The sequence below is a fragment of the Pan troglodytes genome, chromosome 20, assembly GCF_028858775.2.
Source record: "Pan troglodytes isolate AG18354 chromosome 20, NHGRI_mPanTro3-v2.0_pri, whole genome shotgun sequence".
NCBI lineage: Eukaryota > Metazoa > Chordata > Mammalia > Primates > Hominidae > Pan > Pan troglodytes.
In genome coordinates, this window is record NC_072418.2 from 39117958 (window position 1) to 39253351 (window position 135394).

General features: G+C 52.2%; 9 protein-coding genes and 1 long non-coding RNA gene across 45 annotated transcripts in view; 5 read left to right on the top strand and 5 right to left on the bottom strand.

Moving 5' to 3' along the window:
* The first annotated feature begins 6693 nt into the window (after nucleotides 1-6693).
* SDHAF1 (succinate dehydrogenase complex assembly factor 1) lies at nucleotides 6694-7887 on the top strand. Its single transcript, XM_524230.8, has one exon. The coding sequence runs from the start codon at nucleotides 6851-6853 to the stop codon at nucleotides 7196-7198; it is 348 nt and encodes a 115-aa protein (XP_524230.3). The 5' UTR covers nucleotides 6694-6850; the 3' UTR covers nucleotides 7199-7887.
* Nucleotides 7888-16959: 9072 nt separating this feature from the next.
* SYNE4 (spectrin repeat containing nuclear envelope family member 4) lies at nucleotides 16960-22740 on the bottom strand. Of its 3 annotated transcripts, XM_001162212.7 has the most exons (9): nucleotides 22685-22740; nucleotides 22201-22338; nucleotides 21864-22014; nucleotides 20775-20918; nucleotides 20400-20594; nucleotides 20073-20321; nucleotides 18982-19086; nucleotides 17263-17321; nucleotides 16960-17170 (listed from the first exon to the last, which is right to left on the bottom strand). In XM_001162212.7, exons 1-9 carry the CDS (start codon nucleotides 22687-22689, stop codon nucleotides 16987-16989), a joined length of 1230 nt encoding a protein of 409 aa, XP_001162212.5. In that variant the 5' UTR covers nucleotides 22690-22740; the 3' UTR covers nucleotides 16960-16986. The 3 variants fall into 3 exon arrangements, with proteins under 3 accessions (XP_001162212.5, XP_016791223.4, XP_016791224.3); XM_016935734.4 differs by having other exon boundaries at nucleotides 20073-20594; XM_016935735.4 differs by lacking the exons at nucleotides 21864-22014; nucleotides 22685-22740 and having other exon boundaries at nucleotides 20073-20594; nucleotides 22201-22387.
* A 26-nt stretch (nucleotides 22741-22766) lies between these two features.
* Nucleotides 22767-27903, bottom strand: ALKBH6 (alkB homolog 6). 9 transcript variants are annotated; one of them, XR_010153818.1, is made up of 8 exons: nucleotides 27814-27903; nucleotides 26983-27061; nucleotides 26660-26728; nucleotides 25043-25103; nucleotides 24533-24684; nucleotides 24206-24284; nucleotides 23946-24001; nucleotides 22767-23787 (listed from the first exon to the last, which is right to left on the bottom strand). XR_010153818.1 is itself a non-coding variant. In XM_016935737.3 (8 exons), exons 3-8 carry the CDS (start codon nucleotides 27034-27036, stop codon nucleotides 22937-22939), a joined length of 717 nt encoding a protein of 238 aa, XP_016791226.1. In that variant the 5' UTR covers nucleotides 27037-27061; nucleotides 27153-27227; nucleotides 27814-27894; the 3' UTR covers nucleotides 22767-22936. The 9 variants fall into 9 exon arrangements, 8 of the variants coding, with proteins under 8 accessions (XP_016791226.1, XP_063657580.1, XP_003316370.3 ...); XM_016935737.3 differs by lacking the exon at nucleotides 23946-24001 and adding an exon at nucleotides 27153-27227 and having other exon boundaries at nucleotides 22767-23200; nucleotides 24206-24322; nucleotides 27814-27894; XM_063801510.1 differs by lacking the exon at nucleotides 23946-24001 and adding an exon at nucleotides 27153-27227 and having other exon boundaries at nucleotides 22767-23200; nucleotides 24206-24322; nucleotides 24533-24716; nucleotides 27814-27879.
* A 194-nt stretch (nucleotides 27904-28097) lies between these two features.
* On the top strand, nucleotides 28098-39634 carry LOC134809107 (uncharacterized). Its single transcript, XR_010153838.1, has 4 exons — nucleotides 28098-28225; nucleotides 30459-30607; nucleotides 32980-33130; nucleotides 37222-39634. It is a non-coding gene; the product is annotated as an uncharacterized LOC134809107 (long non-coding RNA).
* On the bottom strand, nucleotides 28299-47209 carry CLIP3 (CAP-Gly domain containing linker protein 3). Its single transcript, XM_016935740.3, has 14 exons — nucleotides 46702-47209; nucleotides 46170-46393; nucleotides 40772-40911; nucleotides 40594-40687; nucleotides 40228-40389; nucleotides 39789-39907; nucleotides 38030-38266; nucleotides 32917-33052; nucleotides 32644-32772; nucleotides 31565-31708; nucleotides 31372-31495; nucleotides 31103-31167; nucleotides 30554-30626; nucleotides 28299-29851 (listed from the first exon to the last, which is right to left on the bottom strand). Exons 2-14 carry the CDS (start codon nucleotides 46333-46335, stop codon nucleotides 29797-29799), a joined length of 1644 nt encoding a protein of 547 aa, XP_016791229.1. The 5' UTR covers nucleotides 46336-46393; nucleotides 46702-47209; the 3' UTR covers nucleotides 28299-29796.
* Nucleotides 47210-48950: 1741 nt separating this feature from the next.
* On the bottom strand, nucleotides 48951-69678 carry THAP8 (THAP domain containing 8). 2 transcript variants are annotated; one of them, XM_016935742.4, is made up of 4 exons: nucleotides 69257-69678; nucleotides 54684-54876; nucleotides 54063-54458; nucleotides 48951-49559 (listed from the first exon to the last, which is right to left on the bottom strand). In XM_016935742.4, the coding sequence occupies exons 2-4, from the start codon at nucleotides 54828-54830 to the stop codon at nucleotides 49407-49409; spliced, it is 696 nt and encodes a 231-aa protein (XP_016791231.1). In that variant the 5' UTR covers nucleotides 54831-54876; nucleotides 69257-69678; the 3' UTR covers nucleotides 48951-49406. The 2 variants fall into 2 exon arrangements, with proteins under 2 accessions (XP_016791231.1, XP_016791230.1); XM_016935741.2 differs by having other exon boundaries at nucleotides 69043-69663.
* A 107-nt stretch (nucleotides 69679-69785) lies between these two features.
* WDR62 (WD repeat domain 62) lies at nucleotides 69786-120271 on the top strand. Of its 19 annotated transcripts, none has more exons than XM_009435407.4 (32): nucleotides 69786-70056; nucleotides 73702-73793; nucleotides 74890-74952; nucleotides 80872-80929; nucleotides 81171-81341; nucleotides 82220-82357; nucleotides 82745-82927; nucleotides 86673-86833; nucleotides 88463-88652; nucleotides 96534-96671; nucleotides 98170-98348; nucleotides 99762-99853; nucleotides 101818-101943; nucleotides 104171-104238; nucleotides 104318-104439; nucleotides 105591-105666; nucleotides 106346-106457; nucleotides 106548-106611; nucleotides 107840-107962; nucleotides 109178-109311; nucleotides 112170-112222; nucleotides 114548-114766; nucleotides 115916-116043; nucleotides 116381-116484; nucleotides 116831-116941; nucleotides 117181-117318; nucleotides 117919-118018; nucleotides 118115-118241; nucleotides 118323-118374; nucleotides 118510-119148; nucleotides 119685-119842; nucleotides 119935-120271. In XM_009435407.4, the coding sequence occupies exons 1-32, from the start codon at nucleotides 69880-69882 to the stop codon at nucleotides 120193-120195; spliced, it is 4557 nt and encodes a 1518-aa protein (XP_009433682.4). In that variant the 5' UTR covers nucleotides 69786-69879; the 3' UTR covers nucleotides 120196-120271. The 19 variants fall into 19 exon arrangements, 14 of the variants coding, with proteins under 14 accessions (XP_009433682.4, XP_054529323.1, XP_016791228.3 ...); XM_512609.9 differs by having other exon boundaries at nucleotides 69818-70056; nucleotides 117904-118018; XR_010153819.1 differs by having other exon boundaries at nucleotides 69821-70056; nucleotides 117904-118018; nucleotides 118323-118415.
* Nucleotides 120272-126265: 5994 nt separating this feature from the next.
* OVOL3 (ovo like zinc finger 3) lies at nucleotides 126266-129066 on the top strand. 6 transcript variants are annotated; one of them, XM_063800391.1, is made up of 4 exons: nucleotides 126266-126467; nucleotides 126540-126604; nucleotides 128107-128311; nucleotides 128773-129058. In XM_063800391.1, the coding sequence occupies exons 1-4, from the start codon at nucleotides 126374-126376 to the stop codon at nucleotides 129006-129008; spliced, it is 600 nt and encodes a 199-aa protein (XP_063656461.1). In that variant the 5' UTR covers nucleotides 126266-126373; the 3' UTR covers nucleotides 129009-129058. The 6 variants fall into 6 exon arrangements, with proteins under 6 accessions (XP_063656461.1, XP_063656462.1, XP_063656459.1 ...); XM_063800392.1 differs by having other exon boundaries at nucleotides 128110-128311; nucleotides 128800-129058; NM_001302762.1 differs by having other exon boundaries at nucleotides 126374-126467; nucleotides 128800-129066.
* On the bottom strand, nucleotides 129056-130270 carry POLR2I (RNA polymerase II subunit I). Its single transcript, XM_001162834.7, has 6 exons — nucleotides 130147-130270; nucleotides 130008-130062; nucleotides 129688-129761; nucleotides 129526-129600; nucleotides 129364-129415; nucleotides 129056-129164 (listed from the first exon to the last, which is right to left on the bottom strand). Exons 1-6 carry the CDS (start codon nucleotides 130203-130205, stop codon nucleotides 129102-129104), a joined length of 378 nt encoding a protein of 125 aa, XP_001162834.1. The 5' UTR covers nucleotides 130206-130270; the 3' UTR covers nucleotides 129056-129101.
* A 621-nt stretch (nucleotides 130271-130891) lies between these two features.
* The window catches only part of TBCB (tubulin folding cofactor B), a 10430-nt gene continuing 5927 nt past the window's right edge, over nucleotides 130892-135394 (top strand). For both annotated transcript variants that reach the window (XR_010153829.1, XM_512610.6), the window contains exons 1-2: nucleotides 130892-131026; nucleotides 131391-131534. Coding sequence is in view for 1 of the 2 variants with exons in the window: in XM_512610.6 (XP_512610.1) it covers nucleotides 130913-131026; nucleotides 131391-131534 (258 nt within the window). In the remaining variant the exon portion in view is untranslated. The remainder of the gene's footprint in view (nucleotides 131027-131390; nucleotides 131535-135394) is intronic.

The following is a 135394-nucleotide window of genomic DNA, read 5'->3' on the forward strand; positions in this document are numbered from 1 at the left end:
AAAAAAACAAAAAAAAGGTAACAGGTTATTAGCAGGGTCGAGAAATGAATGATGGTAATCTATACTCTTGATGGTTACAAAGCAGAGATAAGTGATCATTTAAGCAATAGAGAGAAGGTGGACTTGATACTTTGGTAAGTCATTCCTTTCCTCACCTAGAATGTTGGACACATATTACCAATGTGCTAGTGACTGGCTATGATGTTTTTTGTTTGGTTGGTTTTTGTTTTGTTTTGTTTTTGGAGACAGAATGTTACTCTGTCACCCAGGCTGGAGCATAGTCATGTGATCACAGCTCACTGCAGCCCCAAATTCCTGGGCTCAAGTGATCCCCCCGCTTCAGCTTCTGGAGTAGCTGTGACTACAGGCGTGCCCCACCATGCCATCCTAATTTTTGTAGAGATGGGGTCTCAGTATGTTGCTCAGGCTGGTCTCAAACTTCTGGGCTCAAGGGATCCTCCTGCCTTAGCCTCCCAAAGTGCTGGGATTACAGATGTGAGCCAACATGCCCGGCCAATTTAGTGTTTTATTTAGTGCTTTTCATGTGCTCAGCACTGTTCTGAGGAATTTTCATGAATCATCTCATCTAATCCTTATTGCAACTGTATCAGTCAGCTAATGCTGCATAACAAACAACCTCAAAATCTTAGTGACTTAACCCCAGGCAGCTTCCTAACTCATGTGTCTGTGGGTTGGTTGGCATTGGCCGATCTTAGCAGGGGTCATGAAGCACTTACCATATGCCTAGCATAGGTACTCTTTTTTTTTTTTTTTTGAGATGGAGTCTCAGTCTGTCGCCCAGGCAGTGCAATGGCACCATCTTGGCTCACTGCAACCTCCGCCTCCCAGGTTCAAGCGATTCTTCTGCCTCAGCCTCCTGAGCAGCTGGGACTACAGGCCTGCACCACCACACCTGGCTAATTTTTGAGTTTTTAGTAGAGATGGGGTTTCACCATGTTGGCCAAGATGGTCTCGAACTCCTGGCCTCAAGTGACCCACCCACCTCAACCTCCCAAAGTGCTGGGATTACAGGCATGAGCCACCGCACCCGGCCTGAAGTAGGTACTCTTGTCCTTCCATGTTATAAACACAGAAACTGAAGTTCAGAAAGGCTAAGTCCCTTGTCTAAGTCTCACCCTCATTTGTGGCACAATGAGGAGGGACATCTGGGTTTCAGGGAGGCATGGGAGCAGGTTCAGCCTCCTCAGCCCCAGTCCTGACCCCTTACCTCCCCTGCAGGTGGATGGTGAGCACTACTGGCTGCCCTGGGCACTGCCAGGGGGCTGGGGTTGGCCGCCTTGGAGGGCCACCATGCCATGGTGCACATGGCCTGTGGGCTGTATCTCATCTACACCTGGGGAAGCTCATGGTGCCTTCTGAATTCTAAGGCTAGCTGGCAGGGCTCCGTGGGTCCTTTGGAGGCAATGTTGGCCTACTTGACCTGCCTCTGGATACCGTGTCCTGGTCCAAGGGCCTGATTACTATCCACTGCCCACTGACCCAGCCCAACCATGGCTTTCATGTCGGCTGCCCACATGACTTGCCCAGATCTTCAAGGCTCCCAAACTATGTGGCCTCCTGCATGTGCCGGATGGCCCCTTTAACCACTGTGTGGCCCACATCAACGAGCCCTTCCTTAGGATATGCCTGCAGGATGCATGTCATCCCAGTGGCCAGCACCGTGGTCTCTGTGACACTCTCACAGCCCATACTGCAGCAGCCAGGAGCCTGGGAACCCTGTGATGCCCTGGAGGGGCCCCAAGCATTGCCATAAGTGCTCTGGCTTGGTCTGGGATGCAGGCAGGGCAGACTATGGGTTGGCTGGAAGAGCCTCTTCCCCTGGTGGGAGTCCAGGAAGAATTCCTGGCATGGTGGAATTGGTGGAGGAGAATGTGTGGGAAGAGGATCCAAGGGAAAGGGAACTGCAGCTACAAAGGCGTGGAGGTGGGGAAATACCAATGGGAAGCCAGGCTGACTAGGGGCAGAGGCGATGAGATTGGAAAGAGGAATTTGAGGCTGGGCACGATGGTTCCTGCCTGTAATCCCAGCACTTTGGGAGGCTGAGGTGGGTGGATCACCTGAGGTCAGGAGTTCAAAACCAGCCTGGCCAACATAGTGAAACAGTGTCTCTACTAAAAATACAAAAATTAGCCGGGTGTGGTGGCACACACCTGTAGTCCCAGCTACTTGAGAGGCTGAGGGTGGAGAATTGCTTGAACCTGGAGGCGGAGGTTGCAGTGAATGGAGATCACACCACTGCACTCGAGCCTGGGAGACAGAGGGAGACTCCATCTGAAAAAAAAAAAAAGAAGAAGAAGAAGAAAGGAAGAAGGAAGAAGAAGGAAGAAGGAAGAAGAAGGAAGAAGGAAAAAGAAGGAAGAAGAAGGAAGAAGGAAGAAGAAGGAAGAAGAAGAAGACGGAGGAGGAGGAGTAGGAGAAGGAGGAGGAAGGAGGAAGGAGGAAGAAGGAGGAAGAAGAAGAAAAGAAATTTGAGCCCTAGGCATTTATCTTTGCCAACTGCCTGCAGCACAGACCTGCCCACCCAAGGCCATTACAGCATCTGTGCACAGACCTATGATTTGGGGTGTGTCCTGCCTGCCAACCCCGCTCACTCTTCCTCCCGATGCTATGAGAGCTATGAACGTGGCTTCACCATTGATGGCACAGACTGTGTGTCCCAGGACCACTGTGGCTGCTTCCACAATGAATGCTACCTTCTGGTGAGAGGGATCTCCAGGCCTGGAAGGTGAGGACAAGTCTCCCAAACCTCATCATAAGATGTTCCCTGAATCACCAGTATATCAGTCAGCATTTTCAGTTGTAAATGACAGAAAATGATGCCAGCTGTCTTAAATACAGATGAGAATTTGTCTGATTTAACTTATCTGTAAAGATGAGGCCTTCAGGTCTGGCTGGTTCAAGGACTCAAATGATGTTGCTAAGAACTTAGTTTCTTTCCATCTTTCATCCTTGCCTTTTCCTTTTTCTGCGTTAGCTTCTATAGTAATTAGGCTCCAGGTCCATATGGTAGAACAAAAGCTCAAAATTACAGTGGCTTAAGCTTTTTGTTTGTTTTTAGAGAGAGGGTCTCACTCTGTCACCCAGGCTGGAATGCAGTGGCGTGATCATAGCTCACTACAGCCTTGACCTCCTGGACTCAAGCAATCCCGACACCTCAGCCTCCCAAGTAGCTAGGACTACAGTTATGTGCCACCATGCCTGGCCAATTTTTTTTTTTTTTTTTTTTTTTTTTGTAGAGACAAGGTCTTGTTGTGTTGTCCCAGCTGGTCCTGAACTCCTGGGTGCAAGCAATCCTCCCACCTCAGCCTCCCAATGTGCTAGGATTACAGGCGTGAGCCAATACGCTCAGCCTACAGTGGCTTAAACTTGATAGAAGCTTAATTATCTCTCACAGGCAGTCCAAGTATAACCAGTTTGCTTCCTCCAACACAGGCTCCATCTGTCATGTGGCTCTGCCTCCCCTGTGGTATTGCCCTCATCTCTTCCTCACCGCAGCTACATTCCTGCAAGTTGGAAGGAGAAAAGAGGGCACAAAGAGGCCAGGCCTCCTCCCTTTAAGGACAAAACCCAGAAATCACACACATCACATCCATTCACTTCCCAGTGGCCAAACTTTATGGAAGGGCCCCATCTGGCTGCAAAGGGGGCTGGAAGATGTATCTTTAGCTAAGTGGCCATGTGTGCAGCTAAAGATTCTAATTTGGCCAAGGGCGGTGGCTCATGCCTGTAATTCCAGCACTCTGGGAAGCCGAGGTGGGAGGATCACTTGAGCCTAGGAATTTGAGAACAACCTGGGCAACATGGTGAAACCTTGTTTTTATAAGAAATACAAAAATTAGCCAGGCATGGTGGTGAGCGCCTATAGTTCCAGGCCACTGAGGTGGGAAGATCACTTGATCCTGGGAATTTGAGGCTTCAGTGAGTCACAAGCATGCCCCTGCACTCCAGCCTGGGCAACAGAGCAAGACCCTATCTCAAAAAAAAAAAGGAAAAGACAAAGAAAAAAGGCCAGGCATGGTGGCTCACACCTGTAATCCCAGTACTTTGGGAGGCCGAAGCAGGCGGATCACTTGAGGTCAGGAGTGTTCTAGACTAGCCTGGCCAATATGGCAAAACCTCGTCTCTACTAAAAATACAAAAATTAGCTGGATGTGGTGGCGCATCCCTGTAGTCCCAGCTACTCAGAAGGCCGAGGCAGGAGAATCGCTTGAACCCGGGAGGCAGAGGTTGCAGTGAATGGAGATCGCGCCACTGCACTCCAGCCTGGGTGACAGAGCGAGATTCCATATCAAAAAAAAAAAAAATGCTAATTCTAGGAAAGAAATGGAGAATGGGTATCTGAGACTGCCACAGCCTCATTTTCAAACTACCCCTCTGCCTGCGGGCAGAGTGATCTCCCACTGCTCCAGGTTGATGATGTACAGTCTAGCAGTCCCAGTGGGGAGACAGCACTTCTTTCTTCACAGTTTCAACAGAAGTCCCGGGTCTGATTCTCATTGTCCCAGTGGAGGTCATTTGCCCATCCCTAAACAATTACAGGGGTCAGGGGATGGGATATTCTGATTTGTCTCTAAGTAGCCAGACCTGAGCATGTAACAGAGCTGGAGCCAGAGCCAGAGGGCAGGGATATTACCCAGGAAATCCCCTAGAATAAGAGTGGGCCAGTTCCCCAAAGACAAACTGAGAGACTGTAACCAGAAAACCATTGACAGGCCCTGGGCAGGAGGCAATAGTATTCCCTTTGAGGTTTTGCAGCTCCTTGAGTCCACTGGAAAGTAAAGAAAGTCCCCCTAGGCTGATTGACATAGTTGTCTTGGAGATTAAGGGTCACTTGACAGGAAAAAGATAGATGTTTAAATTCCAGAGTACAAGCCAGCATGGTGGCTCATCCCTATTATCCCAGCTACTTGGGAGGACGAGGCCGGAGTTCAAGACCAATCTGGGCCACATAGCAAGACCCTGTCTCTAAAAACAAAACAAAAAATAAATATTTAAAATTCCAGAGTGAAGCCTGGGCAACATAGCGAGACTCTGTCTCTACAAAAAACAATAAAAGAAGAATTAGCCGGGTGTGGTGGGATGTTCACGTAATCCTAACCACTGGACATGTTGAGGTGAGAGGATTGCTTGATCCCAGGAGATCAAGGCTGTAGTTTCACCAATATGGTGAAACCCCGTCTCTACTAAAAATACAAAAATTAGCCCAGTGTGCTGGCACATACCTGTAATTCCAGCTACTGGGGAGGCTGAGGTAGGGAGAATCACTTGAACCTAGAGGCAGAAGTTTCACCATGTCGATCAGGCTGGTGTCGAACTCCCGACCTCAGGTGGTCCGCCCGCCTCGGCCTCCAAAAGTGCTGGAATTACAGGTGTGAGCCACCGCGCTCGTTCTAGGACATGTATTTTTGATAGATACATACACCTGCCAGGCAGGATTCACAGTGGTTTGTGATTCTCCCCTGACTCCGAGACTCCATGCCTAATCCCCGCCCCTGACCAGCTTCTCCTCTCTGAAGGGGAATGGACCCCCAGCTGGTTGCCGGCCCAAGTGTGCAGAGCCGCGGTTGCGCGCTGGGTGGAGGGGTCCGGGGTTGTAACCGAGCAGTCCCCCAAGCTCCGGTGCTGGTGGGGCCTGAGGATGCTGTGTCCTTGCGGGCCTCCCTAGCGCTACGAGGACGCCTCCAGGCGGCCCGCGGGGACAACAACGGCATTGCGGCCTACCACCTAAAGCTCCTGGGAGGACAACGGGGTTCCAGTCTAGTCGACTGTTCAGGGTGTCCCGGACTCCGGGCTTTAACAGTCGGTAAGGACCCAAACACCGCTGCCCAGTGCCCCGACTCCCACCCGCAGAGGGCGCGGCCAACCCAGCTCCTAGAGCCACACGCTGCCTCTGGGGGCTTGGCGCCCACACTCTCTCTGCTTGTCTTCCCCTGGCCCGAGAAGCCTGTCCAACCGGCCGAGAGCCATTTCCCTACGGGGTCTCGTCCCTCTGCACGTGCCCAGGGCTGGGACCCCAGACACAGACCTGCCCCGGACGAGGGAACGCACGGAGCTTCCCAAGATGGTTTGAATCAGTAACTGACGGCAAAAGCACGCTTGTGCCCGGCGTCTCTCCCAGTGCCCCGTGCCCTTGGGACCCAAAGTCCGAACCCGTAGCCGGGCGCGGTGGCTCACGCCTGGAATCCCAACACTTTGGGAGGCTGAGAATCGTTTGAGCCCAGGAGTTCGAGCCATTCTGGGCAACATAGGGAGACCCATCTCTGCAAATAATAATAATAAATAAATAAATAGCGGGCGCGGTTGCGCGCGTCTGTGGTTCCAGCTACTAGGGGAGTTGAGATGGGAGGATCGCTTGGGCCCAGGAGTTCGAGGCTGCAGTGAGCCAAGATCGCGCCACTGCACTCCAGCCTGGGCGACAGCGAGACCCCGTCACACACACACAAAAAAACCCTAGCTTCCTCTTCTCCCAGAATGCAGGAGTTAGGTGAGGACCCTCTGTTCCCTCCAACCCAAGACCTAGGAGTCCGAACACATAACGCCCTCCTGGCAGGTGCCAGGATCCCCAGAACTGCTGTCCCCTCAAGAACACACGTTCCCTGCGGGGGAGGCAGCGACCAGCGACTCCGCCCACTTCTCCCAGCCGGCTGTTACGTAACTGCAACGACAGCCAGTCAGACGCGGCAGCGCCGGATGGCGGGAGGCGGGAGTTGGAGGCCAAGGGAAGCGCTGGGCGGAAGTGGCTGTGGCTTTGCCCTTTGGCCTTTGCTGGCTGTGTGGCGGCTCCGCGGTTCGCTGGGCGTTCGCTGAGCGTCTCTGCTTAGCCGTGGTCATGAGCCGGCACAGCCGGCTGCAGAGGCAGGTTCTGAGCCTGTACCGCGATCTGCTGCGCGCCGGGCGTGGGAAGCCGGGCGCCGAGGCGCGAGTGCGGGCAGAGTTCCGGCAGCACGCGGGCCTGCCGCGCTCCGACGTGCTGCGCATCGAGTACCTGTACCGCCGCGGGCGGCGCCAGCTGCAGCTGCTACGCTCGGGCCACGCCACCGCCATGGGCGCCTTCGTACGCCCGCGGGCCCCGACCGAGGAGCCTGGCGGCGTGGGTTCCCAGCCTGACGACGGCGACAGTCCAAGGAACCCCCACGACAGCACGGGGGCACCGGAGACCCGGCCCGACGGACAGTGACAGGCGAAGCCCGAACTCGCTCGATGGCGTGGTGGAGCCAGGAGGCTCGCCTGACTGCATGGGGGGACTGGGGAACCCGCCCAAGGTGAGAGGGCTTAAGAGACTAGCTCGACGAATTGGGGATGTCAGAGACTCCCCCTTGGCGACGCAGGGGGCCTAGAGAGCCCCGTGATGGACGGCAAGAGAGGCCCACTTTTTCTGATGCTTGGAGACAGGTCGGTGCTCCTCCCCCATGAGGGCTTGGGGCGGCCTGGGACGCTGGCGGGCTGGACAGTGTCAAGCCGAGAGCTACTTGCCCGAAGGTACGGGGAGCCAGGACGCCCCCCGGTGGACAGGGAGAGCCTGAGACGCCCTTCTCTTGACCCCTGAGAACATACCCACTTCTGGCTCCTCAAGGAGTCTCCCCTCTCCTGTATTTAACTCTGAGAAGTGCAGACTTTTTGCTGAGAACGTTTTGGGAAGGTGCCCTGATGAGCGGTGAGAAGCCCGGAATCCCGTTCTGGAAAACTTTCCCCCATTAATTGTGACAAGCCAGGACCATGAGGAAGGGGTAGGTGTCTATCACCCTGGTTGATCAACTGAAGACCCGTAAAGGCCCCTACTTGATGGTTTTGAGGGGCAACATTGACTCATTTGCCCCTTCCCTCTCGGAATGTTGGACAAAGGGAATAAAATTGGGGATATGTCTACTTCCCTGTTGGTGGTCTTAAAGCTTTTATATATTTCAGGATTTTTGAAACACCCCCAGCCCCCCTGCCACCACACACACACGCACACAGACACCTGGAAGGGACCATCTGGGAGGTGATAGGTGTGGGGATCTGACTCCTTCCGGAGCCCTGTAGACTGGCGCCTTGATTGAAGCGGCATAGTTTTCTCCCCTGGGCAGATCTGTGGAGGGGGCTCATCCTGGCTTAACCTCCAAAGATACCCCAGTTGGCTCCCTAATGGAGGGCAAGTGATTTAACATCTTTGTGTGGAAGAGGAAATGGTGGAGCTGAGAACTGGCTCGGAGCCCCTGAGGCAGTAGTGAGGGTCTCAGACCTGGAAATTTCTCAAACCTGGCTGAAGGGTCCAGCCTCAGCTACAATGAACGACAAGGCCCTGGGGCAGGAGAGGGGAGATGAACCCCATAGATCACAGATATACTCCCTCCTGTGTCCCCATATGGGCCTGCCCTAGACATTCTGTGGAGGGGTGCATTTTGCATCGCTGAGCTGTATTTGCACCCATGTCAGTTAAATAAGTGGAAATGAGTTCTTGTGGATGTAGCTGTGGGTAGGAGGACCACAGGTAAGGAGCATAGACCTCAGACCAAAGGGAGGATGGACGGAAGAGAAACAGTCACTGCCCTAATCCCGGTGGGGGAGCCACATGCCCAAATGGTTATAAAGTGGAATTGCAGTTTGAAGAATTAATTGCTGGGATAGGCTTCTAGGCAAGAAGACCAAGGCTGGGTGCAGTGGCTCACTCCTGTAATCCCAGCACTTTTGGAGGCCAAGATGGGCGGATCACGAGGTCAGGAGTTCCAGACCAGCCTGGCCAATATGGTGAAACCCCGTCTCTACTAAAAATACAAAAATTAGCCAGGCGTGGTGGGCACCTGTAATCCCAGCTACTCAGGAGGCTAAGGCAGGAGAATCGCTTGAACCCTGGAGGCAGAGGTTGCAATGAGCCAAGATCATGCCACTGCACTCCAGCCTGGGTGACAGAGCGAGACTACGTCTCAAAAAAAAAAAAAAAAGACCAGTGTGGGGAAAGGCCTGGAGGGGGCAAAGGGAAGAAATGCAGGGTCTCAGGGTCTCAGCTGGGGCCCGGAGTGCCCCAGGCACAAGGCTGTGGGTTTACTTGATTGTGGCTTCTACTTCAGCTTTGTCTCGGGTTTGTCCTCACATGGGACTTCAGCCACCTCATTCATCTCTCTCAGCCTCAATTTCTTCCATCAGGGTGATCATGTTAGTCATTTCCTGGCTCCATCTCAAAAGCCAAAGACCAATGGGGTCCTACCCATCCAGCCCCCCCATTACATCTTCAGCTGCATCTCCTGCCACCCCCTCACTCCTGGCTCCATGATCTTGAGCCCTGACAAGCCCCAGGATTGGAGCTCCTGGCAGGGCTGCAGGCAGGGATTGAGTTTCCAATGGGGTCTGGCATCCTGGGTCAGGAGAGAAGTCACATTAACCTGGGTGTTAACAGATGAATGAGATTTTCCCGGTAGAGAGGATGGAGGAATGCCTGATTTGAGGGAGGAGCTGTGCAGATGAATAGTGGCTAAGAGCACGGACCGGGGAATGGGAAGGCAGGGTTTGAATCCCAGCTCCCATACTTACTGATTATGTGATCACAGGTGAGTGATTTAACTTTTTTTTTTTTTTTTTGAGACAGGGTCTCTGTCACCCAGGCTGGAGTACAGTGGCACAGCTCACTGCAGCCTCGACTTCCCGGGCTCAAGTGATCCTCCCACTTCAGCCTTCTGAGTAGCTGGGACTACAGGCGTGCACCACCACACCCAGATAATATTTTTATTGTTTATTTTATTTTATTTATTTATTTTTGAGACGGAGTTTCGCTCTTGTTGCCCAGGCTGGAGTGCAATGGCATGCTCAGCTCACCACAACCTCCGCTTCCCAGGTTTGAGCCATTCTCCTGCCTCAGCCTCCCGATTACCTGGGATTACAGGCATATGCCACCATGCCTGGCTAATTTTTGTATTTTTAGTTAAGATGGGGTTTCACCATGTTGACCAGGCTGGTCTTGAACTCCTGACCTCAGGTGATCTGTCCACCTCGGCTTCCCAGAGTGCTGGGATTACAGGTGTGAGCCAGCGCACCTGGCCTATTCTTTATTTTTCGGAGACAGGGTCTCACTATGTTGCCCAGGCTGGTCTCAAACTCTTGAGCTGAAGCGGTCCTCCCACCTCAGCCTCCCAAAGTGCTGAGATCACAGTCATGAGCCACCATGCCCAGCCTGATTTAACCTTTTTGCCTGAATGCCCTTATCAGTGAAATGGGCTTAATAAGAGCCTCCCTGATGTGGCCATTATGATGGTACAGTGAATTAAATACCTGTTGTGAGGCCAGGCGCAGTGGCTCATGCCTGTAATCCCAGCACTTTGGGAGGCTGAGGTGGGCAGATCACCTGAGGTCGGGAGTTCGAGACCAGCCTGACCAGCATGGAGAAACCCTGTCTCTACTAAAAATTACAAAATTAGCCAGGCATAGTGGTACATGCCTGTAAGCCCAGCTACTCAGGAGGCTGAGGCAGGAGAATTGCTTGAACCCGGGAGGCAGAGGTTGCGGTGAGCCAAGATCGTGCCATTGTACTCCAGTCTGGGCAACGAGAGTGAGACTCCATCTCAAAAAAAAAACAAACAAACCCTGTTGTGACAGCAGATGATGAGGCCTGACCCCCACCCATGGCCCTCCTGCCCTCTTGGGTTCACTTGCAGCTGTAGAAGCAGGTTCTCAGGAGGCTGCAGCCTCCTCCCCTGAGCCCCTGCATCTCTGTTGCTCTGCCTGAGGGCTTCCTGGGAGTCCTGGAAGGTGGGTTAATGTGCTCAGAGGCAACCCTCAGCCTGTAGGGGGCAGCAGTCACTGGATGAGCGCCCTGGCCCATCTCTCATCTGGTGGGACAACATGTGTTCTGCAGGGTTCCTCAGGGGCACCCATGGGATGGAGCCCCAGTTGCCCACAGTGGTGTCCACTCCATGAGCACCTTTTTTGGCTTTTCCCCTGCCCTGTCTCTTCCCCACTCCCGCTTCCTGGGATCACATCCCAGATAAATCATCACCCGAGTCCTTGGCTCCAAGGATGCTTATGTGTCAAGCATGGAACAGTGCCCAGTTCTCTGCTGATCCTCTGTGTGCATCTGCTGCTCTGTTTTTTGTTTGTTTTTTGAGACAGAGTCTCACTCTGTTGCCCTGGCTGGAGTGCAGTGGCACAATCTTGGCTCACTGCAACCTCCGCCTCCCAGGTTCAAGCACTCCTCCTGCCTCAGCCGCTCCCCCCAACCCCGCCCGCCGCGAGTAGCTGGGATTATAGGTACCTGCCACCATACCCGGCTATTTTGTTTTGTTTTGTTTTGTTTTGTATTTTTAGTAGACATGGGGTTTCACCATGTTGGCCAGGCTGGTCTCAAACTCTTGAAGTGATCTGCCCACCCCGGCCTCCCAGAGTGCTGGGATTATATGTGTGAAGCACCGCGCCTGGGCTGCTGTTCTGTTTTTTACTCTGCTAAGGCACAGGGTCAATGTTTCTCAATCCCTTGACCCATCTGTTAAACAAGAAATCCCCTGATCTAAGAAAATGGCTATAAAAGACATACAGGGATTAGAGTAATTTAGACTACAGAGTGAGTTAAAAATAGAACTGGGTTGTTAAATTTTCTGATTTTGATGACTACTAGAATTGTGTGAGAGAATGGCCTTGTTCTTAAGACATACACACTGAAGAATGTAGGAGTAAAAAGGCCTCGTGTCTGCAACTTACTCTCAAATGGTTCCAAAACATATGCACTGATATAAATATATTACAAGGGTGTGGATGGTAAATCACAAGGAGCAAAGTGTTAACCACTTTGTTTTTTTTGTGGTTTTTTTATATTTTTATTTTTTTTTTTTTTTTTTTTTTTTTTTATTTTTTGTTGTTCATTCTTGGGTGTTTCTCGCAGAGGGGGATTTGGCAGGGTCATAGGACAATAGTGGAGGGAAGGTCAGCAGATAAACAAGTGAACAAAGGTCTCTGGTTTTCCTAGGCAGAGGACCCTGCGGCCTTCTGCAGTGTTTGTGTCCCTGGATACTTGAGATTAGGGAGTGGTGATGACTCTTAACGAGCATGCTGCCTTCAAGCATCTGTTTAACAAAGCACATCTTGCACCGCACTTAATCCATTTAACCCTGAGTGGACACAGCACATGTTTCAGAGAGCACAGGGTTGGGGGTAAGGTCACAGATCAACAGGATAAGAATTTTTCTTAGTACAGAGCAAAATGAAAAGTCTCCCATGTCTACCTCTTTCTACACAGACACGGCAACCATCCGATTTCTCAATCTTTTCCCCGCCTTTCCCCCCTTTCTATTCCACAAAACCGCCATTGTCATCATGGCCCGTTCTCAATGAGCTGTTGGGTACACCTCCCAGACGGGGTGGTGGCCGGGCAGAGGGGCTCCTCACTTCCCAGTAGGGGCGGCCAGGCAGAGGCGCCCCTCACCTCCCGGATGGGGCAGCTGGCTGGGCGGGGGGCTGACCCCCCCACACCTCCCTCCCAGACGGGGCGGCTGGCCGGGCGGGGGCTGACCCCCCCACCTCCCTCCCGGACGGGGCGGCTGGCCGGGCAGAGGGGCTCCTCACTTCCCAGTAGGGGCGGCCGGGCAGAGGTGCCCCTCACCTCCCGGACGGGGCGGCTGGCCGGGCGGGGGGGCTGACCCCCCCACCTCCCTCCCGGACGGGGCGGCTGGCCGGGCGGGGGGCTGACCCCCCCACCTCCCTCCCGGACGGGGCGGCTGGCCGGGCAGAGGGGCTCCTCACGTCCCAGTAGGGGTGGCCGGGCAGAGGCGCCCCTCACCTCCCGGACGGGGCGGCTGGCCGGGCGGGGGGCTGACCCCCCCCACCTCCCTCCCAGACGGGGCAGCTGGCCTGGCGGGGGGCTGACCCCCCCACGTCTCTCCCGGACAGGGCGGCTGGCCGGGCAGAGGGGCTCCTCACTTCCCAGTAGGGGTGGCCGGGCAGAGGTGCCCCTCACCTCCCGGACGGGGCGGCTGGCCTGGCGGGGGCTGACCCCCACCTCCCTCCCAGACGGGATGGCTGCCGGGCGGAGATGCTCCTCACTTCTCAGACGTGGCGGCTGCCGGGCGGAGGGACTCCTCACTTCTCAGACGGGGCGGCTGCCAGGCAGAGGGTCTCCTCTCTTGTCAGACGGGGCGGCCGGGCAGACGCTCCTCACTTCCTAGATGGGATGGCGGCCGGGAAGAGGCGCTCCTCACTTCCTAGATGGGATGGCGGCCGGGCAGAGACGCTCCTCACTTTCCAGACTGGGCAGCCGGGCAGAGGGGCTCCTCACGTCCCAGACGATGGGCGGCCAGGCAGAGACGCTCCTCACTTCCCAGACGGGGTGGCGGCTGGGCAGAGGCTGCAATCTCGGCACTTTGGGAGGCCAAGGCAGGCGGCTGGGAGGTGGAGGTTGTAGCGAGCCGAGATCACGCCACTGCACTCCAGCCTGGGCACCATTGAGCACTGAGTGAACGAGACTCCGTCTGCAATCCCAGCACCTCGGGAGGCCGAGGCTGGCGGATCACTCGCGGCTGGGAGCTGGAGACCAGCCCGGCCAACACAGCCAAACCCCGTCTCCACCAAAAAAATACGAAAACCAGTCAGGCGTGGCGGCGCGCGCCTTTAATCACAGGCACTCGGCAGGCTGAGGCAGGAGAATCAGGCAGGGAGGCTGCAGTGAGCCGAGATGGCAGCAGTACAGTCCAGCTTCGGCTCGGCATCAGAGGGAGACCGTGGAAAGAGAGGGAGAGGGAGACCGTGGAAAGAGAGGGAGAGGGAGACCGTGGAAAGAGGGGAGGAGACCGTGGAAAGAGGGGAGAGGGAGAGGGAGAGGGAAGACTGCAACTGTTAACTCCCTCGTGTTAACCACTTTGAATCTGGGTAAGGGCATATGGGAGTTTGCTCTAGTTTTAAAAGGTTTCCCAACACTTGGGCAGGTTGAGGTGGGCCGATCACTTAAGCCCAGGAGTTTGAGACCAGCCTGGGCAACATAGGGCTTGAGCTGCCATGCTCGGCCTAAATTTTAAAATTGAAGTATTTTAAATGTAAATGTAATGTGAAAGTATTTTGAATGTAAAATATTTTTTGTTACACAACTTCATTGTTTTAGTAGGACTGTATTGCATTTTACCTGTTAAAAATTTGGCATCTGAATTAAGATGTGCTGTAAGTGTGAAATACACACTAGATTTCAAAGACTTAGTAAGAAAAACAGATTGTAAAAGATCTCATTATTTTTATATTGACTACATATTGAAGTGATAATATTTTAGACATGTCAGGTTAAATAGAATATAAGTTAAATTATTAAAATTAATCCATTTTTACTGTTTTAATGTGACTACTAGAAAATTTGTAACTACATCTGTGGCTCACATTCTATTCTTTTTTTTCTTTTTTTTTTTTTTTTTTTTTTTTGAGACAGTCTCATTCTGTCACCCAGGCTGGAGTGCAGTGGCGTGATCTTGGCTCACTGCAACCTCTGTCTCCTGGGTTCAAGTGATCTTCCTGCCTTAGCCTCCCGAGTAGCTGAGATTAACAGGCACGTGCCACCATGCCCAGCTAATTTTTGTATCTTTAGTAGAGACGGAGTTTCATCATGTTGACCAGGCTGGTCTTGAACCCCTGTCCTCAAGTGGTCCGCCTGCCTTGGCCTCCCAAAGTGCTGGGATTACAGGCGTGATCCACCACCCCGGCCTCACATTCGATTTCCATTGGACAGCACTATTCTAGGAGTTCCCATGGCCTGTTTCCTCACTACAATCTGCTCTCATGGCAAAATTTTAACATAGTGGCTCCATTCTACTGACTCCCTGATGCCTTCTTCAACCACATTGTTTGAGTTGTGCCCCCTTCCTCTTGCTCACTTTTTCTCCTCAGCACTTACCACCCTGTGACCCACTACATATTTCACTTATTTCTTTTAGTTATTGTCAATTTCCCCAAGTAGAATGTCAGCTCCAGAGGCATCGTCTTGTTCACTGTCCTGTCTCTGCTCCTTGACCGGGACCTGACACATAGCAGACAGTCAGTATTTGTTAAATGAACGAATGACACAGATATGCTCCATTACCGGGCCTGTTGGGTCAATATTGCCAAGACTGCACCCCCTATTTGCTGGTGATCTCAGGGGGCCCATGCCTCTCTGGTTGATGCCAGAGTCTCAGCCTGGCCTTTGAAACAGGACAAATCCGGTTTGCATCCTGACTTTTCCCTGAATCTGGAGTCTCTCCCAGAATCTGCAGCTTTCCCCACCCCATCAGTGTCTGTTCCCCTCTTCTAGTAGCAACAACTTGATACTCTTTGGAGACCCACGCTTCTGCCATTTTCAGTCCACATGGTTTAGGTGGGGCTGACCGCAGCCCCCAGCAAAGGTGGAGCATGTGACGGAAGCCAGAGGAGCCAACCTTGGGACTTTGGTTGGAACTACAAAGGAACAGTGACTCTACTATTGGCTGCTAAATTGGTGGGGTATGTGTCACAGTGGAGGGAGGCTAAGCATGACTGACTCCATTTTGCCCCTGACACCCTGCAGTAACATCCTTTAGGTTAAAAGCTTCTGCTTAGTTTTGTGTGTAGATCAGCTAATTACAGGAGGAATTTAGTTTATAGCTCAATTTTAGAAAAAATAGTCCCTTTCCCAAAACTAACCACCCCACCAAGAGATCAGGAAACTGTACACACAAGTAACAATGTTATACTAGAGATTTACAAGAATATTGTGACCTGACCTACATCATCAAAGAAGTTTTCTTCTGGACTCTTGCTGGCGACCAGATGTCTGCAGTCATTGGTCACCTAACCTCAACCCCCTTCCCTTAGCATAAAAAGAAACCTAAAATTTATACTAAGTTGAGATGGTTCTTTCTTTTTTTTTTTTTTTTTTTTTTTGAGACAGAGTCTCACTCTGTCACCCAGGCTGGAGTGCAGTGGCGCAATCTTGGCTCACTGCAAGCTCCACCTCCCGGGCTCACGCCATTCTCCTGCCTCAGCCTCCCAAGTAGCTGGGACTACAGGTGCCCGCCACCACGCCCGGCTAATTTTTTGTATTTTTCATAGAGACGGGGTTTCACCGTGTTAGCCAGGATGGTCTCAATCTCCTGACCTCATGATCTGCCCACCTCGGCCTCCTAAAGTGCTGGGATTACAGGCGTGAGTCACCGCGCCCGGCCGAGATGGTTCTTTAGGACACTAGTCTGCCATCTTCTTGGTTTGCTGTCTCTCCAAATGAAGTTGCTTGCTTTTTTTTTTTTTTTTTTTTTTTGAGACGGAGTCTTGCTCTCCCCCAGGCTGCAGTGCAGTGACACGATCTCGGCTCACTGTACCCTTCACCTCCCAGGTTCAAAAGATTTGTAAAAATACAAACGTTAGCTAGGTGTGGTGGCGCATGCCTGTAGTACTAGCTACTTGGGAGGCTGAGGCCAGAGAATCACTTGAACCCAGGAGGCAGAGGTTGCAGTGAGCCGAGATCGTGCCACTGCACTCAAGCCTGGGCAACAGAGCGAGACCCTGTCTCAAAAAAAAAAAAACTAGCCTGGCATGGTGGCACACGCCTATAATCCCAGCTACTCGGGAGTCTAAGGCAGGAGAATCGCTTGAATCCTGGAGGCAGAGTTTTCAGTGAGCTGAGATTGTGCCATTGCACTCCAGCCTAGGCAAGAGTGAGACTCTATCTCAAAAAAAAAAAAAAAGCCTCAACTTCTTTGTCCCTAGGGTACAACCAGCAATGGGATGACACCCCAGGTGCCCAGTGCAGCAACCAGTAACTCACCCAGTATTGGCTTTCTCCCTTCCTGAGCTCACGTCCTGGCTCCCCTGCCACGCCTAAATAAAGAACTGGTGCTTGACTCTTTGTGCCAGGGTCTGGGGCAGCCCCACCCAAGATGGGCTGATGCAGTTCTGTATTCTGTTCTCAAGGCAAAAGGGTCCATCCAGACATATCCAGGCCACATCCTAGATTCCGGGTATGAAGGCATCTAGTATCTTCACACATCCTTTGACAATGACCATTTATTTCACACATCAGACTGGGGGAAGACCATTGACATAGCTGAGCACCAGGTAGGGTGTCCTGGGTATTCGGGCGTTAGAGCAGCAGGGGCCTCCTGACATGGGCAGGAGAAACATGGCACCCACCAGGAGGAGGAAGAGGAGGAAGAGGATTAGGAGGAAGGTCAGAGGCTGCCTGGATGCAGGATCGGGGGCCCTGTGAAGGGAAATGCAGTGTTAAACATACAGGTGGGCTGCCGCTAGGAGCTCTGTCCCCCACACCCTAGTCCCATCTCTCAGGCACCTCACCCTGGATTCCCCTCCAGCCTCACATCCTGGAGATGAGGAGATGCTTGCCTCTTCTTGTCCTAAGGAGGGAGAGCAGCCAGCAGCAGAATGGATAGAAATGATGCTTTATTTGTTTATTTATTTTGAGACTGAGTCTCACTCTTGTCACCCACGCTGGACTGCAATGGCTCAATCTCAGCTCACTGCAACCTCAGCCTCCCGGGTTCAAGCAATTCTCCTGCCTCAGCCTCCCGAGCAGCTGGGACTACAGGTGCCACCATGCCCAGCTCATTTTTGTATTTTTAGTAGAGATGGAGTTTCACCATGTTGGCCAGGCTGGTCCCAAACTCCTGACCTCAAGTGATCCGCCCACCTCAGCCTCCCAAACTGCTGGGATTACAGGCATGAGCCACCACGCCTGGCCGACACATTATTTTTTGAGACAGGGTCTCAGTCACCCAGGCTGGAGTGCAGTTTCACAATCACGACTCATGGCAGCCCCAACCTCCTGGGCTCAGGTGATCCTCTTACCTCAGCCTCCCTAATAGCTGGGACCACAGGCACATGCCACTGCAACCATTTACTTTTGTTTAATGATTTGTAGAGATGGGGGGAGGGGGCAGGTCTCACTATGTTGCTCAGGCTGGTCTTGAACTCCTGGCCTTAAGCAATCCTCCTGCCTTGACCTCCCAAAGTGTTGGGATCACAGGCGTGAACCACGGTGCCCAGCCACAAGTGACACTTTGTGTCACCTTTACCCTACTACTGTAGACCTACAAAGCTGGTCTTATTTCTTCTCCTTTCCTGGCACCTCCTTATCCCCAGGACCCCACACAGACTTGGAATATCTCCAAGTGTAGTAGATGTCTGGTTGTGTCTGTCCTTTATCCAATACAATCCCCCTTTTTCTGATAACAGTGCCTTAATTGGAGGTGGGCGGCTGTCATGCCTTCCACTCCCAGACCTTCAGGTTCAAGTGAAGCTGACACCCACCTCCCCAACTTCCATGATTGGTGTGACCCAGACCTGGCCAATCTGAGCACTCTGGTTTATTCAAGGTGCAGCCCATGACCCCATCCGGTAAGTGGGAGTCGACCCTGGGACTTTGGCAGCTGTCAGTAGGATCGGAGGCACGCTCCCTCCCCTGGGGTGGGTAAACCAGTGGGAGTGACAGTGTAGCCACTGGAGCACCCATTTTGCTAAGAAGGAAGCCACCTTGGGGACTTAAAGCCCAAGAAAGGGAGGGACTGAGCCCTGATGTTATTTCTTTCTTTTTTTTTTTTTTTTTTTTTTTTTTTTTGTTGAGATGGGGTCTCACTATGTTGCTCAGACTGGAGTGCAGTGGTGGGATCTCGGCTCACCGCAACCTCCGCCTCCCGGGCTCAAGCAATTCTCCTCCTGAGTAGCTGGGATTACAGGCATGCGCCACCACACCTGGCTAATTTTTGTAGTTTTAGTAGAGACGGGGTTTCACCATGTTGGCCAGGCTGGTCTCGTACTCCTGACCTCAGGTGATCCACCCACCTCAGCCTCCCAAAGTGCTGGGATTACAGGCGTGAGCCACCGCGCCTGGCCTGGCCCTGGTGTTATTTCAGGCTCTGAATTCAACAGTGCCTGGACCTTTCTGTTACTTTTTTTTTTTTTAATAGCATTCCCTTTCTTGTGCCTTTTGATTTCTTGGGTTTCTGTCACTTGCCATCAAGATTCCTGAGTGCTACACCTGGTTGAGAACTGGCTCACCTGAGGCTTCCGGAGCAGGGAGCGTCTTTGGTGACCTGCTAAGCGTTTCTGGTGGCTGAGGCCAGACTCTAGCATGTCCTGTCGGGAGTGAGAGGTGTCTGCTTCCTGGAGAACCAGCAACAAAGGGAAACGTGGTTGGGGGAGGGCCAGGATAGGGATGTCATAGAGATGAGATTCTGGGGGAACAGAGAGATCTCACAGGACAGACAAGGGCAGAGCCAAAGAAACCAAGAGAGGAGAGACATTATTTATTCATTCATTCAATAAATGTGTAATGAGTTTCTGTTACAAGCCAGGAACTGTTCTAGGAGCTGAGGACACAGTGGGGATGGAAATAGGCAAATTCCTGGCCTCCGTGGAGCTTATATTTGACAGGAGAGAGACCATAAATTAATAAGTAAATGAGGCCTGGTACAGTGGCTCAGGCCTGTAATCCCAGCACTTTGGGAGGCCGAGGCAGGCGGATCACCTGAGGTCAGGAGTTCGAGACTAGCCTGGCCAACATGATGAAACCCCATCTCTACTAAAAATACAAAAATTAGCCAGGAATGGTGGTGCACACCTGTAATCCCAGCTACTCGGGAGGCCGAGGTAGGAGAATCTCTTGAACCTAGGAGGCAGAGTTTGCAGTGAGCCAAGATTGCACCACTACACTCCAGCCTGGGCGACAGAGTAAGACTCCATCTCAAAAAATAAATAAAAAATTTTAAAAATAAGTAAATGTACAAAGTCAAGCTGTGGTGAGTGCTGTTAGGAAATAAAGTAAGAAGATAGGAGTGCTCATGTTTGGAGGTCACGACAGGCCTCCCTGAAGAGGTGGCACTTCAGGAGAGACTGGGACAGTCAGGAGGTGAGTGGGGCATCATCTGGGGGCCTCAGGATAGGAGTGAATTTGAGATGGGGCTTGAGGATGTAGACAGAGACAGACGAGAGAGAGAAGCAGTGAGACAGAAGGAGACACCGAGAGACAGAGATAGAGGGGGAGACAGAGCCACTGACACCTCCTTGGAAGGGCAGGATCTTGCTAGAAGGTGCGCAGAGATGTCCCCAGGGTGCCTGGCAGAAGGTCCCTCAAGGGGGTCTGCTCTCACCTCAAGGCCTTGTCCCCTGCCCTGGGGCCCCCTGTGGCCACACAGCTCACAGGGCACTCCTAGTGTCCGGGCTGTCTTTTGTCCCAAGGGCCCAAGGCCCCCAATGTCCCCCGCCGGATCCCACTCCAACTCTGTGGAAGTGGGGAGGCTACTGGGTGCCCAGGGCCCCCAGACCCCACCAGGTCCTGGCCAGTCCGAGTCTCCCTCGACCTCCAAGTCCTGGTCCAGCGTGTTGGCCTCCTCGAACACCTGGGTCAAAGGACAGAGGTCATGGAGGCTATGAGGTTGGGGCCTGGGTTGGGTGGGGGGTATCAAGATGGGCCCTACCAGGCTGTAGCTGACCAGCTGGGCCTGCAGCTGCCAGAGCCGCCGGAAGATGGAGTCTCGGTAAGCTCCCAGGGCCCGCAGGATCTGCTCCAGGGCTGCCCAGGCCCTGGGCTCACTCCGCTGTGCCAGCCCCTCACCAAACGCTAGCAGCGCCTCCACACGCTCAGCTGCCCCTCGTAGGTCCGCCTGGAGGGCCTGGGGACATATGGACATCACCCCACGCACACACCAGGGACCCAAAACCTGGAGTTACCCCCCTCCCCCATTTCCTATCCAAAGGCCTGGAACATGCACTCAACCCATTTCCCATCCCGGAAAGCTGGCACCCACTGCTGGGGCCGTGCCCACCCCCACATCCTGGCCTCTCCTGCCTACCTGCAGCTGCACCATCCCACTCTGGGCCAATGCCCAGTGCCCCAGGCCTTGCTCCAGGTCCTGCAGCCGGCGGCCCAGCCCCAGCAGGCACAGGTGCAGGCTGTTCTGCTCAGCCTCTAGTACCTCCAGGCCAGAAATGGGGTGCTGGGGAACACAGGAGCCAGGTCAGGGCCAGTGGGCCAATCAAGATATCACCCCTGCTCCCATCCCCACCCCTCTTCTGTAAGCTTCTGGAAACTTCTCTGCGGCACAGTCCATCTCCGGGTCTGTCTGCACCAGGATCGCTCCCACTGGGGGGCCTTCCCAGTGGAGCCAGGCCTGAGGACAGATATCTAGTTCAAGGTCTCCAGGTTTTCAAAGCTCCTGGAAACTTGGATGTGTGAGGCCCGGGGGGTCTGGACAGGGAGCGGGGCTGGGTACCCCCCAAGAAGAATGGGGCTACACCAGGAGCAATGATGAAATGCTTCTCAGCCGGGCGCAGTGGTTCACATCTGTAATCCCAGCACTTTGGGAGGCCGAGGCCCGAGGATCACTTGAGCCCAGGAGTTCAAGACCAGCCTGGGCAACATGGTGAGACATCATCTCTACTTTTTTTTTTTAATAAAAAAGAAATATGGCTGGACACGGTGACGCACGCCTGTAATCCCAGCACTTCGGGAGGCTGAGGTGGGTGGATCACCTGAGGTCGGGAGTTCGAGACTAGCCTGGCCAACAAGTCGAAAACCCATCTCTACTAAAAATACAAAAAATTAGCCAGGTATGGTGGCATGTGCCTGTAATCCCAGCTACTTGGGTGGCTGAGGCAGGAGAATCACTGGGACCTGGGAGGCGGAGGTTGCAGTGAGCAGAGATCTCACCACTGCATTCCAGCCTAGGCGACAGAGAGACTCCATCTCAAAAAAAAAAGAAAGAAAGAAATACGTCTCCCCAGTTGGTCAGATATTGAAACACTTTTCCAGAAGGTCCCTCCCCCTACAGACACCCAACACCTTTCCAGAATCATCACCCGGTCCTCAGTATGGAGGCCAGACTCCAGGGGACAGAGAGGAGGTGGGGCTGGCACAAGGGGTCTGGGTCACCTCAGCTCACCTCACAGTGTTTGCCCCCAGCTGGGTCCTCGTAGGAAGAGGGTGTTGACCATCTTGGGGGGTGAGCGGCAGGCTCATTGCCCCTTGGCCCACCCTGGAAGTGCTCAGGAGGGCCCAAGGAGTCCTGTCCCAGGGTCTGGGCCTGCTCTGGGCTAGGAGGCAGGGGGCGGTGACTGGGTGAGTCTCGACACCTCACTTTTCAGCCTACCCTCACCCCAACCCTGGCGGCCTCTCCTATGTCCCCAGGCGATCACAGCCATGGCACCTCCTACCCTCACATGGCCCCTGCCACCACGCCTACCCTTTTGGGAACAAGCTTCCAAAGCCCCGGCCCCCACCTCGTGCTCTCCTCTCCGGACGCGGGGCAGACGGTGCATCCAACAATGTCCGGCTCCCTAGGTGCTCCCGGTGGGTGGCTGAGGGGCTCTGAGCCAAGTCTAGGGCCCAGAGGCAGGGACAGGGCCATGGCTGGGGGCCTGGGGACACAAAGTCAGATGAGGGCAGCCAGTAAGACCTCTTCCCTAGACAAGGGTGTCCCAGAGCTCCTCCGCTGGAGTCACCCGGGCCTGAGGCTGCAGGAGAGGCCCAGGACAGGTCTGGCTCCGCCCCTTCCAAGAGGAACCTGGACCCGGCCATTTGATGCCCAGCTCAGGTGACAGAAGAGTCACTTAACTCCTTCCTCCCTAGCAGGCCAGTAGCTAAATCTCCCAGCATCACTCCACGCCATCCAAGAGGGTTCCAGATAGAACCCCTGCGCCACCTCCTCAATAGCCCTGGATTCTGCCCCACTGGGAACCCAGAAATCGGACCTCCAGGGCCTACCCCATTCATTTAAGACCCTAGATGCCGCTCCCCTCAGGAAACCAAGCATCTGGCCCCTAAAAAATAAAAATATAAAACCAAGGAAAGATTTTTTTGTTTATTTGGTATGGGGTCTTCTGTAGCTCACACAAAATTATTGGGAAAATAAATAACCCAGGGGAGCCCCCTCTGCCCACGGTTCCTAGGTCGCAGAGTCACAGCAGCCCCAAAGGGGCAGGAACCTGGGAATCCGAGGGGTCCCGGCCCTGGCGGTCACTTGCCCAGCAGGAGGCCGGCGCGCAGCACGCGGGGCACGCGGCGGATGGTCAGCGAGACCCGGGTGCCGCGCACCAGGCAGGCTCCCGGCCGCACCGACGGGCAGGCTGCCGCATTGGGCGGCGGGGAGGCGGCGTCCAGCGCGTCTACGCGGGCGGCGGCGATGCCGTGGAGAAGACGCGTGTAGGCGGGGCCGCGGAGCACCAGCAGGCTGCGCGGTTCCAGCAGTAGCGAGGTGGTGGGCCGGGGCGGAGGCCGAGGCTGCAGGGCGGGTTGAGGGTCAGCAGGGCTCAAGAAGTCGGGGGGTGGGCGAGAGGTCGGTAGCCTCCGGGGATCAGCTAGTCCCCAGGGGCAAAAGCTGAAGAGCAAGTGTGCTCACAATGATGGAGGCTTTGGTGGTTCAGGAGTGAAAATTGCTGGGGCCTGGGCTGGGGCTGCTGGAAAGGGAGGGCGAGGGCTCTGCAGTCCCTCGGGAGGGGGCAGGATCTAGGTGGCAGATGGGGGCGTCAAAGGGTCAGCGGCCGGTGGGAGCTGCAGCTGGGATCTCAAAGGGGCTGAGGCTGGGGCTGGGACCCAGGAATAGGCAGTCCCCAGGAAATACAGGCAGAGCTGGGCTGAGAGAGCATGGCTGAAGCCAGGACCAGGTGAGGAGAGAGTGAGGCAGAGGTTAGAGGCAGTGGGGGTTCCCAAGGACATCAGCACATTAGAGGACAACCGCACAGCTGAGGGAGTGTCAGAGCATCCAGGAGCATGCAGGGCTTGAGGGCAAGCCTCAAGGAGTGGGTCGGCGTGTTCAGGGGCGTTTCTGTGAACACTGGGGTGCTAGAAATGCATCACTCAGAGAAATCGTGTCAAGGGGTCAAGGAGAATCTGGGGGTGTCCTGCACCCCAAATCACATTCCTGGAGTAGCAGGACGTCTGGGGCACCCTGAGCAGGGGCAGAGAGAGCATCTGGGAGGAGGTGAGGCCCCCCCTGAGTTAATGGTGGTGGGGTATCAAAGGATATCAGTGTCTGCTGGGGAGTCAGGGGCATCCATTCAGCAGGTTGGGGCATCGGGGAGCCTGTGAAAATCATGGCATGTGGGACACCCTGTAAGCAGATGGGTTGGGTGTCTGGGAGGAAGTGGGTACACCCCATGAGGGGACAAGGGAAGGTATCTGGGAGAGTGCCAGGAGTACCCCGAAGGCATGTGGGACCAGGTTATCTTGGAGGATGTGCGAGGTTGAAGTGCCTACAAGCAGTTGGGGCAGTGTCTGGGGGCCCACCTGTTCTGTAGGGTCATCGTCCTCTGGCCGCCGTGGCTCGTAGAAGTCCAGCACGGTGTGGGAGCCCAGGCTGATGGTGCTGACAGTCGGGTAGTACAGTGGTCCGTCCTCGTGGGGCTAGGGAGTGGGCACCAGGGCTGGGCAGGGCAGGAGTCCACAACCCCCACCCTCTGGGTCAAAGGGGGGCTTCCCAAGCCAGGGACAGGGAGGTGAATGCCTGTTTGGGAGATGTGGCTGCCTAATGAGTGAGGGTGGGTACAGAGTCCCCTGCCCCAGCACAGCTCAGAAGTCTGAGTGGGGGGACACAGGCCAAGGGTGTGTGGTTACCATGATGCCCTCCCCAGGCAGATACTGGTTCACGAGGACATGGTTAGCTGGGAGACCTCCAAAGAGGCTGAGGTTTGACACTTTGTCCACGTAGCGCTGCAGCCATGGGGGCAGCCGCTCAGGAACCATCCCTCGGGGATGAGGAAGCCCACCTGGGGAAGGCAATGGTGTCCTGAGGGCTCCCCTATAGCAATAGATCCCCCATTAGGGATTCCACAGTGGCTGGAAGCACCCTGATCCTCTCAGGGACCCCTGACCCTTTGGAGATAGCCACTGGGTCCTTCAGAGGTTTCCTCACTTCTCCAGACCACAGGTCCCTTTCAGATACTCCCAACTCATCAGGAAATCCCTAATCCCTCAGGACCTCCACTGACCCCTTCAGAATCCTCCTGGCTCTTGGGGCCCCTTGAGCTATCAGGGACCCTCTGATGTCTTAAGTCTATTGGACCTGAGTCCCCTGCCCCAGCCTACATCCCAGAATCACTCCTGCCCCCAGCCAGGGATACTTACCCCAGTTCTGTAACTTTCTCCCAGAGAGCTGGGTCCACTTTGGCTTTGGGGCATTAAAAACCTAAGAGGTGGGAAGGGGGTCACTCCTTTCTCAGGATCACCCCTCTATGATCCTCCCACCTAGACCAACATAGGGGCCTTTACCTCCGGGATGGAAATGGGTCATCTGTGTCTGTGGGACCATTCCCTGGGGTGGTGGGTTCCTAGGATTTTGTGGTTTGCCTTTTTTCCTGGAAACGCCTTTGGCCCCAAAGCCCACCTGTGTCTACCAGGATTTAGGAATCAGGGCTGCACAACCGTGGTCTGAGAGTTGTGGGTCTCACAATCTACTCAGAGTTCTGGGGCTGGACAGGGCTCTTTCAGCCCAGCAAATAGTCTGCATTCTAATTTCCTGATTCTGTGCCAAACCTGGTTGCTCATGCCTGTAATCCCAGCACTTTGGGAGGCCGAGGCGGGCAGATCACTTGAGGTCAGGAGTTCGAGACCAGCCTGGCCAACATGGGGAAACCCCGTCTCTACTAAAAATACAAAACTTAGCTGGGCATGGTGGCATGCACCTGTAATCCCAGCTACTTGGGAGGATGAGACAGGAGAATCGCTTGAACCTGGGAGGCGGTGTGGTGTCACACGCCTGCAATCCAAGCTACTCAGGAGACTGAAACACAAGAATCAGTTGAACCCAGGAGGCGGAGGCTACAGTGAACCGAGATCACGCCACTGCAGTCCAGCCTGGGCGACAGAGCAAGATTGTCTCAAAAAACAAACAAACAAAAATTCCTGATTCCTGGGCTCTCTGAGGACAGTTTGAGTTCTGCAACCGACTTTTTCCTATTGCCTGGGGGAGGGAGTATGCAAAGCTGGGCTATCTCAGCACAGCAAAGAAAGTACTTTGAAAATCTTACACTGCCAAGATCCTAATGATCTAGAATGGGCTATCTCAGTCCAACAAGTCTAGCTCTAGTTGATAATCTACTCATTCCCTTCATGGTTATGGAGCTGTACTGGGCTATTTCAGCCCAGGAATTCTATAATATGTAGATTTTTCAATGCCAAGAACGCAAAGGTCTGGAATGGGATATCTCAGCAAAAAAGTCTGTGTTCTGTAGCTAATTTTTTCCTGGACTCAAGATCAGTGGGTTACTCCAACACAGGGAAGATCTGTGCTCTGTAACTTAGGCACTGGGGCTGCAAAGGGCAGGAACTCTGAGCTTTGAAAATTCTTCTTTCCCCAAACCTTAAGAACAGAATGCAGACTGGGCCATCTCAGCATAGATGGTCTGTATTTGGTAACCTTATTGTGCTCTGGGTCTATGCTGAGCTATTTTAGCACAGAAAAGAGTTTACTGGGCTATCTCGGCACAGAAATCTGAATACAAAATTCTTTACTCCCCAGTCTCAATGATCTGAACTGGGCTATCTCAGCCTATGTTTATAACCCCCTATTCTCTAAGCTAGCAGGATTGGGCTATCTCAGTAGAGGGAGTATGAGCTCTGTAACTTCCTTGTTCCTTCTGTCGGGGTCTTCACTGCAGCCTTGGGGGCTCTCATACAGAGGATGGGCATTGGGGAGGAATATGGGAAGAGTGGGAAAACAGACCAGTAGGGCACTGAGGTCACCTGTCGAAGCAAATACTCCTCCTCTTCTTTGGAGATGAAGTCAGGGACATAGTAGATTACAGGTGGTGCCTAGGATAGAAAGACCCCCTGAAGGTGTGGCCCTTCAACCCACACAGAGGACATATCATCACAGAGCAACCCCTATGCCTGGAGACAGGCTCAGGATGTCCTCAGACAGGTCAGGGTCTAAAGTCAAGGGACAAGTGCCATTCCAGAATGGACTCTGACAGTAAGAATGAATTTGGTGGAAGGGGGCAGTCCCAACCCAAGAACTCAGGAATCAGCCTGCCTCCTTCACCCTCTGCACCCTGAGTTCTGACAACCTGCTCCACTCTGAACGGTTCCAGGGCTGGGACTCTGGCGTCCTGCTCCTCCATCAACACCAACTCCTTGCACCCAATCCTGTAGGGAGGGGAGGACATACTGAAGTCACTAGGCCTCCCGCCCTAACACCATGATGCAGCCTTCCACCCCATCACAGGCCAGGCCTCACCTCAGCCCTCTTCTGAAACGCACTTGGTCTCTAAAAGCTGAGTCTTCAGCATCTTACAAGCCACACAGAGAGCCCCTACGTTCCATGCCCGGACACAATGAGCCCCAAGAATAATCCCCCATTACTCTGTCCACTAAGGGCCCATCCAACTACACATATGCCTTCTCAATCCTCCCACAGAGAACATTCTCTGGCCCCACACACAGGGAGCCTTTCTCAAAAGCTCTACACATAGCCCCCAGGGCTGCACTCCAGAGCCCCTTTAAACACCTTGAGACCCCGCTTCAGACCTGCAACTGTGAGCCCGGCTATCAACACTCAGCTACCCCCGCCCCCCACCGAATCCCATTCTGTGCACTCCTGTGACCCCAATCTGAGCCTCCTCAGACATGTCCACCCTCAGCCTCCTCGGATCCCCCCATTTGGACGCCCCTCGGATTTCCCCTCCTGAGCGCCCCTTCACTCCAGCACCCTGGGATCTTTAGCTCTGAAGCTGACTCCCAAATCTTCTTCCCTCCCTGAACCATTCAGATCCCCGACTCCGAGCCTTTTAGGACTCCAAGCTCTGAACCTCCTCGGACTTCTACTCTGGGCTCCCCCGGATCCCCACTTTCAGCCCTATTGACATCCATCTCTACCCCCAGCACTCCCCAAAACTGACCGTCCACCAGCGTCCCCTCCAATTTCCAAATTCAACATCCCCATCCCCCTCCCAGCCATTTCCGCCCCACATTACAGACGCAGAGTCCGCAGGCCAATGGGAGCTCCCAGAGGCTTCAAGGACCCGCCTTCCACCCAATCGGCGCTCTCACTCAGTATTCGCCCGCCCCCTTCATGCTCGCCTAAGGATAGGCCGCGCCTCCTGGCCTCTGAGCCACTGGCAGGAGGGCGTGGGCGGGGCATCGTCGTCTGGCACTGGCCACTCAGAACTTAGGAACTGAACCTGGCCATTGGCGGAGTGGACCCCGATGGGTGGGACGGGGGCGGCAGCCGTGACAGCCGCGGGAAGACACGAGAGGCTGCTAGAAGGACTTCCCGCGGCCAGCGCCATCACATGCCCACGCCGCAGGGAGGTGAGACTGAAGGAAGCACTTCCTTTCCCGTCTTCTCCCAGCAAGGGAAACCCCCAATGACCCGACACAGAGAGGCCATAGAAACGTCTTTATTGAAGAGGACAGGAGTCATGCTGAGTTTGGGGACATGCAGTGAAGGGGCAGTCGTGAGCTGTCCTTGGTGGTCGGGGCCCCAGGTCCGCCCTGGACCCCCTGGGCCTTCAGGTTCTCCCTCGAGCTGTTGGTCTGGCCCAGGTGCTGTGGGGTCCTTTGAGGCCAGTGACTAGAACGTAGATTGAAATCGGGGTTCCAGGATTTGAGATCCCCTCAGGGCCTTGGGGCCTTCCATTTATTAGAGATGGAGGCTTTAGGATTTGGGGTTCCCTTAGGGCTGGGGCTCTTGGAATTTGGTGTCTTGAAATCCATGGACTCGGGGCATTGAAATTCTCCAGTTTCCAGGGATGGGAATTCCTGTGTGGGGTTTCCTGGTGCCTGTGAATAGGGCTTGAGGTGTCTGGGAGCCTGGAATGCATATCCTGACTGCAGTCTCCTCCATACCAGGCACAAGGACCTCATGATTGGGTTTCCTGGGGGCTTGGGATTGGATTTTCAAATTTGGGATTCCCTGGGGATTTGGGATTCCATGATTTGGGGGTCCTAGGAGTTATGGCATTGGGGTCTTCTAGGGGCTGTAGGACTTGAGGGCACAGGGGAGTTTGGGACGTGTGTACTCTAGGGTTTGGGATCCCCAGAGTCCTAGAATGGGACCTCCAAATTTTGGGGTCCCCCAAAGGGGGAAGTCGTTACTTAAAAAATAGAGAATTTTCTGGGAGCCTGGCCAGCACAGGAGCTGTGGGCCATGTGGGGTGGGCTTCATACAAGGCACTGGGGGTTTCTTGAGGGTGCAGAGGGTAGGAAGACTTGGGGGGTCCTGTAATTAGCACTTCCAGGACTGTTTTGGTGTCTGTAAATTAGGGGTGACAGTGGGCTGGTTATGGTGGGTTTCTTCTTGAGGGATAAGAACAAGGGTCTTTGTTAATGAAGGAAGTCTCTGATTGAGGGGTTGGAATCTAAGGGCTTCAGGGTGATCATGGGGTCACGACATCTTGAGGGGACTGATGTTAAATGGGGAACAATGACATGAATGTCTGTTACTCTTTTGCTTTGGGGGTGTGACCTATGTTTATTTCAAGAGGACTTAAGGGGCAGTGTTTGTTAATGGGGAGGTTTCTGATCCAGGGTTGGGTGATTCAAGAATGTTCTGTTGTAATGCATTATGTGGAGAGGGTCACCATCATTTGGGGTGATATGGAAATCTGTTAATCAGGGAATCTGCTCTGAGGGGTTGGGGATAGGGACTAGCCTGAAGGTGCTACTCAGGGAATCTCTTTCTGGGTGACATGGGGTCTGTATTTGGGGGTTATTATGGGAGTATCTGTTAATAATGGGGCCTCAATGATCGCGGGCTGGCTAACAGGGGTCTCTACTCTGGATGTGTTACTGGGAATCTCTATCTCAGGGTGACTCAGGGCTCCTCGGGTGTCAGGAGATGCTAGTGGGGACTCTGTCTCTTTGTCAGGTGTCCAGGGCCTCTAAGACTGCATCTCCGCCCTCAGCATCCAGGGGAACCAGCAGCAGAACAGCAACCTGGAAAGGAGGATGACAGGGTCACGCCCTTAGGCAGGCAGCGGGGACATCTGCACCCATCACCCCCAGCCTTTCCCCCAGTGTTTGCTATCAGGCCTTTCTGGATTCTGCCTCTACCTCTCTGGCTGTGGTTTGTTTGTTTGTTTGTTTGTTTGTTTTCTGAGATGGAGTCTCACTCTGTCACCCAGGCTGGAGTGCCATGGCACGATCTCTGCTCACTGCAACCTCTGCCTCCCAGGTTCAAGCAATTCTCCTGTCTCAGCCTCCCAAGTAGCTGGGACTACAGGTGTATGCCATCGTGTCCGGCTAACTTTTGTGTTTTTGGTAGAGACGGGGTTTCACCATGTTGGCCAGGCTGGTCTTGAACTCCTGACCTCAGGTGATCCGCCTGCCTTGGCCTCCCAAAGTGCTGGGATTACAGGCATGAGCCACCCCGCCCGGTCTCTAGCTGTTGTTCTGAGGCTCGTATGGAGTGAAGGGTGTTCTGCTTCCTTTACCGGCCCACCCGAAAGTGGAAGTCACTAGAATTCAGTGCAGGGCCCTACACCCTAAAGACTGTTTCTGGGTATGCTTACAAGTCACAAGTTTTCCTAACCTCTCTTTCCAGCCCTGACCAGAGCTCCAGACCTCTGGGTCCAACTGCCTTATGGATCCCTCTCCCTGAATGTCACATAGGAGAGGGGACAGGGGTTGGCCACACACCTGGAAATGGAGTTCTCTGATGCAATGTCCTTTGGGGTCCGGACTGTGGTGAAGGTGCGTTTGGGCTGCGTCACTGAAGGGAGGGCAGGATGTCAAGTGAGGGGATGACAGACCACCTGTGTCCTCAATACCCATCCAGACCCCTTCTTATTAATACCTCCCCATGTCTCCAGTCCCCACCTGGATCCTACATTCCCAATACCCATCCAGACCCCTTCTTATTAATACCTCCCCATGTCTCCAGTCCCCACCTGGATCCTACATTCCCAATACCCATCTGGGCCCCTTGTCCATAATTCCCACCATGTCCCCCAGTGACTATCCCTGTCCCCAGTATCTGCTCAACCTCATGTCCCCGAAGAGCCTTGTTGCTAATTTCCTCATATCCTCTAGCACCTATCTTTTTGTGGACCTTGTCTCATCATTTTCCTGGACCCTGTGTCCCCAATTAAATACCAGAGACTGTCACCAGTATATACCTGAGAACCCATGACCCTTCCTCCCATCCCCAAACATACACTCCTCCCAACATATCATCCCCTAACTCACTTGTCACTTGATGCACTTTTTTGGCTCCAACGCTGTCCCCGGGGGAATCAGTGGATCCGCCAATCCTGAGGAGACACAGGGAGGGGGAGAGGTCAGAGCCACAAGAGGCCAGGGTCTGACTGAGAGCTGGGCCCCAGGGATCTATGAGGAAAGGGCTGGGGGCTCGGGGGTGTCCACACTGTCCCGCTGGTCTGGGAGGAGGAGGCCATCTGAGGGGGGATCAGGGCTCCAGGTGGTGCCCTGGGTTTGGGCTGGAAGTTTGGGCTCACCTCTGAATACGGGATGCTGGTGCGAAGACCCCATGCCTCGGGGGGCAAGTGAAGTACCGGACACCGAAGACAGAGCCATCATGCTTGCCTGTGGGCTGGTCCAGCTCAATGCCATACCAGTAACCTGCAGCACGAGGGTGTCAGGATTTCTCAAGGCCCTGCCTGCCTCCCGGCCCAGAGTCCCCATCCTCACCTGGGGCAAAGTCTGTCTTCCCGTAGAAGCGCACGATCCCCTGCTTCTGGCCCGCGACAAGGACCTGGTCTCCAACCTCAGCCTTGGCCCCGTCACGCTGCTGCAAGCTGCCCAGAGATGGGGATGATGGGGTCTTCTTCTTGCCTAAGGGTAGAAGGTGTAGGAGGTGGGTAGGGGGGGTGAGGCCAGCTTTGGGAACCTCATGCCACCTGCAAAAACCCCAAGGTAGAAAACCCTGTTCTTCATTTGAAGTGAAACTGAATCCCAGATGCCAGAGAATTAGGAAGGGGCTTTAGGCCTGAAGGGAAACTGAGTCAGAGAACCTGAAGAGAAACTGAGTCAGAGAACCTGAAGAACCCCAAAATCCTTTCTCAAAGCTGAGGATATGTTGGATAAGGAAAAGCTGAGTCAGAAGTCAGGAACCCAGAAACTGTCCTTTTAAAATGAAGGGAGAATTGGGTCCGAGAGTAAATCAGGCCATGTGCAGTGGTGCAGGCCTGTAATCCCAACATTTTGAGAGGCCGAGGCGGGCGGATCACTTGAGGTCAGGAGTTTGAGACCAGCCTGGCCAACATGGCAAAACCCTGTCTCTACAAAAAAAAATACAAACATTAGCCAGATGTGGTGGTGGGCGCCTGTAATCCCAGCTACTCGGGAGGCTGAGGCACGAGAATCGCTTGAACCTGGGAGGCGGAGGTTGCGGTGAGCCAAGATCGTGCCACCACGCTCCAGCCTGAGCAACAAGGCAAGACTCTTGACTCAAAAAAAAAAAAAAAAAAAAAAAGTAAATCAAATGACAAAAGACAGGATCTCCAAGGATTCTTCCCTAAAACTGGGGAAGACCTTTGGGCCTGAGAGGAAACTAAGTCACAGAGGGCAGGGAACCCACAGGTCCTTCTAAGAACTAGGGGGGGCCAGTACTGAGCCAAAGGGGAAACTGAGTCACAGAAGTCAGGAACTCAGAGCTTGTCTTCCAAAACTGGAGTTTGGGCCTGAGGAGAAACTGAGTCACAGAAGCTGAGCTACCCACACAACATCCCCAAACTGGCTCTTCCCACCACAGGGATCCCCTCTCTGACCTTTGTGTTCCCTGCGGCCTTTGCCGGTGACACGGGAGAAGTCCATCCGGGGGGTCCGGGGTGTGGAGGTGACAGAGGAGGGAGGTGCGTCCACTGCCTTGGAGATCTTGGACACGGAGGCAAAGAGACCTAGGGGTACAGAATCCGAGCCTGGTGTTGTCCAAGCCTCTGCCCTCAGCCCCCATCCTCCATCCCCTATTTCCCAGTCAGCAGCATCAGAACTGCTGAGTGGACACCCAGCCGCACCCCTCTTGGGCCCGAGGTCGGACTAACCCTGCTTGGGGGGGCAGATGAAGTACCGAACGCCCCCAACGCTGCCATCGTTCTTGCCCTCAGGTTCGTCCAGCTCCACGCCCACCCACTGGCCGCTGGCAAACTCCGTGGTCCCACAGAACCGCAGTGTGCCCGTCTGGGGAGAGAAGGGAGGAGATGGCTAAGGAAGGAATGCTGGGAGGCCAACGTGGAGTGCCCACACACGGGCAGCAAGGTGGGTTGCATGAGGCTGCCCTGGGCCCAAACCCAGGTCACACATCACCATTTGCTGGCTACATGACTTAACCTCTGTGTGCCTCAACTTCCTTTGCTGTGAAATGGGAACAGAAATTATACTCACCTTATAGAATTGTTAAAGAGTTGCCCTGTCTCATATAGTGAATAGTGACTAGCCACATAGGACAATGTAAATTTATTTATTTATTTATTTATTTTTTATTATTATTATTATTTTTTTTTTTGAGACAGCGTCTCACTCTGTTGCCAGGCTGGAGTGCAGTGGCACGATCTCGGCTCACTGCAAACTCCACTTCCTGGGTTCAAGCAATTCTCCCATCTCAGCCTCCCAAGTAGCTGGGACTACAGGTGCACGCCACCACGCCTGGCTAATTTTTGTACTTTTAGTAGAGACGGGGTTTCACCCTGTTGGCCAGGTTGGTCTCGAATTCCTGACCTCAGGGGATCAACCCGCCTCGGCCTCCCAAAGTGCTGGGATTACAGGCATGAGCCACCATGCCTGGCCAACAATTTAAATTTAAACTAAGGCCGGGTGTGGTGGCTTATGCCTATAATCCCAACACTTTGGGATGCCAAGGCTGGAGGATCACTTGAGGCCAGGAGTTTCAGACCAGCCTGGGTGAAAATGGTGAGACCCTCTAATCTTAATCTGTTCCAAAAAACAAAGACAGCAAGACCCTATTCTCTATATAAGAAAGAAAAAAGGTAACCAGGTGCAGTAGCTCAAGCCTGTTGTCCCAGTTACTTGGGAGGCTGAGGTGGGAGGATCGCTTGAGCCCAGGAGTTCAAGGGTGCAGTGAGCTATGATGGTGCCACTGCACTCCAGCCTGGGCAACAGAGCAAGACCCTGTCTCAAAAATAAATAAATACATACCTTAGAAAGAAGACTCAGATGATTTTTAAATTTAAAAATAAATAAATTTAGTCTGGGCACGGTGGCTCACACCTATAATCCTAGCACTCTGGGAGGCCGAGGTGGGAGGATCACCTGAGGTCAGGAGTTCAAGACCAGCCTGGCCAACATGGTGAAACCCCCATCTCTACTAAAAATACAAAAATTAACCAGGCATGATGGCGCACGCCTGTAATCCCAGCTACTCGGGAGGCTGAGGCAGGAGAATTGCTTGAACCCAGGAGGGTTGCAGTGAGCCCAGATAGCACCACTGCACTCCAGCCTGAGCAACAGAGCAAGACTCTGTCTCAAGAAAAAATATAAATAAATAAAAATACAAGTCAATACATTTAAACTAAATTAAAAATGCACTTCCCCAGTCACACTAGCCATATTTCAAGTGCTCAATTGTCACATGTGGCTTGTAGCTACTTTACTGGACAGCACAGACAGAATATTTCCACCATTACAGAAAGCTCTGTTGGACAGGGCTGTCATAGAGAAATTAAAGCCCTCAGAACAGGGCTTGGTATTAAGTAAAGGATCAGCAAGTATTCGTTATTGAAATTTTTTTTTTTTCTATTTTAGAGACAGGGTCTCACTCTGTGGTCCAGGCTGGAGTGCAGTGGTGCAATCATAGCTCAGTGTAACCTTGAACTCCTGGGTTCAAGCAATCTTCCCTCCTCAGTCTCCCGAGTAGCTGGGACTACAGGTGAACACCACCAAAGCCTGGCTAATTAAAACAACAACAACAACAACAAACTTTTTTAAAAAATAGAAATGGAGTATCCCTATGTTGCCCAGGTTAGTTTCAAACTCCTGGCCTCAAGCGATCCTCCCCATCTTGGCCTCCCAAAGTGCTGGGATTACAGGTGTGAAGCCACTGTGCTCAGCCTGTTAGCTATTATCATGCTGTAACTTTGGTCAGGGGACTTATTGAGCCTCAGTTTCATCTGTAAAATAGAGATAGTAAGCCACCTCATGGAGTGATCGTCTGGCGGAAACTTTTTTTTTTTTTTTTAGACAGGGTCTCGCTTTGTTGCCCATGCCAGGGGTGCAGTGGCACGACCCTGGCACAGTGCAGCCTCAAACTCCTGGGCACAAGTGATCCTCTCACTTCAGCCTCCCAAGTAGCTAGGACTACAGGTGCGTGCCACCATGCCTGGTTAATTTTTTCATTTTTAGTAGAGATGAGGTCTCACTATGTTGCCCAGGCTGGTCTCGAATTCCTGGGCTCAAGCAATCCTTCTGCCTCAGCCTCCCAAAGTGCTGGGATTACAGGCATGAGCCACCACATTTGGTGGAAACATTTTTAATACATGTAAACTTGCTTAGCTGCAGTGAGACTTTAGTGAGTGTGGTTATTATCATTATGGGAGGCTCATTCACCTCTCCATGCCTCAGTTCCTGGTCCATATAATGGGCTAATTAATTAGTGCTGATCTTTTTTTATTTATATTTATTTATTTATTTATTTTTTGGAGACGGAGTCTCACACTTTGGCCCAGGCTGGAGTGCAGTGGCGCGATCTTGGCTCACTGCAAACTCCGCCTCCTGGGTTCATGCCATTCTCCTGCCTCAGCCTCCTGAGTAGCTGGGACTACAGGCACCTGCCACCATGCCCGGCTAATTTTTTGTATTTTTAGTAGAGACGAGGTTTCACTGTGTTAGCCAGGATGGTCTCAATCTCCTGACCTCGTGATCCGCCCACCTCAGCCTCCCAAAGTGCTGGGATTACAGGCGTGAGCCACTGCGCCCCGCCAATTAATGCTGATCTTAAGAGTGTTGGTGGAGGGACTGGAACAGTGCCTGGCACACACAAAGAGCATTTAGTATGCACCAGACTCTGTTCTAATGGCCTTATGCATTTTAATTAATTTAAACCTCAGCCAGCCCCCTAAGGTGGTTACTATTATTATCTCCATTTACGGATGAAGACATTGACACCCAAAGATGCAGAATCACTGGCTCCAGGTCCCACAGGTGGGAAGTTGCAAAGCTGAGATTTACCTGGGCAAGTCCCTGAGCCTGAGCTCATGACGCTGTGCTATGCTGCTTCTCTAAGGGGCAGTGATTAGTATTCTGTGTCTTCAGATAAAGGTTTTCACCTGTTGGAGCCTCTTATAGTCTGGCTTGTAAAATGGGAAGAGTCAACCCAACCTTCCTTCAGAATTGTGCAATGGATATGATTAGATCGTGCACAGCAGAATGCTTTCTGGATGGGGCCGGGCGCAGTGGCTTATGCCTGTAATCCCAGCACTTTGGGAGCCAAGGCGGGCGAATCGCTTGAGGGCAGGAATTTGAGACCAACCTGGCCAATATGGTGAAACCCGTTGCTACTAAAAATAAAAATAAAAGGCCGGGCGCGGTGGCTCACGCCTGTAATCCCAGCACTTTGGGAGGCTGAGGCGGGCGGATCACAAGGTCAGGAGATCGAGACCATCCTGGCTAACATGGTGAAACCCTGTCTCTACTAAAAATACAAAAAATTAGCCGGGCGTGGTGGTGGGCGCCTGTAGTCCCAGCTACTGGGGAGGCTGAGGCAGGAGAATGGCATGAACCCAGGAGGCGGAGCTTGCAGTGAGCTGAGATCGCGCCACTGCACTCCAGCCTAGGCAACAGAGCAAGACTCCATCTCAAAATAATAATAATAATCATAATCATAGTAATAAAAATAAACTCAGGCTTGTTGGCACACACTTGTAATCCCAGCTATGCAGAAGGCTAAGACATGAGACTAGCTTGAATCTGGGAGGTGGAGGTTGCTGTGAGCCAAGATCGTGCCACTGCACTCTGGCCTGGGTAACAGCAAGACCCTGTCTCAAAAACACAAAAACAAAATTCAAACTCCTTCCAGTAGCCTACAGGTCTGCTGTGACCCAGCCTTGCTGACCTCTCCACCTCACCGCCCTTCCCATAACTCCCCTCGTCAACACTGCCCCTTCCTGCCTCTGGGTCTCCATACCTACTGCATCCTCTGCTTCCTTATCTTTGCAAAGGAAGTTCTTTCCTATCTCAGTTTGGACATCACCTCCTCAGAGAAGCCTTCTCAGAACACCCCAGCTAAAACCACTCCAGCTTTCAGCCAGGGACAATTTACTAAATCCAAACATGTAATGGTGTTCACAGCCCTTGTTGCTACCAGAAATTACCTTTTTTTTTTTTTTTTTCAATAGAGGCAGGATCTCACTATGTTGCCCAGGCTGGTCTCTAACAACTCCTGACCTCAAGTGATCTTCCCACCTCGGCCTCCCAAAATGCCGGGATTAGAGGTGTGAACTACCGTGCCCAGCCCAGAAATCATCTCAACCATAGGTTTACTTTCTTGACTGTCTCCCCTTCATTACAAGTGGAGCCCCATGACAGCAGGGTGGGGGCAGACACAGCCCTCCCTCCCTAAGGACAGACTGGGTCCCGTATGGAGCCCAAGGGACACCGGGAAATGAGTGAAGTTGGAGTCCCTGGATAAATGAAGATTCTCTCTGCCCTCTCAGCTGTGATACCCGCTCCCCCAAGCTGAGACTCCTTTCTCCCTTTCTTTCCCTGGCTTGCTCCTCCACATCTGTAATTTGGGTACATTCCCCATCATACCCCAATCACTCTGGCCTGGACTTGCCTAGCCAGACTTGTCTCTGAGAGCAGAGGGGCCTGATCGAGGACCACAAGACCCGGGGGGAGCCACAGGTGCACAGAGCTGCGCAGATCACTCTGCTCACCCCTCCCCATGGCAGCCATGACCACTCTCGGCCGTCACTGTCAGATGACGGGTTGTTTCCCCCCCTGGATGGAAAGCTCAGCACAGGGTGAGGCTCAAAGGAGACACCCACGGAACAACTGAGATAAAATCAAGTACTGGGTGGATAGTTAGGGCAGCAAGTAGACAAAGGGCAGGGACTGCACTCTGCCCGAGGATGCAGCTACAAGGGATTAAGGGGCTGAGTCCCACCCCCACCCACCATGCAAACACACATCCCAGCCCCTGACCTTCTGGCCATCCAGCAGCACGCGGTCTCCCAGGCGCAAGCCCAGTGCGCTAAGCATGAGATTGCCTGGGACGTTGTCATAGTTGGGTAGCGTGACCTTGGGGAGGGCGCAAGATAGTGGCACTGCCTCTTCCAGAAGCGTCCGCAGCTCCTTGGCCACCAGTGCCGCCTCTGCCTTGTCCAGGGACATGTCCATAGGATCTGGGACCACCTCCGCCGGCACCTGTCCTTTTCGATTCTGGGGGCCAATGGGAAGAGAAGGCGGGGACTCAGTGGCACAGGTCACACCCCCATGGAGGCCCTGCCCCTAGAGACCACCAGTCTGGGTGATGCAGGGGTAAGACTAGGTCATATCCTGGGCCAACCTGGGAATAAGAAGGGTCGGGGCAAGGCGGGGTAAGGTGGCTCACGCCTGTAATCCCAGTACGTTGTGAGGCCGAGGCAGGCAGATGCTTGAGGTCAGGAGTTCAAGACCAGCCTGGCCAACATGGTGAAACCTTGTCTGTACTAAAAATACAAAAATTAGCCGGGTGTGGTGGCGTGTGCCTGTAATCCCAGCTACTCGGGAGGCTGAGGCAGGAGAATCGCTTGAATCCGGGAAGCAGAGGTTGCAGTGAGCCAAGATCATGCTACTGCACTCCAGCCTGGGTGACAGAGCGAGACTCCGTCTCAAAAAAAAAAAAAAGAAGGGGCAGGGCAGAAAGGTGCAGACCACATCCCCAGGGAAACCCACCCCTGAGACCCAGGGCCGGGGGTGTGTCAAGTAATTGAGGGTGGGCCTGGGGGTGTAGGCAGTAGGGATGAGGGCCACACTTCAGTGCTGTAGGTCACGCCCTCAGGGAGGCAATCTCTGGAGACCCCAAGCCTGTAATGAGGACATGTGGGAGATGAACATTGAGAATGGGCTCCTGTGGGCTGGGTGCAGTGGCTTATGCTTATAATCCTAGCAATTTGTGAGGCCGAGGTGGGCAGATCACCTGAGGTCAGGAGCTCGAGACCAGCCTGGCCAACATGGTGAAACTCCATCTCTACTAAAAATACAAAAATTAGCCGGGTGTGGTGGCGCATGCCTATAATTCTACCTACTCGGGAGGCTGAGGCAGGAGAATTGTTTGAACCTGGTAGGCAGAGGTTGCAGTGAGCCGAGATTGCACCACTGCACTCCAGCCTGGATGACAGAGCCAGTCTCTGTCTCAAAAAAAAAAAAGAAAAAAAAAAAAATTAGAGAGAGTGAGAGTGGGCTCCTGTGGTATAGAAGTCAGGAGTCAAACTCTGGGCCAGTGGAAAATGGGGAGAGGCAGGGTCTCAGGGGCACAGGCCATGTTACCCCAACATACATGTGCCTGGACGGCTGCAGGGTAATTAGCATTGTGGATGGAGCCTGGTAATGCATAGGTCAGAGGTCAAAGATCATATTGAGGGCTTAGGAGAGGACCAACCCTCTCATTCACAGAGGGCCTAGCCCAACTTTCCTCATGACCTTGAAATGCTGTTATGCACTGCCACAGGGTAGGCTGGATGACCCTGGGCAGATCCCTTAATCTCTGCCTCAGTTTCCCCATTGTAAAACAAGGCTTATAATAGACTTCACCTGACATGTAATGAACACTAGGCATATTTCAGCTGTTATTGCATTTGCTGAATGTACAGACGGCATTTGTAGTATCTGGGGAGTCACGGGAAACGCAGAGACCTGCTGGAGGGAAGTGGGGGAGGAAGGGAGCAGGAGGGTAACGGGTTCTGGGCAAGGGTGGCAGTACCCTCAGCGCAGGGTTGGCGCCGTGCTCCAGCAAACATTTGGCGGCGCCCAGGCACAGGCTGGAAGCAGCGATGTGCAGGGCTGAGCCGTGGTTGAAGTCACTGCACGTGGAGTTCACCACTGGAAGTGGGCAAGAGGAGGGGTTCCGGGTGAGCGCCTGTGGGACCCCAGCCCTCCTCCCACCTCGGGGCTCATCTCTTAACTTGCAGGTCCCAGAGCCTCCGACGCAGAGCCCCGCCCCCACCTCGGAGCCCCCCTCTCCCTTGGCAGCCCCGACCCTCCCTAGAGTGGTAGTCCCTGAGCCCCCTCTCCCACGCCTCCAACCTCCCGCTATCTCTTCAGATCACCGTCCTCCTTCCCCTCGCAGCCTGGCCTCACCTGGGTCTCCGCGTCCCTCACCCAGGTCCTTGCCCCCTCCCAGCCAGGGCTCTCCTCCTCACCTCGCGGCCTCGCACCCTTCAGCAGCACACGCACGAGGTCGGGCACATCAAAATAGGCCGCGTAGTGAAGCGCGTTCATGTTGGTCCAGCGGCTGCGCAGCGTCACATCTGCGCCCAGCGCCAGCAGCTGCTGCGAGAGGCGCACGGCTGCCGCGGGGTCCCCTGCGCGATAGGCCGGGTCAGCTTGGAACCCCCATTCCAGAGCATGGGCCCAGTGCACGGGGAGGACCCTGGGCTTCAGGGACTATACTTTGGGATCCGAAGCTTCGGGTTCCAGATGGGGCCTGAGTTCTGGGTGGTTTTCAGCGTGTTGGGTCTGGGGGCCTAGGCTTTGGGGCTTATGACTTGGGGGTGGGGGGCCCTCACCGACTCCGTGGGCCCCAGCTTTGCACGCATAGTGGAGCAGTGTCATGTCGGTCAGCCCGTCACGATCGTTCACATGGCAGCCTCGGCGCAGAATCTGTGAGTACCAGGGGAGCAGGGAGGGTCACCCACACGTGGGGAACCACATCCCCTCTCCCCCTGGTTTCCCCAGTGTTCTCACCTCATTGCCGATGACGTCTATCTTGTGCTGGACTTGGGGCACCCACTGGCGCACAATGGCAAACAGCTCGGGGATGGTGGTCTGAGGGTCAAACAGGATCTCCTGGCACGCCGGGTCATTGGGATCGAAGAAGGTGAAAGCTGGGGTGGCAAGAGGTCCAAGGTCACCCCACGCAACTGACCCCCTCCTTCCAGCCTCAGTAGGGGAGCTGTAGGTCTTTGCCTTTTAGAGCCTCTAATGCTGGGTCTCAAGCTGGTGGCACATGGGCCACAGTCAACCCACAGGCATTTTTTGTGTGGCCAGCATGAGGTTTCAAACTCAGGTGGGTTCACATAAAAATCTCGATGCCCAGTGTGTCTTGAAAAATTGGAAGATCAGGCAATTCCCATATAGCAGCAAACTCCACCCCCTGAAACAAAAGCCTGACAGAGAGTGCAGTACCTTGGAGTCTGCATGTCCAGGCGGACTGCTACTGACCTCACCCACTGTTGCCCTGTGAGAGTATGAGTGAAGTTTGGCTGAATCTCCAGAGCAAAAATAAATAAAGCCAGAAGCCCTGGTTTTTAATAAAACTCTCTCAATTGTTTCAAATACCATGCAGTCCATATCAAATGTATCCATGACTGGGCACAGTGGTTCACATCTGTAATCCCAATGCTTTGGGAGGCCGAGGCAGGAGGATTGCTTGAGCCCATAAGTTCAAGACCAGCCTGGGCAACATAGCAAGACCCCTGTCTTTACAAAAAGTTTTAAAATTAGCCAGGTGTGGTGGTGCGCATTGGAGCTACTCAAGGAGATTGAGACAGGAGGATTGCTTGAGCCCAGGAGTTCAAGGCTGCAGTGAGCCATGATTGTGCCACTACACGCCAGCCTGGGCAACAGAGCAAGACCCCGACTCTGGAAATATAAAAAATAAAAATAGAGGCTGTGCGCGGTGGCTCACGCCTGTAATCCCAGCACTTTTGGAGGCCGGGGCGGGCGGATCACCTCAGGTCAGGAGTTCGAGATCAGCCTGGTCCAACGTGGTGAAACCCTGACTCTACTAAAAATACAAAAATTAGCCAGGCGTGGTGGTGGGCGCCGGTAATCCCAGCTGCTCGGGAGGCTGAGGCAGGAGAATCACTTGAACTCAGGAGGCAAAGGCTGCAGTGAGCTGAGATGGCACCACTGCACTCCAGCCTGGGTGACAGAGAGTGAGACTCCATCTCAAAAAAAGTAAATAAATAAATAAAAATGAAAATAAAATAAAATGTATCCATGAGCAGGAATCAACCTGTGCCCAGCCAGGGTGGTGCCTAGAGGCGCTTCTGTCTCTTCCCACTCGACTCTAAGGAGTACTGCTCTCTCTGTGACGTCAGCACCCAGCACAGGGCCCTGGCACGTGGCAGGAACTCAGTGCGTGGTAAATGAACGACTACATGAATGATCAGATTATACACAGCCCAGGGAAGTGCCACATAGAAGGTGTCTCCAGGAATCAGCCGGCATGCTCCTTTTAGAACTGCAGTCACATCATAGCCCTTCTTGGCTTATAACCCTCCTCCAGCTCCCAACCCATCCAGAGTACAGACCAAAGTCTTCCCCACGGCCCTCAGGGCTCTGCACATCCAGCCCCTCAGTTCTCAGCCCTCTCCCCTCACTTATTCCCCTTCCCTCATTTCCCACACTGGGCTCCCTCTGTCCCTCCCACGTGCCAAGGAAATTCTTGTCTCAGAGTCTTGGCACTTGCTGTTTTTCTCACTCAGGATAGACTTCCCACACATCTTCACAAAGCTTTATAAATCTTTGCTCAAATGTCATCTCCTCAGAGAGGCCTTCCCAAACCACACTGTCTAAATCGGCACCCGCCCTTCTCCATCTCCTACTCTTTTTTTTTTTTTTTTTTTTTTTTTTAGAGATAGGGTCTTGGTTGGGCATGGTGGCTCACGCCTGGAATCCCAGCACTTTGGGAAGCCAAGGCTGGCAGATCATGAGGTCAGCAGTTCGAGACCAGCCTGACCAACATGGTGAAACTCCATCTCTACTAAAAATACAAAAATTAACTGGGCGTGGTGGTAGGTGCCTGTAATCCCAGCTACTCAGGAGGCTGAGGCAGGAGAATCGCTTGAACTCGGAAGGCAGAGGTTGCAGTGGGCCAAGATTGCACCATTGCACTCCAGCCTGGAGTCCGTCTCAAAAAAAAAAAAAAAAAAAAGGGTCTGTTGGAATGCAATAGTATGATCATAGCTCGCTACAGCCTTGAACTCCTGGGTTCAAGTGATCCTCCTGCTTCAGCCTCCCTGGTAGCTAGGACTACAGTATACATCACCATGCCCAGCAATTTTTTTTTTTTTTTTTTTTTTTTTTGTAGTGACAAGGTTTTGCTATGTTGCCCAGGCTGGTCTCAAACTCCTGGGCTCAAGTGATCCTCCCACTTTGGCTTTCCAAAGCACTGAAATTACAGGTGTGAGCCACCATGCCCAGCCCTTTATTTATGTACTTATTTTTATCATAGCTCATATCACTACTTGACATGTTTACTCCTCTTTCTCCCTCCTTCATTTCCTCTCTTCTTCCCTCACTAGGATCTAAATGCTATGATTCCATTCTGCCTCATTCACTCCTTTATCCCCAAGGCCAGGCACAGCACATGACACACAGTAGGTGCTCAGTCAATCTCTGTTGAATTAATGTACAAATTTAACAGATACATGATTTCCTCTTGGAGTCCACCTTAGCCTTCTCCCTGTCCTCGACCACATTTCCAGATTTCTTCACATTCTGGGACAAAACCTCTCCCGCTCTACAAGCAAGACTGCTTGGAGGGCTCAGCCTATACCCTCCGACCTCCCACTGAGTCACAGGCCCCAGCCACCTCCAGCTGCATTTCCAAAGGAGATTTTCCAGTTTTCTGAGGTACAGCCCCCCCACACCTCAGGCCCCAGATAACTTCCTTTTTCTTTTTTCTTTTTTTGAGACAGGGTCTCACTGTGTCACCCAAGCTGGAGTGCAGTGGTGCAATCCTAGCTTACTGCAGCATCGAATTCTCAGGCTCAAGTGATCCTCCCACCTCAGCCTCTGGAGTAGCTGGGACTACAGGTACCCACCATGCCTGGCTAATTTCTGAATTTTCTGTACAGATGGGGTCTTGCTGCATTGCCCAGGCTGATCTCGAACTCCTGGCCTCAAGCAATCCTCCCGCCTCGGCCTCCTAGAGTGCTAGGATTATAAGCCAGAACCACTGTGCCTAGCCAACTTTCTTATTTTTCTATTAGACTGAAGTCAACTTGTAGTCTCCCTGATCTACCTCTAGTGGGTGACATGTCCATGGATGCCATCTGTCTTGCTCTATCCTGGCAACGCTGACTCTCTGAACCTGGTTTCTGAACCTCACAGCTGCCGGGGATTCCCAGCCTGCATGTCTTCCAAATTCCCCTCCTACATCCAACTCTGGCTGCACTCCATCCCCTTCTACCCAGTACCCAGAGGGAGCTTTCAAACTACAAATCAGACCTGCCACTCCTCTGCTCTTAAACACCCTCCCCTTGCCACTCTTCTCCCCTGTCCCACTTAGAATATAACCAAAGTCCTCACTGTAGCCTTGAAGGCCCTTCCAGATCTGGCCTATGCCAACCTCTCACCTCAACCTTGATCATTCCCTGAATGCAGCTCCAGGATCTTTCTGTTCCAAGTTCAATTCTGCCTCAGGGCCTTTGCACTTGCTGCTGTCTGCCTGGAACACTCTTTTTCCAGCTCTCTTATGGCTGATTCCTCCCCATGCTCTGGGTCCCAAACTAAATGTTACCTACTCAGAAAGACCAGCCCTGACTACCCCTGCAGGTAGCTGCCCCCTAGTCATTATCGTATCTCCACCTTTAATTTCTTTTTCTTTTTTTCTTTTCTTTTTTTTTTTTTTTTTTGAGACAGTCTTACTCTGTCACCCAGGCTGGAGTGTAGTGGCTCGATCTTGGGCAACCTCTGCCTCCCAGGTTCAAGCGATTCTACTGCCTCAGCCTCCCGAGTGGCTGGGATTACAGACATATGCCACTATACCCAGCCAATTTTTGTATTTTTAGTAGAGATGGGGTTTCACCATGTTGGCCATGGCTGGTCTCAAACTCCTGACCTCAGGTGATCCGCTGGCCTCAGCCTCCCAAAGTGCTGGGATTACAGGCGTGAGACACCATGCCCGGCCCACCTTTTCTTTCTTTCATAGCACTCACTCCAATCTGAATTTATCTGATTTCTGATTTTTTTTTTTTTTTTTTTGAGACAGTCTTACTCTGTCACCCAGGCTGGAGTGTAGTGGCTCGATCTTGGGCAACCTCTGCCTCCCAGGTTCAAGCGATTCTACTGCCTCAGCCTCCCGAGTGGCTGGGATTACAGACATATGCCACTATACCCAGCCAATTTTTGTATTTTTAGTAGAGATGGGGTTTCACCATGTTGGCCATGGCTGGTCTCAAACTCCTGACCTCAGGTGATCCGCTGGCCTCAGCCTCCCAAAGTGCTGGGATTACAGGCGTGAGACACCATGCCCGGCCCACCTTTTCTTTCTTTCATAGCACTCACTCCAATCTGAATTTATCTGATTTCTGATTTATTTATCTGTTCACTTGTTTAGTCTCTCCTTCTCTCCTGCAAGGGAGGATCATGCCTGGATCACTTAGGATTAAATCTCCGGCACCCAGCATAAGGCTTGTCACAGAGTAGCAGCACTCGATAAATATCGCTCGGTCAATGATTAGACACTTTCAGTTTCTCCAAGAGGCCGCCCTCTCAGCACCATACCCTCCTACCTCAGATCCTTTACCCAGCGGTTACCTCTCCTGGGAGCCCTTTCCCCTGACCCTTCTCTTAGTTAACCCCAACTGACCCTCCAGTCTTCTCAACTGTAACCTCCTCAGGGAAACAATGTCTTAAAAAACTCTTGCCGCAGCTTGTTTACGGTAAATACAATTTTCATAATGTCTTGTAATTACATATTTATATTACATTATATTTTTCTTTCTTGCATATAAACCTAAATGTGAAAAATTACATTATGGTTTAATACCTATTTGTGTGGCTGTTACTGAAGCCTGTGAGTTGTCTCAGGGCAAAGACTGGGTCTCTCTTGCCCCCTGCTGTGGCCCCAGCCCCTAGCATAAAGCCAGGTCCACAGCCGCTTTCAAAAAATGATTGTTGAATGACTAAATGATGGAATGATGTGTCATGAGTCAAAGACTAGGAGTATTACAATTCCATTCTCCAATGGGTGAATGAATGAATTAACGAGGGGTGCTCTGCAGCCAAGATTCCTCTGGACCACCTTCAAATTCCCCAGAATTCTCCCACCATCACCACCAGCAGAGCACAGCCCACCCTCCCCGGCCACCCAACGCTCCAGGCCAGATTCCAGGGTGGGGACAGTGGTTACCGTAGTCCTTAGGGAGGGGGGCAGGTGCCGAGGGGTGCACAACAGGCTTCTGCCGGCGCTCCTGGGTGGGGCTGGGGGCCTCGGGGACGGGTTCATCCTCCTCCTCCTCTTCTTCCTCCTCTCCTCGGGGTGGCGGGGCCATCGGGGCAGGATCTGTCTTAGTCATGGTCCTCGGTGGCCCTCGGGGGGCGGGTGCAGAGTTGGGGGCAGCCTTCAGGCAAATCCTGGAGGCAGAGGTCAGCTGGAGAGGGTGCCCGGCAGGCTCCAGGGTCCAAGCCCCTAGGAGCTTCCAGGGCCCCGGGTGGCCTCCGCGCAACTGGATCTTGGGCAACCATAGGGACCCCCGTTACCCATAGAGGGCCCCGGTGTGTGCGCCCAGCGCCTGCCACCTCCCCCAGGCCCAGCCCCCCATTCTTCTCCTCCCGCGTCAGGCCCCTCAGTCGCGGCTGCCCCCTCCCCGGGTTTGTTTATCTCGGGATTCAGGATGCTTCGCCCCTCCCCTTCTCCGCGGGCCGCCCCCTCCCCATCTTACCTCGGGCAGACAGCGCTGGGGACCAAAGTGGAGACTGGGGAGACTGTGGGAGCAATGGGGTGTCGGTGTCAGGGGACGTGATGGGGGAGGCAAGGGAGACAGAGAGAAGGGGACGAGGCCCAGACGCCGACAGGGGGTGGGGGCGGAGAGGGAGGGGCGCGACTGCGCATGCGCCTGCTGCCCCTCTACCGGCGGCGGGGGAGGAGGGACCAGGAGGAGGGACCGGGAGGCGCTCGCATTGATGGAGGGGCCAGAGGCGGCGACTGAAAGGGGAGAGGCTCCGAGCACAGGGAGAGGAAGAGATGGCTACGGAAAGGAGCGAGATGAGCAGATACAACGGCAAAAGAGAGGGCTGAGAGAGCGGGCACAGATCTTCTCCATCCCCTTCCCCCACGCCTGCAAACCAGGCCGGTGAGGGCAGTGGTCTTGGGGCGTGGTGACGATGGGGACCCTCTAGGGGACCCTCTCTCTAGGACCCTAGACCGGACCCCTTCTCCAAGCTCACCATTCATAATGGGTGCCTCAGAGGGGTGATTTCCTAGAGACTCCTATCATGATCATCTCATCCTTACCATCATAATGCGAGGCTCACAGACTGGGGCCCACAGAGGTTAAGCAGCTTGCCCAAAAGTACATGAGTAGGTGATGGAGCGAACATTTGAAACCAGACAGTCTGTAAAGTCTGATTTTTATTTTTATTATTTCCTAGACAGGGTCTCACTCTGTCACCCAGGCTACAGTGCAGTGTTGCGATCTTGGCTCACTGCAGCGTCAAACTTCTGGGCTCAAGCCATCCTCCCACCTCAACCTCCCGAGTAGCCGAGACCACACGTGCATGCCACCATGTCTGGAGAATTTTTTTTGAGACAGGGTTTTGCCATGTTGCCCAGGCTGGTCTTGAACTCCTGACCTCAAGGGATCCTCCTGCCCCTGCCACCCAAAGCGCTGAGATTACAGGCACCAGTCACCATGCCCAGCTTTGATTCTTAATCACCATGCTACATGCCTGTAGCAGTGTCTGGGAAACAGATCTGCCGATTGACCCCTCCAACTCTCTCAGAACCTGTATCTTCCCCACGGAGGCCTCCTGAAGCCAGCCCAGGGTCCTGGCTCCATTGTCATGGCTTGGCTTCCCACCTGGAGCTGTAGCCTGCTCTGCCTCAAATCATCCCAGCCTGGATGGGGCTGGGTGACAGCCTTGAACACCTCATCCTTCTAATGCACAGGTCCAGTAGCTCCATCTCCAAAAGATTTCCAGGATCTCACTCTCCCCGCTACCCTGGGCCCTCATCTTGGTCCATCCTTCTTCTTCTGCCACCAGCACTATGGCAGCAGCCTCTTACCTGCTGTCCCCGTCCTCCTCCAACATGCAGCCACAGGGACCCATGAACACCTGTCACTTTGGAGCCCTCTTTCCCTCAGAGGGGTCTGCCAGCTGCACCTCACTCCAGGTAGAAGCCAAGGCTCTCAGCCATGGCCCACAAGGGCCTATGTGAACCTGCCCCATCATCTCTGCACTCACCTCCTCTCACCCTCTTTTGTTCACTCCACCCCAGCCACATTGGCCTTGCTTCTCCCTACCCCAGGACCTTTGCACTGGCTCTTTTTTTTTTTGAGATGGCAGTCTCACTGTTCCCCAGGCTGGAGTGGAGTGGCATGATCTCTGCTCACTGCAACCTCTGTCTTCCAGGTTCAAGCGATTCTCCTGCCTCAGCCTCCCGAGTAGCTGGGATTACAGGCCTGTGCCACCACACCCAGCTAATTTTTGTATTTTTAGTAGGGACGGGGTTTCGCCATGTTGGCCAGGCTGGTCTCAAACTCCTGACCTTAGGTGATCTGCCTGCCTCAGCTTCCCAAAGTGCTGGGATGACAGGCGTGAGCCACCGTGCCTGGCCTGCAACGGCTCTTTGTGATGCCCGGAATGCTCTTCCTCCAAATCCCTACGTGGCTCCCTCTCTGCCCTGTTTTAGGATCTTACTTGTTGGTGTCTTTTCACCTTCTCTGCTCTAAAACTGCACCCCTTCCTCCCTTCCCTACTATGGTTTTCTCCATAGCAACACCGCCTCCCAGACCTGACACATCCCAGACAGCAGGCCCTCGCTGCAGGGGTTGTTCGTCCTCTGGAAACTGAGCCTGTAGCGCTCCAGGCCAGCCCCTTCTGATCACCCAGGTTTCTGCTAAAACATGGCCTTAGAGGGCCCTCCCCCAGGCCCAAACCAAATTTTTGTTGTCTTTATAGCACTCATCGCTCGTGTCTGCAGTGTTCTTGTTTATTTGTTTACTAGTTCATCGTCTACTCAAGTAGAATGAGCACCATGAGGGCAGGGATTTTCTCAGCTGTGTCCACCATGGTATCATGAACTCGGTACCAGGCTTGGCAAAAAGCGTGGGACTCCTTAGAACCAGGTATGATTCTCCCAAACAACCCTTGCTCTGCTCTGAGGCTGTCGTACTGATTTGCAAAGATCTGAGCCGGGGGTGGCAGAAGCCTGGTACCCAGGGGATTGGGGGCTGATGAGAGACTTGGGCCCAGGTCACCCCTAAGGTTCAAGAGATCCCTAGGAGTGGGGTGGTAGAACCCAGGCCCTTGAGGGAGGCACTGCTACTACCCAGGCGTGGGCGGTGGGGCTGGGCCAAGCCCACGTATAATGTCTTTCCTCCTCCATCTTCTATCTTTTGTCCCTCGACATTGTCTGTCTTGATCCTTATGCACTGGGGGTCCGAGTGTCCAGGAGCTCCGGCTTGGCATCCACTGTGGCAGGTGCAGGGTCCTGGGCAAGGACCATGGCTATGTCAGGCCCTCCACAGATGATGGTGAAGGTTTGGGATTCCTCAGGTCCAAGGGTCTGGGCTGTTGTCTAAGGCAAAGAAGTGGTAGAGATGGGGAACATTACGAAGCAAGTTGCGGGAGAGACAGACAGATAATGGTGAGGAACAGGGAGGCAAAGGTGGCAGGAGGGCGTGTCAGGAAACAGAGAGAGATGTGGGGAGAGATGTGGAGACAGGAAAGCAGATGTGAGGGCCAGAGAGACATTCATGGGAAAGGAAAGAAGGGTGGGGAAATGGGAAGAGAAGTGCGGGGGCACAGACGCAGACACGTGGGGGAAAGAGATGTGCAGGCAGACAGACGTACAGACAGGGTCAGAGATATGGGGGAGACGGAAAATATGCAGATGAAGAGAGACACAGGGAGGTGGGGAAACAGGTGGCGGACAGAGATGATGGGCAGAAAGACAATGAATGTTGGGGAGGGAGGAGATTGCGAGGTAGGGATAGATGAGTAGGAGACAGAGATTGAATGACAGGAGGGGAGGCAGAGAGAGGCAGTCAGCTCAGGGGATCTGGCAGGCTCCACAAAGAGCCCCAGGCCCGAGTCTGAGCTCTGTCCCTGCCCCACTGTCCCTCTGTGCCCCAGGCCACAGTCTCAAACTTCAAGGCCCCAGAGGCAGCCACAGTGTAGCTCCAGCCAACTGCTATCACCTGAGAATCCAAGCCCAGTGCTGCTAGATATGCAGAGCCTTCAGGAAAGACCAGACTTCCTTTTTTTTTTTTTTTTTTTTTTTGAGACAGAGTCTCACAGTGTCACCCAGGCTGGAGTGCAGTAGCACAATCACAGTTCATTAAAGCCTTGACCTTCTGGACTCAAGCAATACTCCCACTTCAGCCTCTCAAATAGCTAGAACTATAGGTGCAACACTTGGCTAATTTTTTGTGTTTCTTGTAGAGACAGGGTTTCACCATGTTGCCCAGTCTGGTCTCAAACTCCTGGGCTCAAGTCATCTACCTGCTTCAGCCTCCCAAAGTGCTGGGATTACAGGTGTGAGCCACTGCACTCGGCCATTATAAATTATCTTAAAGCACTGCGGAGGCCAAACAAATTGTATCTATGGGTCATGTCCAAACCACTATCAATCTGAGACTCCTGGCTGGGCGTGGTGGCTCATACCTGTAATCCTAGCACTATAGGAGGCCGAGGTGGGCTGATTACCTGAGGTCAGGAGCTCAAGACCAGCCTGGCCAACATGGCAAAACCCCGTCTTTACTACAAACACAAAACTTAGCTGGGCATGGTGGCACATGCCTGTAATCCCAGCTACTTGGGAGGCTGAGACAGGAGAATCGCTTGAACCAGAGAGGCAGAGGTTGCAGTGAGCTGAGATCGCACCACTCCACTCCAGCCTGGGCAACAGAGCGAGACTCCTTCTCAAAAAAAAAAAAAAAAAAAAAAAAAAAATCGGATACTCCTTAACTCCAGAGGTACTGTGGGGGCTCCTTCCTGAGCCCCTTCAGTGAGTCTAGCATTCAGAGCTCTGTGTGGGCATCTCTCTCATCCAAGCAGGGCTCTGAAAGCCATGGGGGCTAAGCTGGGCACCTCAAGCTTGGCCCTAGGGTTTTAAGACAGGAGAAATTTTGCCTTGGTCAAACTGTGATTTTCAGAGACATAACACCGTTCCTCATCTTCCTCCCCCGCCACCCCACACACAGAGACATAACACCCTTCCTCAGCTTCCTCCCCTACACACACACACACACACACACCTTCCTCAGCTTCCTCCCCTACACACACACACACACCTTCCTCAGCTTCCTCCCCTACACACACACACACACACAAACACCTTCCTCAAATTCCTCCCCTATACACACACACACACACACACCTTCCTCAGCTTCCTCCCCTACACACACACACACACACAAACACCTTCCTCAAATTCCTCCCCTACACACACACACACACACAAACACCTTCCTCAGCTTCCTCCCCTACACACACACACACACCTTCCTCAAATTCCTCCCCTACACACACACACACACACACCTTCCTCAGCTTCCTCCCCTACACACACACACACACACAAACACCTTCCTCAAATTCCTCCCCTACACACACACACACACCTTCCTCAGCTTCCTCCCCTACACACACACACACACAAACACCTTCCTCAAATTCCTCCCCTACACACACACACACACACACCTTCCTCAGCTTCCTCCCCTACACACACACACAAACACCTTCCTCAAATTCCTCCCCTACACACACACACACACACACACACACACACCTTCCTCAGCTTCCTCCCCTACACACACACACACACAAACACCTTCCTCAAATTCCTCCCCTACACACACACACACACACACACCTTCCTCAGCTTCCTCCCCTACACACACACACACACAAACACCTTCCTCAAATTCCTCCCCTACACACACACACACACACACCTTCCTCAGCTTCCTCCCCTACACACACACACACACAAACACCTTCCTCAAATTCCTCCCCTACACACACACACACACACACACACACACCTTCCTCAGCTTCCTCCCCTACACACACACACACACACAAACACCTTCCTCAAATTCCTCCCCTACACACACACACACACACACACACACACCCAGCAGTAAAATATAGAGGCAAACGGGATTCAGATAGGGCCTGGGGGACACTATTACAGAGATTGCAAACTCCAGCTCTATAGGGGCCAGGCAGGAAGCTCTCACAGGCCTCTTCTGCAGCCAGACACCTGGGTTTGAATCCTGGCCCTGAAACATGTTGGCTGCCTGACTGTGGGCGCACTACTGGACTGCTCTGTGCCTCCATTTTTTCATCTGGAAGATGGAGACAACAGCAGTATTAAGATTATAATGAGGTTTTTTTTGTTTGTTTTTTGAGATGGAGTGTTGCTCTTGTCGCCTACGCTGGAGTGCAATGGCACAATCTCGGCTCACTGCAACCTCTGCTTCCCAGGTTCAAGCAATTTTCCTCCCTCAGCCTCCTGAGTAGCTGGGATTGCAGACGTGTGCCACCACATCCGGCTACTTTTTGTATGTTTAGTAGAGATGGAGTTTCACCATGTTGGCCAGGCTGGTCTCGAACTCCTGACCTCGTGATCTGCCCACCTCAGCCTCCCAAAGTGCTGAGGTTATAGGCATGAGCCACCACACCCGGCCTTTTTTTGTTTTTGTTTTTGTTTTTGAGATGGCGTCTCGCTCTGTTGCCCAGGCTTGAGTGCAGTGGTGCCATCTCGGCTCACTGCAACCTCCACCTCCAGGGTTCAAGCAATTCTCACACCTTAGCCTCCCAAGTAGCTGGGATTACAGGCGCGCCACCATGCCCAACTAATTTTTGTATTTTTAGTAGAGACAGGGTTTCTCTATGTTACCCAGGCTGGTTTCAAACTCCCGAACTCAAGCAATCTGCCGGCCTTGGTCTCCCAAAGTGCTGGGATTACGGGCATGAGCCACCGCACACAGACCATAGTGAGTTTTTTGTTTGGTTGTGGTTTTTGGTTTTTTTTGAGACCTTGCTTGGTCACCCGGGCTAGAGTGCAGTGGTGCGATCTTGGCTCACTGCAGTCTCTGCTTCCTGGGCTCAAGGGATCTTCCTGCCTCAGGCTCCCAAGTAGCTGGGACCACAGGTGCCCACCACAATGTTAATTTTTGTGTTTTAGTGAGACACAGTCTTACCATGTTGTCCAGGCTGGTCTTGAACTCCTAGGTTCAAGCGATCTGCCCACCTTGGCCTCCCAAAGTGCTAGGATTACAGATGTGAGCCACTGCATTTTTAAAAAATTAACCTTGTAGCAGTAAGGCATGGTGGCTCACTCCTGTAATACCAGCATTTTGGGAGGCCAAGGCAGGCAGATCACGAGGTGAGGAGATCGAGACCATCCTGGCTAACACAGTGAAACCCTGTCTGTACTAAAAATACAAAAAATTAGCTGGGCGTGGTGGCAGGCACCTGTAGTCCCAGCTACTTGGGAGGCTGAGGCAGGACAATCGCTTGAACCTGGGAGGCAGAGGCTGCAGTGAGCCGAGATTGCACTACTGCACTCCAGCCTGGGCAACAGAGCGAGACTCCGTCTCAAAAAAAAAAAATTAACCCTGTAGCTCCAGCTCAAAGGGTCATAGTGAGTTTTCAGCTCACTATGTTATAACTCTGTGTCTGGCAGACAATAACAGTTTCTCAAATATTAAGTATTTAGTATTAGTAAATGGAGCAATCATTACTCAGCTCCAACCAATAGTTGCTTGGCATTGCCAGATTTTGTTTTTCAGGAAAACCTAGAAATTTGTTTTAATTTTCTGTAGAGACAGTGCTTGCTATGTTGCCCAGGCTGGTCTCGAACTCCTGGCCTCCAGCAATCCTCCTGCCTTGGCCTCCCAAAGTGTTGGGATTACAGGCGTGAGCCACTGAGCCCGGGAAAGCCAGAAATTTGGAAACACGGGTGAATGTTCTGATTTTTGAATAGGGGATCCTAGACAAAATGAAAACACACTGCAGGCCAGGCCACCACCCATGGATGGGGCTGCCAGGCTGGGGTGCCACTCACCAGGCGCTGCAGACCCCGGCGTGCCCGTGCCAGCAGGCTCTCCCCATGTAGCTGCTGTGCCAGCTGTTCCAGGGCCTGCAGCTGCGCCTGGTGCCGTTCCTGGCACCGTTGCAGCCTCCGCACCCGGCGTTGCAGTGCTCCCAGCACTGCGCCCAGCCCGGTCTGGGCCTGTTGGGCAGGGACTTCAGGTTGTGACCGCTCAGGAGTTGGCACAGGGGCCAGGGGGGTCAGGAGCATGGTGGCCACAGTCTTGGGGCTCCCCGATGTGGGGTCCAGCACCACTAGGCGCACTGGGCCAGAGACTGGGATGGCAGGGCTCTGGGGCAGGGGTGTATTCTCCTGTAGGGGAGGCGGCGGCGAGACTGGCTTCTGGGTGCTTCGGGTCCTCTGCTGACTCTGGAAGACAAGGCATGGGGTGCAGGGGTGCCATGGCCAGACTTCGACTCAGGAGGAAAGGGATGGAGGGTCTGTTTCCAAGGGGGACTTGCCTAGGTAAGGCCAGACCTCAGGGAGGAAGTGTCGTCAGGAGGGGAGGGCCAAAGTTCAGACTCATGGAGGGACTTCCCTTAGGCGGGGAGGTCTGGGGGTTGGATTCCAGCAGCAGGACCTCCCAGCGCTCACCTTGGCAGGTGGTCCCCGGGAGAAGATGGAGGGCACTGCATCAGGCCGCAGGTAGCGCACACCCCAGCGCCACTGGAAGCAGGAGGGTGTGAAGTGCTCACTGCACAAGTGCTGGTGGCAGCTGGGCACCCAGTGCTCACGGCCCATGTGCTGCAGCCAGGCCTGCAGCCGGGGACCATCCTTCAGTGGGAACCTGCATGGGTGGTTGGGGGGCTGGGTCAGTGCTACGAGGTTCAGACTTATCCCTCCCAGAGGATACCCACCCTGGAGGTCTCTGGGCTCCAAGCCTGTGCCTCCCTAGGGCTAGGAAGTAGACCTGTCTTGTGCCCAGGCTTTCTCTATCTCATACACACAACCACAACCCTTTTTTCAGCTTCATCTTTTAGTAGTAGTATTTTGTGAGACAGGGTTTCGCACTTGTCACCCAGGCTGGAGTGCAATGGCGCGATCTTGGCTCACTACAACCTCCACCTCCTAGGTTCAAACGATTCTTCTGCTTCAGCCTCCTGAGTAGCTGGGACTACAGGCGCACGCCACCACGCCCGGCTAATTTTTGTATTTTTAGTAGAGACGAGGTTGCACCATGTTGGCCAGGCTGGTCTTGAACTCCTGACCTCAGGTGATCCACCCACCTTGGCCTCCCAAAGTGCTAGGATTATAGGCATGAGCCACCAAGCCTGGCATTTCTTCTTATTAATTTGAAAGCTCCACCTTTTAAACACCCAGCATCAGCCCACCTCTGCCCCCTCCACTGCCCCTCCTTCCAGCCTCCTTCCTGGTCTTCCTGCCCACAGTCCCGCCCCTCCACTCCCAATTTGTTCTTCCACATCAACTTGTTGGAGCAGTTTATAAAATCAGACAGTTACGATGTGGGAGATCTTGCAGCCAAGCAAAAACGTTTCTTCCACACCATATAAATGGGGGTGTGGGGTTTCTGGATTAAGAGATTTAAGAAACATCAGCACAAAGGCAGGATGTGGACCTTGCCTACAACAAACAATTCAGTAAAAAGACATTTTAAGACAATTGGGGAAAACTGAACATGAACTGGGTATAAGATAATTGTAAGAAACTGGTCAGGCATGGCGGTTCATGCCTGTAATCCTAGCACTTTGGGAAGACGACAAGGTGGGAGGATCGCTTGAGCCCAGGAGTTCGAGACCAGCCTGGGCAACATAGGGAGACCTCGACTCTACAAAAAAAAAAAAACAATTAGCCATGTGTGGTGGTACATGCCTGTAGTCCCAGCTACTCGGGAGGCTGAAGTGGGAGGGTCACCTGAGCCTGGGAGGCAGAGGTTGCAGTGAGCCGAGATTGCGCAACTGTACTCCAACCTGGGTGACAGAGCCAGACCCTGTCTTAAAAAAAAAAAAAAAATTCATTTTGCTAGGTGTGATAACTGTATTGGTTTATACTTCTGAAACAGTCTTCTGTTAGAAATCAGTCTGAAATAATTACGGATAAAAGATCTGATGTCTGGGATTTACTTTAAAATAGTGCAGGACAAAAACTTAGAGGTGTGGGCAGGGCAGGGAAGAAGATTGGCAAAGTGTTGATAACTAGTGACACAGTGATGGATACTGAGGGCTCTACTTTTTGTGTATGCTTGAAAACACCCACTAACAAGTCTTTAAACAACTCAACAACAACAATAAAACACAAATAACCTGATTCAAAAATGGGCAAAGGACTTGAACAAACATTTCTCCAAAGACATACAAATGGCCAATAAGCACATGAAAAGATACTTGACATCTCCAATCATTAGGAAAACGCAGTATCAGAACCCTGATGAAATATCATCTGACAAACACCAGAACAGCTACTATTGAACAACAACAAAAAAGAGGCCAGGCATGGTGGCTCGTGTCTGTAATCCCAGCACTTTGGGAGGCTGAGGCGGGAGGATCTCCTGAAGGCAGTAGTCCAAGACCATCCTGGGCAATGTAGCAAGACCTTGTCTCTACGAAAAAATATTTTTTAAATTAGCTGGGTGTGGCAATGTGCATCTATAGTTCTATCTACTTAGGAGGCAATGTGGGAGGATTGCTTAAGCTCAGGAATTTGAATGCTGCAGTGAGCTATGATCACACTACTGCATTCCAGCCTGGGTGATGGAGGAGGAGGGGAAGGGGAAGGGGGAGGGAGTAAGAGGGGAGGAAGAGGAGGAGAAGAACAGTGTGTGTGAGGATGTGGAAAAACTGCTGGAACTCTGGTACACTGCTGGGAATGTAAAACGGTGCTGCCACTGTGGAAAACAATATGGCAGTTCCTCAAACACTGAAAAATAGAACTACCATATGACCCAGCAATCCACTTCTGCTTACATACCCAAAAGAACCGAAAACAGGGTCTTGGAGAGATATTTGCACACCTGCGTTCGTAGCAACATAAATCAGGCCTGGCGTGGTGGCTCATGCCTGTAATCCCAGCACTTTGGGAGGCTGAGGTGGGTGGGTCACTTGAGCCCAGGTGTTCAAGACCAACCTGAGCAACAGGTGAAATCTTGTCTCTACAAAAAATAGAAAAATTAGCCAGATATGGTGGCGTGTGCCTAGAGGCACAACTACTCAGGAGGCTGAGGTGGGAGGATTGCTTGAGCCCAGGAGGTTAAGGCTACAGTGAGCCATGATCACATTACTGCACTCTAGCCTGGGCAAAAGAGTGACATGCTGTCTCAAAAACAAACAAACAGACAACAGAAACATAGCAGCATAAATCACAACAGCCAAAAGGTGGAAGTGTCTATCAACAGATACATGGATAAGAAAAATGCTGCATATGCATACAATGGAATTTTATTTTATTTAGTCTTTTTTTGCGGGGGAGGGAGGAGATGCAGTCTCACTCTGTCACCCAGGCTGGAGTGCCATGGCGCAATCTCGGCACACTGCAATCTCTGCCTCCTGGGTTCAAGTGATTCTCCTGCCTCAGCCTCCTGGGTAGCTGGGATTACAGGCTCCCACCACCATGCCCGGCTTATTTATTTATTTTTGCGATGGAGTCTCACTCTGTTGCCCAGGATGGAATGCAGTGGTGTGATCTCAGCTCACTGCAACCTCCGCCCCCTGGGTTCAAGCGACTCTCCCGCCTCAGCTTCCCAAGTAGCTGGGATTACAGGTGCCTGCCACTGCACCTGGCTATTTTTGTATTTTTAGTAGAGATGGGGTTTCACCATGTTGGCCAGGCTGGTGTCAAACTCCTGACCTCAGGTGATCCACCCACCTTGGCCTCCCAAAGTGCTGGGATTACAGGTGTGAGCCACTGCACCTGGCCTGGAATTTTATTTAGTCTTGATCTGACACATGCAACAACACAGATGAACTCTGAGGGCCATTAGGGTAAGTGAAATAAGCCAGTCAAATACTGACGATTCCACTTATATGAGGTAGAACAGTCAAATTCCTAGAGACAGACAGTGGAATGGTGGTTGCCAAGAGCCTGGGGGAGAGGGAAAGAGGGAATTGTCCAATGGGGATAGAGTGTTTTAGGAGAGGAAAAAGTTCTGGAGATTGGTTATACAACACTTAACATTAGTGAATTGTACACTTAATGATCAAAATTGTACACTTAAAAATGATCAAAATGGTAGATTTTATGTGTATTTTGCCACAGGTAAAAATAATTTTAATAGGCCAGGCACGGTGGCTCACGCCTGTAATCCCAGCACTTTGGGAGGCCGAGGTGGGCGGATCACTTGCAGTCAGGCCTCAAGTGATTTTGAATTCAAGTTCAAGACCAGCCTGGCCAACATGGTGAAACCCCGTCTCTACGAAAATTACAAAAATTAGCCAGGCCTGGTGGCATGTCCCTGTAATCCCAGCTACTCAGGAGGCTGAGGCAGAAGAATTACTTGAACCTGGGAGGTGGAAGTTGCAGTGAGTCAAGATCACGCCACTGCACTACAACCTGGGCGACAGAGCAAGACTCCATCTCAAAAAAAAATTTTTTTTGTTTTAAGTTTTAAAAAATAAAAGCTTTCTCAGTGGTTGTGGGTGGGGATTATCTGATGAGGGACCCTCTAAATGTGCCCCACTTCTCCGGTTTCCGGGTGCCACTTATTCCCAGCATCTGCTCTTACCCTTTTAGATGGTAATCCACTCTCTATTTAGACCTGGGCTCAAGACTACCCATAATAAAGACCTCCTTTTCCAGCCTTATTTGCAGCCAGGGGTGGCCACATGATCAAATGCTGGCCAGTTTGTCCTTAGCAGCTGCCAGAAACTGAGACTGTAAATGTTTATTTCAAGCTGCTAAATTTGGGGATAGTTTGTTATATAGCATTAGATAACTAAGACACATCTCATGCATATCCCATCTTCACAATGTTTTCCATATCTGTGATATTACTTATTTCATATTTTTCTTAAAACTAACCAATTTTAACTATTAAACAAAGATACTTAAAAGAGAAACTTTACATCACAATTGAAAATGGAAAATCAGTATCAATTCCATAAACAAAAGCTAACCATAAAAACATCAGATGCCATTACCTACTGAGGGTTATGAGCCTGAGGCCTGCTCTCTTTCTTTTCTTTTCTTTCTTTTTTTTTGAGACAGGGTCTCATTCTGTTGCCCAGGCTAAAGTGCAGAGGCACGATCATGGCTCACTGTAGCCCTGAACTGCTAGGCCCAAGTGATCCTCCCACCTCAGCCTCCCGAGTACCTGGGACCGCAGGCATGTGCCACCACACCTGGCTAATTTAAAATTTCTCTTTGTAGAGACAGAGGTCTCACTATGTTGTCCAGACTGGTCTTGAACTCGTGGGCTGAAGTGATCTCCCACCTTGGCCTCCCAAAGTGCTGCGATTATAGGCATGAGGCACCACACCCCACCCCTGCTCTCTCTTTGTTGAAAAGATAGACTAGTGAGTGCTAGAGAATTAGGGACAAAATTCCTACAGGAGAGAGGGTAAATAAACATAGGCACATCCACACAAAAGAATACGATGCAGCTATAAAACAGAATGTAGAGGTACTCTGTGAACTGACATTGTCAGGCACACATTATGTGAAAAAAAGCAAGGTTCTAAATAGACTATCTCAGCTTTTAGTCATTGTGGTAGCCCCCAAAAGCTATCCATGTCCTAATTCCTGGAAACTGTGACTATTACTTTATTTATTTATTTATTTATTTAATTTATTTTTTTGAGATGGAGTCTCGCTCTGTCACCCAGGCTAGAGTGCCGCGGCGCAATCTCGGCTCACTGCAAGCTCCGCCTCCCAGGTTCACACCATTCTCCTGCCTCAGCCTCCCGAGTGGCTGGGACTACAGGCGCCCGCCACCACGTCCGGCTAATTTTTTTGTATATTTATTTATTTATTTAGAGACAGGGTTTTGCTCTGTCACCCAGGTTGGAGTGCTGTGGTGTGATCTCGGCTCCCTGCAGCATCAAACTCCCCAAGCTCAGGCAATCCTCCCACCTCAGCCTCCCAAGTAGCTGGGACTACACGCATGTGCCACATGCCCAGCTAATTTTTATATTTCTTGTAGAGATGGGGTTTTGCCTTGTTGCCCAGGCTGGTCTCAAACTCCTGGGCTCAAGCAATCCTCCCACCTCGGCCTCCCAATGTGCTGAAATTACAGGCGTGAACCACTGTGCCAGGCCTGAATATTACCTTATATGACAAAAGATGTGATTAAGTTAAGGATCTTGAGATGGGGAGATTATCCTGGGTCATCCAGGTTGGCCCTAAATGCCACTACAAGTATCCTTTTAATAAGAGGGAGGAGAATATATTACCACAGAAAAGAAGAGAGGGCAATGCAACCATGGAGGCAGAGACTGGAGAGATGTGGCCACAAGCCAAGCACTGCCTGCAGCCACCAGGAACCGGAACAGGCAAAGAAGAGATTCTCCCCCAGAACCTCCAGAGGAGTACAGCCCTGCCGACACCTTGGTTTTGGCCCAGGAAAGCCGATTTGGACTCCTGGCCTCTAGAACTGTTAGAAAATAATTTGTCTTGTTTTAAGCCACCAAGTTTGTTAGAGCAGCATGGGAAACTAATAGTGTAATAAAGGGAGAAATAAGAATGTCTTTCACATTTGCTGGTATTTATATAAAGAAACTATGGTGATGTGGTTTGGCTCTGTGTCCCCACCCAAATCTCATCTTGAACTGTAATCCCCATGTGTCAAGGGAGGGACATGATGGGAGGTGACTGGATCATGGGGGATGTTTCCCCCATGCTGTTCCCATGATAGTGAGTGAGTTCTCATGAGATCTGATGGTTTAAAAGTGGCAGTTCCCCTCTTGCTCTCTCTCTCTCCTGCCCCCATGTAAGATGTTTGCTTTCCCTTCGCCTTGCACCATGATTGTAAGTTTCCTGAGGCCTCCCCAGCCATTCAGAATTGTAAGTCCATTAAACCTCTTTCCTTTATGAATTACGCAGTCTCAGGTAGTCGTTTATAGTAGTGTGAGAACAGACTAAGACACATAGGAAGGACACACAAGAAACTAAAGAGGCTACCAGTGGGGAGGAGGTGGATGGGATGAACGGAGATGGGGAGAGCCAAGACTTCTCAGACAAAGGAAGATGGAGGTGGAGGGGGCAGGTAGCTGGTGAAAGAGCACAGAAAGGCTGACTCAGAACAGCAGTGGCACCCAGAGAGCAGAACCCCAGGGCACACAGCCAGGGAGTCTGGCTGCTGCAGTCAGCCTCCCTCTAAGATCCCAATGTTCTCAGCAGCCCCATTCTTCCGGGACACAAACACAAGATCTATTGCAACAGCATTCCCCATTCTTATTGCCACCATCTCCCAGGCAGAATCTGCCAATGGACTACTCGTATCTACTCTCTGCCTTTTCCTTACTAACAGAACTCCAACTTTCTTTGAGGCCACAATGTGTCCTGCTAAAAGACTATGTTTCCCAGGATCCTTTGCAGCTGGCTGGGGCCGTGTGACTACCTTCTGGCCAAGGAATGCTTTAGTGTTGTGTGGGATCTCTGGGATGGTGCCTTAAATGGAAGGGACGATCAACAGGATTCAGCAGCTCAAAGAGCAAAGGAAAAAAGTCAATATCCTAAGAAAGGTCTCCTTAATTGGTCTTACTCTCTCTTGTTCCTCTGGATAGCAGCATTTGTAATGGGCAATATTGCTTTCTAAAAAACTACCTTAAGCAGACAACAAGTGTTCCCCTTTGTATGCAGTCAAATGCTCTACCACTGAGCTATACCCCCATGTTCCCCTTTGTATTTGTAAAACTATTTTAGTCTTGCTGGTCATCTTGTCCAGAGCATGGGGTGGCATATACTGCTAGAAGTCCTTTTTTTCTTTCTTACTAACGTAACTCAAAATTTCTTCAGGCTGATTAAATGCCCAGTTTTTAAAGACCACAATTCCCAGCCTCTTTTCCAGTTGGGGTGACCAATGATGAAAAGGTGCCATTGAACGGGGTTTCTGGGAAGGCCTTATAAAGGGAGATGATTCAGTTTAGACGTGAACGCTTTTTGCTCTTCCTCCCTTCCCTTTTCCTCCTATAAGGAATGGTGGCAGTGGTGGCTGGGGCACTGGCAGCCACCTTGGATGGAAGCCACAGGCTAAGGATGACAGAGCAGAAAGAGGCCGGGCATGGTGGCTCACACCTGTAATCCCAGCACTTTGGAGGCCAAGGTGGGAGGATCATTTAAGGCCAGGTGTTTGAGACTAGCCTGGCCAACATGGCAAAACCCTGTCTCTACTAAAAATACAAAAATTAGCTGGGTATGGTGACATGCGCCTGTAATTCTGTAATTCCAGCTACTTGGGTGGCTGAGGCATGAGAATCCCTAGAACCCAGGAGGTGGAAGTTGCAGTGAGCTGAGACTGTGCCACTGCATTCCAGGTTGGGTGACAGAATGAGACTTTCAAAAAAAAGAAAGAAAGAAAAATAGAGATAGGACCCCTCATTTCTCATGACTGTGGAGCTACTATCCCAGTGCTGGTTTGCCAACCTGTGTACTTTCTGTATATGAGGGAAAATAAACCCTGTAATAGAATGTCTGCTGTCTCTCTCCACATGAGGATTACACATGCCCACTCCATTGACTTGAGGCTTGCTATATACTTGCTCCAGCCAAAAGAATGCCAGTGAAAGTGACACAGGCCACTTCTAAATATGAAATTGACCAAGAGCCACTGGGTGATTCACTCCACTTTCTCTTTTCCTCCTCCTGCAAGACCAGAAATACTCCAAATAGGGATAGTTTCTTCAGCCTGAGACCCCAATTAAGATACTGCAGAGTAGGACCACAAATGACCTGCAAAGGACATAGTGTGAGCAAGAAATACACCTTTGGGCCACGTGTGGTGATTCATGCCTGTAATCCCAGCACTTTGGGAGGCTAAAGCAGGAGGACTGATTGAGCCCAGGAGTTCCAGCCTGGGCAACATAGTGGGACTTCATTTCTTTTTTCTTTTTTTTAGACGAAGTTTCACCCTTGTTGCCTAGGCTGGAGTGCAGTGGCACGATCTTGGCTCACTGCAACCTCTGCCTCCCAGGTTCAAGCAATTCTCCTGCCTCAGCCTCCCGAGTAGCTGGGATTACAGGCACCTACCACCACGCTTGGCTAACTTTTTGTATTTTTAGTATAAACAGGGCTTCTTTCTTTTTTTTTTTTTTTTTTTTTTTTGAGACAGAGTCACTCTGTCACCCAGCCTGGAGTGCAGTGGCACGATCTTGGCTGACTGCAACCTCCGCCTCCCAGGTTCAAGCGATTCTCCCATCTCAGCCTCCTGAGTAGCTGGGATTACAGGCGTGTGCCACCACGCCTGCCAATTTTTGTATTTTTAGTAGAAATGGGGCTTCACCATGTTGGCCAGGCTGGTCTCAAACTCCTGACCTCAGGTGATCCACTTGCCTCAACCTTCCAAAGTGCTGGGATTACAGGCGTGAGCCACCGCGCCCAGCCCAATGGGACTTCATTTCTACAAAAATTAGAAAAATTTGCCTGACAAGGTGGTGTCTGCCTATAGTCGCAGCTACTCAGGAGGTAGAGGCGGGAGGACTGCTTGAGCCCAGGAGTTTGAGGCTGCAGTGAACCATGATGGTGCTGCACTCTAGCCCAGGTGATAGAGACCCCTTCTTTAAAAAAACAAACAAACAAAAAACACCTTTGTTGTAGTAAGCCACTGAGATTTGAGAAGTTTGTTTGTGCAGCATAACTTAACCACACTGATTCCTATAGACCCCATAATTTGTTTAAGCAACTCTTATTGCAGGACTTTGTTACTACCAAGCAGATACAATTCTAAATGATAGGTCCCCCATAAGAGATGACCCCATTGCCACTGTCCCTGAAAGGGCCTAAGACAGAGCTAATGAAAGCTAGCCACGCATGGTGGCACATGCCTGTGGTCCCAGCTACTCAGGAGGCTGAGATGGAGCTGGTCCGAGTGTTGTGGGTTATTGTTAAGCTGATTTAACATTGTCTCCCCACACAACCATGCTTGACTAGCATAAAAATAAAAAAGAAAAATGAAAAAAACAAAAAAAAAGGAGGCTGAGATGGGAGGACTGCTTGAGCCTGGGAGGCTGAAGCTGCATTGAGCCATGATCGCACCACTGTACTCCAGCCTGGGTGACAAAGCAAGATCATGTTTCAAAAAAAAAAAAAGAGAGAGTGAACTAATGAGTGTTCCCATTGGCTGCCAAGCAGGATTTCAAGTTATTTCCTGGCAGCCACTTCCCTCAACGTGTCTCATCTTATCTCTCACCTGGCATCCATGCCCTCTCCTAAGCCTCTTTTGGAAACTGCTTCTCATCTAACTCTTAACTAAGTGGCTTCTGCAAGACTGACTCAGGGGTAGGCCCTGAGGTGGAAATGGGCTAGTCACTAGCGGGTGCCAATGAAGACATGAAGTGATTTTTATACAGTCATCTGGCTGCTATATACAGTCGTCATCATTTTCCTCCTTATTATTACATACAAAGCACTTAGAACAGTGCCTGGCATAAGGTAAATACTAAGTAACTATTGTTGTTGTTATGAGGGAGGTAAGAATGGAAACGGGCCAGGCACGGTTGCTCACGCCTGTAATCCCAGTACTTTGGGAGGCCAAGGTGGGTGGATCACCTGTGGTCAGGAGTTCAAGACCCACCTGGCCAACATGGTGAAACTCCACCTCTACTAAAAATACAAAGAATTGGCTGGGTGTGGTGGTGTGCACCTGTGGTCCCAGCTACTCAGGAGGCTGAGGTAGGAGAATCGCTTGAACCTGGGAGGCAGAGGTTGCAGTGAGCCGAGATCATACCACTGCACTCCAGCCTGGGTGGCAGAGCAAGACCCTGTCTCAAAAAAAAACAAAAAAACAAAAAAAGATGATGGCAGCCTGGACTATGTGATGACAGTGGATGTGATGAGAAGTAGTCTGGGAATGTGTTTTCCTTATTTCTTATTTATTTATTTTGAGACAAGGTCTCACACGGTTGCCCAGGCTAGAGTACAGTGGCACAATCACAGCTCACTGCAGCCTCGGCTCCTGGGATCCAGTGATTCTCTCACCTCACTGTCTCATCTAGCTGGAACTACAGGCGTGTACCACCACGTCCAGCTAATTTTTTACATTTTGTAGAGATGGGGTTTTGCCACGTTGCCCAGGCTGTTCTCAAATTGCTGGGCTCAAGCGATCCTCCTGCCTCGACTTCCCAAAGTGCTGGGATTACAGGTGTGAGCCACCACGCCCAGCCTATCTTTCCTTATTTGTTAATGATTTATTTAGGAATTTCTCATTTGTGTTTATAACTGTCTTGTCAAGGTGTTAGAGATTTTGTTGTGGTTGTTGCAGGATGGAGACATGTCTTGAGGGTAGAGCCAAAGGGTGGGTTAATGGACTAGCGGTGGATGAAAAGGAAGGATCATGGGTAACTCCCAGGTCATGTACTCAGTTCCTCAATGTTTGACCCCTCACCTATCCATGAGCTCTGTCATGGCAGAAACAAGATCTGTCAGGATTCTTTGTGTCCAGCAGGGGCTTACTTGCTTCTCCAAGAAATACTCAAAAAGTTGCTGAATTAATCAATGTTGCCAGAGTCATACACAGGCTTAAAGTCTCTTTGGCCCTACACCAGGGTCCCTCAAAGGATCTGTGACACATGGACTGCTGGCTTTCCTGGAGAGCCCATCTGAAAGGCATTCACCAAATCCACCCAACGAATCTTTACTAAGAACCTACTATGTGCCAGGCAATATTCTAGAGGTTGGAGACACAAACAGGAGGAAAGAAGAAAGACAAAGAAAGACAAAACCTCTGGCTTGATTGAAATGATATTCTAGTGGGGGAGATAATGAATGAATACATCGAAAACGCGATATGCAGACAGTGATGTGTTAAAGAGAAAAATAAAGCAGGAGACAGAGAGAATCGTGTGTGTGTTTGGGTGTCAGTTACAGTTTTCCATAGGGTGGTAGTCATAAAGGCAAGAACTTTGAAATCAGAGGGAATCACACAGGCAAAGTCCCCAGGGCAGCAACATGCCTGCCACACTACAGGAACATGAAGTAGGCTAGTGTCACTGGTGTGAAGGGCAGGAGGAAAGAGATGAGGTCACACTGGTATCAGGGAACCAGCTCTGTAGGACTTTGCAGGCCTGCTTTCTACCTGTTCCAGCCTCACTTTATTTTTTATAGTGAGGTGGGAGTCACAGAAGGGATCTGGGCAGAGGAGGGCGCTGATCTGACTCAGGTGTTCACAGGCTCCCTCTGGCTGCAAGCAGGGAACAGACTGGGGGTGACGGTGGGAGCAGGGAGACCAATGAAGAGGCTGCTAAAATAGTCCAGTCTGGAGGTGATAATTGCCAGGAGCAGGATGCAGGAAGAGGAGAGGGTTAGAAGTGATCAAATTCTGGACAGTTTGTAAAGGGAGAGCCAACTGGATTTGCTGAGGGACTGGATGAGGAATGTGTCCTAGCCCACTTAGGCTAAGACCACCAGGGACAAACCTGTAGTCTAGCACTGTCAGATTTATTTACAATGGCAATGGGGGAGTCTGCACACCAGAGATACCATAGGCCAGGGGTCCCCAACTCCCAGGCTACAGACCGGTACCAGTCTATGGCCTGTTAGGAATAGGGCCACACAGCAGGAGGTGAGTGGCAGGCAGGTGAGCGAGTGAGAGAAGCTTCATCTGTATTTACAGCCACTCCCCACTGCTCGCATTACCACCTGAGTTCCACCTCCTGTCAGAGCAGCGCAGCATTAGATTCTCACAGGAGTGTGAATCCTATTCTGAACTGTGCATGTGAGAGATCTAGGTTGCCCTCCATTTTTTTGTTTGTTTGTTTGTTTTTTGGGTTTTTTGGTTTTTTTTTTAGATGAAGTCTCACTCTGTCGCCAGGCTGGAGTGCAGTGGCGCAATCTCGGCTCACTGCAACCTCTGCCTCCTGGGTTCAAGTGATCCTCCTGCCTCAGCCTCCCAAGTAGCTGGGATTATAGGCATGTGCCACCACACCTAGCTAATTTTTGTATTTTTAGTAGAGACAAGGTTTCGCCATGTTGGCCAGGATGGTCTCGATCTCCTGACCTCGTGATCCGCCCGCCTTGGCCTCCCAAAGTGCTGGGATTACAGGCATGAGCCACTGTGCCTGGCCAGTTGCCCGCTTTTTGTGAGAATCTAATGCCTGATGATCTGAAGAGTTTCATCCCAAAACCATTCCCCCAACCCTATCCCATCCGTGGAAAAACTGTCTTCCACAAAACCAGTCCCTGGTGCCATAAGGGTTGGGGACCACTGCCATAGGCCCTATGGGCCTTTGGTGAGGGAGTCTCAACAAACATAGAGTTATTTTTTAGGTGAAATGTAAACTAAGCAGTGTTCAGATTGCCTCAAAGCAAATCAGAACTGTGTGTAAGGGGATCAATATCAGGTCCGGATGGTGAAGTGGGCCCAGGGTTTGTCTTCTCAGAAGCAATAAAGTTTACATAGATGTAGAATATTGTGTCCTTATCTGAAGCTCCAAACCTGGATTGTAAATAGGGACTGCTTTTCTGTGTCAAAGTGACTTAGCTCCTCCAAGCAAAAGTGAGATGTTTCATTCTTACTTGACGTGATTTCAAACAGCAAAGTTTGTGATCATCTCTGACTTTAGACAACCAAAGTTTCCTACTAAGAAAGCAGTAGACACTCAAAGGATGGGAATTCTGCCACTTTACATCTGCAGTATGTCCAAGAGAAATATTTTTTCCTGGCTGGGTGCAGTGGCTCACGCCTGTAATCCAAGCACTTTGGGAGGCCGAGGCAGGAGGACTGCTTGTGCCCAGGAGTTTGAGACTAGACTGGACAACATAGCGTGATCCCATCTCTCTCTTTAAAAACAAAAAAATTTTTTTTGAGACGGAGTCTCACTCTTGTTGCCCACGCTGGATTGCAGTGGCCTCATCTTGGCTCACTGCAACCTCCGCCTTCTGGGTTCATGCGATTCTCCTGCCTCAGCCCACGGAGTAGCTGGAATTACACGCATAAGCCACCACGCCCATCTAATTTTTGTATTTTTAGTAGACACGGGGTTTCACCATGTTGGCCAGGCTGGTCTCGAACTCCTGACCTCAGGTGATCTGCCCACCTCGGCCTCCCAAAGTGCTGGGATTACAGGCGTGAGCCACCGCGCCTGGCAAAAAAAAAAAAAAAAAAAAAAAAAAATTAAAATTATCCAGGCATGGTGGCGCGTGCCTCTGGTCCCAGCTACTTGGTAGGGTGAGGTGGGAGGATCACTTGAGCCCGGGAGGTCGAGGTTGCAGTGAGCTGTGATGGTTCCACTGCATTCCAGCCTGGGCGACAAAGCGATCTTGTCTCAAAAAAAAAAAAAAAAAAAAGCAAAGAAATGTTTTTTCCTAGTAATTCTTCCACCAACTGGCTTATGTCAGCCAGATAAATAAGGAGACAGATCTTTTACAGTCGAAGCTAATTCTGACTTTCCCAAGTATGACGAAAGAGGTAAGGATGACATTTTTTAAACCTAAGCAACAAGAAAAATGAAGCACGCTACTAAAATAAGACAGACTGGAAGGTTTTGGGGAGACACGATCGCAAGCTCAGTTTCGGATGCTCTGAGTTTCAGATGGCTCAAATGCGTGGGGAGGGCAAGTGGGCATCTGCAGGCTCTGTAACAGCCTGCACCGACTTCACTTCTTACATCCCTTTCACTCTTCGGCTCGCTTCGCTCGCTATCTGTAGTTAATCGTCTACTCCTGCTGTTTCCCACGCCTGCACCTTTGTATGTGCAATGGACACTGCCAGGAAGGCCATCTCCTCACGGTTTAACCCCACTTCCTAACACCCTCAAGCAAGACCAGAAGCCCCGCACAGCAGCACTAATGCTCGGGCCCCGCCCCTCTCAGGGTCCCGCCTCCCTCAAGCCCCGCCTCGCGCTGCGCTCACTTGTAGAAGCTCACAGGGCGGTTGTCTGCACCCAGGCGGCCCGCAGTGTTGGAGCAGTTCGGCGCCCTGCAGTACTTGGGCATGGCTATCCAGCCCCCGCTGAGTTTTGCCGGGTCAGCGGCTGCACTTTGGTTCTCGCGGAGCGCCGCCTAACCCCGCCCCACCCGCGCTCGCCGCCTGCCTCACGTGACGTCCGTGGAGTCTCGTCACGTACCGGGTAGAGAGCTGAGAGCGCCTGCCTACTAGGCGCCCCTCCACAGTGCCACAGTCCCGCCCTCGTCACGTGACGAATGGGCCATAGCAAGTACTGTGCACCTGCGCAAAGCCGGCCCTTCGTCACCCCGACTTTCATCACGTGTTGGGGGGAAGGGCGGCGTCACGGCGTTTCTGAGCCTGCGCCAACCAAATCAACTGGCTAGTCAATCTCTTACGGCTCCACCCTACGCCTACATCCGGGCAACCGTTGGGGCGCACATAGTTCCTCTAGGTGGCGGCAAAAACCGAGGTGAGGCGGCCGTGGCCTTAGCCTCGTAAAAATTAAAACCTGTATGTTTCAGCGAATAATGAAAACGCAGTCTGGATGAAAGACCCCATGACGCTTAATCAGGCATCCAGTACACTGGCTGTGGCCCCGCCCCGCCAGGTACTCGCTCCGCCTCTTCGCCCCCATTGGTTCTAAGCGCCGCCCGGCATCCCTGCGATTGGCTAGGCCGGGCCCGTCGCGTCCAATAGGCGGTGGCGCCGGCTTTCCCGCGGCTGTTCGCTGTTCCAGTGGGTCGTGGCGCTGGCGGCAGCGGCGGTTAGGGGATGTAACGGTCGCCCGGCTCCGGCGTGACGATGGCGGCCGTAGGGTCCGGAGGCTATGCGCGGAACGATGCAGGGGAGAAGCTGCCCTCTGTCATGGCGGGAGTTCCGGCGCGGAGGGGCCAGTCCTCCCCGCCCCCCGCCCCACCAATCTGCCTACGGCGGCGGACGCGACTCTCGACGGCCTCCGAGGAGACGGTGCAGAACCGGGTGAGAAGCTGCTTGCCATGTCTACCCCAGTTCCAGGCTTCCTAGGTTTCCCCTAGTCCCGTCCTGAGAACTGTGGCCCCGACATCAGCCCCCGGCCAGTCCCCTCAGGTTGTTCCCTGCCATGCCTCGTCCCCTAACCCCCGCCCCTTTAGCCACGGCCCCTCCCACTTTCTCCTCGCTGCTTTCCCGGCTCCACCCTCAGCGTTGGAGCAATTCCGGGGTTCCTCGCTGGTTCCCACCCGTGGAAATGCATTTTGCTTCTGCAAATCACAGCCTAGTCCTGCTATATTTTAACCCCCGTTCTATCGCCTTTAGACGTCACGATCATAGCTCACTGCAGCCTCACTGCCCTGGCCCCCGCTGAGTCATTAAGGTCCCTTCGAGGGTTCGGTCCAGAGTGTTACCTGCCCCAACTCTTTCTCGCTTCTACCCCGCCTTCTCTCACCTTCTGCGATCTCTATCCTTTTTCCTCACCAAGGTGGGATTCTTAATCCATATTGTCACTCAAAACTATGAGAAAGACGTGAGAAGTTATTTATAAAATCTCTGCAGTGCTACCTGGGGAGGAGGGCGTACAGAACAGTTCCCTAAATCCTGAGACAGAAACATGGAAAGAAATGATTTCACAGTAGGTAGAAGGAATTCCATTAGCACAGCGGCAATTAAAAAAAATTGTTTTCCAGCTGTGTAGGCACAAAATCTGTTTTTATAAAATGGAGATGATAAGAACCATACTACTGGTAGGGCGCGGTAGCTCACGTCTGTAATCCCAGCACTTTGGGAGGCCAAGGTGGGCTGTTCACCTGAGATCAGTTCAAGACCAGCTTGGCCAACATGGTGAAACCCCGTCTCTACAAAAAGTAGAAAAATTAGCCCGGCATGCTAGCGCGCGCCTGTAATCCCAGCTATTCAGGAGGCTGAGGCGGGAGAAATCGCTTGAACCTGGGAGGCGGAGGTTGCAGTGAGCTGAGGTCATGCCACTGCACTCCAGCCTGGGCGACAGAGTGAGACTCTGTCTCAAAATAAATAAATAAATAAATTATACTATTGCATTGGAGGGAAATGAAATTTTAATTGTGATCTTCTTGGCACGGAGTCCAGATAAAGGGAGGATACCTGGTAGCTGCTGGTGGAGCTTGTTCCTGCCCCATGACTTTCTCCTGCACTGTGATTATACCGCCCACTCCTGGCTACAGGGCTCTGGCTGTACCTCCCATGTGCTCTCTGTCACCAAGGTTCAGTCACACTGGCCTGCTTTTGGTTTTCCTGAGGCTCCATATTCTTTTCTGCCTCCTGGCCTTTGTGATTGGTGAGTCCTCAGCCTGGGCTTTTTGCTGCAATCTGCCTGTCTGGCTCCTTCCCATCCTTCAAGTCTCAGCCTGAATGTCGCTATCTTGAAAGGCCTTCTCAAACCCCATTCTAAAGCAAACAGCCACCTTCATCTGTCACCCAGCACCCTATACTTCATAGCCTTTATCTTATATTTTCCTGAAAGTGCCCTTTGAGCTATTAAACTACATATAACAATAGCAAATTCAGAGAGGCGTTATAGCAAGGTGGCTAAGAGCACAGACTGCTGCTGATGGTATGGTTGGACCCAGGCAGCCTGAGCTTAAACTTTAGTCCTGTTCTTCCTGGCAGGTTATGAACTTCGCTTTTTCTTTTCTTTTTTTTTTTTTTTTTTTTTTTTTGAGATGGGGTCTTACTCTGTCATCCAGGCTGTAGTGCACTGGGTTGATCTCGGCTCACTGCAGTCTCAGCCTCCCTGGGCTCAGGTGATCTTCCTGCCTCAAGCCTCCTGAGTAGCTGGGACTGCAGGCGCATGCCACCATACCTGACTAATTTTTTTGTGTTTTTTGGTAGAGACAGGGTCTCGCCGTGTTGGCCAGGCTGGTCTTGAATTACTGAGCTCAAGCGATCTGCCTGCCTCGGCCTCCCAAAGTGCTAGGATTACAGGCGTGAGCTACTGTGCCCCGCCAAGTTATGAACTTATCTGTGCCTCAGTTTTCTTACCTGTAAAATGAGAATAATGATGTAGAAATCTCTCATAGGGTATTTGTGAGGATTCAATGAGGTCACATATCCTAGGCACTTAGAACAACACTGGCATATGGCAAGTACTCTATTCATGTTAGCTAATACTGATATTATGACTGTGTATTTGGGGTAATATTTATTTATTTTTTTTGTTTGGCAGCACAGAGTTGATCTGTCTTGCAAAGACCTAGTCTAAAAGTGACCATTCATACCAGGGCCCAGTAATGCTGATCGACAGATAAGACAACATGAGTGCCATGGCTTGGTTGTTTGTGTTGGAATCCTGGCACTACCCCTTCCTGGATGGGTAACCCCTCTTGGCCTCTGTTTCCTCAACTGTTTTGTTCCTTTTTTTTTTTTTGAGACAGAGTCTCACTCTGTCGCCCAGGCTGGAGTGCAGTGGTGCCATCTCAGCTCACTGCAACCTCCGCCTCCTGGGTTCAAGCGATTTTACTGCCTCAGCCTCCTGAGTACCTGGGATTATAGGCATGGGCCACCACACCTGACTAATTTTTTTGTATTTTTAGTAGAGACAGGGTTTCGCCATCTTGGCCAGGATGGTCTCAAACTCCTGACTGAGCCACCGCACCCAGCCTTGTTTAAATTTTAAATATTACTGTTCATGTGGTTTTTTACTTGTTGAAACCGCTCAAATTTCTGGACTATGAATCTGATGTGGGGAAACTGTCTACCTTTGGTCACTACTGTATCTCTCCTGTACAGCCCAAAGTGCTAGCTTTGGAGCCAGACTGCCTGGGTTTGTATGTCAACATTGCCACTTGCAGATGTAGGATCTTGGGCCTCAGACTTCTTACCTGTAAAACAGGGGTGATAATAGAGCCTTCTTCGTGGCTTGTTGTGGGGATTCAAGTCTTTTATACATACAAAAGTACTAAGAGGCCGGGCGCAGTGGCTCATGCCTGTAATCCTAGCACTTTGGGAGGCCGAGGCGGGTGGATCACCTGAGGTCAGGAGTTCGAGGCCAGCCTGGCCAACATGGTGAAACCCCATCTCTACTAAAAGTACAAAAATTAGCCGGACATGGTGGCATGCGCCTGTAATCCTAGCTACTCAGGAGGCTGAGGCAGGAGAATTGCTTGAACCTGGAAGGCGAAGGTTGCAGTGAGCCAAGATCTCACCACTGACTCCAGCCTGGGTGACAGAGCAAGACTCCATCTCAAAAACAAACAAAAAAAAGTACTTAGAAACTTATTCACAGGTCACCTTCTCACCGCGGCATTCGCCCCCTTCCCCTGCGCTCCTAACCTCCTTATCTGCTTTCTTCTCTCTTGCACCCATCATTACTTGGCATCTATTTCACATATTTGTTCTGCTCCTTTTCTATGTTCTACATACCCATCACCAGTAGAATGTGAGCCCCACGAGGGCAGGGATTTGTCTCTTCCTCACCACTCTGTGCTTTTCACCTAGCGTTGTATTTGTCAAAGGAACGTTGAGAGAACGAGTGTTAGCTGCTGGTGGATGGCGTGGCCACAGAAGCTCAGTGTGGGTGTTGAATGTAGCAGGACCTGAATGGGTGGCCAAGGCGGCTGCACCATGTGGTGCTGGCTAGGGTGGGTGCCTCTGACTTGGGCTTTTTCTTTGCAGGTGTCACTCGAGAAGGTGCTTGGCATCACAGCCCAGAACAGCAGTGGCCTAACCTGTGACCCCAGCACAGGCCATGTGGCCTACCTGGCAGGGTAAGCAGATAAGGGCCTCGACGTCTAATCATTGCTAGGGAATTTGGAGCTTGGAACCTGAAGCCATCCGTAAATCGCTCTGAGCCTCGTATTTTTCACCTGTAGAATGTGGAGAATGGGGCCTGCCTCTGAGAGCTGTGGAGAGGATTCCATAGCCCCCTCTCTGTCTAGAACAGTTCCTGGCATGTAGTGAGTGCAATGAAAGCCTTTATTATGACTACAGGGGGGAGGTGACAGCGATTCTGGGAAAGACAGGTGATTAAAGTCCACGCTGTGGTGTCAGGTAACCTGGATTTGTGTCCCAGCTCTGCCATGTATGCTGCTCTCTGAGCCTCTTCCTCTGCCTCTGTAAAACAGAGCTGGTGACCCCCTCTGCTTGCATAGTTGAGAAGACTGAAGAAGATGCTACAGCTGTTCATTCCATAAATACTCATGTAGCCTGGCACTGTGCTAAGGACGTCCCCTCTCTGGGTTTGTTTCCTTATCTATAAATGGGCCTAAAGAGTCGTGACCTGACCTGGCAGTTGTGAGGATTTAAAACAATTACATCCCTCTTTCTCTCTTTTTGTTTTGTTTTGTTTTTTTGAGACAGAGTCTGGCTGTGTTGCCCAGGCTAGAATGCAATAGTGTGAATAACAGCTCACTACAGCCCCAACCTCCTGTGCTCAAGCGATCCTCCCATCTTCACCTCCCATGTAGCTGGGACTACAGGCACATGCCACCACAGCCAGCTAATTTTTTTTAGTGGAGATGAGATCTCACTCTGTCGCCCAGGCTGGTCTAAAACTCCTGAGCTCAAGTGATCCCTCCTGCCCCCTACTCCCAAAGTGCTGGGATTATAGCCAGCTTAAGGTCTTAATTAGCCTAGGGCCTGACAGACATTACCTCAGAGGAAGTGTTGGTTTCTATTTAAGAACATAGCAATGTTAAAGTGCCCTAGAATTCTCAGCGTAAACACCTGGAGGAGGGGGAGGAGGAGGAGACCAGAGAGAACCGAGGGAGCTTGTTTATTTGTGGGCTTTTCTGGTGGGAATAGAATCATCCCAGGACCCCAACACTCCCCACAGTTGAGGCACATTTTCCTCTTTCTTCCCAGCTGTGTGGTGGTGATTTTGGACCCCAAGGAGAACAAGCAGCAGCACATCTTTAACACCGCCAGGTAGGCTGAGGCCTGGGCCCGGGGCAGGGGTGGAACCAGGGGCTCGGCACGCCTCCCCTCCCCTACACAGCCTGGAGATACTCATGGGTAGGTGCTCACTCATTCACTTACATGTTGGCTCAGCAGCATTCGCCTGTGCTGGGTGCTGTTCCGTGTGCTGGGGACACAGCAGTGACCAGAGGAGACGAGAATCTCTGCTGGCTAGAGCGAGACAGACTGTAAACTAGTCAGCAAATTACGGGCTGATCATGATCAGTGCTATGGAGGAAATGATGGAGGATGTCTTCGGGCAGGTTTGTGGGCAGAGAATAGGAGGAAAGCCTTATCAGAAGGCTCAGGGAACGCTGCCTTGACTCTGAGACCTGAAGGAAGCGAGAGGGTGACCCATAAGAAGCTGTAGGGAGAGCGCTTCAGGCAGGGGGCACAGGAAGGGCAAAGGCCCTGCAGTGGTTAAGAATCTCCGGCGCTTTAGAAGCAGCCAGGGATCTGGGTGCCTGGAGAAAGGAGCAGGGAAGATGAGGCTGGACCAGGCAGAAGCCACATCCCGTAGGCGTTGCAGCCTTGTAGAGGGTCTGCATAGCATGCTGAGTGCAGAGAGCAGCCACAGGAGGGCACCACAGGCCAGGAATGTGCTTTTCACCCCCAGCCCTCCAGCAGCTCTATTTCCTGCTTTGCTTTTCTCCACAAAATTTGCTCCCATCTCTGATATGCTGTCCAGTTTCCTCATTGATGGTATTCACTGTGGGTCTCCCTCAGTGTGAGCACTCTTGAGAGCAGGGACTTTCTCTGAGTTCATTTCTGTGTCCCTAGCACCAAAGAGCAGTATCTGGCATATTGATGGCTATTTTCTAAGAGAAAGACTTAACATGATTTGGGTTTTAGAAAGATCCCTTCAGCTATAAGTTTACTGGGGAAGGACCCGCTCCTCTGCCTTGGGGCTAACTGATCACTGCTACCCTGGGGATGTGGTCCCAATAGGGCTGTGACCTTTGGAAGGCACACCATGTCCCTCCTTGGCATAGCTCAGGCTCAGCTCCTTTGGCCCAGTTCTCCAGGTGGATGGATAAGGAGTGGGTTTTCTCCTGCCCTTATGGTCCCTAAGGTACGGTCCTTAAGCTACGGCAGGTTCTTGTTATCTGGCAGAAGTGCATTCCCTCTTGAAAGTGGCTTTTTGGACCTTTTGCTCCTAACTGTGGGTTCTGTTACTGGTGATAAGGGCAGAGCTGGGTTCCATTCCTGGCTCAAGCGTCTATTCACTGTGGAATCTCAGGTGAGACACTTCTTTCAGAGCCTTGGTCTCCTCTGAAAATAAAATAGCTGCCTCCAACTGGGAGAGCATTCGTAAGGCAGCAGCTACAAACCAGAGTCACACACACTTGCCCAATATAGTATGTTTTAAAGGTTGGATAAGTGGACAACATTTCAAGTTTTTTAACACAAAAATCCAAATGTCCCTTTTGTTTGGAGAAGTGAGAAATTCTCTGGCCTCTGGTGCCCAAATTCCCCTGTGGCAGTGAGGGGCTGAGCTTAGTGAAATTTGTCAGGCCCGTTGTGGCCAGTTCCTCACACCTGTGTTGCCTCCCTAATCCCTGTAGGCAGTGGAGTGGGTGGCCTGGATCTATAGTAGATGGTATGCAGGTGTCCGCCCTTGGCCACCAGTGGGTGTGCATTAGGAGGTGGTGTGGCCAGTGTGGGGATTTTCACTCCAACTGCATATCAGAATCACCTGGTCCCTGTGCCTCACCCCCACCCCCCCCAAGAGAAAGCCAAATCAGTTGATCTGGGATGAAACTTGGGCATTGGCAATTTTGAGACTTTTTATATTGAAATAATTTCAGACTTAGAATAGTACAAAGAGCTCCTATATACCTATGTACCTTTCACATATTTCACAAATGTTAGCTTTTTTTTCTTTTTTTTTTTTTTGGACACAGAGTCTTGCTCTGTCACCCAGGCTGCTGGAGTGCAGTGGCACAGTGTCAGCTCACTGCAACTTCCACCTCTCGGGTTCAGGTGATTCTCATGCCTCAGCCCCCCAGGTGGCTGGGACCACAGGCGTGTGCCACCATGCCAAGCTAGTTTTTTGTGTTTTAGTGGAGACGGGGTTCATCATGTTGCCCAAGGTGGTCTTGAACTCCTGAGCTCAGACAGTCTGCCTGCCTCAGCCTCCCAAAGTGCTAGGATTACAGGTGCGAGCCACTGCACTTGGCCAAATGTTAGCATTTTACCAAATTTGCTTTATCATTTTTTGTCTATATACATATTAATTTGTTCTGAACTATTTGAAAATCAGTTGTAGACATGATGCCCCTATATCTCTAAATACTTCACGCCAGGCATGGTGATTCACGCCTGTAATCTCAGCACTGTGGGAGGCCTTGGAGGCAGGAAGATCACTTGAGGTCAGGAGTTTGAGACCAGCCTGGGGAACATGGCAAAACCCTGTCTCTACTAAAAATACAAAAATTAGCCAGGCCTGGTGGCAGGCGCCTGTAATCCCAGCTACTCGGGAGGCTGAGGCAGGAGAATCGCTTGAACCCGGGAGGCAGAGGTTGCAGTAAGCCAAGATCATGCCACTGCACTCCAGCCTGGGTGACAGAGCAAGAGTCCGTCTCAAAAAAAAAAAAAAAAAAAAAAAAAAACAAATACTTCAGTGTGTATTTCCTACAAAAAAAAAAATGACAATCTTTTTAAACTGTAATACATCCAGCAAAACCAGGAAATGAAAATTGATATATCACTCTCATCCACTCCCCAGAGGGCACCATTCAGGAGTCAGCCTTTGTCCCATGAATGTCCTTTATGGCCAAAGGATTCTGTCTAGAATCACACATTGCATTGAGTTGTCCCCTCAGTCCCTTTCAGGCTGACGTGGCTCCTCTGTCTTTTCTTGACTTTCAGGATCTTGACATTTTTTTTTTTCTTTTTGAGATGGAGTCTCTCTCTGTCGTCAGGCTGGAGTGCAGTGGTGGGATCCTGGCTCACTGCAACCTCTGACTCCCCGGTTCAAGTGATTCTCCTGCCTCAGCCTCCCGAGTAGCTAGGATTACAGGCATATGCCACCATGTCCAGCTAATTTTTGTATTTTTAGTAGAGCCGGGGTTTCCCCATGTTGGCCAGGATGGTCTCGATCTCCTGACCTTGTGATCCGCCCGCCTTGGCCTCCCAAAGTGCTGGGATTACAGGCGTGAGCCACAGCACCTGGCCACTTTTTTTTGTTTTTTTGTTTTTTGAGACGAAGTCTCACACTGTCACCCGGGCTGGAGTGCAGTGGGGCGATCTTGGCTCGCTGCAGCCTCCACCTGCTGGGTTCAAGCGATTCTCTGCCTCAGCCTCCTGAGTAGCTGGGACTACAGGCATGCGCCACCATGCCTGGCTAATTTTTGTATTTTTTTTTAGTAGAGACGGGGTTTCACTATGTTGGTCAGGCTGGTCACGAACTCCTGACCTCGTGATCCACCCGCCTCGGCCTCCCAAAGTGCTGGGATTACAGGCTTGAGCCACTGCGCCCGGCCAATCTTGACACTGAGGATTGTAGACGAGGTATTTTGTAGAGTGTCCCAGCATTTGGGTTTGTCCAATGCCTCCGCACGGGCAGACTCAGGTTCTGCATCTTTGGCAGGAACAGACCAGAAGGGGTGCTGTGTTCTTCCTGGTGCCTCCTCTCAGGAGGTCTCCTATGACTGGTGGTGTTCACTGGGAGCACTTGGCCAAGGTGTTGCCTGCCAGATTCCTCCACTTCAAAGCCTCTCTTTTCACTTTTGTGATTAGCAAGTATCCTGGGGACATCTTTCCTGAGACAGTGCAAATATTATCCTGTTCCTCACCAAACTTTCACTCAACTAATCTTAGGCTTTGACACTTTTCAGATGCTCCCCAGGGAATTCTAATGTACAGCCAGGACTGAGAACTACTGGCTTAGAGGTCAGGGCTCTGCCCTGTCTGGTTAGGTAACTGCAGGCAGGGGACTTCCTTGTGTTGCAGTCACCTCATCTGCCAAGTTGGTTCATGAGAGCCCTGACTCCATGAAGCATGCTTGAGGAATCAGTGCACTGATGGCCAGACAGCATTTGCCAGAGGGCCAGGCACAAGGTCAGGGCATGCGACAGGTTAGAGGTGGCTACAGGCAACAGAAACCCCTCCACAGCGTGGCTTAAAACCCAAGGGCATGCTCTTCCTGCATGTCATAAGTCCGGAGGTGGGCAGCCCAGGGGCTGTGTCTCTGAAAGCCACATTTTTTTCTCTCTCTCTCTTTTTGAGACAGAGTCTCACTCTGTTGCCCAGGCTGGAGTGCAGTGGCGCGATCTTGGCTCACTGCAAGCTCCGCCTCCCGGGTTCACACCATTCTCCTGCCTCAGCCTCCCAAGTAGCTGGGACTACAGGCACCCACCACCACGCCTGGCTAATTTTGTTTTTGTATTTTTAGTATAGACAGGGTTTCACCGTGTTAGCCAGGGTGGTCTCGATCTCCTGACCTTGTGATATGCCCACCTCAGCCTCCCAAAGTGCTGGGATTACAGGCGTGAGCCACCGCGCCCAGCGCCACTTCTTTTTTTTTCTAGACGGGGTCTTGGTCTGTTGCCCAGGCTGGAGTGCAGCAGCACGATCTTGGCTTACTGCAACCTCTGCCTCCCGGGTTCAAGCAATTCTCCTGCCTCAGCCTCCCGAGTAGCCGGGATTATAGGCTCCTGCCACCACACCTGGCTATTTTTTGTATTTTTAGTAGAGGTGGGGTTTTGTCATGTTGGCCAGGCTGTTCGCGAATTCCTGACCTCAAGTGAACCACCCACCTCTGCCTCCCAAAGTGCTGGGATTACAGGCGTGAGGCACCGCACCCGGCCCCCATTCCTTCTCTCCTGTTCCACCCCATTTATTGTGAGGCTTCTGGTCTTGAAGTCACTTCATGGCCCAAGATGGAGTTCTGGCTGTCGTGTACGTATTTCAGGAGGGGAACTGGTAGGAAGCAGGGCAAAGGGTTCCCTTTGACGAGTATTTCAGGAAGTCTCACACAGCATGTCAGTTTACTTCTCCTTGGCCAGACTAAGTCATGTAGCTGTACCTGCATAGTTGCAAGCATAAAACTGGGGTTATGTCAGTAAGGAAAGAGAGGCGAGTGGATATCCAGGAGGCAGCTTGCCCTGTTTGTTGCAGTAAGGAGCCACGGGAAGCCTGGGAAGCAGGTTGACTTGATGATGAATATTCCATGAAGTTGCCAAAGTCTCACTTAGCGACATTTACTTAGTTATCTACACACCAATTTACCATCTCACGTAGGGAGACAATTATTAGATTGTTAAGGAACAAAGGTAAAAATAAGATTAAAAGAGAGAAGGGAGTAGAAGGAAACCATACAATCTGGGAACAGTGAATCTTGCTGCCAGAAACCTACGAGCTAGCCTGTTCATTCAGTGCTTGTGCAGGCTAGCTAGGAGTATCAGAAACATTTTGGCTCTTTATGGATTTTCCAGAACACCTTGAGTATTTAGCAGTGGAGCACAGGCTGCAGGCTACCTTGATGTGATGCCTGCCAGGATCCTCCCATCAGCACCACCCGTTTAGTTAGGCCAGGCCTGTACCATTTCCTGCATCTCTATTTCTCAGTGTTACAGGGTGGATAGGGTCTTAGGATACCCACTGCAGCAGAGGGAGAAGAAAGCAGGGTCCGCCTACAGTGTCTACTCCATTTGGGTTTGGTGTCTCAGGGCGGAAGGGGCCTTTGCATTTACCCCCATTTCTCTGTGTGCTTTGCTGGGCACACCAGCGGCACTGGCTCTGTGGGAGCTGCTTGAGCTCACCTCTGCTGGCCTCTTCCGAGGCTTGGGAGGCAGGAGAGGGCAGAGTCCTATCAGAGTCGCCAGGATGGGGTCTGGCTGGCCACCCTCAGCGGAACCAGTGATCAGCTCTTTTCTTTATCCCCAGGAAGTCTCTCAGTGCTCTGGCCTTCTCCCCTGATGGGAAGTACATAGTGACAGGGGAGGTGAGTCGTGATCGTGACTGAGTGGGAGTCGGGGGCTGGGGGGTCTTGGAAGCCATTCCTTCTGCTCCCGGCAGGCCTGGGAGTCCCTGGAATAGCACCTTCCTGGGCCAGAACAGCCCTGTAGCAGATGGGGGAGGTGGCTTTTGGGCACATCCTGTGGCAATGCCATCTTCGGCCTTGACAACCCTCTAGCCCTGCCCAGTACAGAGCCCAGCAGCAGTAATGACCCCACCTTCCCTAGAATGGGCATAGGCCTGCTGTGCGCATCTGGGATGTGGAGGAGAAGAATCAGGTGGCGGAGATGCTAGGCCACAAGTATGGTGTGGCGTGTGTGGCCTTCTCACCCAATATGAAGCACATCGTGTCCATGGGCTACCAACATGACATGGTGCTCAACGTCTGGGACTGGAAGGTAAGAGCCGACCAGCAGGCCTGTGGCAGGCAGCCAGCTGCCAGAGCATCCTATGTCTTGGGCACAGGGAGAGCTACATGAGAGGACGCAGTAAAGTGCTCACTCACCCAACAGATAACAGCTATTGAGCACCTGTGACATGCTGATCCCTTATTGTAGAGCACAAGGCAGGCTCCCAGCTAGAAGCATTATACATATTTTTATATTGACCAGCTGTGACCTTAGGCAAGTGACTTAACATCTCTGTGAGTCTGTTTCCTCCTCTGTTAGATGGATATAGTAGTACTTATCTTGTTGAGTTGTGAGACTTTAATGAGTTGATAAGCACTGGAAGGCTGGGCTTTGGAACAGCTGTGGAGCTGGCAGAAGTGGGTACCAAGTCCTGGCTCTGCCCATAACCCACTATGTGACCTTGAGCACATGACATCTCCCCCTCTGAGCCTGGTAGGGTTGGGGAGAAGTGCCTCCCTCGTGGGGCTATTGAGGGATTGAGGGAATTTCATGGGTTATCCTGTGAAGGGCTCAGGGCAAGGCCCAGAGCAGGAGCCCCATCTGTGACAGCCATAGGTTATGTTGTCCTTACATCCCAGCCGTGACTGTCCCCAATACCATGTGTGGGCTGCAGAGCTTAGACCCTTGGAGAGAGCTCTGGAACATACTGTCCCATGGGGACCATTCCAAGCCTCTGTCCCTTCCTCTGTCGGTGAGGAATGAGCAGGGTGCCCCACATAGGTTTCCCCATACAGCAGCTCCCTGGAGGGTCCCAGGAAGACAGACTTGGAGCGGGGACGAGCAGGGAGTTCCAGCCTGAGGGCAAAGGCACAGACAGTCCAGTGGAATGAGTGCTGGCATGAGCTTCTCTGCACTTATTCTTCCAGAAAGACATCGTAGTGGCCTCCAACAAGGTATCTTGTAGAGTCATTGCCCTCTCCTTCTCAGAGGACAGCAGCTATTTTGTCACTGTTGGGAACCGGCATGTGAGGTTCTGGTTCTTGGAAGTCTCCACTGAGACAAAGGTGAGTTTCTGTCCCTGCCCCTTTAGCCAGGCCCTGAGGGAGTCACCATCGGTGGCAGCATGGTCTCCTGTTTCTCCCTGAGATTTGAGGGCAGCGGTCTCGGGCCATTTGGCCTCTCAGGGGCCCAGCTGCTGCTTCTGGGCCTACTCTCAGGGTGCTGATGCACAGGCCCTGCCAGGAACCCCCTGACCCTGGGACCAGCTCTCATTCTTGGACTGCTGCTGTCCAGCCCCTCTGTCCAGAGTGGCAGGGTTCTAGTGTTTTCTTCCCTTCTCCTCCATTTGGAAGAGCTTCTTAGAGTTCTCCTGTTTTGTTGTGTCCTATCATCTGGTCATGCAGGGCCCAGCTGTGTGGACAAGTATCTCACTACGCCCTCTGTGTCTCCAGGTGACGAGCACAGTGCCCCTTGTAGGGCGCTCGGGCATCCTGGGCGAGCTGCACAACAACATCTTCTGTGGTGTGGCCTGCGGTCGGGGCCGGATGGCGGGCAGTACCTTCTGCGTGTCCTACTCGGGCCTCCTCTGCCAGTTCAATGAGAAGAGGGTGCTGGAGAAGTGGATCAACCTGAAGGTACCACCTCCCTCTCTGCCATCAGCTGGACAGACTCTTTCTCGTGATATGTGTCTGCAGGGGTGCTCATCAGCATTGACCACACAGGTTCTGCTTATGTGACTAGTGGTGAATGACTCCCACTCTCTGAGCTTAAGGTTCCACATCTGTAAAATGGGAGTACTGCTGCCCTCCCCGCAGAGCTGATAAGGAAGTCACGTGAGATAACATAGGCAAGGCAGTGAGCACGGTGCTTGGTACCCTGAAATGGGCTCAAGGTGACAGTTGTTTTCCCATGACTATTTGATCTACTTCACATTTCTTTTCTCCTTTGAGCACTCTGGCTGGTAGAGGATTGCATTTTTTTTTTAATTTATTTATTTATTTTTATTGATCATTCTTGGGTGTTTCTCCCAGAGAGGGATTTGGCAGGGTCATAGGACAATAGTGGAGGGAAGGTCAGCAGACAAACAAGTGAACAAAGGTCTCTGGTTTTCCTAGGCAGAGGACCCTGCGGCCTTCCGCAGTGTTTGTGTCCCTGGGTACTTGAGATTAGGGAGTGGTGATGACTCTTAACGAGTCTGCTGCCTTCAAGCATCTGTTTAACAAAGCACATCTTGCACCGCCCTTAATGCATTTAACCCTGAATGGACACAGCACATGTTTCAGAGAGCACAGGGTTGGGGGTAAGGTCATAGATCAACAGCATCCCAAGGCAGAAGAATTTTTCTTAGTACAGAACAAAATGAAGTCTCCCATGTCTGCTTCTTTCTACACAGACACAGCAACAATCTGATTTCTCTATCTTTTCCCCACCTTTCGCCCTTTTCTATTCCACAAAACCGCCATTGTCATCATGGCCCGTTCTCAATGAGCTGTTGGGTACACCTCCCAGACGGGGTGGTGGCTGGGCAGAGGGGCTCCTCACTTCCCAGAAGGGGCGGCCAGGCAGAGGCGCCCCCCACCTCCCGGACGGGGCGGCGGCAGGGCGGAGGCGGGCCCCCACCTCCCTCCCAGACAGGCCGGCTGGCCGGGCGGGGGCTGACCCCCCCACCTCCCTCCCAGACAGGGCAGCTGGCCGGGCGGGGGCTGACCCCCCACCTCCCTCCCGGACGGGGCAGCTGGCCGGGCAGGGGCTGACCCCCCCACCTCCCTCCCAGACAGGGCAGCTGGCCGGGCGGGGGCTGACCCCCCACCTCCCTCCCGGACGGGGCAGCTGGCCGGGCAGGGGCTGACCCCCCCACCTCCCTCCCGGACTGGGCCGCTGGCTGGGTGGGGGCTGACCCCCACCTCCCTCCCGGACGGGGCGGCTGCTGGGCGGAGACGCTCCTCACTTCCCAGACGGGGCGGCTGCCGGGCAGAGGGACTCCTCACTTCTCAGATGGGGCGGCTGCCGGGCAGAGGGGCTCCTCACTTCTCAGACGGGGCGGCTGCCGGGCGGAGGGGCTCCTCACTTCTCAGACGGGGCGGCTGCCGGGCGGAGGGGCTCCTCACTTCTCAGATGGGGCGGCCAGGCAGAGACGCTCCTCACCTCCCAGACGGGGTCGCGGCCGGACAGAGGCGCTCCTCACATCCCAGACGGGGTGGCGGGGCAGAGGCGCTCCCCGCATCTCAGACGATGGGCGGCCAGGCAGAGACGCTCCTCACTTCCTAGATGGAATGGCAGCCGGGAAGAAGCGCTCCTCACTTCCCAGATTGGGCAGCCGAGCAGAGGGGCTCCTCACATCCCAGACGATGGGCGGCCAGGCAGAGACGCTCCTCACTTCCCAGATGGGGTGGCGGCTGGGCAGAGGCTGCAATCTCGGCACTTTGGGAGGCCAAGGCAGGCGGCTGGGAGGTGGAGGTTGTAGCTAGCTGAGATCGCGCCACTGCACTCCAGCCTGGGCAACATTGAGCACTGAGTGAACGAGACTCCGTCTGCAATCCCGGCACCTCGGGAGGCCGAGGCTGGCGGACCACTCGCGGTTAGGAGCTGGAGACCAGCCCGGCCAACACAGCGAAACCCTGTCTCCACCAAAAAAATACGAAAACCAGTCAGGCGTGGCGGCGCACACCTGCAATCGCAGGCACTCGGCAGGCTGAGGCAGGAGAATCAGGCAGGGAGGTTGCAGTGAGCCGAGAGGGCAGCAGTACAGTCCAGCTTCGGCTCGGCATCAGAGGGAGACTGTGGAAAGAGAGGGAGAGGGAGACAGTGGGGAGAGGGAGAGGGAGAGGGAGACCGTGGGGAGAGGGAGAGGGAGACCGTTGGGAGAGGGAGAGGGAGAGGAGGATTGCATTTTTTAAAAATTGGAGGTACCATTGATTTAATAACTTTTCAGTCAAAAAAGACTACACAAAATACATAAACTTTTATTTATTTTTATTTATTTTTACTTTTTTTTTTTTTTTGAGATGGCGTCTCACTTGTTGCCCAGGCTGGAGTGCAGTGGCGCAATCTCAGCTCATTACAAGTTCCACCTCGCAGGTTCAAGCAATTCTCCTGCCTCAGCCTCCCAAGTAGCTGGGATTACAGGTGCCTGCCACCACGCACAGCTAATTTTTGTATTTTTAGTAGAGACAGGGTTTTACCATGTTGGCCTGGCTGGTCTCGAACTCCTGACCTTTAGTGATCCATCCATCTTAGCCTCCCACTGCGCCCGGCCATAAACTTTTAAACTAAAGCATGATCTATCGATACATTGCGGAGCTTCTTTCCTTTAGTATCTGAAGGTTTGAGTCAAAGCTGTTTTCCCATCTGGAATCAGTTGCCCATTTGGCTATCTGCCCGAGCATTGTGGTTTCCTCTCCTGTTCCTGGCCTGCCTTTGTGACTCACTCCGGAGATCACCTTCGAGGTTAATGGCATGTGGAAGAGTTCCAAGTTTTATCTCTGTCCTAGTTGGTTAAACATCATTTTCTCTTTTTCAAGCAAGTGAAAAGCTTTCAATAGATAGATGTTTATTTCCTAAGCACTAAATGACTCATAAATTAAGTCCCTGTAGATTTGGAAAAACTCCTTAAACTGTGTCTAGAGGTCTAGCACTTCCTAGTAGGATAGACAGTCCTTTCTAGATACTGTAACTTTTTTCTGTACCGCTTTGGAGTACAGTCTTTATGAAGTTGTTTGTAAGCAAAAGGGAATAAAATTTAAGCCTAAAGGCTGGGCGCGGTGGCTCACATCTGTAATCCCAATGCTTTAGGAGGCCGAGGCAGGTGGATCACCTGAGGTCAGGAGTTCAAGACCAGCCTGACCAACATGGTGAAACCCCATCTCAAAATACAAAAAATTAGCTGGGTGTGGTGGCGGGCGCCTATAATCCCAGCTACTCTGGAGGCCGAGGCAGGAGAATCGCTTGAACCCAGGAGGTGGAAGTTGCAGTGAGCCGAGATTGTGCCATTGCACTCCAGCCTGGGTGACAACAAAAAACTCTATCTCAAAAAAAAAAAAAATTTAAGCCTAAAATTCAACCCTGTTACTACAAGTGACTTACCTGAAGTTGCAGTCTGCTGAACAGGTATTTTCCATACACAGCTACGTTTCTCTGTAGACAGCAGTGACAATTCTGTTTCCGTTCATGCCTCTGCCTACCTGCTGGCACATGTCTTTCAATAGCAGCAGTATACTATATCCTGATTTCACAAATCTTAAAATATGCTAAAATGGGTGTCTTAGACCCAAGGAACTGTAAGTCTTCTCTGGAGGCCTAAGGCTGCTCTGTCAGTCCCCGTATCCCTGGGCCAGGCCACGTGAAGCACCAAATCCACTGGGGTCCCTTTTGCCCCTACAGGTCTCCCTGTCTTCCTGCCTCTGTGTCAGCCAGGAGCTCATCTTCTGTGGCTGCACAGATGGGATAGTCCGCATCTTCCAGGCCCATAGCCTGCACTACCTCGCCAACCTGCCCAAGCCACACTACCTTGGGGTAGACGTGGCACAGGGCCTGGAGCCCAGGTACTGCCCTGTGGGGAGAGGGAATGGGAGGGGCCCACCCAGAGTCTGTCCACTGGCATTCATCCATGCTTCCAGATCCATCTATCTGTCTGTCCATCCCACAAATACCCATCATGACTCTCAGCCCTGGGCATTACAAAGCAGAAAAGTCCTTGCCTTCCGAGGCAAGCCTCACAGTGAGAAGTGAGGCTGGGTAGGGGGAAGAAACAGCGAGAAAACAAAGGAATAAACAATATCATTTCAGATAGCGGTCAGCATGGTGAAGAACAGTGCAGAGCAGGTGTGAATGTGGCAGAGTGTTTCCATCCACATGGCTGACCCCTACTAAGTGGCTGCTAAGTGCCAGCCCTGGGCTGGAAGCAGGACACGCCTATTATAATGAAGCAGCAAAATCTCTGCCTCTCTGCAGTATAGCAAGGGGGCTCGATGATAAGCAAGTACACGAAAAAGATAATTTCAATAGGCATCAGTGCTTTGGGGAACACAGCAGGGACTCGGGAAGGAGAGTGACCGGGGTGGGCTGTGCTGATTGGGTGCCTGGTGAGAAGGAGCCGCTGTGTGGAGAGCTGGGTCCCAGCAGTTGAGGTGACAGCACACTGGGCTTGTTATGTTGCAGGAATAGTAAGGGACTGTGTGGCCAGAGCCCAGTGTGTCCGGGGAGGATGGTGGGAGATGAGGCCAGTGTGGGGCGCCTGTAGTCTATCCTCAGGTCAGTGGGCAGTTGCTGGGGTTTCGGGCGTTGGGGTAAATGACCAGGCCTTACATGTTAGGTCCCTCAGCTGCTGTGTCGAGAGTGGATAGAAGCACTAGGCTGTGGCTTTCTTCTCCTTTGTTGCAAGTCTGTTTTATGGAATTGGGGGCCACCTAACCAGGGGGTGCCAGGTGCCTAGGGCTGCCTCTTTGTGGATTTCTGGATGCTAGCTCCTGGGTGCCTTTTCCACGACAGGGCCTGAACAGGAGAACTGGGTGTCATGAAGGAAAGGAGGGGGCGAGCAACCCACAGGCAGTGTTGTGTTGTAGTAGTCGGGCTCACAGCTCTGCTTTCTTCTGTTGTGCTCTGTGACCTTGGGAAGGTGACTATACCTCCCTGTGCTTCCATTTTCTCATGTGTAAAATACAGTACCTAGCTCTTATCGTGGTTGTGAGAATTTATTGCAGGTAAAACTCTCGGCCTGGCACAGTGTAAATGCTCAGTAAACTGTAGCCTTCATAGGGAGACCCAGGGCCAAGGGACAGCTCCCCAGCCTCCTTAGGACACAGAGGCTTTTTGATCATGCGTTGGTGAGGCCAAGAAGAGGTGGGACCTGAGATACATGCCTATTATCTTTCTATGCTCAGAGAGAGAGCAGGAGCTTGGGTTGGGTGAAATGATGGGCGATAAATGTTCATAGGAATCAAAAACTCAATTGCTCTCAGGGCCAGGCAAAAATTTCCGGTTTGTAGCCTCTATATGAAAAGCAAAGCAGAGGAAGAGGGAAGAGGGAAAAGTAGAATTGGAGCAGGAGAGATGGATGGCCACAAATACCATGAGGGATGGCATTGCCGGGGAGGCATCTCCACTGTCACTAGAGGTGGCTGTCACTACTCAGTGACATTGATGGTGATTGATTACCCATGTGGCCTTGTTAGCTTCCTCTTCCACAGGAAGGCGGAAGCAGTCTACCCAGATACAGTGGCACTGACCTTCGACCCCATCCACCAGTGGCTGTCCTGCGTGTATAAGGACCACAGCATCTACATCTGGGATGTCAAGGACATCAACGGAGTGGGCAAGGTGTGGTCAGAGCTCTTCCACAGCTCCTACGTTTGGAACGTGGAGGTGAGCCCCCCCCCACCCCCTTGCCCCTGCTTGGCCTCTGCACAGTTCCCCACAGTTTGGGAACCCATTCAGTAATTCCTTCAGAAGATACTCATTGACTCCCTCCTATGCGTCAGGCCCTGTCCTAGGTGCTGAGGACACAGACACAAAAACCCTGCCCTTAACGAGCTCACATTTGTATGGGAAAGGAAACCTGGAAACATCATCAGTGAATAACACGCCAAGCAGCAGTAACCCTCTGAAGAAAAATGAGGCGGGGAAGGGGAAGGGGAATGCAGGTGGTATTCTAGAGAGGAGAGGGGTCAGGGAAGGCCTCCCTGAGGACATATGAGCAGAGACCTGCAGGAAATCGGGGAGTTAGACCTGCAACTGCTGGGGAGAACCACAAGCACAGAGGCCCTGCGGCAGGAACATGCACTCCACAGAGAGCTTTGCTGTGGAGGTCGTTTATGTATTTCACTGCTTTTTTCAAAAAGGAGTTGAAGACGGGGCATGGTGGCTCACACCTGTAATCCCAACACTTTGGGAATCTGAGGCGGGAGGATCACTTGAGCCCAGGAGTTTGAGACCAGCCTGGGCGACACAAGACCCTGTCTCTACAAATAATTTTTAAAAATTAGCCAGGCATGGTAGCACACACGTGTGGTCCCAGCTACTCAAGACGTGGAGGCAGGAAGATCACTTGAGCCTGGGATGTCAAGGCTGCAGTGAGCTGTGATTGTGCCACCACACTCCCACACTCCAGCCTGGGTAACAGTGAGACCATGTCTAGAAAAAAAAAAAAAGTTTTGAAGTTTTTATTTTCTGAGAATGAATTTGTGGGTTTTTAAAAATTCTCTAAAGTTAACCAGGCACAGTGGCTCATGCCTGTAGTCCCAGCACTTTGGGAAATCGAAGTGGGCAGATTGCTTGAGTCCAGGGGTTCGAGATCAGCCTGGGCAACATGAGGAAACCCCGGCTTTACAAAAAATACATAAAAATTAGCCAGGCGCGCCTATAGTTGCAGCTACTCGGCAGGGGCTGCGGCGGGGGGCTGAAAATTTCTTACTGGGAATGTTTGTCCTAGGGAAATTGGGTTTTCAGTGGCCAGATTCAGGATCGTGAGAAAGAACTTTGTCCTTTTGAATAGGCAGCATTTAGCCTATGACTCTGGTTGAATCTGTCTGCCTTCATGGGGCTGACGTTTTTGTTGACAGCACTTTTTTTCCACTCAAAGAATGTTTTTTAATAACTTTTAAAATTCCTATATGAAATTTTTAAAAATTTGGGATAATAGGTGAAATATTACAGATAAGGCTACAGTCCACGTTGATGACTTCCCTGCCCCCAGTTCTGCTCTCTCTCGCCCTCACCATTATCAATTTTATTATGGGTGTCTTCAGTTGATTTTCTTTGCATCTCCTTATTGTTTATGTATATAGCTGTTCAACAACAGTATCTGTGGATAGATCTTTTCATCAGTTCTAGAAAATTCTCAGCCAATACTGCTTCTACCCTCTTCTCTCTCTCTTTTTTTTTTTTTTTTTTTTTTTTCAGACGGAGTTTCACTCTTGTTGCCCAGGCTGGAGTGCAATGGTGTGATCTCGGTTCACCGCATCCTCCGCCTCCCGGGTTCAAGTGATTCTCCTGCCTCAGCCTCTCAAGTAGCTGGGATTACAGGCATGCGCCACCACGCCTTGCTAATTTTGTATGTTTAGTAGAGACGGGGTTTCTCCATGTTGGTCAGGCTGGTCTTGAACTCCCGACCTCAGGTGATCCACCTGCCTTGGCCTCCCAAAGTGCTGGGATTACAGGCATGAGCCACCATGCCCGGCCTATTCACTCTCTTCTAAGGTTCTATCTAACTCTAAGGTTCTATCTGTATTCTTCATGTTTCTGAAAATAAAAATCACACAAAAGATATGTAGAGTTTATCAATTATTGTTAGCAGCTTTTTTTCCCCCCCAAGACGGAATCTGGCTGTGTTGCCCAGTCTGGAGTGCAATGGCACAATCTAAGCTCACTGCAACCTCCACCTCCTGCGTTCAAACAATTCTCCTGCCTCAGCCTCCCGAGTAGCTGGGATTACAGGCAGCCGCCACCATGCCTGGCTAATTTTTGTGTTTTTAGTAGAGATGGGGTTTAACCATGTTGGCCAGGCTGGTTTCAAACCCCTGACCTCAAGTGATCTGCCTGCCTCGGCCTCCCAAAGTGCTGGGATTACAGGCGTGAGCCACTGTGCCTGGCCTGTTAGCGGCTATTGATGCTCAGTTCCTGGACCCTTTTATTTATTGAGGGTTGCAATATGGTGATATTCTAAATCTGTAATTTATTTTTATTAGTTGGACTACTTACGTGAAGAGATATTTGCTCTCATCTGCCATTTGGTCACCCAGTGCTATACTTCATATAGGAAAGGCAGGAGAAATACTTGATTCTTTCCCTTTATTTACCAGTTTTCAAGATAATGAATTGGTTCCCTATCCTCTAAAGGTAACTAGTTTTATTTAATATCATTATAAACTCATATATATTTAAATATATCAGATATGTTTTAATCTATTGTAATTATTAACTTTATTGGAGCTCATATCATCCCATCTTTGGCCAGTGAGAGCCTCTTAACATTGGCTCCTGAGTCCTTTGGACATGACCCTAGTATTTCTTGATAGCCACCTTGCTGCCTGGGATGCCAATATGTTCCAGTCTCATCTTGTACATTTCCTGTCACACATCAGGAATCAACCATTTCCTGAAAAGACCATGTTTTTTTTTTGGGCTGGGTGCAGTGGCTCATGCCTGTAATCCCAGCACTTTGGAAGGCTGGGGCAGGGGAATTACCCGAGCCCAGGAGTTTGAGACCAACCTGGCCAACATGGTGAAACCTTGTCTCCACTAAAATACAAAAAATTAGCCGGGCATGGTGGCAGGCGCCTGTAGTCCTAGCTACTCAGGAGGCTGAGGCATGAGAATTGCTTGAACCCGGGAGGCAGAGGTTGCAGTAAGCCAAGATCAAGCCACTGCACTCCAATCTGGGTGAGAGAGTGAGATCCTATCTCAAAAAAAAAAAGAAAAGAAAAGAAAAAAGAGAAAGAGAAGGCCAGGGTTTTCTTTTAGTACAAATTGGGACTTCAGAATCACAGGTTGGGTGTTAGGGATGCTCATAGCTATTGGGTCGTTGCTTCCAGAAGCCTAGTTCTTAAGGACACAGGGGATGGTGGAATTAGAATATCCCCCGTAACTCATTTGCTTTTTCCCACATTATACATGCAACAGTCTGAGAATGGACAACTCTTCAATTCTGAAGATAGTTAAAACAATTGTAATGCATATGTTCTCTCTGTTCTCTCCAATTTTTAAAATAGTTATACTATATTTACAGGATCTGAATATGTAGCCATTATATACTATAGTGTCTCCCTTTTGACCCCTGTTTATTTTGGAATGGGGAATTATATATGTGTGTATATATATATATAAAATGATAAAATATACATGACATCAAGTTCACCATTTCAACTATTTTAAATTGTACCATTTGGTGGCATTTAGTACACTTACAGTGTCATGCAGCCATCATTACTCTCTAGTTTCAGAACATTTTCATCACCCACCCACCCCAAAAAATCCTGTATCTGTTAAGCAGTCCTCCCCATTCCTCACTCCCCCCATCCATGGAAATGACTAATCTGCTTCTGTCTTTATGGATTTGCCTGTTCTGAATCTTTTCTTTTCTCTCCTTCTTTCCTTCCTTCCTTCCTTTTTTTTTTTTTTTTTTTTTTTTTTTTTGAGATGGAGTCTCACTCTGTCGCCCAGGCTGGAGTGATGCAGTGGCACGATCTCGGCTCACTGCAAGCTCCGCCTCCCGGGTTCACGCCATTCTTCTTCCTCAGCGTCCCGAGCAGCTGAGACTACAGGCACGCGCCACCACACCCAGCTAATTTTTTGTATTTTTAGTAGAGACTAGGTTTCACCATGTTAGCCAGGATGGTCTCGATCTCCTGACCTCGTGATCCGCCCACCTCAGCCTCCCAAAGTGGTGGGATTACAGGCATGAGCCACCATGCCAGGCTGTTTCCTTTCTTTTCCTCTTTCTTTCTTTTTTTTTTTGGATGGAGTCTCGCTTTGTCACCCAGACTGGAATACAGAGGCACAATCTCGGCTCACTGCAACCTCCACCTCCCGAGTTAAGCTATTCCCATGCTTCAGTCTCTAGAGTAGCTGGGATTACAGGCACATGCCACCATGCCTGATGAATTTTTTGTATTTTAGTAGAGACAGGGTTTCACCATGTTGCCCAGGCTGGTTTCAAACTCCTGAGCTCAGGTGATCTGCCCGCCTCGGCCTCCCAAAGTGCTAGGATTACAGGCTTGAGCCACCATGCCTGACCTGAATATTCCTTATAAGTGAAATCATAGACTATGTGGGCTTTTGTGCCTGGCTTTCACTTAGCATAATGTTTTCAAGATATATCCATGTTGTAGCATGTGTCAGTACTTCATTCCTTTTTATGGTGGAATAATATTTCATTGTACGGATAGAACACATTTTGTTCTCTTTTATCAGTTGACGGCCACTTGGGTTTTTTTCTACCTTATGGCTATTGCGAATACCACTGCTATGAACATGTAAGTACAAGTTTTTTTGTTTTGTTTTTTTTTTGAAACGGAGTCTCACTCTGTCGCCCAGGCTGGGGTGCAGTGGCATGATCTCCGCTCACTGCAACCTCAGGCTCCCAGGTTCAAGCGATTCTTCTGCCTCAGACTCCTGAGTAGCTGGGATTACAGGCACGCACCACCATGCCTGGCTAATTTTTGTTTTTTTAGTGGAGACACGGTTTCGCCGTGTTGGCCAGGTTGGTCTCGAACTCCTCACCTCAAGTGATTTGCCCACCTCGGCCTCCCAAAGTGCAGGGATTACAGGCGTGAGCCACTGTGCCTGACCTAGTTCTTTCTTTCAGTTACATCACTTTGTTTCTGAGTTTTTGTAGGTTGTTTTTCATACCTTGGATCATTTTTTAAATATCTTACCTTCTTTTGAAACAGTAGGCCCAGCGTGATGGCTCACGTCGGTAATCCCAACACTCTGGGAGGCCGAGGCAGGTGGATCACCTGAGGTCAGGAGTTTGAGACCAGCCTGGCCAACATGGCAAAACCCCGTCTCTGCTAAAAATACAAAAAATTAGCTGGCCGTGGTGGCGGGCACCTGTAATCCCAGCTACTTGGGGGGCTGAGGCAGGAGAATTGCTTGAACCTGGGAGGCAGAGGTTGCAGTGAGCCAAGATCGTGCCATTGCACTCCAGCCTGGGCGACAGGGCGAGACTCTGTCAAAAAAAAAAAAAAAAACAAAGTAAGTTATAGTTTTTATCTTTTTTTGTGAAAATATGTTTCTGCTGTGCTTTTTATTTTTTTTTTCTTTTTTAAGAGTAACTATTGGATTTGACCTTGGTCCTTTCCTGTTGTTCATTTTTATGTGATACCAGTTTTTCTGAAATTTTAGAAGTTGGTGTGCTTCAGGACAGATTTTCCAACTACACAAGAAGAACTCTGTCTTTTCTTTTTTTTGTGGGGGTGAGGTGGCATGTTTTGTTTTGTTTTCGAAAAGGAGTCTCACTGTTACCTAGGCTGGAGTGCAGTGGCATGATCACAGCTCACTGAAGCCTCAACCTCATAGGCACAAGCAGTCCTCCTGCCTCAGCCTCCCGAGTAGCTGGGACCACAGGCATGCACTACCATGCCCGGCTAATTTTTTATTTTTGGTAGAGATGGGATCTCATTATACTGCCCAGGCTTGTTTCAAACTTGGGCTCAAGCAATCCTCCTGCCTCAGCCTCCCAAAGTGCTGGGATTGCAGGCTTCTGTTATTTTTATGCTGTGTTAAAATATGGCAGCCTGCTTTCTGATACTTCCTTTTTGTGGTCCTCTTTATCTATTATGTCTCTTCTTTCATCTCAATCTCCTCTTTACTTTATTTCTTCTGTCCCTGTTGTGATTGGTCAATTTCATTTCTACTCTTAGCAGTTTCTTTTCAGTGTGGAGCTTTGTCCTGGAAGGACAAAGTTCACAGGATCTTCTCCAGTCCCTTTTGGCCTTACCCCTTGCACTCAACTGCTGCTGGGGTGGATGAAACCCTCCTAGTTTCAGCTGCTGTTCAGTTTGGCCCAGTGTGCTTTCCAATGAACACCTCTTGGCTACTTTGGAATTATCCTGTTGCTGGGTCTGTCAGATGCCTTATTACTTCTCTGTCTCCCACATGCATGCTGATGATATGTAGGTCTTGTGATTGGTGGTGGTTTGTCCCACTCACTTGTATTTTGGGGTTTATGGGAGTATTTTGTCACTGAGTTTTGCTATAAATGTTGTCTGTAGGTTTGGGTTTTGCTATCTGGTTGATGTTTTTCTTATGTCGAGATTTTGGGAGATTAAAAAAATTAATGCCGCTACTATCATCTTCCCAGTTCTCAATCTTCCATATTTTGAAATCTCTTTATATGGTGGCTCTTTGTCCTTCTCAGCTTCATTCTAAATATCTTTAGTTTTGTCTTTCAGTTCACTTAATTTTCTCCTCAGTTATATCTAATCTTTGGTTTTTAATGTTTTTATTTTTTTATTATTTTTTTTTGAGACGGAGTCTCCCTCTGCCGCCCAGGCTGGAGTGCAGTGGCGCGATCTCGGCTCACTGCAAGCTCCGCCTCCCAGGTTCACACCATTCTCCTGCCTCAGCCTCCTGAGTAGCTGGGACTACAGGTGCCTGCCACCACGCCCGGCTAATTTTTTGTATTTTTTTTTTTTTTAGTAGAGACGGGGTTTCATCGTGTTAGTCAAGATGGTCTCAATCTCCTGACCTCGTGATCCTCCCGCCTCGGCCTCCCGAAGTGCTGGGATTACAGGCGTGAGCCACCATGCCCGGCCTATTTTTTATTTTTTTATTTTTATTTTTTTGAGATGGAGTTTCGCTCTTGTTACCCAGACTGGAGTGCAATGGCGCGATCTTGGCTCACTGCAACCTCCGCCTCCCAGATTCAAGCAATTCTGCTGCCTCAGCCTCCCAAGTAGCTGGGATTACAGGTGTGCACCACCACGCCCAGCTAATTGTGTATTTTTAGTAGAGACGGGGTTTCTCCATGTTGAGGCTGGTCTCAAACTCCTGACCTCAGGTGATCCGCCCACCTCAGCCTCCCAAAGTGCTGAGATTACAGGCATGAGCCACCGCGCCCGGCCAATATGTTTTTATTATTCATTTCTAGAAGCTGTTCTGTTTTGGTCTTTTTCAGCCCTGCTTGGTTAATCTTTATAATTTCTGGTTGGCTGCACACTTTTAATCTTGTCAAAATTATCTTTTAGTTCTTCAAACATATTGAATGTAGTTATTTTATATTCTGTCTGATAATTCCAATTTGGGTTTTTTTATTTTGTTTTTGGTTTGTCTGTCTGTTTGTTTGTTTTGAGACACAGTCTCATATGTTGGCCAGAGTAGACTTGAACTGCTGGTCTCAAGCAATCCTCCTGCCTCAGCCTCCCAAGTAGCTGGGACTACAGGCATGCGCCACCTCCCCTGATTTAATAATTCCAGTATTTAAAGTCTTGCTAGACTCTGTTGCTTCTGCTGCTTCTTGCTGATGGTACCTCATTTTCTTTTGTGCTTAGTCATGTTTGATTGAGTTCCACATTTCCCTTGGAAGTTTATTTGAGGGTATGTGTTAAGGCCTAGGCTGAAGGTGGGACATGGATGATATATGGTAGCATTTTGTGTCCTTTTTTTTTCTTGTTTATTTTTAGCATAGAAGGTATTGCACGATACCTGTTTATCTTTAACTTACTTTTTTTTTTTCCATGAAAATGCAACAGTAAGTCATAGTGCTGTCATTGAGTCATCCTTTGCCTTGTCCTCTGGGAACTGTAGGTGTATCCTGAGTTTGAAGACCAGAGAGCTTGTTTGCCATCAGGATCCTTTCTGACTTGTTCTTCAGACAACACCATTCGCTTCTGGAACTTGGACAGCAGCCCTGATTCTCACTGGCAGAAAAACATCTTCAGCAATGTGAGTGGCTTCCTTTGTGAACCATCTTTCAGGAGGAACAAAGACCTACTGTAAGCTTGAATGCAGGGGCAGGAGAGAGTCTGATGGACCCTAGATGTTAGGTTCCATGAGGGCAAGAGCCGGCAACCAAAGCAGGTCCCTCTCTGCATCGCTGCCTCTTGTTTCTCTTTCTCCTGCCCCCTCTCTGAGGTGGCACGCTCTATCCTCTCTGATTCTTTGCCAGTTGGCTCCTGCTCTGCAGATGTGTGGACGTGGCCACTCCCGGCAGCCCAACACACCCAGCCCAGGTGAAATTGCTTCCTAAGTCTTGAGATGGAATTCCCTGGGAGAGCACCTGATGAGCCAGGCCATTCAGCTGCCACACAGTGAGGCCTCACGGGGGTGTGGGCAGAATGCTGGCGAGAGCCATGATGGGAGGCTGGGAAGAAAAGTTTGCTGAGGAAATTTTGGTTAGTATTGCAAGCCCAGTGAGAGGGCGTCTCTGGGGAGCTGAGACCTGAGTCATGCATTCATTTATTCTGCAGACACTTATTAACGTCCATGCCAGGTGCTTGGCTACATGCTAGGGACACAACAGTGACTAAGACTCTTCTGTCCTGTGGCACACACAATCTAGTGAGGGCCGACAGTGAACTGACAGCCGTCCATGTTAATGCACAATCACAAGTGCAAAAAGCACTGTGAAGGAAAATGTGCAGGGTGCTAGTAGGACATAGAGCAGCAGCATGTGAACTTATCTGGGACATCCGGAGCAGCTTCCCGCGGAAGGGACAGCTAAGTTGAGATTGGGAAGAGTAAAGAGGGAAGGGGAGAGGGTCTATACTTAGGGAATAGCCTGTATGAAGGCCCTGGGGTGGGAAACAGCTGGGTGAATTGGAAAACCTGAAAGAGGCCAGTGTGATTGGAACTAAAAAGACCCTCCATGCAGGAGGCTGTAGTAGGTGCCCTGCAGGTGCACCTTTATTACTCCCCTCATTCCCTACCCAGTGCTACCATCGTCTCCTCTGTACCTGTGACATACATGCTGTTTTTGGCTGCACGCAATAGAAAAACTCAAAACAAGAGGTAAAAGTTAGGTTTCTGACTCATAAAAGTAGTCTGAAGGTGAAGGTAACCAGTTTAGACCGTTCTGCAGGAAGCCCTTAGGGATCCAAGGGCCTTCCAGCTCTCTACTCTGTCATTTGAGGGAGCAGGCTATGTCCTCATGACCCAGTGTGGCTATGGGGGTTCCTGCTATCATATCTGAGTTCCAGGCTGCAGGATGGAGAAAAGACAGCAGAAGAATACGTGCTTGCTTTATATTTAATAGTTCAGAATTTATTCACATATTCTTATCTAGCTGCAGGGGAGGCAAGGAAATAATTATTCTGATTGGTGAAACTCCCAGCTCAAAATTAGAGTTGTATTACTAACGAAGAAGAGACTGGCTATGGACAGACACGATTTCAGAGGTGCTTCTGAGCTGCTCGTGCTGACCTCAGCCCTGTCCTTCCTGCAGACCCTGCTGAAGGTCGTGTACGTGGAGAATGACATCCAGCACCTGCAGGACATGTCACACTTCCCAGACCGAGGGAGCGAGAATGGGACACCCATGGACGTGAAAGCCGGGGTGCGGGTCATGCAGGTCAGTCCTGACGGCCAGCATTTGGCTTCAGGCGACCGAAGTGGAAATCTGAGGCAAGTGGGCCCTGGCAGTGTCCAGTGTACACCTCCCAGCTCCAGCTCAGGTTCTCAGGGCAGTGGGCAGAAGCCCTGGCCTTGGCACCTCCTGCTGCCCATTGGGAATGAGGGGCTGTGAATAGTAATCCCATGAACAGCTCCCATTGGGAACTTAAGCTCGTAAGAGGCTTCCAGAAGGGCTGAGAGCACAGTAACTACCAGGACCTTAGCAGCTGGGGTGTGCAGATTTTGCCTATAGAGTGTACAGGCAAGCTCACATGACTCTAGGGCAGAGTGACACTTTCACCAGCCACATGGTACCAGTGCTGAACTGTCACCGAAGATGCCAGCTGGAGGAGGGTCCTGGTGGCTCTGGGAGAGGGGCTATGAGGGTGGGATAGCTGAGGGTTCAGGCTGCTTATGTGCCCTGTTGAGGTTTGGCAGGATGTTACCAACCCAGTAGGTGCTAGTGGGACATAGGCCCTGTTGCTGGGACCAGGTTTAAGATGACAAATGACAGCTGTGACCACCTGGGTATTGGAGCCACTGGGGAATGGAGGAGAGTTGGGGGAAACTAGAGGGGACACAAAGGGGCAGCAGCCACCAGGCAGCCCCAGGAGAGTAGTCTACAAGTTTTCAAACTTTCCTGTTGTCAAGAAGAGCAGAAAGTGCTGATTTTTTTTCTGTGAAATTCTATAATTTTTAAATATTGGCACCTGTTTTGATATCGGTCACTGTATGAGACCAGCTCAGTGTGTCAGTGAGCTGCTCACATTGACATGGCACTGTCTGGAGTGGCAAAACGGTACCAAGAGCCAACATGGGGATAGTGCTCTTCCCCCTTGGTGGGCGCTGGCCTGAGCACTGTGTTGACTGATTTAATCCTCTCACTGACCCTCTGATGTAAGTGATGTTATTGGCACAAGGTGTCTGGAGTAAGATCACACAGGTAGAATGAAGAAGCTGGGATGACTCGATGACTGATTTCATTTGGGGAGAATCAGGAAGGTCTAGATTTGAGACTCTTTTAACAATGAGAGACTGGAATCAAATGTTCTCATCCATAGCTCCTATCCTGGACTATGACCTCTGGCCCCTAGCCCCTGGCCCCTGTCCTACCCCAGGGACCACCTCTGATGCAGCCCTGCGTAAACACCTGCCCCCCTAGAAGACTGTCCTGGATCCCTGGGGCTATGTTCTGGCCCAGGCACCACAAAGGGCTGCTGCCTACTGAGGTGCTCCCTGGTTCAACACGGCTCCCTTTACGATGGCAGGTTTCTAAATGAGAAAAGTGGTTGTGCATGTCTAGAGTATTTGGCCATGATAAGGGGTTCTCATTGTTGGTGGCCTGGCCATTCTGACCTATTCTAGAAGTGGTAGAGCACATGGGGTTGGGGTGTGGGGCTTCAGCGGGCAGTGTGTGTCTCCCAGGATCCACGAGCTGCACTTCATGGACGAGCTGGTCAAGGTGGAGGCCCATGATGCTGAGGTGCTGTGCCTGGAGTACTCCAAGCCAGAGACGGGTGAGCCCGCAGCAGGGGTGGAATGGGGGTCAGGCAGGGAGGCAGCCCCCCTGGCAGGGCCACAGAAAGGGGTAGTTGGTGTCTGGTGGGACTGTGGATGACAGCTGGGAGTTTTGTGTTCGGTAAGGGCCCCTGTAGCTGGACCCTGAGACCAGAGTGGTTGGGACTTCAGAAAGCAAGACACCTGCAGGCAGGACTCAGCTTGACTTGCCCGCTGCTGGTGCCAGCACCCAAGCCAAAGGGGTGGATGTATGAATGAGTGAATTGTGAATGAGCTCAGCTTCTACTGGAGAAGATAGATTGATTGTTAGGCATTATTTTCAAAAAGTTTGAAGCCTATAGAAATATTGGGAGAATATTATAATGAACACCCCATAGGCTTCACCCAAATTCCTCATTTTTTTTTTTTTTGAGATGGAGTCTTGCTGTCACCCAGGCTAGAGGGGAGTGGCACCATCTCCACTGACTGCAGCCTCCACCTCTCTGGTTCAAGTGATTCTCGTGCCTCAGTCTCCCATGTAGCTGGGATTACAGGTGCCTGCTGCCATGCCTGGCCAATTTTTGTATTTTTAGTAGAGATGGGGTTTCACCATGTTGGCCAGGTTGGTCTCAAACTCCTGACCTCAGGTGATCCGCCCGCCTTGGCCTCCCAAAGCGCTGGGATTAGGGCATGAGCCACCACACCTGGCCTTTTTTTTTTTTTTTTTTTTTTTTTGAGACAAGAGTCTCACTCTGTCGCCCTGGCCGGAGGGCAATGACGCAATCTCAGCTCACTGCAACTTCCACCTCCCAGGTTGAAGCGATTCCCCTGCGTTCAAGCGATTCTCCTGCCTCAGCCTCTCGAGAGTAGCTGGGATTACAGGCACGCCCCCACCACACCCAGCTAATTTTTGTATTTTTAGTAGAGACGGGGTTTCACCATGTTAGCCTAGGCTGAAGGCTAGGACCATAGTAGGGTCTCCAGACCTCATGGTCCTCTTCATTAAAACAACAGAAAATTCCTTCTGGGCCATCAGATGAGATCATGAGATAGGAGAAGATTTCCAAGTGAAGATTTCGTTTGTTTCAAGACAGAGTCTTGCTCTGTCACCCAGATGATATATGGATGATATATGGTAGCATTTTGTGTCCTTTTTCTTGTTTATTTTTAGCATAGAAGGTATTGCACGATGCTGGTCTCAAACTCCTGACGTCAGGTGATCCACCCGCCTTGGCCTCCCAAAATGCTGGGATTACAAGCGTGAACCACCATGCCCGGCTCCTCAAGATGTTTTCTAGGCTGGGCACGGTGGCTCATGCCTGTAATCCCAGCACTTTGGGAGTTACAGAGTTGGTGGAGTTATATCCTGATGTGATTTTCCCCATGTTCTTCTTTCGTTCTCTCATCCCCCATGCTGTGTGCCCCACCAACTTGTCTTGAAACATATCTTCACTCGGTTCGCCTCTCCTGATCTCCCCTCTGCCTCAGGTCATGTTATTAGGCCTCAGACATAGCAAGTGACCAGAGTAGGGAAGGCTGGTGGCAGATGGGAGTCTGGCCACAGGCAGTCAATAGGACCTGAACAAGGCCCAGGTAGCCAGACCTCAGAGGGTGAGAGGACGCTGGTTTTGGAAGAGGCTGAGAGGTTGCCAGGGCTTTACCCAGCACAGACCCAGCAGGCAAGAGCGCTGGGCTCTGCTGGGGCGTCTGCTGTGGATGTCCCTGGAGGAGCGTCCATGCGCCCATCAAGACTCATCCTCCCTGAGCTGGTGGTGAGGAGGTGAAATGCCAGGGTGTGGGGGCTCTGGGAAAGACCACACAGAGCTAAGGGAGTGGCCCTTGCCAGGCTTGGGCCAAGTTGGCTACAGTTGAAGAACCAAAGACCCCTTCTCCGAGGACTGGGCAGCTTGGTCACACTGCCCTTCTGGGAGGCGAGGGCACCCACGCAGCCTTCAGGAACCAGTCTCATTCTCTCCTCTCACAGGGCTGACCTTGCTGGCCTCAGCCAGTCGGGACCGGCTGATCCATGTGCTGAACGTGGAGAAGAACTACAACCTGGAGCAGACGCTGGATGACCACTCCTCCTCCATCACCGCCATCAAGTTCGCTGGTGAGCCCCTTTCTTCCCGCTCCCTGCGCCTTGCTAGCTACCCTGCTAAAAAAGGATTCATTCTTTCAACTCTCCTGTAAAATATATATCCAAACAAGTGAATACAGTATCTGTGTACAGTATACAGAATAATGACTGGGGCCGGGTGTAATGGCTCACACCTGTAATCCCAACACTTTGGGAGGCCAAGGAGGGTGGATCACCTGAGGTCAGGAGTTCGGGACCTTCCTAGACAACATGGTGAAACCCCGTCTCTACTAAAAATACAAAAATTTGCTGGGCGGGGTGTTGTTTCTGTAATCCCTGCTACTCAGGAGGCTGAGGTGGGAGAATTGCTTGAACCTGGGAGGTTGAGGCTGCACTCCAGCCTAGGCAACAGAGTGAGACCCCGTCTCAAAAAAAAAAGAATAATGGCCAGGTGCCATGGCTCACACCTGTAATCTCAGCACTTTGGGAGGCCAAGGCAGGTAGATCATGAGGTCAGGAGTTCGAGACCAGTCTGGCCAACATAGTGAAACCCCATCTCTACTAAAAATACAAAAAAATTAGCCAGGCATGGTGGTGTGCGCCTGTAATCCCAGCTACTCGGGAGGCTGAGGCAGGAGAATTGTGTGAACCCGGGAGGCGGAGGTTGCAGCGAGCCAAGATTGCGCCAGTGACTCCACTCCAGCTTGGGTGACAATGCGAGACTTTGTCTCAAAAAAAAAAAAAAGAAGAATATAGGCCGGGCGTGGTGGCTCATGCTTGTCATCCCAGCACTTTGGGAGGCTGAGGCAGGCAGATCACCTGAGGCTAGGAGTTTAAGACCAGCTGGCCAACATAGTGAAACCCCGTCTCTACTAAAAATTCAAAAAAAGTAACCGGGCATGGTGGTGCACACCTGTAATCCCAGCTACTTGGGAGGCTGAGGCAGGAGAATCGCTTGAATCCGGGAGGCCAAGGTTGCAGTGAGCCAAAATTGTGCCACTGCACTCCAGTCTGGGTAACAAGAGCAAAACTCCATCTCAAAAAAAATAAAAATAAAAAATAAGCTGGGCGTGGTGGCCGAAGTGAGTATCCACAGTTCTTAGGAGCGAGGTTTGAACTAGGACGTTGTTGATAGCAGAGACTGTTCTAATTGCTCATGGTCGTAATATTGTTAAATACGGTACTTGGATTCACCACGTGCAGGTTAAGAAGCAGAACATTACCAGAGGCTTGCAGGCCTTCTCTGGGTCCCTCCCAGGTTACCCTTCCTCCCTTATATGGGGCTCACTCCCTTCTGTGAGCCAATGACTCCTCCTTGAGCAACATCTAATACTTGTATGTCAGGCCTGGACCCTCTCAAATGTCCTGTCATGAAGGAGCATGTGTGATGTGCCCAGACTCAGAGTTTTATATTTGTTCTGTCATTTCATCCTCACCAAACTGTTATTCTGTAAAGAAATGAGATGGCCGGGGGCATCTCACACCATTGCACTCCAGCCTGGGCAACAAGAGCGAAACTCTGTCTCAAAAAAAAGAAATGAGAATAATAAAAGCAAGAATGTTTCTAATGCTTACCATGTGGCAGTCCCTGTTCCAGGGGCTTCACACCACTCTCCAGAGAAGAGACTGTCACCATGCCCATTGTACGGACCGGAAGTTGAGGCTCAAAGGGGAGACCCAGGTTCAGAGCGGTGTTCAACAGCTTTGACCTTGGCACCAGAGAATGCCTGGGTTCAGTCCTGCCCCTGTCCTCTCTGTGTGCCTTGGGACAAGGACTCTGTGAACCTCTGTGTTCACGCTTGTCCAGTGGGATGGGTGGTGAGCATTCAGGAAGACCCGCTACATGCATGGGGCCTGGCCCAAGGCTCATGTGGATCTTGCAGTTGATCCTGATGGCACGAGCCTCCCAGCCTGTCTCCACTGGTCGCTGCTACAGTCCTGCCTCTACTCTGCTACTCAAGTCACCTGTCTCAATCCCAGACTGGAGAGGGTGTCCCTTCTTTGTCCCCAGCCTTTGTTTCTCTATATGCCCTTGCTCTGCAGAGCCTGCCTTGCCCACAGCTCCACCTGTGCCCCCTCACACATACAGCTCATATCTTACAGAGTCCCACCCAGACCCAGCACCCACCTCACCACCTTTAGGAAGCCTTCCTTGATCCCAGCACAGTTGATTGATGGCTCTTGCAGTGGAGTTCCCCAGCTAGGGTCCCCTGCCCATGTGGCCCAGCCCTGCCTAACACACAGCGTCCTCCTCCCCCAGGCAACAGAGACATCCAGATGATCAGCTGTGGGGCTGACAAGAGCATCTACTTTCGCAGTGCCCAGCAGGTAGGGTGGCATGGCCTCCTTGGGGGCTGGGGTGGGGGGTTGTCGGGGCATTCTCTGAAGGTCCTGCCGGCCCTGCCAGGGTTCGGATGGACTACACTTTGTCCGTACCCACCACGTAGCAGAGAAAACCACCTTGTATGACATGGACATTGACATCACCCAGAAGTACGTGGCCGTGGCCTGCCAGGACCGCAATGTGAGGTAAGGGGTGGCCCTGGACTCTTAGCTGGCCTGGTCTGCCTTGTCCTAGGCTGTCTGCTTTCCTCCCTCTGTTCCTCTGGTCCCCAAGAAGCTGGGAAGGAATTGAGGGACCCAGCAGGTGTTCCTTCTTGGGTTTTTTTCGTTTTGTTTTTGTTTTTGTTTTTGAGGCAGAGTCTTGCTCTGTCGCCCATGCTAGAGTGCAGTGGCACCATTTTAGCTCACTGCAACCTCCACCTCCTGGGTTCAAGTGATTCTCCTGCCTCAGCCTCCCAAGTAGCTGGAATTACAGGCGCCTGCCACCATGCCTAGCTAATTTTTTGTATTTTTAGTAGAGACGAGGTTTCGCCATGTTGGCCAGGCTGGTCTCCAACTCCTGACCTCAGGTGATATTGCCCACCTCAGCCTCCCAAAGTGCTGGGATTACAGGCGTGAGCCACCGTGCCCGGCCACCAGCAGGTATTTCTTAGAAGCTGGGCTCTCCCAAGCCTGGCCTCCAGGTCAGCAGAGGGCTTTCTTCTGGCTCTCCCTAGAGCCAGTGTGGGATGACTAAGGTGCTGATGTGGCACATAAACTCCCTCATTCACCCGTATTCCCTGAGCACCTAACTGGGCTGGATGGTGCTGGGATCATGGCAGTGGCCAGGATAGCCCCAGGCCCTCCTTCATGGAGTTCACAGTCCAGTAGAATGGACACGGCCACCTCACAGCCACAGACAGTGACAGAGTGGTCAGAGATGGGGGAGCCCAGGGGCCCTGTGGAGACACCTGACCCCACCTGGGGATCAAGCAGGACTTCCTGGAGGAAGAGACACCTTAGCCTGGGGAGGATGTGGAGGAGCGAGCCAAGGGGAGGCAGAGAGGGAGTGTGCAGAGGGCAAAGCAGTGCAAAGAGGCTCCGCACCCCTTCCCAGTTCTTTCTCATGCGGTGCCAAGCACTGAGCTTGCAGTGTGTGGGGGAGATGAACATTAACTCAGTGGATACCCCAGGACACAACGTCAGCTTGAGATGGGGTTTCAGTTTCAGTCTAGGCATCAGATGGGGACAAGAGGTAGCAGGGGGCTTCCAGGGGAGGGGAGGACAGCAAGAGCCAGAGAATGAGGTGGTGGGGTAGGCGGGGCCCTGTTGGCCGCAACATGCCCCTACTTCCCCAGAGTCTACAACACTGTGAACGGGAAGCAGAAGAAGTGCTACAAGGGCTCCCAGGGTGACGAAGGGTCCTTGCTGAAGGTGAGGAGTTGGAGACCCCTGTCTGTCTGCTGCCCTGATGGGCCACCTATTGTGACGGCCCACACCTGAGACCTGTGCCCTTGGTCCTTCCTCAGTGCACTGCGCTGCCCAGCACCTTCTCAGGCCTGGTTAAACAAGGATGCTTGCGAGAGGGTGGGGAGGGTGACCCCAGCTGTGTTTCCTTTATTTACAGAGCCCTTCCCCAAGTGGGGCGTCTAAGTGGGTTCCATTTTGAGCGGCAGCAGGGTATGGTGGGAAGAATCAGAGGCATGAACTCCCCTCCTGGTTTGCCCACACCAGCCACGGGTCACTCAGGACAAGGGGGGACCTTCTCAGAGCCTCTGGTCTAGGACAGTTATGGGTTCAGGTTCTGCCTCAGGCTGACTGTGTGACCTTGGGCAAGCATCATCTCTTGAAATGCACACAGACAGCTTGTCTCATAGACTTGTTCTCTGGAGGAGTTCAGTTTGCATATGTTCAGTGCTTAGCACAGGGCCTGGCTACTGTTGTTACTGCTGCGGTGGTTGTTAATTTCTTCACCTGTCGAATGGGAGCGGGAGCTCCTGCCCTGCCAGAGTCCCATGTGCTGTGCATGCAGCACGGGGGAGGGAGGGGCCCAGGCCTCATCATAAGGAAGAAGCAGGCAGCTGGAGTGACATGTGGGTCCCTTTCCTGGCAGGTCCATGTGGACCCCTCAGGCACCTTCCTGGCCACCAGCTGCTCTGACAAAAGCATCTCAGTGATTGACTTTTACTCGGGCGAGTGCATTGCCAAGATGTTTGGCCATTCAGGTGGGTGTGCCTTTCTGCTTGGGATGCCTCCCCACCCGCCCACACCCTCTGACTCTGAAGGCAAGTGCAGCCTCTCTGCTTTGTTTGCAGAAATTATTACCAGCATGAAGTTCACCTATGACTGTCATCACTTGATCACAGTATCTGGAGACAGGTGGGACATGGACCTTTGGGAGAGTTGTGGCTCAGATACCATGAGCACTGCACTCAGCCTGCCTGTGTAGAGAGCATTTCTAAACTGCCCAGTTTGGATTGTGGGAGTCTTGGTGTCACACCCAGCCCTGAGTTCAAATACCAGCTCTAAGCTGGGCATGATGGCTCACGCCTGTAACCCCAGCACTTTGGGATGCTGAGGCGGGTGGATCACTTGAGCTCAGGAGTTCAAGACCAGCCTGGGCAACATAGCAAAACCCTATCTCTACAAAAAATTAGCCGGGTGTGGTCATGTACACCTGTAGTCCCAGCTACTCAGGAGGGGGAAGATGGCTTGAACCTGGTAGGTAGAGGTTGCAGGGAGCACAGATCATGCCAGTGCATTCCAGCCTTGGTGACAGAGCAAGACCCCGTCTCAAAAAAAAAAAAAAAAACACACTAAAAAAACAAATCCCAGCTCTGCCATTTATTTTCTTGTCACCTTGAGCAGGTTATTTCCCCTGAGCCTCAGTTTGCTCCCCTATAAAAGACACCACCGTTTACATTTACCTTAAAAATGGTGTGATGAGGCCGGGTGCAGTGGCTCACACCTGTAATCCCAGCACTTTGGGAGGCCTAGGTGGGTGGATCATCTGAGGTCAGGAGTTCAAGACCAGCCTGGTCAACATGGAGAAACTGCGTCTCTACTAAAAATACAAAAATTAGCTGTGCGTGGTGGCAGGCGCCTGTAGTCCCAGCTACTTGGGAGGCTGAGGCATGAGAATGACTTGAACCTGGGAGGTAGAAGTTGCAGTGAGCTGAGATCGCGTCACTGCACCCTAGCCTGGGTGACAGAGCAAGAGTCTCTCAAAAAAAAAAAAGAAAAGAAAATTGTATGGTGAGAAATGAATGAGATGATATACATACATTCTTTAGCACATGGGTGGTACTCAAGGAAGTCCCTTTTGTCACTCCCTTTGATTTACCCCAGTTCTTCCCCACAGCCCCCTTCTTCAGGTCTTGAGGCCTCCAGAACAGGCCCTGGTTTGCTGGGATGCCCCAGACCTGGGCCCAGGGTGTGGATGTTGCAAGTCCAGCACCCCTGCACTAAGCGGATAGGGGTGTGTTTTCCAGGAGCATCTGGAGAATGGGGTCCAGGCTGTGGTGTGGGTGGCTTCAGGGTCAGCCACGGCAGCAGCTCCCATGCTTACTCTTCCTCTGCCTTGTGTGTCTCTCTTTGACCTCCGCAGCTGCGTGTTCATCTGGCATCTGGGCCCGGAGATCACCAACTGCATGAAGCAGCACTTGCTGGAGATTGACCACCGGCAGCAGCAGCAGCACACAAATGACAAGAAGCGGAGCGGCCACCCCAGGTCCTGGCAGCCCCTGCCTGTCCACCAGAGGGATGAGTCCCTGCCAGGGCCCCATGGAGTGATGCTGGGGACACAGTGGTGGCCAAGACAGCCCTAGGCCCTGCCCTTAGCACACTCACAGCTGAGTAGGGGAGACAGACTTTGAATATGCAGTTACAGTAATAGATACAAAAAGGTTTTGTGGATTTTTTTAATTTTCGTAAATAATAGAGACAGAGTCTTGCTGTGTTGCCCAGGCTTGTCTTGAACTCCTGGGCCCAAGTGATCCTCCCACCTTGGCCTCACAAAGTGCTGGGATCACAGGTGTGAGCCACTGCACCCGGCTATGAGAAGGGTATTAAAGTGGAAAAGCAAAGTGTTTGGCGAGCCTCTCAGCACTGTGATGGGGGATGCCCCAAGCGGCTGTGGGAACAGAGCAGTCCCTGACCGGCCAGCCAAGGGGAGGGGTGGGTAGGCAGGGGATCTGAGGGGAGGGCTGCAGTGGGGCCACGTGTCCTCTTACTCCCATGTGAAAGCTGTAGCTTCACTTCTTTGAATCTTCTAAATATATTTCTTTCAAGTCTTTATGTAGCAAAGCCAGTTTTATTTGCAGAGAACTCATGTTCTAGTTTTTGATTTGAGGTTTTGGTTTGGGTATTGCTCATTTTGAGTGGGAGGTTTTTTGGTTTTCTTCTCTTCTGCTGCTGGGTGTGTCTGTTTTTGCCATTGGCTCCATGTGGCTCCCAGGGCAATGTGGAGACCAGGCCTTGACATGGGCCACTGGTCCTGAGGTCCCGAGGTGGTGTTAGAGATATCTTGCTTTTGAGGCTCCCACTCCACCCCCAAGCTATGAACCAGGGCCCTGGCTTCAGTGCCTGCCTCATGCCAAGGGTGTTTTAGTTTCCTGTACTCGGGAAGAGCCACCATCATTGCTACCACCTACAGGAAGCCCAGCACAGGACTGCAGCCCCGCTGTCTGCTTGGCTTTCTGTCCCATTGCTGTGGCCCTGAGAGTTTGCGTTCGTTTGTAGCCTGGCCTTTGTTAATCTCATCTATTGTGGTGATGTGTTTCTAGTGGGGAGACGGCATCAAGTGAGAGACTTGCCAGCACCATCTTGACCAGCAGCCAAGAATATGTTCACATGGAGCTTAGCACAGGGCCCAGCCCTAGGCAAGTCCCCACCACCAGCCCATTTGCCTGTATTCTCTCCTTACCATCCTCATTCCTGGCTTTAGGCAGGATACGTATGTGTCCACACCTAGTGAGATTCGCTCCCTGAGCCCTGGAGAGCAAACAGAGGATGATCTGGAGGAAGAGTGTGAGCCAGAAGAGATGCTGAAGACACCATCCAAAGATAGCTTGGATCCAGGTTGGAAAAGGGGCCCTATTTTGAACTATGTCAGTGTAGGGAATCATTGCTGGGTTTTGCCCATGACCTTGTTTACAGGGCCTGGCACATATTAAAACTCAGGAGTCGACAGGGTGCGGTGGCTGATACCTGTAATCCCAGCACTTTGGGAGGCCGAGGTGGGTGGATCACCTGAGGTCAGGAGTTGGAGACCAGCCTGACCAATATGGTGAAACCCCGTCTCAACTAAAAATACAAAAATTAGCCGGGCGTGGTGGCGTGCAACTATAGTCCTAGCTACTAGGGAGGCTGAGACAGGAAAATTGCTTGAACCTGGGAGGCAGAGGTTGCAGTGAGCCGAGATCGCGCCACTGCACTCCAGCCTGGGCAACAGAGCAAGACTCCGTCTCAAAAATAATAATAATAATAATATAAATAAAATAAATAAAACTCAGTAATCAGGCTTAGCGTGGTGGCTCACACTTGGAATTTTAGCACTTTGGGAGGCTGAAATGGGAGGGTCACTTGAGGCCAGGAGATCGAGACCAGCCTGGGCAACATAGCGAGAGCCCATCTATGCAAAAAAAATATTTTTTAAAGAAATTAGCCAGGCATAGTGGCACACATCTGTAGTCCCAACTACATGGGAGGCTGAGGCAGGAGGATCACTTGAGGCCAGGAGTTTGAGACCAGCCTGGCACGTACCAAGACCCCGTTCCTACAAAAAGAAAAAAATTAGCCAGGCCTGGTGGTGCACACCTATAGTCCCAGCTACCTGGAAGGCTGAGGCAGGAAGATTGCTTGAGCCCAGGAATTCCATGTTATAATGAGCTATGATTGCACCACTGCACTCCAGCCTGAACAATAGAGTGAGATCCTGTCTGTAGAAAAAGAAAGAAACTCAATAATCATATCAGTCAAGACTCTTTCAGTATAAAAGCAACCAGGCTTAAGTCAGGAAGAGGATTTTTTGGTGCCTGAAAATTGGAGAGGATTAGCTTTCAGCATGGCTAGATCCAGATAGACAGATGATGTTAAAAGGAAGATTTTTTTTTGTATCTTTTGGCTCTGCTTTTCTTCATGTTGGCTTTGCTGATGGACAGACTGTCCCTTTACTAGGGGAAAAGATACCCCCAGCAACTACAGGCTTATAAAACTCCATAGAGAATAGAACACCTCTTTCCTATAGTAGCTCAAGCAGAGTCTTAGGGTTGTGTGGCTCATGTTTCTGGTATCTGCTGTACCCACTTCTGAGCCAGTTGCTGTAGCTGTCCACATCTCAGCATGTGATCACTTCTGAGGGCAGAGACTGTAGTCAGCTCCATCCACTCACACCACCTGACCAGGCATCAAAGATGTGTTTGAGGCCGGGTGTGGTAGCTCACGCCTGTAATCCCAGCACTCAGGGAGGCCGAGGCGGGTGGATCACCTGAGGTCAGGAGTTCGAGACCAGCCTGGCCAACATGGTGAAACCCCATGTCTGCTAAAAATACAAAAATTAGCTGGGCGTGATGGCGTGCGCCTGTAATAGCAGCTGCTTGGGAAGCTGAGACAGGAGAATTGCTTGAACCTGGGAGACGGAGGTTGCAGTGAGCTGAGACTGCGCCACTGCACTCCAGCCTGGGTGACAAAGCAAGACTCCGTCTCAAAAAATAAATGAATAAGTAAAAATAAATTGAATTATGTTGCGGATATTGTCCGGAATCTTTTTCCTCTGCAAAGTCTCTCATCTACCTGTATGTTGGTGAATACAAAGCAGAGGCCTCCGAAATTTTAAGTTATTCCCCTCCAGGTGGCCATTTAGGTTTTTCCTGATTGCACATCACTGTTAATGAGGCTATGGAGTGGAGACCACTCCTAAGCCTCCTCGAAATGTGAGGATTTCTCCAGGACAGAGTCTGAGGAGTAGCACCATTGGATCCTGGAGTTATTTTATTTTACTTTAAAAAAGTTGTTTTATTATTTTATTTCACTATTTTTGTTGCCCAGGCTGGAGTTCAATAGCACAATCATAGCTCACTGTACCCTTGACCTCCTGGGCTCAAGCGATTTTCCCTCCTTAGCCTGTGGAGTAGCTGGGACCACAGGCTCAAGCTCCCACACCCAGATAAATATGTGTGTATCAGGGGATGGTGTGTGTAGAGACAAGGTCTCACTGTGTTGCCCAGGCTGGTCTCAAACCCCTGCCTGAAGTATCCTCCCACCTCGACCTCTCAAAGTGGTGGGATTACAGGCTTGAGCCAGTATGCCTGGCCTTTATTTTAAAAGAGAACCCCGGCTGGGCGCAGTGGCTCACACCTGTAATCCCAGCACTTTGGGAGGCCGAGGCGAGCGGATCACGAGTTCAGGAGATCGAGACCATCCTGGCTAACATGGTGAAACCCCGTCTCTACTAAAAATACAAAAAAAAAAAAATTAGCCAGGCATGGTGGCGGGCACCTGTAGTCCCAGCTACTTGGGAGGCTGAGGCAGGAGAATGGCATGAACCCGGGAGGTGGAGTTTGCAGTGAGCCGAGATCGCGCCACTGCACTCCAGCCTGGGCAACAGAGCAAGACTCCGTCTCAAAAAAAAAAAAAAAAGATAACCCCAAGAGTTCTCCAAACCCAGTTACTGCCCCACCCTGCATTGCATTAGGCTCTCCATTGTCCCCACACTTTTCCTGCCATCCTTTGGTAGTATTAAGCTTTTTCACCTCGGTCAGTCTCGTGAGTCAAATATCGCGTCCCATGGTTTAAGTTTGCATTTCCCTGACCCCCGGTGCTGTTGAGCCTTCTGACTTCTGGGTTGTGGTGTTGCCTCTTTGGGGACTGCCCGGTTATGTATGTGGCCTGTTTGTTGGGTTGTTTGTCCTCTTTTCATGGATTCTGTGTCTTTCCAGATCCTCGTTGCCTGCTAACCAACGGCAAGCTGCCACTGTGGGCAAAGCGGCTGGTAAGTCTTCAGGGAGAGGGTTGCTCAGGGGCTGGCAGAGGAAACGCCTCCCCAGCTCTGCCTTCTGGAAGCCCTTTTTCCTTTCCATGCCCCTCTTTTCCCTGGAGAAGCCCTGTCATCCTTCCAGGCTCAGTGAGATAGCCCTTTGTTCATGATCAGTGCTCTCTGCCAGGCATTGTTCTGGATGTCAGGGACACAACAGTGAGCAAGGGAAACAAAAGTCTCTCCCTTCACAGGCTCACTTGCCTGTGTGGGCGAGGAACAATATCCCCATTAAATAAGTGAATGACGTAGTAGGTTGGGTGCTGATAAGTGCTGTGGAGGGAAAAGAATCAAGAAGGAAAATACGTCAGCCAGGTGCAGTGATACATGTCTGTGGTCCCAGCTACTCAGGAGGCTGAAGTGGGAGGATCACTTGAGCCCAGGAGGTTGAGGCTGTAGGGAACTGAGAAGGCACCACTACTACACTCCAGCGTGGGCAACAGAGTGAGATCCTGTCTCAAAAAAGAGAAAAAGAACAGGGGCCCAGCACGGTGGTTCATGCCTGTGATCCCAGCACTTTGGGAGGCCAAGGCAGGTTGATCGCTTGAGCCCAGTTCAAGACCAGCCTGAGCAATATAGTGAGACCCCATCTCTACAAAAAATAAAAAAATTAGCCAGGCATGGTGGTGCATACCTGTAGTCCCAGGTACTCAGGAGGCTGAAGTGGGAGGATTGTTTGGGCCAGGGAGGTCGAGGATGCAGGGAGCTGAGATGGCACCACAGCACTCCAGCATGAGCAACAGAGCCAACACTTTGTCTCATAAAAAAAATAAAAATAAAAAAGAAAATAAGGAGTGTTGGGGGGTGTCAGTTTTAAGTAAACAGGAAAGGCCTCATTGGGAAAATGATATTTGAGCAGAGTTGAAGCAAGTGAGACAGGCAGATACTGGGACGAATGTTCTAGTCATAACAGCCTATACGTGTAAAGGCCACGAGGCCAGGAGCTCGAGACCAGCTTAGGCAACATAATGAGACCCCCATCTCTACAAAAGATTAAAAATAGCCAGGCATGGTGGTGCACACCCATAGTCCCAGCTACTCAGGAGCCTGAGGCAGGAGGATCACTTCAGCCCAGGAGTTGGAGGCTGCAGTGATCATGCTACTGCACTCCAGCTTGGACGGCAGAACGAGACCTTGTCTCTTAAAAAATAAAAGAAAAAGAGACCGGGTGCAGTGGCTCACGCCTGTAATCCCAGCACTTTGGGAGGCCGAGGCGGGTGTAATCCAAGGTCAAGAGATCAAGATCATCCTGGTCAACATGGTAAAACCCCGTCTCTACTAAAAATACAAAAATTAGCTGGGCATGGTGGTGCATGCCTATAGTCCCAACTACTGGTAAGGCTGAGGCAGGAGAATCACTTGAACCCAGGAGGCAGAGGTTACAGTGAACCGAAATCATGCCACTGCACTCCAGCCTGGCGACAGAATGAGACTCCCTCTCAAAAAAAAAAAAAAAAAAAAGAAAGACAATGTGGATTATAAGAGACAGAATAAGAGAGGTGAATGAAGGATGATCCCAAGGTTGGGGCATGAGTAACTGGAAAAAACAACTGAAACAGGGAATCTTTAGGAGGAGCAGGTTTGTGCAGAGGAAATGAGTTGAGTTGTCAGCATGTTAACTTTGAAATACCTACCAGACATCCATACAGAAATGTAGAGCAGTCACATGTGCAATTCTGAAGTTTCAGAGAAAAGTTCATGAATCCCAGCTGGGCATTCCCAGCACTTTGGGAGGCCGAAACAGGATTCCTTGAGCCCAAGGGTTTGAGACTAGCCTGAGCAACATAGTGAGAGTCCACCTCTACCAAAAACCAACAAAATGGGCTGGGCGCAGTGGCTCATGCCTGTAATCCCAGTACTTTGGGAGGCCGAGGCGGGTGGATCACTTGAGGTCAGCAGTTTGAGACCAGCCTGGCCAACATGGCAAAACCCCATCTCTACTAAAAATACAAAAATTAGCCAGGTGTGGTGGTGGGCATCTGTAATCCCAGCTACTCTGGAGGCTGAGACAGGAGAATTGCTTGAAACTGAGAGGTGGAGGTTGCAGTGAGCCAAGGTCACGCCACTGCACTCCAGCCTGGGAGACAGAGCAAGACTTCGTCTCAAAAAAAAAAAAAAAAAAAAAAAAACAGAGAAAGGTTCATGCTGGAGATATGTACCTGGAAGTTGTTTCTAAATGGTATTGAAAGCCAAGAGTCCAGATGGGCTGTGTGAAATGTCCATGTCGCTCCCTGCAGTGAGTGAGCACTCAGCCAGGTGCCTGACTGTCCCATATCCTTCAAGCTAGGGGACGATGATGTGGCAGATGGCTCGGCCTTCCACGCCAAGCGCAGCTACCAGCCCCACGGCCGCTGGGCAGAGCGGGCCGGCCAAGAGCCCCTCAAGACCATCCTGGATGCCCAGGACCTGGATTGCTACTTTACCCCCATGAAGCCCGAGAGTCTGGAGAACTCCATTCTGGATTCACTGGAGCCACAGAGCCTGGCCAGCCTGCTGAGTGAGGTACACACTTCCACCGCAGCCTGGCCCATAGCCCCGGCACCGTGACGGCCCCAGGGCCTGGCGCCTTAGGCTGACTCCCACTCCATGGGGGCAGGGAGGATTACATGAGATGGTGAAGGGCAGGAGGGTGAGCCCCAGGTCTGTTGCACAGCAAGACTTCCCAAGGCAGACAGGGAGTCTTTGGAAAGTGGGTCACTTGGGGGTTAAGAGCTTGGATGCTAGAGCAGGCTTGTACCCAAGTGGGGGACATTTGGGTAGATCGAGCCCTGACCCTACCCATTCCTGTTGTGTGACCTGGAGTAAGAGGCTTACCTCTCTGGGCTTCAGTCTTCTAAAAAGTAGTCATAATGGGGTCAGGGGCAGTGGCTAACACCTGTAATCCCAGCATTTGGGGAGGCCAAGGCAGGAGGATTACTTAACGATCACTTGAGGAGTTCAAGGCCAGCCTAGGCAACGTAGCAAGATCCCACCTCTACAAAAATATTTTTTAAATTTTTTTGTTTTGTTTTGTTTTCTTATTTAAAAAAACTTTTAAATGGTAATAACAATCTCTTCTGCCCCAGAGGGCTTTTACAGGAATCCATGCTTAAGTATAGGGCCTGGGCTCTTAGAGGTGCCTGTGCAACTTTAGCTCTTTCTCTACTATTTTCCAAACAAAATTCATTTTTATCCTATCCTATAATTTGTCATCTTCATTGTGGTATAATATACATGCAGTAACATGCACAGATTTTAGGTATACAGCTTGATGAACTATCTGTGTAATTCATGTGTGTCCACTACCCTGGGCAAAATGTGGAGTGTTTTCTACCTCATAGAAACCCCCTTCTGCCCTTCCCAGTCAGGTCCCCGCACCAGGATAACCAGTGTTCTGACCTCTCACCAAGGACTGGGTTTCCTATTCTTGAACTTCATATAAATAGACACGTAGAGGGTTGGGCCTCCTATTTTTGGTGCTACACCTCTTCCTCATCTGTAAAGGGACTGATAATGCAGGGGCAGACCAGGACAAGCTGGTTGCGAGTGGAGGGCATGGCACAGGCCCTGGTTCACAGCCTCCAGCAGTGGGGCTGCTGGCATGGTTCCTGGCGCACTGTTGGTGGCCCCAGCCATGCCTGCCTCAGAATGGCTGTGCTGTCTTCCCCATAGTCAGAGAGTCCCCAGGAAGCTGGCCGCGGGCACCCCTCCTTCCTGCCCCAGCAGAAGGAATCATCTGAGGCCAGTGAGCTCATCCTCTACTCTCTGGAGGCAGAAGTGACAGTCACAGGGACAGACAGGTGGGTGTCCTTTCACCAAGGGAGCCTTAGTTGGAGGAACCCCCAGCTGATAGCTGCATCCTGGAAGAAGTGCTCTCTGCCTTCCCAGTGGGCTTGTGGGAGTGGGGACAGTTGAGGCCTGGATGGGGCAGGAGCCCAGCCTTAGTTCCCTGGTTCCAGGTGGGGTACAGGAGGGCCTGACCTGGGGGAAGGAGGGGACATTTGGAGGAGGCGGGGAGGCTGTCGCAGTGCTCCTGCAGGAGCAGCGGGTACAGGTGCCTAGGGGCTCCGGGTGGGGCTAGTTGTTGAGTCTCCAGCTGAAGTCCTTGTTCCCTCTCTGCCCCCACTGGCACTGCAGCCAGTATTGCAGGAAGGAGGTGGAGGCCGGGCCTGGAGACCAGCAGGGCGACTCCTACCTCAGGGTGTCCTCCGACAGCCCAAAGGACCAGAGCCCGCCTGAGGGTGAGTGCAGGGCAGGCAGGGACCCTGTGACAGTCTGTGCGTTCAGCCAAGCCCCTTTCTGGGCACCGATGGTGACTTTGACCCAGTACTGAAGCTCAGAGTCTGTCGAGGAAGACACATGTGGTCCCTGCTGCTGCCTGAGGATTCTGGGCCCAGCTGCCTACAGCTGAGAGCCCAGCTCTGCCACCTCCTTGATGTGGAACTTCCCTTATTCATAAAATGGGGGTCAGCTGCTCTTACCATCCCTCCTCCAGATGGGGAAACTGAGCCCAGGGAAGGGTAGCCCTGGCCCTGGCTCACCAGAATGGTCAGGCTGTGGGCTCCTGACCCCGACTCTGTCCTTCAGACTCGGGGGAGTCAGAGGCCGACCTGGAGTGCAGCTTCGCAGCCATCCACTCCCCAGCTCCGCCTCCTGACCCTGCCCCTCGGTTTGCCACGTCACTGCCCCATTTCCCAGGTAAGCAGGGGCCAGACACGCAGGGGACTCGCTGCTTGGGCCTGGCTTAGGGCCAGTCACAATGTCTAAGCACAGGCCCTGCACTTGGAGCCCACTGAGCCTGGAAGATGGGGATCCCTGCTTCTCAGCCTGCGGGCAACAGGGCAGGGATGGGTGGGGCCCGCTTTCTCCATTTCAGGTGGCGTCTGCTGTGACTCATGGTGTTGGCTCCTCTTGTCCCTCCCCTCCTTCCCTGTCAGGATGCGCAGGTCCCACAGAAGATGAGCTGTCCCTGCCCGAGGGACCCAGCGTCCCCAGCAGCTCCCTACCCCAGACTCCGGAGCAGGAGAAGTTCCTCCGCCACCACTTTGAGACACTGACTGAGTCCCCCTGCAGAGGTAGGGCCCTGCCTCACCCACACCTGCCGAGGCCGTCTGTGCAGCCTGGGCACAGCATTGGCGTCCCTGGAGTTGGCTCCCCAGCCGGGCCAGGAGGGTGAGTGGAGAGCACCTGCTTCGTTTTTTTTGAGACGGAGTCTCGCTCTGTTGCCAGGCTGGAGTGCGGTGGCCCAATCTTGGCTCACTGCAACCTCCGACTCCCTGGTTCAAGCAATTCTCCTGCCTCAGCCTCCTGAGTAGCTGGGATTATAGGCATCCACAACCACGCCCTGCTAATTTTTTGTATTTTTAGTAGAGATGAGGTTTCACCATATTGGCCAGACTGGTCTCAAACTCCTGCCTCAGGTGATCTGCCCGCCTTGGCCTCCCAAAGTGCTGGGATTACAGGCGTGAGCCACCGTGCCCGGCCCACTGCTTCACTCTTGACCTGAGCCTCACGATGCCTCCTCACCCACTGCCCCTGCTCGTACCCTGTGTCTGTACATAAGGGTTTCTGGGGAGTGCCCCGCTGGGCTGTGGGCTGGCCTAGGGCCAGGGCTGCTCGGCGGGAAGGGTTATGAGGGTCCCCTCGAGATCTTCCCCTAGAGCTCTTCCCCGCAGCTCTGGGAGACGTGGAGGCCTCTGAAGCTGAAGACTACTTCTTCAACCCACGCCTGAGCATCTCCACGCAGTTCCTCTCAAGCCTCCAGAAGGCATCCAGGTAGAAGCTGGCCAAGCACTGCCCACCCTCCGGCTCCTCAACAGTGCCCCAGGGCAGGCTGAATGAGAATCATCCCCCCTGCTCTCCTCCCCACAGGTTCACCCATACCTTCCCTCCCCGGGCAACCCAGTGCCTTGTGAAGTCTCCAGAGGTCAAGCTCATGGACCGAGGCGGAAGCCAGCCCAGAGCAGGTACTGGCTACGCCTCCCCAGACAGGACCCACGTGAGTATTGGGCCCACCTCCGTCAGGGCACGGGGCTGGGAACCCTGAGGCCTTGTCCTCACCTCAGAGCTGTGCCTGCAGGTCCTCGCTGCAGGGAAGGCTGAAGAGACCCTGGAGGCCTGGCACCCACCACGTGAGTGCCCCAGTCCCAGACGGACAGTCCTGGGTTTCTCGGCAAGTGGCGGGATGTCCAGCCTAGCTGTGGGGCGTGGGGGCCCTAGCCATCAGTTCTGTGTGGTGGAGTCAGTGCCATCTGCTTTCATTACAGCTCCCTGCCTTACGAGCCTGGCGTCCTGTGTCCCTGCTTCCTCCGTGCTGCCCACAGACAGGAATCTCCCAACGCCCACATCTGCACCCACCCCAGGCCTGGCTCAGGGTGTCCATGCCCCCTCCACCTGTTCCTACATGGAGGCCACTGCCAGCTCCCGTGCCAGGATATCACGCAGCATCTCCCTCGGTGACAGTGAGGGCCCTATCGTGGCCACACTGGCCCAGCCCCTCCGTAGGCCATCGTCCGTTGGGGAGCTGGCCTCCTTGGGCCAGGAGCTTCAGGCCATCACCACCGCAACACCACCCAGTTTGGACAGTGAGGGCCAAGAGCCTGCCCTGCGTTCCTGGGGCAACCACGAGGCCCGGGCCAACCTGAGACTGACCCTGTCAAGTGTCTGTGATGGGCTCCTGCTGCCCCCCGTGGATACCCAGCCTGGCGTCACCGTCCCTGCAGTGAGCTTCCCAGCCCCTAGCCCTGTGGAAGAGAGCACCCTGAGGCTCCACGGCTCTGCCTTTCACCCAAGTCTCCCAGCTCCTGAGTCCCCTGGCCTTCCTGCCCACCCCAGTAACCCCCAGCTTCCAGAGGCCGGGCCTGGCGTCCCTGGCGGCACTGCCTCCCTCCTGGAGCCCACCTCCGGTGAGTACAGCCCTGGAGCAAGGACTGTCCCCTAAGCTCATCCTGTGTGCTAGTTGGCTCAGCTCCAAAGATGGATACTTGACCTGGCCACAGGGACTGTGCCATTCATTCATTCGTGCATTAACTTAAATATTTAATGAGCATTACATGTTGGGCTTTGTGCTAAACCCTGGGACATGGGACATGGTGGTAAACAACACAGAGAACTGACAGCTTCAATGGGGACAATGCCCAGACTAAACCTTTAAGGAACCCGTCATATGTATCACGAAGTGACACATGCTTAGGAGGGACAGAGGAGGGCGAGGGAGTGCAGGGTGGGGACAGGGGTTGGGATTACAAACCAGAAGATAAGAAGAGGCTTCAGGGAGGAGGCTGCATTGGAGCAGAGACCTGTAGGAGTGAAGGGGAGGGAGCCTTGGGGACCCAGAGAAGTGTTCCAGACAGAAGTACAGCATGGAGTCCACCCAGTCGCCCTGGCCGCTCACACCAATGGAATGCAGCTCATCTTGCTCATTCCCTCCTCTCTACCCCAGGTGCACTTGGTCTGTTCCAGGGCAGCCCTGCCCGCTGGAGTGAGCCCTGGGTGCCGGTTGAAGCCCTGTCCCCATCTCCCCTTGAGCTGAGCAGGGTGGGGAACATCTTGCACAGGCTGCAGACCACCTTCCAAGAAGCCCTCGACCTTTACCGTGTGGTGAGCTAAGCCCCAGAGTTGGGAAAGGGTTGAGGGGTCTCTTGAGACTGCCCGGCCTTGGTGGCCCTTGACAAGGCTGGCATCCCTTGCAGTTGGTCTCCAGTGGCCAGGTGGACACCGGGCAGCAGCAGGCACGGACTGAGCTGGTCTCCACCTTCCTGTGGATCCACAGCCAGCTGGAGGCTGAATGCCTGGTGGGGACTAGTGTGGCCCCAGCCCAGGCTCTGCCCAGCCCAGGACCCCCGACCCCACCGACGCTGTACCCCCTGGCCAGCCCAGACCTGCAGGCCCTGCTGGAACACTACTCGGAGCTGCTGGTGCAGGCCGTGCGGAGGAAGGCACGGGGGCACTGAGGGCGCAGCCCCTCCACCGCAGCCCTGCTGCTTCTGAGGACTTAGGTATTTTAAGCGAATAAACTGACAGCTTTGAGGAATGGTTCCTGGTGTCTGTTTGGGCCTATCCACAAAGCCCTCTTCAAGTGGAAGTGGGGAGGGAGGGTAGAAGGTGATGCCCAGAGGACTCGTGTCTGTCAGTGGAGAGCATGGGACCAGCGCTCCCAAGAAGTTCAGGAACTGCAGCCATGACCTCAGGGCCAGTCCTCCCACACTGCCCACAGAGCTGCCACAGACCAGTGTGAGGTGCTTACCCAGTGGGGCCCATTTGTGCCCCAGGGAGGAGCCAGCCCCTCTTACCTGCCCCCTGCCAGTGCCTGAGAACTCACTGGGGCTGCTGTGATCACCATGTGCCTACCTTGCCCAGCAGTCCACGCTTTGCCAGCAGTCCACTCAGGGCCTCTGGGCCAAGGCCACACTAGATCCCACAAAGTCCACGGTGGTGGTGTCCCCATTTGCAACAGGGGAAACTGAGGACCCATGAACAGGCTTGCCCAAGCTGGGTATGGTGGCCTGCACCCATAATCCCGGCTACTCAGGAGGCTGAGGTGGGAGGATCGCTTGAGGCCAGGAGTTTGAGACCAGCCTGGGCAACTTGGTGAAACCCCATCTCTTTATTTCATTTATTTATTTATTTATTTTTGTTTTTGAGATGGAATCTTGCTCTGTCACCCAGGCTAGAGTGCAGTGGTGCGATCTTGGCTTACTGCAACCTCCGCCTCCCGGGTTCAAGCGATTCTCCTGCCTCAGCCTCCCGAGTAGCTGGGATTACAGGCGCCCACCACCATACTCAGCTGATTTTTGTATTTTTAGTAGAGACGGGGTTTTGCCATGTTGGCCAGGCTGGTCTCGAACTCCTGACCTTGGGAGATCCGCCCACCTCGGCCTCCCAAAGTGCTGGGATTACAGGCATGAGCCACCACACCTGGCCAAAACCCCGTCTCTCTAAATAAAACAAAATAAAACAAGAAACCCAGGCAGGCTTGCCCACTGTATGATCCTGGCAGCAGGCCCAGGCCACGAGCAGCTGGGACCAATAACTGCTTCCCCTTCAGAAGTTCTACATTCCACGAGCTCCCAGCACTGCTACCAGCTCCCCCAGACTGCAGGCATCTGGCCACATGGGGTGTCTGCTAAAAAAGCCACTCTTGGCTGGGGTGTGGTGGTGCACACCTGTAGTCCCAGCTACTCAGGAGGTTGAGGCAGGAGAATCGCTCAAACCCAGGAGGCAGAGGTTTCAGTGAGCTGAGATCACACCATCATTGTACTCCAGCCTGGGTGACACAGCAAGTCTCAAAAAAAAAAAAAAAAATCCTGCCAGTTCCCACCCAGGTGCCGGGCACTGTGGCAGAAGGAACATCAGGCAACGCACCTGCCCTCATGGCCACTCACCTTCTATACAGTCAAACAGACGCAGGAATGAGAGCTCTGTGTAATTCTAGATAGGTTGGGGAGATCCATTGCTGGTGAAGGGTCAGGGAAGGCCTTTCGAGGTGACATTTGGGCTGAAGCTTGATAGAGGACATCTCAGGAACACATCCAGGCCGACAGCACAGCCAGTGCACAGGCCCGGGGCAGCCACACGTGATCTGTGTGGAAGCAAGAGGAGCGAAGCCCGGATGGCTGGAATGGAGTGAGCAAGGGGAGGGCAGGAGCTGAGGTGCAAGGAGGAGCAGGGCCCCACCAGGCAGGGCCTTGTTGCTTCATAACATTTAAGTCCAAGGAATATCCAGAACAGTTTTTTGTTTTTGGGTTTGTTTCTAAATCTCTGCTCTTAATGTTTGGGGGATATCCAGTGTTGCTTATTTCTCACGACTCTGCCTCAGGGAGTCCAGGTGGTCCAGAACTTGGACCACCTGCCTAGGCCTAGGCCCATCTGCCTAGTTCGGCCACCATTGCCCAAAACCTTGCCCAACATCCCTGGGCAAAGCTTGGTGTTCAGCCCCCCAGGCCTCGGACACCCAGGAGACCACCTTGGGCCTCTGTCATTCATGGAATTACCCTTCCTTACAACCTGTATCATAGTAAAGTCTTCTGCTCCAAGGAGTAAACACCTGGCTTTCAGGGCCCAAGATGGAGGGACGTTGGTTACCCTTGATGTCATCATGCACCTGGCCTCTTCCTCTCCTGCTCTGTTATCCTCTGTGAGCAAGCCTCAGTCTCCAGCTTATGGCCTCATGGTTGCAACACGGCTGCTGTGGCACCCAGCAGCACACCCTCAGGTGGTGTCTCCATTTTGCAATTGTTGGCTTTCCTGCAGCCCTGACTGAGATGCCTGGCACAGGCCTGGAAGCGCAGGAGCTAGAAGCTGCCCCGATAGTACTGCTATGGGGAGGCTGAGGTTAGATGTGGAATGCAGGGGGCTCACAGAGGGTGACAGCAGGAGAGGAAGAGGCCAGGTGCACAATGACACGAGGGTCAGAGGCCCAAGTTATTGGTCCCAGCTGCTGGGTGGCCTGGTCCAACCAGGAGCAAAGGCACAGAGCAGGGCGCCCTCTAGGGCAGCAGAAAAGATGCAGATCTCTCCCAGGGGTCTCCCTGGGAGACTCATCTGGGGTCAGATGAGTCCCAGGCAACAGGAGTGGAGATTGCTTTGATGTGCTTGGACCATCTCTCCTGTCCTGGGCATGTTGCAGCTCAAACAAAGAGGTTCTCTCAATAAGAAAGGCAAGTGGGCTGGTAATCAGAGAGGATCCAGCATGTTTGCCACTTCCCTCTTCCAAATGCCAGGCTCTGTCCTGGAAGGACCATACTTTCTCCATACTTCTTAACCAGGATAAACCACCTGGTTAAGAAGCCACTGCTGGTGGTGCAGCATGTGTGCATGTGGTTTGTGAGCTGACAGGGTCCCAGCAGAAAGATGACAGCATGCTTAGATGGGATATTCCAAAGAGTTTAACCAAGGGATCATTTGCAAAGGAGCAGCAGGGACTGGGAAAACACCGAGGCTGGTGCAGAACCCCAGGACTGGCACCCTGGGAGCTGTTACCACCCCCAGGCCACAAGGCACAAAGAGAAGGAACAGGAACCCAAAAGAGCAAATCCCAGGGAGAGGGTAGTGCTGAGGGAGCTGTGGCCCTGACTCCCACAGAGGACGGAGTGAGAATCAACACCCTGACCTTACTCCCCTCCTGCAGGGCACCCCATTGTCCAAATCCTACTGGAAGCCAGAGTGCACAGAAGCCCAGGTGACCCCGCCTCCAGTCAACCTCCTAGGCCATGGAGCAGGGCAGAACAGGACTGAGAGGGTTCCTGGAGAACTGGGTCCCTGGAAGGAAAACAGTTCATCTTTCACTGCAACTCTCCCCCTGCTTCTACCCCCACATCTACCCTTGGCCTCCCCATAGCAGTACCATCAGGACAGCTCCTGGGTCCTGAGCTGCCAGGCCCGTGCCAGGCATCCCAGTCAGGGCTGCAGGAAAGCCAACAATTGCAAAATGCAGACACCACCTGAAACCCCATTTTGCAGATGACCCAGCTGAGGCCTGGATGTTTGCCCAGAGGAGGGATTCCTCGGCGGGATGCAGTGGCTCATTCCTGTAATCCCAACACTTTGGGAGGCCAAGGCAGGCAGACGGTTTGAGCTCAGGAGTTCAAAACCAGCCCTAGGCAACATAGCAAGACTCCACCTCTACAAAAAATTTTAAAATTAGCTAGGTGTGGTGGTGCACGCCTGTAGTCCCAGCTACTTGGGAGGTTGATGTGGGAGGATCACTTGAGCCCAGGAGCTTGAGGCTACAGTGAGCTGTGTTCACTCCACTGCACTCCAGCCTAGGTGACAAAGCAAGGCCCTGTCTCAAAAAAAAAAAAAACCTTCCTAACCAATCCCTGCTTATATGTCTGCCACATGCCAGGCCCCATGCTAAGCATTCTCTCCATGTGAGCTACATGGATCTTCAATACAAACTGGGAAGAGGGAGATTCCTTAGTCTCATTTTCCAGGTGAAGAAACCGAGGCCCAATGAGAAATGACTTGCTCTGGGTCCTGCAGAGAGCAAGCGGCAATGCATGGCCAGCAGACCCTCAGCACTGTCACCCTTGCTTCCCCAAATGAATTGGCACAACTGACTCTCGGGCAATGTAAAGAAATGAAGAAATACTCCTCTCACCAGCAAGCCTTGTACAGATGTCCCCCTCTGACTAGAACACCCTCCCCTTTCATCTGAAACCTTTCAGCGCTTATCCAGGAAGCCATCCCTGTACCCGTAGCCTGGATCAGGAGCCTGTTCGGGTCCCCAGGTACCCCTCTTTTCCCCATCACGGCTGGGTCTCTGCCTCACTTGCCTCTCACTGTCTTGGTCATTCTGGGCTGTCACTGGTGTGCCTCCTTCATGGACTTACGCGATCATTTTCAGTAAGCTAGGTCTGGAGCTTAGAAAATTGTTTAGTTGACAGGCGCAATGGCTCACGCCTGTAATCCCAGCACTTTGGGAGGTTGAGGCAGGTGGATCACTCGAGGTCAGGAGTTTGAGACCAGCCTGCCCAACATGGTGAAACCCTATCTCTACTAAAAATACAAAAATTAGCTGGGTGTGGTGGTGCGCACCTGTAGTCCCAGCTACTTGCGGGGCTGAGGCAGCAGAATCGCTTGAACCCAGGAGGCGGAGGCTGCAGTGTGTGGAGATCGTACCACTGCACTCCAGCCTGGGCAACAGAGTGAGAATCTGTCTCAAAAAACAAAACAAAACAAAAAAATAAAAACAGGTTGGGCGCGGTGGCTCACGCCTGTAATCCCAGCACTTTGGGAGGCTGAGCCAAGCGAATCACCTGCAGTTAGGAGTTTGAGACCAGCCTGGCCAACATGGTGAAACCCCATCTCTACAAAAAACACAAAAAATCAGCTGGGTGCAGTGGTGTGCCCCTGTAATCCCAGCTACTTGGAAGGCTGAGGCAGGAGACTCACTTGAACCCAGGAGGCGGAGGCTGCGGTGAGCCAAGATCACGCCATTGCACTCCAGCCTGGGCAACGAGCAAAACTCCGCCTCAAAAAAAAAAAATTAAAAAACAGAGCTTGGATTGCTTCTTAGTCTTCTGGCTAAGAATCAAGTGTAAAACAGAGCTTGGCCAGTGTGCCGGGGTAGGGTCCTGGGAGCCCCTGGCTGTGTCAAGAGACCCCCTTTAGGCCAGGTGCGGTGGCTCATGCCTGTAATCCCAGCACTTTGGGAGGCCAAGGCAGGCGGATCACTTGACGTCAGGAGTTCAAGACTAGCCTGGCCAACATGGTGAAACTCTGTCTCTACCAAAAATACAAAAATTAGCCCGGTGTGGTGGTGCATGCCTGTAGTCCCAGCTACTCAGGAGGCTGAGGCAGGAGAATCGTTTGAACCCGGGAGGTGGAGGTTCCAGTGAGCCAAGATGGTGCCACTGCACTCCAGCCTGGGCAACAAGAGTGAAACTCCGTCTCAAAAAAAAAAAAAAAAAAAAATAGGAGACCCCCTTTTACTTTCCAGACTGTGGGAGGGAGGAAGAGTGTTGTCCCAGGCAGTAACTAGGGGCTAGATTATTAACAAACTAGTATTTTAGTGCCTGCTACACCTGAACAGTGCTTCTGGCTGAATGTTAGCCCTGGGAATCTGAAGATCAGAGAGGTGGGGCATCCTGCCTGAGGATGCACAGCCTGGATCCTCATTTTGCCCTGACTTATCCAGATCTGCTGTCCTCCCTGCACCCTACAGAGCAGGGCAATCACAGCAGGGGGCCCCTTCAGTGTCCTCAGACAGCTGCTGTGATTTGAATAACCAGGCAGGCTGCTGGATGTCCCCTGGTGACTGATTTGCCTGGCAAACAGACCCTCAACCCCTGGGAGACAGTCCCCCTGGGGCCTTGTTTCTTCTTCCTATCCTCAAAAGCTCCCCAGGCCCATCTCCCCTTGCCTGGCCCTGCTTGGTGGTCCTAGTGCTTGTCCACCCCTGGAGGCTGGATGGTTCCCTCCAAAACCTGGGAGAAGATGGGCAGGTCCCCAGGCAGGGGTAACCCGAGCCAGCTTAGTCCACTCCCAGGGCCAGTCAGGAAATTTGCATGAAGAGAATGAGGTTCCTCAGAGGCTTCCCCTCCTTTCCCACCAGGGATAGTCATCCTGGGGCTGAGGTCTGACAGCAGGTGGAAGCAGCCCGTGTGTGTGGAGAGCCTTCCGGAGGGCATGCCCCGCGCCTTCCTGGTCAGGAGTCGGCGTCCACAGCCCCCCAACTGGGGCCATCTGCCTGACCAGCTCCGGGGAGATGCCTATATCCCAGGTGGGCCCCTCACTGTGCCTGGAGGTAAGGGGCAGGAGAGACGCAGTGTCACCATCTGGCTTTTCTCCTCAGACTGCAGCAGCCTGGGGGGGCCACCGGCACAACAGTCGTCCAGTGTCAGGGATCCGTGGACAGCGGTGAGTGTGTAACTGGCCAGCAAAGCCAGCTGTTTCGCTCCTGCCTGCTCTCAGCCTTAATGAAGCTGACAGCCCCTTGCTCCCCCGACCCATCTGCACACGCCCTCCAGCCTCGGGACCTGTCCGCCCCTACTTCTCTCTGTTGGGAATGCCTCTCCTTTCCTAGTAGTGAGCTCTCTACTGTTAGGTCTCACCCCAGGCACCAGGGCCGGCAGCCACAGGGATCTCTTCCAGCGGGGCACAAGATTCATCCCCACATGTGGATGATCCGCTTTATGTCAGAACGTGGGACAAGGCAACAGGAGTGCGATGGGAGATAAGGGCTTTTTCAGCTGTGCATGCATTGGAGGAAGGAAAGCGCCAGCTGGAATGTAATATATTCATGAAAGCTAGGCACTGTTCTAGGCATGGGCTGTTACATTCAGCGGGAATAAGACAAAAATCCACAATTTTATGGAGCTTATATTCTGGTTGGGGCTGCATGTATAGACAATAAAATTAGTCAGCCTGTAATTCCAGCACTTTGGGAGGCCGAGGCGGGTGAATCACTTGAGGTCATGAGTTCGAGACCAGGCTGGCCAACATGTTGAAACCTTGTCTCTACTAAAATTACAAACATTAGCCAGACATGGTGGCACGTGCCTGTAATCCCAGCTATTTGGGAGGCTGAGGCAGGAGAATCGCTTGAACCCAGGAGGCGGCAGTCGCAGTGAGCCGAGATTGCGCCACTGCACTCCAGCCTGGGTGACAGAGCGAGATTCTGTGTGAAAAAAAAAAAAAAAAAAGAAAAGCCAGACATGGTGGCATGCGCCTGTAATCCCAGCTCCTCAGGAGGCTGAGGCAGGAGAATCAGTTGAACCTAGGAGGCAGGGCAGAGGATGCAGTGAGCCGAGTCTGCGCCACTGCACTCCAGCCTGGGAAACAGACCTAGACTCCATCCCCTCTCAAAAAAAAACAATAAAATTAGAAAAATAGACCGGGCATAGTGGCTCATGCCTGTAATCCCAGCACTTTGTGAGGCCAAGGTGGGTGGATTGCTTGAGGTCAGGAATTCAAGACCAGCCTGGCCAACATGGTGAAACCCCATCTCTACAAAAAATAAAAAAATTAACTGGGCATGTGGCGCATGCCTACAATCGTGTAATCGTGGGGAGGCTGAGGCACTAGAATCGCTTGAACCCGGGAGGCGGAGGTTGCAGTGACGTGACATCATACCACTTCACTCCTGCCTGGGCGACAGAGCAAGACTCTATCTTTAAAAAAAAAAAAAAAAAAAGTGTATATCACATCAGAAGATGGGACTTGGCATAGAGAAAGTAAGGACCATGGGATAGTGAGGGAAGGCCCTGGAGAGTGACAGGCACACACACTAATCACTGTCTCCCACCTGCCTTCCGAATCCTCCGTGGTAGCTCAGGACACTCTGTAAATACTCATTTGCAGAGTAACAAAGGGTAGATGGGGTCCAGCCAGAGAGGCTAATAACTCCTGCATCCCTCCAGCAGCCCACACAGGGCAACCTGACCTCTGCTCCCAGGGGCCCAGGGACGCTGGGCTGCCCGCTCTGCCCTAAGGCCTTCCCTCTGCAGCGCATGCTGACAAGGCACCTCAAGTGCCACAGCCCCGTGCGCCGCCACCTGTGCCGCTGTTGTGGCAAGGGCTTTCATGACGCCTTCGATCTCAAGCGCCACATGAGGACTCACACTGGTGAGCAGTGGCAGGGACAGGGAAAAGTTGCTGGGCCCCAGGTGGGGATGGAAGGAAATGGAGAGAGGTGCTGGGCTGTGGAGTGTCCATGGTTTGTGTATGTGGGATATGGGGAATCAAGACATGATGTCTCTCGGACCCCAGTGGGTGGGTGTAAGGTGGCACCAAAATAGGGGCCTGTCACGGAATGCAGAGTGCAGACGGATGCCGGTTATACGATTCAGGCTCCAGATCGAAAGGCAAGGGAAGGCCTCCCTCTCCATCCCCCAGGGGAGGGAGCATCCTGGTGAGGGAGGGTGGAGACACAGGTGTCTGGCCCATGTCTGCACTGGGTGACGGTAGCAGATGGTGGGTCATGGGTGGAAGAGTCTGAAGAGCTTGGAATAGGTACCAGAAATGCTCAACACTGGAAAGCAGGGTGGGGGCGCTTTAGTCCAGAGCCCATTGCCCTCTCTGTCCAGCCCTCCCCTCTGCGCCCATCTGTGCAGGGATCCGGCCCTTCCGCTGCAGTGCTTGCGGGAAAGCGTTTACGCAGCGCTGCTCCCTGGAAGCTCACCTTGCTAAGGTGCATGGACAGCCGGCCAGCTACGCTTACCGTGAGCGCCGCGAGAAGCTGCACGTGTGCGAGGACTGCGGCTTCACCAGCTCCCGGCCCGACACCTACGCACAGCACCGCGCCCTGCACCGCGCAGCCTGATACGGTGTGCCAGCGTCCTCCCCACGAGGCAAATAAACACAGAAAACTCACGCATGGAATCTGGTGTTTATTACACTCGGGGGAGAGAGGAGGTCACTCGGTCCAGCGGTGGCCGCAGTGTGGGGCTGTGCACACGTAGTAAAGGCGCATGGCGTCCTGGCAGAAATGATGCATGGTTAGGAAGGATTTGGACCCAGCAACGCCTTACCCCAAAAGAACAGGCAAGAGAACATCATCAATAGGTAAGGGCCCGGCACAGAGTTCCAAGAAGCGCAGGATCACCCACATTGATATCCCCGCCCCCAGAAAGGACCAAACAAGCCCCAGATACTTAGAAAGCCCTCGCGCCACTTACCTCGGCCCGCGCACTGTGTGACTGGAAAAACACAGCCTCCTTGTGGCCGCACCTGAGAGGGTGGGGGCTCGGTCACCGGAGGCTTCACACCCTTCCCTCCTCCCTTCGCCCAGTGAGGAGACGAGCCTCACTTTACCTCCCCAGTACCAGCTGAACGCTCACTTTTGGCACGGGTGGTCCTCGGTCCGCGGCAACGTGGGGTCCTGGGACACGTCGGCGATAATCTGGGTCAGTTCGCTGCAGGGACGCGGGGGTGCAAAATTACGCTCAGACCCAGCCTCCAGAGCCAACACCCCCGCCCCCAGCTCAGGGCCCGCCACTCACTCCACTTCGTGCGTGATCTTGTTGACATAGATGCAGCTGTTGTCGGCCTCCTGCTGGTAATCACAGTTCCGGCACTACGAGAGGGCGAGTGTGGGGGAAAGGGGGTCACGGAAGGATTCCAGACAAGATTGGGAGGAGAGGGCAGGGTGATCCCGGAGGATATGACAACAGGACTCTCTTTGGGGATGGGCAGGACATGAGAGTCAGGATCACTTGAGGTGCAGCGGAGGGCGAACAGGGAGTCCGATCACAGAGGCAGGGGGCAGGGCGGGGCCACGCTGGGAACAGGTGGACCTGCCGGGGAAGACCCCGGCGCTCACCGCGTAGAGCAGAATGCGGTTCTCCTTGTCTTCCTTGGGGTACAGCATGTTGTTACTGTGGGGAGGGGGAGGTGCCAGGGGTTAGTCCTGGAGCCATTCCTCGCCCGCCTTCTAACATCACCCGCTCCCTCCGCCTCACCATTCCTGGCAGAAGCGAATACCCACGAAGCCCGGCTCGTAGGTCCCGTCGGGCTCCATGGCGATGCGCAGCCCGCGCAGCCCTCCCAGCCTTCTGCGCTTGCTCTGCCGCGCTACAGGTCGCGAGAGGGGCCAGGCCTAGGTGCTTCGCCAAAAGAGGGCGGAGCTGCGCACACGTGCTGGCTCCCAGCCGCCTCGGGCTCGGCTCTCTCCGCGCAGAGGTTTCATGGCTTGCTTCAATCTTTTGATATCTTAGAGTAATTGCTTCCAATTTTTGGGCATCGCCGCCTCAGTTTACAGAATAGTATGGATCTGGTGCCAGAGCCGGGAAAACGATGCGCATCGTAAACCGCAAAACACTGAGCATCCAGGACAGAAGCCACGGCGCTTGGCTTGGTTGAAGGCCAGTGCGCATGCGCGAGTTTACCTTTCGCGGACTGGGCGAGCTCTTGCCACTCCTACCTCCGGGCTTCAGTCTTCGCCGCCTGTTCTGGTCCTTTCCCGGGCCGCTATTGGAAGAACCGTGAACTATGGAAGGCCCCTCTGGATTGGCTGGGCTGGCCCAAGAGTAAGGAGAGCCCTCTTCCTGGCGGTGGGGAAGGGACGGCGGCGATTGGCGGACGCTCCTGGCAGGAGAGCGCGGATTGGTCAGGCACGGAGCAGGAGGCGGGGCTGATAGCCCAGCAGCAGCAGCAGCGGCGGCGGCGGCTGCGGAGCGGGTGTGAGGCGGCTGGACTGCGCTGCAGGCCTCCGCAGGGCGCGGCAAGATGGAGGTGACGGGGGTGTCGGCACCCACGGTGACCGTTTTCATCAGCAGCTCCCTCAACACCTTCCGCTCCGAGAAGCGATACAGCCGCAGCCTCACCATCGCTGAGTTCAAGGTGTGGCCATGGGGGCGGGGTCCGGAGGGGCGGGGCGAAGAAATTGGGGGGTTCCCGGAAGGGGGAGGCTGGGAGGGGCCGGGGAGTGACTGGGCGGGCCCGGAGGTGATCCCAGGCTGCGGAGGCTGGGGACCCGGTCGCGGCGGGGCGGGTCCGGAGAGAACTCGAGAGTGCAGAGATGAGGGCCGAGTCCAGCGAAAAATCCGACGGTCCAGAGGGCGGGGGCAAGAGGCGAGGGGCTGGATTGCGGCCCCGTGCGTCCTGACTGGGGGGTCTTTTGGAGGAAAAGAGACGTGGCGATGGTCATTGATGCAAGGGGCGGGGCCCCTGGCCTCCTTCTCCTCACCCTGCCTCCTCCTCACAGTGTAAACTGGAGTTGCTGGTGGGCAGCCCTGCTTCCTGCATGGAACTGGAGCTGTATGGAGTTGACGACAAGTTCTACAGCAAGCTGGATCAAGAGGATGCGCTGCTGGGCTCCTACCCTGTAGATGACGGCTGCCGCATCCACGTGAGGACTCTCTAGCTGGGACACTCCCCCACCCCACCTTTCATTTGGTTATTCAACAGACACTTGCTGGGCTTTGCCCTCAGTCATACCCAAGATAGGTCTGCCTTCGTGGAGCCTCCAGTGCAGCCTGACGAGAGACAGACCCATCATTAGACAGGGACAGCCTAGAGTGGTCTGGGCTGGGATCAGGAAATCCCAGGGGACTGGAGCCACCAAGAAGAGGTGCCTGACTCCACCTGGGAGAATCAGAGAGGGCTTCCTGGAGGAAGGGATGTCTGAGCTGAGGGATGAGGAAAGGGTGACTTAAGAGAAAGAGGTGGAAAGGAGGGAGCAGGGTGTACAGAGGCCTAGAATGTGAGGTAGGTCACAGTGAGCGACCAGGCTGGACAGCTTGGGAGAAACCAGAACACATGATCTCTTTGTGCATCCGCTCAGTACATCCTTTCTGTCTTTTTTTGAGACAGAGTCTCACTCTGTCACCCAATCTGGAATGGAGTGCAGTGGCACTATCGGGCTCACTGCAACCTTCACCTCCTGGGTTCAAGTGATCCTTGTGCCCCAGCCTCCCGAGTAGCTGGGATTACAGGTGCCCACCCAGCTAATTTTTGTATTTTTAGTAGAGATGGGTTTTCGCCATGTTGGCCAGGCTGGTCTGGAACTCCTGACCTCAAGTGATCAGCTCACCTTGACCTACTAAAGTGCTGGGATTACAGGCATGAGCCACCAAGCCCAGCCCCTTTCTGTCCTTATTCCCTCCCCACCTCACTCAGTCTGTAGCAGCCACATTGCTCCTTGCACAGTCCAGGTGAGCTCAGCCTCTGGATCCTGGGCCTGAATGGTTCTTTTGTCATATGCCTGCGTGCCTCACCCTTCCTTCCTGTCTTAATTTAAAGTGTCAGGATTCTAGTGAAGTCTTCACCGGCCTCAGTGTTAACGTTTACCTCATTCCTTTCCCCTTCTTTGCTTTATTTTAGATTTTTGTGTTTACCAGTAATTCTCCTCTGACACACTCTGGATTTCTCTCATCTGGTTTATTTACTCTCTGCCTCCCTGGATTCGAGTGCCCTGAGGGTGGAAATTTTTATCACTATAATTCACTGCTGTGTCCCCGGTACTTGGAATAGTGCCTGGGACAGGGAGGATAGTCCGTGAATCGTTTTTTGTTTTGTTTTCTTCGAGACAGAGTTTTGCCCTTGTTCCCCAGGCCGGAATGCAGTGGTGTGATCTCAGCTCACTGCAACCTCTGTCTCCTGGGTTCAAGCTATTCTCCTGCCTCAGCCTCCCAAGTAGCTGGGATTACAGGTGTGCACCACCACGCCTGGCTAATTTTGTAATTTTGTATTTTAAGTAGAGTTGGGGTTTCACCATGTTGGCCAGGCTGGTCTTGAACTCCTGACCTCAAGTGATCTGCCCACCTCGGCCTGGCAAAGTGCTGGGATTACAGGCGTGAGCCACCATGCCCAGCCCTGTGAATCATTGTTGAATGATGAATTGAATCCATAAAGTAAGACCACAAGGATAATGTAATTATCCCCATTTTGCAGAAGAGAAAATTTAGCTTCAGGGTGGAGTTTATTTATTTATTTATTTTTTTTTTTTTGAGACAGAGTCTTGCTCTGTCTCCCAGACTGGCGTGCAGTGGCATGATCTCGGCTCACTGCAACCTCCGCCTCCCCGGTTCAAGCGATTCTCCTGCCTCAGCCTCCCGAGTAGCTGGGATTACAGATGCCCGCCACTACACCAGGGTAATTTTTGTATTTTTAGTAGAGACGGGGTTTCACCATGTTAGTCAGGCTGGTCTCGAACTCCTGACCTCAGGTAATCCGCCCACCTCGGCCTCCCAAAGTGCTGGGATTACAGGCATGAGCCACCGCACCCAGCCCAGAATCTACTTTCTTAAGGATGAACTGTCAATAGCATTTTGGCCCCAGTCTACATGACTCTAGAGAGAACTGCTTCTTTTTTCTCTCCTTGATTAACTGTTCATTCCCCATCTGTGTTGTGCCAGGGGTTTCATTATGACTGCATCTGAGAAGTTCTAGTGTATGAGGCAGATGTTGGCTAAATGGCCAGAGGACTGAATGTGAAGGGTCAGGGGAGACAAGGGTTGTGTAGGAGATCATGAAGCTGGGAGACCCTATCCTGGGGTACCTGATGCATCAGTGACATCTGGGAGGACATCCTGGAGGTGGTGCTGCTGGAGCAGAGACGAGAAGAATAAAAAGAATTGGTCGGGCATGGTGGTTCACACCTGTAATCCCAGTGCCTTGGGAGGCTGAGGTGGACAGATCACTTAAGGTCAGGAGTTCGAGACAGTGAAACCCCGTCTCTCCTAAAAATACAGAAATTAGCTGGGCGTGGTGGCAGATGCCTGTAATCCTAGCTACTCAGGAGGCTGAGGCAGGAGGATCACTTGAACCCAGGAGCTGGAAGTTGCAGTGAGCCGAGATCACACCACTGCACTCCAGTTTGGATGATAGAGCGAGATCCTATCTTTAAAAAAAAAAAAAAAAAAAAAAAAGGTTAACTGAAGATGGGGAAGGGGTGCCCTAGGAATGGGGCACAACCCAGCAAACACTCCGAGGTGGGAGGGAGCACGGTGGGGATTAAGACAGGCCACTTCTGCGGCCAAACAGTGTGGAAGCTGGGGAGGACCCTGACCTGGCTCAGGTGTTCACAGGCCCCCTCTGGCTGTGTGTGGGGAACAGATGGTGGAGGACAGGAAGAGTAGGGAGACCAGGAAGGGGCTGCTGTGAGAGTCCTGATGAGGGGACGAGGTCTGGAGCTGTGGGTCAGGCCTCTGCTGGGTGCACAGGACTGAGCCTTTGGGCCACCCTGGGCAGCTGAAGCTAAGGGGTGCGGGTGTTCATAGGCACCTCATAGGCAGTGGCATCTTTGAGCAGGTTTCATAACGGGCGGTTCAGGTACACACAGACCTCCCAGGCCACTCAAGGAAGGTGTTCCAGAGTGGAGCCACTGGGGAATTTTTACATTTTCTAAAATTCTTTTTCTCTTTATAAATATCACCCATATTCATTGTTTAAAATAACAGAACTTCAAATTTGTGAAAATTCTCAACATAACAGAAATTCTCAGTGACGCTTCATCCAGAGATAAAGGCCATTCCTATTTTGCCATGTTAGCCCAGTGGCTTAGGCCAGACACCTCAGGGTGTTCCTTGGGCCCGCTCTCTCCCTCACCCCCACATTCACTCTCTCATCAAATCCTCTCGGCTCCACCTACAAAAACTTCCCTGACCCTGGTCCAGCCTCCATCCTTCCCCCAACCTCGCCATCCCGGCAGCTTCCTCCCTGGCCTCCCCACTCCCCATCTCAGCCAGAGGGAGCCTGGGACCACCTGAGTCAGGCCAGGGCCCTCCTAGCTCAGAGCCCTGCCCTGGTGGCACTTCGCTCCAGATAAAAACCAAAGTCTAGGCCAGGTGCGGTGGATCGTGCCTGTAATCCCACCCAGTACATTGGGAGGCTGAGGTGGGAAGATCACTTGAGGTCAGGAGTTCTAGACCAGCCTGACCAGCATGGTGAAACGTCGTCTCTACTTAAAAATACAAAAATTAGCCGGGTGTGGTGGTGTGTGCCTATAGTTTCAGCTGCCCGGGAGGCTGAGGCAGGAGAATCACTTGAATTTGGGGGGAGGCAGAGGTTTCCGAGAGCTGAGATCACACCACCACACTCCAGCCTGGGTGACAGAGCGAGACTCCGTCAAAAAAAAAAAACAAAAGAAAACCCAAAGTCTCCAGCAGTCCCTTGTGTCTTCCACTCTCCCTCTGGCTCGCTCCACCCCACCCGCACCACCCACTCTAGAGCGTGAAGGACATTTCTACCTCTGGCCGTCTGCACCTG

What these genes read in the sequence shown, in the direction of transcription:
- SDHAF1 (XM_524230.8), top strand. Translation starts at nt 6,851, where the DNA reads ATGAGCCGGCACAGCCGGCTGCAGAGGCAGGTTCTGAGCCTGTACCGC.
- SYNE4 (XM_016935734.4), bottom strand. An exon ending in CTGGGGGCAAACACTGTGAG is followed by an intron (nt 20,919 to 21,863) that starts GTGAGCTGAGGT and finishes TGTGTTCCCCAG; the next exon opens with CACCCCATTTCTGGCCTGGA. An exon ending in GCAGGGGACAAGGCCTTGAG is followed by an intron (nt 19,087 to 20,072) that starts GTGAGAGCAGAC and finishes CTGGTTCTCCAG; the next exon opens with GAAGCAGACACCTCTCACTC.
- ALKBH6 (XM_003316322.5), bottom strand. Translation starts at nt 27,872, where the DNA reads ATGGCTGGGAGGGGGATGGGGATGTTGAATTTGGAAATTGGAGGGGAC. An exon ending in AGGAGTATTTGCTTCGACAG is followed by an intron (nt 25,104 to 26,659) that starts GTGACCTCAGTG and finishes CCCACCTCTTAG; the next exon opens with GTTTTTAATGCCCCAAAGCC. An exon ending in ACGATGACCCTACAGAACAG is followed by an intron (nt 23,201 to 24,205) that starts GTGGGCCCCCAG and finishes CCCGCCCTGCAG; the next exon opens with CCTCGGCCTCCGCCCCGGCC.
- CLIP3 (XM_016935740.3), bottom strand. Translation starts at nt 46,335, where the DNA reads ATGACTAAGACAGATCCTGCCCCGATGGCCCCGCCACCCCGAGGAGAG. An exon ending in AGCTGGGGCCCACGGAGTCG is followed by an intron (nt 40,390 to 40,593) that starts GTGAGGGCCCCC and finishes CCTATCGCGCAG; the next exon opens with GGGACCCCGCGGCAGCCGTG. An exon ending in TCAGAGAACTCCATTTCCAG is followed by an intron (nt 29,852 to 30,553) that starts GTGTGTGGCCAA and finishes CCTCCTTTCCAG; the next exon opens with GTTGCTGTTCTGCTGCTGGT.
- THAP8 (XM_016935741.2), bottom strand. Translation starts at nt 69,125, where the DNA reads ATGCCCAAGTACTGCAGGGCGCCGAACTGCTCCAACACTGCGGGCCGC. An exon ending in CGCCCTGTGAGCTTCTACAA is followed by an intron (nt 54,877 to 69,042) that starts GTGAGCGCAGCG and finishes CCACCCATGCAG; the next exon opens with GTTCCCACTGAAGGATGGTC. An exon ending in GCCGGGGTCTGCAGCGCCTG is followed by an intron (nt 49,560 to 54,062) that starts GTGAGTGGCACC and finishes TCTTTGCCTTAG; the next exon opens with ACAACAGCCCAGACCCTTGG.
- WDR62 (XM_512609.9), top strand. Translation starts at nt 69,880, where the DNA reads ATGGCGGCCGTAGGGTCCGGAGGCTATGCGCGGAACGATGCAGGGGAG. An exon ending in CATGTGGCCTACCTGGCAGG is followed by an intron (nt 73,794 to 74,889) that starts GTAAGCAGATAA and finishes CTTTCTTCCCAG; the next exon opens with CTGTGTGGTGGTGATTTTGG. An exon ending in TCAACGTCTGGGACTGGAAG is followed by an intron (nt 81,342 to 82,219) that starts GTAAGAGCCGAC and finishes TTATTCTTCCAG; the next exon opens with AAAGACATCGTAGTGGCCTC.
- OVOL3 (XM_063800389.1), top strand. Translation starts at nt 126,374, where the DNA reads ATGCCCCGCGCCTTCCTGGTCAGGAGTCGGCGTCCACAGCCCCCCAAC. An exon ending in TCAGGGATCCGTGGACAGCG is followed by an intron (nt 126,605 to 128,106) that starts GTGAGTGTGTAA and finishes GCATCCCTCCAG; the next exon opens with CAGCCCACACAGGGCAACCT. An exon ending in CCACATGAGGACTCACACTG is followed by an intron (nt 128,312 to 128,772) that starts GTGAGCAGTGGC and finishes CTCTCTGTCCAG; the next exon opens with CCCTCCCCTCTGCGCCCATC.
- POLR2I (XM_001162834.7), bottom strand. Translation starts at nt 130,205, where the DNA reads ATGGAGCCCGACGGGACCTACGAGCCGGGCTTCGTGGGTATTCGCTTC. An exon ending in ACCGCATTCTGCTCTACGCG is followed by an intron (nt 129,762 to 130,007) that starts GTGAGCGCCGGG and finishes GCCCTCTCGTAG; the next exon opens with TGCCGGAACTGTGATTACCA. An exon ending in AAGATCACGCACGAAGTGGA is followed by an intron (nt 129,601 to 129,687) that starts GTGAGTGGCGGG and finishes GCGTCCCTGCAG; the next exon opens with CGAACTGACCCAGATTATCG.